Consider the following 121,896-nt stretch of genomic DNA (forward strand, 5'->3'; position numbering starts at 1 on the left):
TTGGCATATTACCTTGTTAATGCGAGTTGTGCATCAATGGAAAAGTGACTGTAACATGAATTGTCAATTGGACACCAAGCAACTTACTATTTCAGAAGCACAATGGAGGAATAAGGCTCTACTCAATAGAGTCATGCTGAAGTGTTTATATTTTGCTGATGTTTACAAATCATACAGGATGCAAAAGCTTGTTTCTTCCTCATTCATTGCAAATTGCACAGTTGTAAGCATAAGCTTTTTAGGGTCAGTACTTCTACTTTGAATTGTTTTGTGTATAGTGTAAAAGTCGATATCAGATATGAGATACTTAAAGTTAAATGCTCAATAAAAACATTTAAATAATAAACATCAGACCTGGCATCAAGATGAGTGTTCTGAAGGAAGTGTCGTATATGCTCTCTCCTATATGTAGGTATCGCTATACTCTGGATGAACTGTTGGCCATGTTGCATCGGTTGAAAGTTCGCGCTGAGTCTTTTGACTCTTGGGCCAACCGCGTGAAGGAAGCCCTAGAGCAGGATGAAGGCAACAAAATAGGTAACTGTATTTATTTACATCAGTGGTTCTCAACCCCATTCCTGAAGCCCGTCCCCATGGACTCTGTCCTGGAGGGCCACTGTCCTGCAAAGTTAAGCTCCTACCCCAATTATGGCCAGTTTCCACTGAAAGGTTCAGTACGGGTCACCTTTATCAAGCCTGCGTTTCCACTGTCAAAAGGGTACCCTTTTGGTAGGGGTGATTTACAAAAGACAATGTCAATTTTAATGAAGGAAATGTCACAGTAAAGCTGTATGGGTCGTTCACATATCAGATGAGAAGCACTTCTCACAAAACAGACACTTTATGCACATAAATACTTGTGTATAAATGTCCATTACTAACTTTTCTATGAACATGGTTGGATTGTAACTGCAGATCAATGATCAAATAGCCAAACAGCCTACTGTAACCTCTGCAATTATATGAAATATATAAATAAATGCAACATATATGAACACATACAGACCCTTACAGTCTCTGATATGTTATCAATAACATAGAAACTGCACACAGCATACATTTGGTCATTATTTGGGTTCAAAAACAACACAATAGAGCCCACAGTCAGTGCAAACCTCTCATCTGTGTCTGTCATCTTCAGCAGCACATGTAACCTCTTGTTAGAAAGTAATTCCATCATTCTGAGTTCATAACAGTATAAAAGGTGATAATAATAGTTAAACATGGCAGTTTGTTCATATTTTAGGTTGCAGTAGCATCATTTACTGCTGTTTTTTACGTCTTCTCAGTTTTTTTGCACTCCACTTTCGCGTTTGTTTCTTTCTGAAAGGATCGCATATCAGAAGTGCTTCAATGATCATGAGTTATTAATATGAGCTCAAAAAGTTTGTTATTTCAAATGAAGATGTGCAGTGAGCTCTCTGGAGAAAGTGAACTCGCTCGCAATTTTAGAAGGGCTTGTAAAACAACAACAGGACACAGCAGATTTTGTTCTTCTTGGCTTTGTGGCTGTTCATCAAGACAACGACAAGGTTTGTTAGAGCTCAGGTCGATCATGGCTTGTTATTATATGTATATATTATTACAGTGTAGTGTCTCATCTGTGTTTTTAAAAAAGGCGCTACCTTTGATTTCATTCTCCTGCTTCTGCGAGTGATGCATCTCTGTAAACCAATAGCGTTCAGCTGTGCGTCAAGCTTTACCTTGTGGTACCCTTTGGGCGTGTTGATACCCTTTGCAAAGGGTGACCAAAAAGTGGTACGGTACAGTTCACTTTTAGGTACCCTTTGACAGTGGAAAGAGCCATTAAAGCAAACTGAACCACACCAAACCGTACCACTTAGTGGAAACGGGCCATTAAACATGCCCGAACCAGCTAATCAAGCTCTTGCTACAGTAGTCAACATTTGAATTAGCTAAAAATGAAATCGTTCAAGAGGCAAGAGGTTTGTGGTTTTGATGCACTTCAAATGTTTACTATTATAATCATAATAGAAGCTACTTTTGAGGCAAGTTGAAGCTAAGCTACGCAGGACTGAGTTTGGGCCCTGGAGTCTCTGCTAATGAGCTCATGAGTTGAATAAGGAGCGTTTGACTAAGGCAGTGGATCTTAATTCGGATCCTCAAGCACTTAACGCCCTGCACATTTTGTATATTTCTTATTTGACACAAGGATCAGTTCATGGATTTATCTGTTAATGAGATGATGATCTGAATCAAGTGTCCTTAGTAAGGAAGATATACAAAATGTGCTGAGAATGAAAATTGAGAATCACTGGACTAAGTAGGCATGCAAAACATGCAGTGTTGTGAAGGGACCTATGAACTTGGTTGACACTAATGAAAACCATTTTTTGGTAAATGTGCACAACAATGCACTAGTCTTTACAAAAAAAAATTGTGTCTTTAAGTCCAACCATCCTTTAAGCAGTTGACATTCCCTGAAAGCCCACATATATCTCCATCTTTTATCTTTAGATATTAAAGATCTGGAGGTATTAAAAGAAGAGGCAGCTGACAAGAAGTTCCCCAATAATGAGCTGCTCCAGCGCCTCAACACTGTCTTCGTGGACATAGAGAAGTGCGAGAGCAGCAGCACAGAACTCCTCAGCAACAGCCAGAGCAGTAGAATGACCCTGAAGGAGCTGAAGACTTTGGTGGACACCATGCAGAACCTGCCATGTGTTATAAAGCAGCAGGAGGAAGTTCAGGTAGAACATACCAAAGATATGTTCAATCAAATGCTAGTTTAGTTATTTTAAGCAGCATGCATCTATGTGACCATCTGTTAATTGTTTTCTAGCTGATATTGCAGAAGATAGAGGAGTTTGATTCCCGTGCTCAAGTTCTGGTCGACAGCACCAAGAGTGAATGGAAGCAGGACTCTCCTCTTCCTGTGGCCACTGAGATCCAGGCTCTGCTGGAGGAAGGTGCATCACTACCGGTTATTGCCCCAGCTTGTGAGCTTTTGAGTGGGCTGTTGGAGCAGGGGCGCTGGCTGGGAGAGGTCAGGCGGACGTTAGGGCCAGAGGGCAGTGAGGTGACTCTGACTGTGCTAAGGAACTTGATGGAGTCGGGCTGTAACGTACCACAGAGTGTGTCAGTGGAGACCGCAATGGCTGAACTGCAAGAGCTCTTGACAATAGCTGAACGCTGGGAGGAGAAGGCGCAGATATGCTTGGAGGACAGGTGAGCTGGAGGACAAGAGAAGAGCATGTCTTACCATACTGTTACAGCCATCGTTTATCTCTCAATTGTATTTTTGCGAGCAGGCAGAAACACCATTTATCAACGCTGGAGGCTATTGTGAATGAGGCTCAACTAATACCAGTCCAGCTGCCTAATATCCTGTCCCTACAGGCCTGCTTGAGCCGAGCTCGGGCTTGGGTCACAGATCTGGAGGAAATTCAGGTAAGAATAGTTTGGTGGTTCTGAAATAAACTGCTTTTGATGTTGGATATAACAATCAACCTGCAATTTAGTGTTGATTATGTTGGTGAATGGATCATTGAAATGCTCTTTTTCTGGTGTCCTGTGGTAAAGAATGGTGAGCACTATCCATGTTTGGATGACCTGGAGGGTCTGGTAGCCATTGGGAGGGACTTGCCAGTGAAGATGGAGGAGCTGAAGCAGCTGGAGCTGCAGGTGGCCAGTGCTCACTCCTGGAGAGAGAAGGCCAGCAAAACCTTTCTGAAGAAGAACAGCCAACATAGTCTGCTCGAGGTAAAGATGCAGATGCTTTTGAAATATTGGAGTTGTGGTGGGCCAGTAGGACATGTTCATAGAAGCATTTTGAGCAGTGCTCTCTCAAAAACACTCAGCTGTGAGCACTTTCCCCAACTGTCGGTGCATTTACAAAAGGCTGAACGCAAAACAGATGCTCTGTGGCTCACCCCAATGCTGGCATTCTAAAAACAAAGCACTTCCATTGAAAACAACTGACGAAATATGCTCTGCTTGGGAGAAAAACATTTCAGTCAGTTGACACACACACACACACATGGGAGATGTTTTGTTGTAACTCGCAGTACTAATTCAGACATTTTCAGGAAAGGTCGTTTTGGCAAATTGTTTTGAAGTACAGATACAAACTTTACTTTGACCTGATTTAGGCCCAATCCCAATTCTATTCCTTAGCCCTTCCTCTTACTCCAACTAAAATCCCTTCCCTTTCACACTCTGTTTCAATGGCCAAAGGGTTAGGGGTACAAAAATAGAATTGGGATTAGGCCTTAGTTTGAACAACATCACAATAGTTCTTTCAGTTTGTTTCCAGGCCTTGATGCCACTAATTAAAGTTAAATTGGAAATAAGATAATAAAAAAAAAATATTTTGCAATTTTTTAGGTGCTGTGCCCATGTGTTGAGAAGAGCAAGAAGATGGAGGACAACTCAATGGCTACAGAAGCAGATTCGGATGTCAATGTATTAGGCCTCACAGCTCAGGACCTCAGAGACCCAGGAGCTATTGTGAGTTCCTCTATATACATAACTGCTATATTTAAGTTTTTGTTTAAACTTCAGACAAACCAATTTGCGTGAATGTGTGTATCAAAAACACTGTTCTAAAACATAGTGTGACCTTGAATGTTATAAATGCCGAGTGTTAGCCATTTTCCATAATTGTCTTCTACAGTAGCTTTGTTTCTATCCAAAAATGTGAATTAAATTTATGCGCAAAACTGGAATATCACATAAAAGACTTGCGAATAAAGCAAAGTTTTCATTCAATGAGTCAAAAAGAAAAAAACTTCCCGGTTATCTGGCAGCAAATATCAAAAGTAAAAATGGAATTTTTTTGTGGTAGGAGAAGTGAAATCTCTGCGTAAATCTTTTCTTTATTAATTAAATGACTTGTGCCTCAGAAGACAATGCCGACAATAAATGCATGGTAGCGTTTGAAGGCAGCAGACGCGGAGCACAGGCTCTCTTGACACTTCTGGAGGTAATTAATATAATAACACTAAGGCTGCGTCCGAAACCGCCTACTACTCAGTAGGTACTGTATTTGAATTTAAACATACTACTCGGCCATGAGAAAAGTATGTTCTATACAGTATGAATGTAAAAAGTATGAATGAAATTAGGACGTACTATATCTGCCATTTTGAAATGGTCATGTGACCTACCTGCGTCAGTTGCGTCACTTCACTCCCATTCATGAATTTTTTTGCGAGGCATCATGGGATAGTGCAGCGTGCCTGGAATGCGCACTTCAGAATCTCGCTGGAAGTAGCAAGTCATCCGGGTACTTCTCGCATACTGATTTTCGAATTCTATGAATTTGGACATACTACTCGGCTCGCATAATGATTTTAGCATATTATATAGTATGGAAATATGCGGTTTAGGCCTAATACTAAAATGGTTCAGGCATTTTAGAATGACCGAAACAACATTTCAGATGTTTTACAATGCGCTCAGCCTGCTGGTTTGTCCATTCACACACTTTTTTATTACCACCTAATCTCTTACAACAAAATCACATGACTTTGTTTTTTAAATGCACATACTAGAATTTGTTCAGTTAAAGTGTTTTCATTGTAGTTTATACACGTCTTTTCTTGTCTAAAATGTGCATAAAAATAGGTGGATGGACACATCGCTAGTGACTATGTGGCTATGTTTTTAGATCATTCATCCATGTTCTGTTTAACGTACATCACACATAATTAAATGCCAACATAGGAATTGTACTTTCAACTTTAGAATTTAAAGGCCACTCACTGGGTTTTTGGAACTCAGCCTAGAGTTGTAATTAGCGACCCTGATTCTGGAGGCACACCAACAAAAAAGATTTTAGTTACTGGAGTGTCTACAGTAGTCAACATTTCAAGTGGATGATTATCTTTCATCACAGTTGTCCAAAAACTATTCAACAAAATTCATTCTTGACTTGGTCCATCTCCAATGTTGACCACTATATAAATAAAGGTAATTAGTTAAATTGGATGCTTGATTTGGAAGAGTTTAAAGATGAGTGCGGTTGGTCTTCATGAGAAAAAGGATTTTGAAATCTCTGCAGGCAGAATTATAATGCCATTCCCAAAGTAATTGTAAGTTTTACATATTTGTCCCATTTGTGTCAACAATTACAGGTAATGGCATTTAAAGAAGGGGAGCGTCTGGAGAAAGAAGCCCTCCTCCGCCTCCAGCAGGTTAATTTGGCGAAACCCAGTATCGAAAATGGAGTAAGCACTGACCAGGACAGTATCAAGACAGAAAAGAAACAGAGTAACTCCATGGAGACAGATGTGCCCCTTAACTCAGACAGTCCCTTGCTGCAAAATGGAGGCTCTTCCCATTCCCTTACCTCTAGCCAAACTGTGTGTGTTTGTGGTGGCCCACCTCGCCCCTTGCTTCACCGGTGCCATCTGTGCAAAGACTGGTTCCATGGAGGTTGTGTGTCCTTCCCACCATTGTTGGCCACTTCAGACACGCATCTTACAAAACCCCTCTGCTGGTGGGACTGGAACACACGTTTCCTCTGTCCGCGGTGCCAGCGATCCCGACGGCCACGGCTGGAAACTATTCTAGCGCTGCTGGTGGCGCTGCAGAGGTTACCTGTACGGCTGCCAGAGGGAGAAGCGTTACAGTGTCTTACAGAGAGAGCTATTAACTGGCAAGGTCGAGCCAAACAGGCATTAGACACTCCAGAAGTACAGGAGGCGCTAGACAGACTGCAACAAGTAGAGGATGAAATGGTCAGTATAAAAGAGGAAGAACCAGAGGAGAAAAAGAAATGGAATGGAGATGCTGTAATTGTGCTTTCTGACTCGGAGGAAGCAGAAGATGGTGTTATCGATCTGACGGAAGATGGGAACTCGCCAAAAAAGAATGAAAAGAACGCTGTTAATGGTACACAGGTGAGCTTGTGCGATTGTACATAAATAAAGAAATCTATAATATACACCTTTTCCCCCAAGGCAGTTTGAGTGCTAGTTTTGAGCCAGAGCATAGTCCCAAATTGGTCCTTTGACTTCGGACTCCAAAATGTTGCTGGGTAAAGGCTGATTTATACTTCTGCGTCAAACGCCGGCGTATGCTACGACACTGACGCATAGCCCTTCGCCGTGGCCGTTGCTGACGTGCACCTCTCAAAAAATGTAACTACACGTCGCAACCGCGTAGCGCAAGCTCTGTGATTGGTCTGCTTGGTAGCGATGACGAGTCTGGGCGGGACCGAGAGCCGCGCGAGCTGCGCTAGCCCAATGGAGCGATTGTTTTCAAGTGTGGAGTCCCGTGAAAGAGCTCCGGATGGAAAGTTTTGTTTTGTGTTTACCTCATAGTTAAAGTTCTTGCACGTCCGCCGGTTCCTGCCTCAAAATGAGTGAGTTTGAGCCACTTGTACATCCAGGAAGTGTTCAGGAAAAGCAAACAGTAGCGAAGAAACTTGACACAGAGGAACATTTACACCTCACTGCCAACTAGCGTTTCAGAAGTGTTAATGCAGACCAACAGAGACAGCGCAGAAGTATAAATGCACAGCTTCGGCCGTTGTATGCGCTAGGGTTTCGCCAGTCGCTTGACGCAGAAGTATAAACCAAGCTTTAGTAGAAAGAACCACTTGTATTGGGTGCTCAGGGTGGGTATGGTGAACGCTATTGTGACTGCCATTTTCGAAATCACAGCAGAACCCGATGCTTAACACGTTATTCTAATGCGCAATCTCAGTCAATAAAAATGACTGTGAGGTGCACAAACACATTGGATCAGGTTTCCCACGGCTCGTAGAATTTCTGTTATATCATAGAGTTTTAAACGTTTATTCCAGACAGCGAAAGAGGAATAAATATTAATTTTTTTATATTTATATTTTGATTTTTGTTGTTCAGAAATTTTTGTTTGTCATTTTTACTTTCCATTTATCAAAAAATATATCTGTACAGTGTTTATCTCGTTATTTTACGTGTTTTGCTTTTTTAATGCTTAGGCTATTCTTAACTGCCATTTTATTCTTTTCCCACTTGTCAACCGGCAATCAAACACAGTCACCAGACTCATAAAATACTGTCTGTGGCTGTTTTTTGTCTGCTCTGTGCTCATCCCTTCTGCATTTTGTGGGGCGGAAAATTCTGATTGTTGTGGTCCAAAATTACATATTTTTTGGTGACCTATCTTAAAATTTGGTGCCTCATTTCTGCCGTTTCTTATGTGTATTGCTGTGAAAATATACACAAATTTACAATTGGTTCTTTACGTTTTTGACCTCAAGACCTCGAGAAACTATATAAATACTATATATACTATACTGTATAAAGCTTAGCCAACTACATCATTTTGATGCCTGAATGATTGTAAGTGATCAAAATGACCAAACAAGTTGGAAATAATTTAATATTATTTATTTGAGATCATAATTTATTTGAGATCATGTAAATTCTGCTTTTTTGTGAGTAAAAACCAGGGAATTTGATGTTTGGCTTCTAGTTTGAGCCCTGTTCGATTTGCCGTGTGTGGATCTTTATGTAGGTTTACAAAGTGGTAGTTCACCCAAAAATGAAAATGTATTGACTATTTACTCATCCTCAGAACTTAAGACTTACCAGAAAAAAACAGCTCTAACCCTAGCACTAGCACTAAACTAGCCCCCTTTCATGTTTGTGGAAAAGGAGTATATGTCTAGCCATCTTTTCTTGTAAGTTTACAAAAATATGTCTGTCTTCTGTCCAGTCTGGCTGTGAAAATGGAATTGGCAGGAAGTCGAGTGCGCATGAAGTTACAGGTTTGTTTGGTTGTTTATATTACTAGATTCCTTAATGTTTGTTTTCAAGGTTTTTCTTTTATTGATTTTCAACCCTGTGGCTCTTATCAGGGGTGGAGTCTCTGTTGTCACTAGTGCCGAGTCTTAAAGGGCCAATGGTGGAGCTGAAAACATCTGTCAGAGCACAGCTGGAGGAGCTTCAGCTTGAAGGAGACCTGCTGGAGGTCACGCTTGACCAGACACACGCCATCTACCGCATCCTTCAGGCATCATCTCAGCCGCCCCAGGACACCTTGCGGACACTCATACAGGTAAGGGAGGAGTGCTTCACTTCTTCTCCAGATTTATGCTGTGGAGACCATATTCTTTTGTCATGATACAGAACTGGAGCAAGTCAAAATCTAAAGGATTCATTTGTCACAGAGATAATTGTAATTTTCCATTTATAATATATTTTTTTCCATTACAAAATTATAGATGAATGGGATTTTATAACACAAATATTGTCTAACTTTAAATTCTTAACTCAAATCTCTTTTTTTCTGGTGGCTGCCGAATTTGCATTGTTCAAAGTACTTCTTGGCTAATCACTGACTTGACATGATGAATAATGGAATTCAGTTCAATTCATGTTTATTTGAAATTAGTGAATTTAAATATTTAAAATTGAATTGAATAATGTGACACTATTTTGATGGTCCGTTTGTTGAATTAAGTTACATTGCATCTACATGCCAACTAATTCTCATTAGATTATAAGTCGACTGTTAGGTTGGGGTTGTGGCTTAGAATTAGTGCAAGTTGACATGTACTTGCAAAGTTTCTTAAAGTCAGTTAAATGTCTGTTGGAGGAGCAGTATCAACAGATATTAAACAGACAGTCTACTAATACTGAAATGGACCATCAAAATAAAGTGTTACAGAATAATGTTAGATGCATTTGTAGCAGGAACTAAACCCTTCCATGTTATTGAAAGTGGAAACGAGAAGTTAAAATGTTAAAGGGTTTCACTGTTCGTCATCGTCTTGTGTTGTAAGTAGTTAAGCATGTGAGCGGTTTATCAATGAACTCTATATTCAGGACTTTTTATTTCGGTAATACAAACCGGTTGCTTCCTGTGAACTGTCAGTCACCATGTTTAAGATCTTCCTTGTTTAAACTCTTTGATCCTGTCTGCAAGATTGAGACCCAACATAATGTGCGTCTCTCAACAGACAAGATCCACAGCATTAAATCCCATTGTGCTGCACCACCTTTTTCAAATTTGGGCATTTATTTTACCACAATGTTCTCTATGGGCTTTTCAGTGCTCAGCCACTGCTCCTTTAAGATGCTTACGTTTTTTTAACATCTTTTCATCTTGTTTTATGCTTTAATAACAGAATGAATGCTTGGGTAGACTTAGGTAGCATAGACTGTAAAAGATATGGACATAGTCCATGACTTGAGAGCGCAAATAAAGCTTACAAGTAGGCATGGCCAATCTTTGCCATTTTGTTCGCGCGTCATCGCACCGACTGGGGGCGACCAAATAAGGGCAAAGAGGTGAAGTGTCAGTGGAGCTACAGATTCCTGCTAGCATTTTGCTTAGACTGGCCTAATACTTCATTACCTGCGACAAATTTGTGTTCTGACCACGTGATTGGTTGGTTACTATATCAATAAAGTGATTAGTCTTTTAAAAAAAACTGTTACTTAATACATTAAGCCACCAAGCTTTGATTTTTATGACATTTTTCTACAGGAGGTAAATGAAATAACTCCCAAATACTTTATTTAAAGTCTGTGTTAGTAAATGCAAGGCCATTGATGAAATCCAGGCATAACACTGACAACGTTTCAGATGACTGTTCTAAAGCCTCCCGCTAATTAATCTGTCAGATTCTGGAGTGCATTACAGGTCTAAAGAAAAATTTAAATTGATAAATTATCTTAAACAAATACATTTATAGATATGGTATATAAGCATTTAATTTCACTCACCTAGGAAATGGAGGCGACATGAATGGTTTGTGAGCACAATTAAGTGCACACAGCATGCCATATCATCTGTTAATTGTAGGTAATAATTCTAAAAGGCAATAGACTGGGTAAAGCCAAATAAAACAAAAATACAATTTATATGCCAAGCTCAGCAGCTAATCAGCCGGAATCAGCTGAGATGATGAGACAGTAAGCAGCAAGACCTAGCTGTCACTCAAGTGGCCACGCCCCTTAATTATGCAGACTTAATACAACTTACTAAAAACTAAACTAATGAGTTATATATAAAAAAAAAATGTGCACCAAAACCATCTTTTGTACCAGGCTGTAAACATGTTTTTATCCGCTGTAAAATTGGCCAATTTACCATTGCAGTCAGAGAACATCTGGATTTACTGTAGCCACCCCTCAAAGGCAAGTTGATGAACTGCAGTTTCAATTACTTCTGAGGGACAGCGGGAGGTTGCCGCTTGGTTTAACCATCCATTGACCTTATTCTTCTTGTATGAATGGGCACAGCTATTGAAATCGTTTTGGCTCAAGACTTCTGGTCTCATTCGCTTTCATTGATTTCTAGTCATTAAAAATGGCTTGCTGTACTTATTGATGTTGCAAACTAAAATGTTCTTATTGTGTTATACTACTTATGTATAGTCATGAACACGCTTGTCTGTAGAGCAAGTAGCTTGACCGTTTTCTGCCATTCATTACTCCTAGTCACTTCTCCCATAGGCAAATGATTTGGAAGTTCTAAAACAATCGCAAAATTGTATCATTCCGTATCATTGAATATGGTTAATATTCTCACTATGTTAGGGTGCTACACCTGGGTTCATTTGGTTCAGACTAAGGGCAACAAATGATACTTTGTAGCATTTTCCAGCGGTTTTGGTTTATTTACACCAAACTGATTGCTCTGGTATGACCCAGTTAAAACAAACCAAAAATGCAGTCCTGTGGTGTCATCCATGTCAGTTGTTGACCAGATGTGACTTTGAATGCATTTCTTTTACTGCTTTTCAATTTGTCAGAATTAATCTGCGTGAATATTCCTACTGAACTCCCTAAAGTAAACTGAGAGGATGAAAAGAGAACTTTTGTTAGAGCACTGTAAACAAATACTTGCCCTCATCACATAATTCACAACACAGCTGACTACTGCAGCTGGTTTAATCCACAAATGTGCCGTACGTTTGTCAGTTGGGTCTGATCGAATGTGGATCATGTTCTCACCACAAGCGAACCGCTCCAGTGTTCGAAAGTATACCGAGTCCGCCTTTACAAGAGTGTTTTAGTAAAATTGTTTAGTTTGATTTTGGTGTCTTCCATCATACGTTGAGTCATAGATCAGCCAAGAAATTGTCTAGACATTTAGTCGCCACCAGAAGTTCATAAATGACAATTTAGAAATAATTTTGTTACAAAAACCCATAGATCTTGTTCATAAGATGTGCGTTTATCCCCTGGCAGTGTAGGGTTAGTTTATCGTCAAATTTAGAACTAAGAAAAAAAAAGGCCACGACCCAGCGCCATTATAAATAATGGAAAATCCTTGATAAAATGTAAAGGTTACTGATTATACAAAAATCACTTTTGTAAGAGTTTTAAACTAGTGGTGGGCCGTTATCGGCGTTAACACGAGATTTTTATCGGGCGATTAAAAAAAAAAAATAATGCCGTTAAATCTATTCTCAAAGTTGGGTTGGGAGCTGGGTCTATTCTATGCAAGCTATGATGACTTTCACCTTGATATTTTAGCGCGGATGTATACCTGGCTGAGTTCCACTGTAGTGGGTGAGAAAGAGTCTTCAAACCTGTGTGCATTCCTACTGTGAAATTACCACATCTGACATGCTAACATGGATGCAGTTCACTGGAGTGAATCTGATTAATGTTAGCTCAACATCTAACGATCAGGCATCTGTAGAGTTCATGCGTTCAAGTATAACAGATACAAATAAAATGGACTGGGTGCTTTTTAAAATGAGTGATGGTAAATGAAGGTCAAATCGGTGAGCCATCTGACAAAAATAGTGCCCTTCTGAATCAAATCAACAGGATGCCCTTCTGGATCTTTCACTTACTTCGAAGACACTACTGGCTACACTTACATGGACATCTGTAATCTAGTTATTTGTCTTAATAGACAATAGTGCTTTCATTTAAGAGTTTCATGTAAATTTGGGTGACTTTAACTGCAGTTCAGCTGTTTCACTCAGGAACATTTCGTTCATGCCCTGTGACAAACTGGGATATTACACGCAAATAAGGAGTAAGGACTGGTGAGTGTTATGGAATTTAACAACGCAGACCAAAAGGAAAGAAAAAAACATATGCATTTTGCGATATATGTGTGTGTGCAGTCCTTTACTGACAGCCACGTGTGTGGATCTTGACGGAAAGTTTCAAAGTGCTACATGAAGATTATAGTTTGATTGCGGTGTTTACTTCAATGATGCCACTAATATAAGTATACTCTACATGTATTAATTCCATTTCTGTTTTGTCCATTATGACTTTAGGTGAATTAAGGTGATCAAAAAACTTTTATATAAAAGCTTATGTAGTCCTACAGTTCAAAACTCATGTTACCTGAATAAACAGTACAAGTACATCCTATTGAACATCATTTATTTTCATCAACAATTATCATAGAACAGTTTCTCAAGCAGTTTGTGATGCATTTTGAAAACAAGAGATGAGCCCCTGGTCTAATGCGCCACCTGGCTTGAGAAACCCATTCTCGCATATAAAGAGTCACATTTGGACAGCGTTGAAACGATTATTTTAATCTAATTTATGTGCTGTTAACATCTTTGAAGTAATACTGTTGTCGATCAGCGCCACCTCCTGGACTGATCTTTAAAAAAATTCGATCCAATAGGATGGAAAACAACTGCTGAGGCATTTTGCCCTTGTTGTCAGATGGCATCTTGTGCCGTTTAAATGAAGCCTCGTCATCGTTTAAGTTGAAAAATGATTGACACACACACGTAGCCTGTACTGTCCCACTAACACATTGATTTAATAAGGGACACAAAGTGAAAAGAAAGTGGCGTTTTGAAATGACAGAAAAACACAAGCCGTGGTATATACTACACAATTCAAACTAACTCAATGAAACATAAATCAACATGCAAATCAGCCAGCAGAGTATCAGTAATGGACTTTTATTGGTCATTTTTGTAAATTGCATGTTAAGTTTCCTGCCAGTAATCTGGTTTGCTCTATAGTGCAGTGAAGTATTGCATGTGTGTGTCTGTGTGATTGCGTGTGCATTGAAGAGCCGCTGAGCTTACAGCTGACAGGTCGGAAACACACACACACGCTCAGTATTTCTGACGGTAGACACGTGAACTAAAAGAACATTTTTCTCTCCTGCTTAAACCACATCTGATAGATTATAACGGCTTTAAAGCCGCCTTTCCAATGCACATGACATTTTGACAAGACTGTCGTATTACGCCTCCTTGTGGCAGTCATGCGGAATATTCAGTTCTGACGTGCACCATGGGAGAGAAGCGGTTCTGTCAGTGTCTGAAATAAAGAAGTGCAAAAGCAAGAGTCTTTATTTTCTGTGCGATCACCATGGTTGAATGAATGAATGAACAAATGAATACTAGAAACTCATAGACCGCTAAAAAAATATTAAAGGGAATGTGAAGACAACATTAAAATATATATTTGTATTATTTTATTACTTACATTTATGAACATATATGTTTTTTAATAAAGCCGTTTTCTGATTCAAAAACATAACCAAATAAACTAGTATTTCTCATCTCGCGCGCACGGACCTGCTTGGACAACACTGGAATACATCACATCCGGTCAGCCAGTCGCATACGGTCTAGTCGCAGGAGTTCAAATATTTTAACGGAACCGCAGCTCAATTCGGATCCAATTTTTCCGCATACGGAGATGATCAGAACTCCACACAGCTCCCAGACTACTCTCCATTGGAAATGAATGACCTCCGGTCTGTCGCTTGACGTTTGTTGTGTGCAGTGGAAAGGAGGCTTAACACACACCTTTCAAAGTTGTGTAACAAAAACACTCCGTGATCCACTCGAAACGCTATTGAAACTTATTTTCGAAGTGCAAATTACCAGTTGTAAGTTCTGTAAGTTCTAAACATTCTACCGGAAGACGCTGGTCTCTATGGCCCCCTCCATGCAGCAGCCAAGAAAAAGGTCTACACTAAGGCATTTGTAACTCTGCCCCATTTTAATAAGAGCTCTGGGAGCACAATCTCCTTTTAATTTAAAGATACAGTCACCAAAATGGCACAATTTGGATCAAAGCTTAAAAGGGTCAGTTTCAAAGAGATAAAAAAAAACAACATTTGTGCTGTATTTTGAGCTGAAACTTCACATACACACTCTAGGGAGATCAGAGATTTCTTTTACATTTTGTAAAATTGGGGCATAATTGGTCACCTTTACGTAAATAAGGTAATTTGCCTTTAGCTTATTCCTTTTAATTAAAAAGTTTTGCTGTCCCTTTTCGGGTCCTTTCCTACTCAGTGTTGACTGGAGTTGTGTGTTTCAGATTGAACTGCAGGAGCAGAGAAGCTCAGGTCGTGGCAACAAGTCGAAAGACTCCAAGAGGAAGAGAAAGAGCCAGAAAACCGAAGGCGAGCCGAAATCCACTGAGGCTTCAGACTGCAAGAAGACGAAAGCCCTCAATCACAGCCCACCTACAGACACGCACACAGGTACAAAACACAGCACTCTTTATCTGCGAGAGCCACCAGACGTCTGTGAAAGAAACAAACGCCTCTGCTCTTCCCTTGCAGATGTTGTGATGTTTTCCTGAAGCTGTGGAGGAGCCGATGGAGAACCATGAACCACAGAGACAGAAAAGCGCAGGGCTCAGGCTCATTCCCCCACATAATAAGCTCACGTTAATGTTTCTTTTCAACCCATGAAATGGATGATCCTGATCATACTAACCACTGCACTTTTTCTGTTTGTTCGTTTTCTCCTCCGTTTGTGTCTGTTCACTCCCCTCATCCTGAACAGTGCACTGGTGCAGGCGGGTAATCCTGTTTCTCTTAGAGGAGGGATAAAAGGGGATTCGCCCTGCGGTTAAGCTGTCTGTCTTTACAGTATAGATGTACCAAACTGTTCTTAACGCCAATGCCGTGTGCTGCATAAAAATGACTTGTCCAGGTATACACACGTTCACACACACATACTCGGCGGGGCAAAAGGGGAGACTGGCATTGGCTGCCACGATGACACCGTATTCTTTTTGTACAGAGTCTCACGTTTTTGTCTGGGAGGCTCGACGTTGTGAATAAACTAGTACAATATTTTGAAAGTGTGACAGAAAAAAACAAAGGCATTTACGTTCTGGTGCTACTTTCCTAAGATAGGTTCCTGCATAGTCCTTTTCCACTTCTTCATTGTCATTTCCTTTCAGTGCTTCTGTTGTGTCTCTTAAGCTTCCTGCTCTCCTCTTCCTCTCCACACAGCTGTACAAACTCTCACTTTAACTCCCTTTATGTCCATCTTCTTTTGTCGCTGGGGTTCTAATATTATTCTATTATTATTATTATTATTATTATTGGTATTGCTATTGCAGACACACGCGGTCGTGAGTTTGTGTATAAACATTTTCATTTCCATGTTGCCTTTGTTTCTTTTCACTCTTGTTAGAAAATAAAAGTTTAGAATTGTTTTAGGAATCACTTTCATTTACTGTGAGGCGCTTTGACTATCAGGAGTCTTCAGTTACTGAAGCGTTAGAGAGGAAGATGCTTAGAGGTGTAAATTCACCCTCAACCATCAAAAAATGTTGGTGACTTTTTCCTTAATAGAACATGAGGGAATTATAGTTTAAGTTTGTAGATTCAATTGGTTTTCGTGATGATAAGGTGTCCGCGGGGTGTCGTTAAAGTCTTAACTTTCAAAAACTAAACTATAGGCCTAAAAAAAGCTTAAATTCACTAAAATATTATCTTGTAGGTCTTAAATGGTTTAAAATTGGTCTTAATTTTTTTTTCAAAAGTTCACACTTAGATATTGCTTGATGCTATTAGCAGGTTTGGTATGCTGTCCCCGAAGAGAACCCTGAGCATGGAGATAATTGAGCCCAGGGCTCCTGCCTGGTCAATTAGCATGTCTTGAGAGCTCTCCATGGTGAAAGGGGATGGAATTCTTCCAATACAAAAATAAGGCAGTAGGATGAAATCTGTCTATTTACAGAGAGTCCGCAGAGGGTCTTAAATCTCAAAAATGGAATTTTAGATCTTAAAAACTTTTAAATTTGCTGAAATATGGTGTTGTAGGTCAAAGGAAAATTATGTATAGTTAACCAATCTGGCCATAACCACCCATGCAATCACCAACAACCCATCTCAAAACCTTTAACTTTTTATTTAAAAATGTAGTTTTTAACTATATTTACCATAATTAATTATTGAATCATAATATTTGTTCAAAAGTTAACTACTGAGAACACTGACCTGGACTGATTGTTGTGCATACTTTTCGTTTATTTTTGTTTGTAAAACTTTTAAAACATGTCCATTATTTTTGTTGTTGTTGTTGAAAAGTATGTTTACATCTTGAGGAACAGTATTTAAAATAATAATAGTAATATTAATAATATTAAATAAGTAATATTTAAAATATTTAAATTTGTAATTATTAAATTATCGTTGTATTATTAAATATATTAAATTATAATAATTTTTTTGATAGGAAAAATATTTTTTCATCTGGGCCATTTGAAAAACTCCTAAGCTCTGTATGAGTCTAAAATTTCAGTCATAATGGTCTTAATTTCTGAAGCTGCGGTCACAATAGAGTTTGAGCTTGCAAAATTTTGTTGTACAGCGCTGCGAAAAGGGGCGGGATTAAACAAGATGATTAGCCATTTCAAAAAGCGAGCGATTTTTCCAGTTCCACATTTTAAATTTCTGTCCAGAGAGGTCATGTTTTGATCCTCAATTGGTCTCACACAGTCAAGTGATGCGATTTCGCAGGTCAGAGTTCACCCAGCTTGAACTTTGCAACGCAGCGATCTGAGAAACTTGATGCATGGGCTTGCGTTTCTGGTCTGATGCATTCACATGCGCTTGAATTGAAGTCTATGGGGAGAAAAGTCCAGTGTGACTGCTGCTTTAAAGCCTTAAGTTTAACTTGAAACCTGCGGAAACCCTGATTTATTGTAGGCTTAGATTGATCTGATTGGTTTATTGCTGATTACAAACGAGAGACCAGCCGTAATCAGTCAAATCACATGCTCTTCCCAAAATTAGTTTATAAAACTTCACTTATGTAAATCAATCCAACACGCATCCAATCACCAACAACACATCTCAGTAAAACTTTCGGAAGAGTCTGTTGATCATACATTAGCTTAGGTTATGTTGGAAAAAATATAAGTACAACCCATTTTGAAAGTTAATATTTTTATCCATTTCTCAGTGAATATGGGTAATATATATTGGTGCATTTAAACAAAACAGATTAAATAGAGAAGAAAGCTGAAAGCCTGTAACTGTGGGCCTGCACAGTTCAGCTCCCTAATCAAACACACCTGAACTAATTAAATAGGACCTGAACAGCACTTGATAATTACTGGCAGGTGTGTTTGATATGGGCTGCAATTAAAGTCTGCTGGAAGGCAGATCTTCAGGTTGAGCACCCCTGCTGTAGCCACTTCTGTAGTCGGAAAAACAAACATTATGGAAGTCAATGGTTACATGATTTCAGCTTATTTCAAAATATCTTCTGCTGTGTTTATAAGAGGAAGAAGACACTCATAACTGTTTGAAACGAGGGTGAGTTAATTATCTCAATGTTATTTCTATCTATTGTTGAGGTGTCAATTTCCAAACATTACTTCCACTATAAATTATAATAATCCAGTGGGATATTTGTTTGCACAATGGCTGTTTCTCAATTCCAAGAATGCAGAGAAAGGACTTGTGTTCTGGTGGAGTCCGGTCTTGCCAGCCAGGTGTCTTCGGAAGAACGAACTCAGGGGACCGCGAGGGCAGAGAACACGTCCTTTGAGAAATGAGATGATGCGTTCTTACTGATGGTCACATGACCTTTATGCGTTTTAAATGGTACATAATTTAAACATTACAGCATTCATACCATTTATTGTTTTCCCCCTTTTCAAGATAGGTTGGGTTAGGAGTAATATTTACCCTGCATAAAAACATTATAAATATACTCTGCATATAAAAATATAACAGATTTTAATACGAATTTCAGCAAACACCCTTAATATGTTTATTCCTTTATAAAGATGGTCATGGTAATGTTTACTTTCACCGCATCATTTACGGAAACTCCTGAGGTAAATAACTTGGCCTATATCTCTGAACTTTAACAATAAATCTAAAAAGAAATGCTGCGCTTCCCACTTCCAGTCGCAATGACTTCTGCGACTTCCAGAGCGAGTTTGGTGCTCAGGTCTGCATCGGTGCATCCTCGATATCAAGATCACATCCAGAAGGTGACGCGTCCTCAGTACTTGCGGTCTTGAGAATTGGAACTGAATTTTGGCAGCTGATGATGATGTTAAACGAGGACGCAAGAACGCATATTGAGAAACAGCCAAGGAGTCTACCAGCAGCCAGTGCTCCACACAGAGATCATCTGATCCAGTGTTTCTCAAACACGTTCCTGGAGAACCACCAGCACTGCATGTTTTGGAAGTTTCCTTTGTCACACTCCTTACAGCTCTTTCAGCCTCTGCTAATGATCTGAATCAGATGCGTTTGATTAAGGAGACATGGGAATGTGCAGGCCTAGTGGTCCTCCAGGAACATGGTTGAGAAACCCTTATCTAGCCCATCTGGAAATACTTAAAAACTGCTTTGCAAAATAATCTGGAAAATGAAAGCAGCTATTGTCTTTACACTTGCACATATGTGGTGGGTGCAGCAAATGGTGACTTAATTTTGTTAGATACAAAAGAAAGTCTATTTAAACAGTACTGTAGCTTTGCAGGAAGACTTCCTGAAGTGTCCTGGAGATGTTGCCACAGATCTTCTGGATTCAGTCAGTCTTGAGTTTCTTCCTTATGATGGTGAGATCAGATCTCTGCTGGCTGCTGTCTGATTCCTTGTGCATGCTACAATCGATTCCTCTTATTCCAATGATGAATAGCAAAAAATGTTAAATGGAATCTAGTATTTGACATACTGACACACTAAACCAAAAGAACAATTAAAATCTTTGTTTCCTAATACTAGTAACTTTAGTAAATGCAAGAAACTAAAAAACATGGCATATGGTTTAGACTGCAAAGACTTTTTTTTTAATATACTGTTTGTCACCTTGGAATTATAAGGGTCTATCTGCGTTCTGAATGATTTTGAGACAGTAAGCTTTTTGAGATACTGAGAAAAGGTTTTGCATTCCACATTGCAAACAGTACGTGTGTAACATTTTTTTTTTTTTTTTTTAAAGTCAATGTAAACAACATAAACATCCCATAATGTAAATAAGTTAATTACTAAGCATGTCAATAACTTAATTTTGAAAAAAATGTCAAATAGAAACTTTATAATACTAAGGTGACCAGTTTCAGTTCTGTAATTGTAGGAATGTACTAAAGAAGACATTCACCTGCTGAAATTCTGAGACCCAAGTGTAGATTTGTGTAGGGGAGAGTAAAGAGCTTTACAAAAATCTTGCATCAGCTAAATGATTAGTGTTGATTAAGGTAAGCCAGAAGCAAAGATTTCAGTAAACATATTTATTTAAAGGATGTCTTTACATGTGATTTAATCATGTATGTAGGAATTATAAGGTCTAGAGAAATTCATAAGACCAGCATAAAAAAAAACAGGATGTTTATCAGTTTCAACTTATTGCTAGGGCCAGACGGAATCTGCGGACGTTTTTTACTTTTTCTGCAGAGAATTTTGGTAAAAGTCTGCAGATTTCTGCGGAATTGTTTTGGAAGTATCAAAACTAAAACCTTAATATATGAAATAAAAAATTATATATATATATATATATATATATATTTTTTTTTTACTTTTATTTAATGTTTAATATGTAAATCCAATTAGATTCACTTTATTTGGTTAATAAAGCAAGTTTGTCATAATATATGTAGTAAAAGACACAAAATATTATTGTACAAACTGCATTGTACATAAATCAGACGAACACTTGCACATTAATTAAAATATAACTCTTAATTAATTGAAAAACTGAATAAATCTAGATTTACACACATTTACTCAAGTTTATAAACAGAATTAATGATGGGCTAAAAATCTGTGGAATTTTGCACACACAAATTCCAGATGGGCCTACTTATCACCGAATATGAGAGTGTTGTATGTAGGAATTAATAAAAACTCTTCACATCTTAGCAAACACAGCACTGGCCATAATAAACAAAATGACAATTAAAAGATCATGGTCCCTTTTTCATACTAAACAGAAAAACTAAAAAATGACAAGTTTACACTTAATCTAAAGCTGACGTTAATGTTGTAAAAGGCAACATTAGAATGCTTAAAAGTATATCAATAAAACTGTAGAACTGCATTTATCCTAAATGATCATCATGTGCATGTTTATGCATCTTGTATGTCAAGAAGACTGTCCAGAAGCTTCTCACACATGTAGAGACATCGAGGAACATGGAAGAAGCCTGAATGGTGGGAAAAAAGGGGGTAAATATTGAACAAGGTTGTTAAAGTCATCATTTCTTCACTGCTTGAAATAGCATGTTGAATGAGCTCAAATCGATTACAAGGATGATCAGGAAAAGTATAAAAGCCAGATATTATAATATTTTTCCTTTTTATTGTGGGACATATTCAAGTAGGTAAAAGAAAAACCTACAGCAGAAGTCTATTTCTCTTTGCTATTCTCTTTGAAAACCTGAGAAAGCTGGCAAAGTCAGTCCCATCTCTGAAAGGTAGGTCACTTTAACTGGGTTATTATGGTACAACACTTTGAATCTATCCTGATCTGAAGCAGCTTTACTGTAGTTGATATTCATTTTCTTTTCGGCTTAATTCCTTTATTAATCTGGGATCACCACAGCGGAATAAACCACCAACTTATTCAGCATATGTTTTACGCAGCGGATGCCCTTCCAGCTGCAACCCATCACTGGGAAACATCCATACACACTCATTCACTCACACACACAAAATGGCCAATTAAGCTTACTCAATTCACCTGTAGCACATGTCTTTAGACTGGTGGGGAAATCCAGAGCACCTGGAGGAAACCCACGCAAAAACAAGGAGATCATGCAAACTCCACACAGAAATGCCAACTGACCAAGCCAGGGCTCAAACCAGCAAACTTCTTGCTGTGAGGCAATTGTGCTACCCACAGTGCTACCGTGTCACCCCATAGTTCATATATGGGAGTATAAATCCAAACTTGCACAAATGACATTCATTTTCAACCATAAAAATTACAAATATGTGCTTGTTTTGTTACACGATATATAAACTATTTTTATGTATGTATATATGGCCATACATCAGATTCATTAAAAAAAAAAAAAAAAACATTTTCATCAGCGAAGTGACTAAAATGGCCTTGAGATGTGGAGGCTGTGTTCCTTTGTAGATGGTCAAAATATATGCCACAATTTCTTGATTTATTCAACCATTAAATACTGTTTAATGTTTGCTAACAAATATAAACTCGACAGCTTGTTTCTATTGGCATTTCATATTTATCAAAGTACTTCATCTCTGACTGTACACTCCACTTCAAGACTCCGTTTCAGGATCTCAATTTCCAAATCTGCCTTTTTGTAATTTTTATAATAGCGCTCATTTTGTGAATCTGAATTTTTTTTTTTTTTTTTTTTGTTAGCAGTAGATCAATCTGAATATTTAAATATAAAATGTATATACACAGTGGGTTCAATCATTTTACTTTTCTGCAAATTTCCTTGCATTATAACTGTGGTTAAAAGTAATCAGTCTATGCATTAATGTGGCAATTTTCAAAACTCTTTTCACAGATATACATGATTATATCCACTATGGTTGCAGTCATACTGGGGGGAAAAGTATGTGGATTACTTTATTCGGGTCTTGCTGCCATGGTGAATTAGAATCATATCAGAGCTCTATTGATCATGGTTTTAATAGTCATAGTTCCTTTGACTACCTGAGTTAAAATCAACCTACTCAGTTCAATTAATCAACTCTGAATTTTTGGTTTCAGAAAAGTTATTACAGGCCTCGGGTTGCCAATAAATAATGACTGGTGGAAGCTAATACTCCACATCCTCTCACCTTTAAAGGGTCCTCCTTTAAAGTCGAGCACAACTTCACCTTGACGATTCAGATATCCAAACCACTCGCCATGCTCCTCATCAGAAAACTGGAGCAAAAAATACAAGGGATCAGAAAGTATCTAAATACTGAGATGTGTGTGAAATAGATGTCTTACGTGTTTGAAGGTGTAGCTGTAGATCAATCTGAACCGGTCCAGTAGCACAGGCTCTTTACTGTGACTGTACGCCATCAGGTACGCAATCAGTGCTTCACAGTGAGGCCACCACAGCTTCATATTCCACTCCAACTGTTCACACACACACAAATGCATATTAGTAGAGTTCTACCCTGAAGAGCTCATGTCTTTGCCCAAAAGAAATAGACACACAAAAATCATTTCCTCAGAACGGCTACTTGCATTGCCTTCTATGCCCATCACATGAAATAAAGCCAATTGAAGGGCCCTTAGAAGTAGCCAGTTTTGAACATGTCTGTGCCATTGATTTATCCGGTTTGAACAGTTTAAAACAGTTTAAAACGAGAATTTACAGATTTTTTTTCTTTGGTTGAACACACAGAACTACAGAAGACCACCACGGTCATTTTTGTTCCTACTATTGATATTAATGACAGCTGGTCTCTTCATAATATCTTGTTTTGTGTTCTACAGAAGAAAGAACTCTGTAAAGGTTTGGAACCACTTGCTTTTCATCTTGCAATTTCATTTTGGGGTGAATTGACCCTTTCGGTGTTCATAATTGTTTAATGGTTGGGTGAACTATCCTTTGGTCAGGAGTTCTAGTACGAAACAAAATCTTTTGAAGATGGCTTGATTGATTCTGCCCACAACTGCGCATGGCTGATCTCTTTAGATGCATTCGACTTGAACCACGGCTGCAGCTGACAATCAATGAGATTAGCCCAGTGGGGGCGGAGCTGAAAACGAGGATGTCAGGTCAGACACCTCGGGCTCGTAGTTTGCTGCATGATGACAGATCACATGGCAAGATTAATTATTTATTAATCAAAAAGATTGAACAAAAGGATGTTCCCAAAATAAGTGAACTACACTTTCAGTGGACATTTCACAGAAAAAGCTAGCTATATCAGCTATAAACGGCTTGACAAGATAAATGTATTGTTAAGAAAATGTTAAGGGGTGGCATGATCAATGATCACTTTTATATTACAAGTCTTGATATTTGGTTATCCACTAAAAATCTATCATTTAAATTGTATGTGAAGCTGTATACAGTAAAGGGTCTGTATGAAAATAGTTGAAAATAAACAGCTGCAAACAATCTTGCTTTGATAAACTAATTATTTAACAAAAGATGATTTGGCCTACTGCAGTACAATATTTAAAGTCTAAGCATGATGTACAAGATAGAGATGGCATAAAAAGTTAATCGTTTGTTTAAAAAAATGTGAGACGGAAGTTGTCCAATAATAAATCTGAAATGCATGTGGTTGTTGTCATGTGGTGAACTCGGCCAATCATGTAATATCGGTGTCGTCATCGCAGCTTCTGCAGTCGCTCCTTAGATGCTGCACTGGCTAAATCAATCATCTGATCTCGGAGCGCTGTCACAGTACTTTGATGCCACATGTGACAATCACAAGATGTCTGCGCAGCGTCAAGCCGGACAAACTTCTTAAGACAGAGTTTGATTGATCTGCGCAGAGCTGCATGAAGTCGAACGCATCTATTGACTGCTAGCAAAGTCCCCTTTAAGATGAGTCGGCAGCCATCTTTAAAACGCCTCTTGGGCAGTATGTTCGGGCATTCTGTTTGAATGGGGAAATGTCAAACTCTCCAAAACTGCTTGCCAAGCTTACCATTGAATTTCATATTAGGAATTTTCATAGGAATCGCATATAAAATTAAACAACTGTCTTTAGCTGCATTTCTAAACGTCCAAATCACACAAAATCAGCAGAAACTCACGTCTCCTCTGAGCTCCTCCCCCAGAGTATCATTAGTCTATAGCAATTGATAATTGCCTCTTGTACTAGAAGGCGGGCTTTATTCATCATATAGCAATCGGTGATTGGCTCCTGTACTAAAGGCGGGCTTTATTCATCATGTAGCAATCGATGATTGGCTCCTGTACTAGAAGGCGGGCTTTATTCATCATATAGCAATCGATGATTGGCTCCTGTACTAAAGGCGGGCTTTATTCATCATATAGCAATCGATGATTGGCTCCTGTACTAAAGGCGGGCTTTATTCATCATATAGCAATCGATGATTGGCTCCTGTACTAAAGGCGGGCTTTATTCATCATATAGCAATCGATGATTGGCTCCTGTATTAGAAGGCGGGCTTTATTCATCATATAGCAATCGATGATTGGCTCCTGTACTAAAGGCGGGCTTTATTCATCATATAGCAATCGATGATTGGCTCCTGTATTAGAAGGCAGCATTTATTCATCATATAGCAATCGATGATTGGCTCCTGTATTAGAAGGCAGCATTTATTCATCATATAGCAATCGATGATTGGCTCCTGTACTAAAGGCGGGCTTTATTCATCATATAGCAATCGATGATTGGCTCCTGTACTAGAAGGCAGGCTTTATTCATCATATAGCAATCGATGATTGGCTCCTGTACTAAAGGCGGGCTTTATTCATCATATAGCAATCGATGATTGGCTCCTGTATTAGAAGGCGGGCTTTATTCATCATATAGCAATCGATGATTGGCTCCTGTATTAGAAGGCGGGCTTTATTCATCATGTAGCAATCGATGATTGGCTCCTGTACTAGAAGGCGGGCTTTATTCATCATATAGCAATCGATGATTGGCTCCTGTACTAGAAGGCGGGCTTTATTCATCATATAGCAATCGATGATTGGCTCCTGTACTAAAGGCGGGCTTTATTCATCATATAGCAATCGATGATTGGCTCCTGTATTAGAAGGCAGCATTTATTCATCATATAGCAATCGATGATTGGCTCCTGTACTAAAGGCGGGCTTTATTCATCATATAGCAATCGATGATTGGCTCCTGTACTAGAAGGCAGGCTTTATTCATCATATAGCAATCGATGATTGGCTCCTGTACTAGAAGGCAGGCTTTATTCATCATATAGCAATCGATGATTGGCTCCTGTACTAAAGGCAGGCTTTATTCATCATATAGCAATCGATGATTGGCTCCTGTATTAGAAGGCGGGCTTTATTCATCATATAGCAATCGATGATTGGCTCCTGTATTAGAAGGCGGGCTTTATTCATCATATAGCAATCGATGATTGGCTCCTGTACTAAAAGGTGGGCTTTATTTGCCATATTGACCGTTTTTCCCCATTTAAAATGATACGAGTGACATGTCTTGTTTATTCTATAGTCTTTGCTGCTAGTTAATTTCTTCCATCACTATTACTCTATCCAACACCAGCTCGACTGTGAATCAAAGACATAGTCTAACCTGGGTCGGACAATGACCATCTACATCCAGGAAATAGAAAAGGCCACCATGCTGTTTGTCCCATCCAGCGAAGAATGGAACCTCCATGAACTTCTCCACTGCAGTTTTCTGCAGCTGAACATCTCCATTTGTGAGCGCGTACTTCAGCAGGAACCAGCCGGCTTCAAGAGCATGACCTAGAGAGAAACATTAAAGGATGAACATGCTGGATTTACTCTAACAAGACACCTACCAGATGCTGAAAACAAACAAGCTAATCCTTAAAGGGAACGCACAATAATTAATATGTTATGACGCCAATGATTATTTTATTTTGAAATGTTCCATTACCAGGGTTCTGCAACCGCCCTTGACAGCCAGGAAGCTCCTTTCCATTCAAAGTGACATTTTCCAAAATGGCTTTTCCATCTCTCTAAGATGAAAGAATTTTGGATCAGGTATCATTCGGAGTTCACTTCATCTACGAATTTCCATTACTTTGCTATTTGAAGCACTGAAGAAGGTTCACACAATTAAGGATTAGTTCACCCAAATATGAAAATTCTGTTATTAATTACTCCAATTTCCTGACATCTTGGAATCATCTTCATTCATTCATTCATTTTCTTTTCGGGTTAGTCCCTTTATAAATCAGGGGTCGCCACAGCGGAATAAACTGGACAATTTAATTTACCCAATTCACCTATACCGCATGTCTTTGAGTTGTGTAGGAAACTGGAGCACCTGGAGGAAACCCACACCAACATGGGGAGAACATGCAAACTCCACACAGAAATGCCAACTGACCCAGGCTCGAAACAGCAACCTTCTTGCTGTGAGGCGATCAATCTATCCACTGTGCCACCAGGGTGCCCATTCAAATCATCTTCAGAATAAAATCAAGATATGTTAGATCAGGGGTGCTCAAAATTTTTCTTATGAAGGGCCAAAAACCTAACTTGACTGAGGGCTGTGGGCCGACTGTAAATAAGTCAAACTGTTTTACAATACCGCCAAGGTGATTTCTTAATTTTCTACAAAATAAATAGAAAACATTTACATATACATATTATATTTTATAACCAACCTTTTATAATAAAAACATAAGATTTCCATTTAATTTTAATGCTGAAAACACTAGTCAAGCTGAACCTGCCTTTGCCTTGATTTGCTTTCTGATGACTTCTGAATTGTGGTCCATGCATTGAGCAACAGTATATTCATTTATTTATTTTTAATTGGATTCATTTACTACAGTTAATTGAAATACTGAATTTCTTTTTTTGTTTCTTAAAAATAAAACTAACAAATGAAAAGTCATGTTAAATTAAAAATGACCAAGTGTATTAAAAGGCGTTAACCCAACCCTCCCCCAAATTTCCCCTTTCCTCTCAAATGGAACGGCGTGCAAAATCCAAGGTTACCATGGGCCAACTTTGGCATGCGGGCCCCTAGTCTGGGCATCTCTCTGTTTTAGATGAAATTTGAGAGCTCCCTCAACCCCCATAGATAGCAATGATCACAAGACATTCAAAGTCTAGAAAAGGAACCAAAAATTCTTAAAATATTTAATGTGAATTTAGTGGTTTAACTGTAATCATATAAAGCTCCAAAAACACTTGTAGCACACAAAAAAAACAACAGTAAATACAACCTCTCCTTGCATCAGGTCAAGGTGTGCATTTATTACATACAGTACAACATATTGCCATTAGTGTCAGCAATGTGATACCCTAGTGCTGTAATGCCAGTAGTAAATGTGCACCTTGAAATGGTCTCTGATGTGGAAGATATTTATAAACAATGTTGACAGAAATCTAGGAGTTTTAAATAATTGCAGTGAGACAGAATGTTTTAAGAAGGTTTTGTTTCCTTTTCTGGACGTTGAACATCTTGCTATCATTGCTGTCTATGGTGGATGAGGGAGCTCTCAAATTTCATCTATAATATCTTAATTTTTGTTCTGAAGATAAAGGTCTTAAGATTATTGTAATGACATAAGGGTGAGTAATTACTAACAGAATTTCATTTTGGAGTGAATACATTCTTTAAGCTTAGTGAAGGCTTATATTTCATGTTTACTGACCTGTATATGCTGTAGAATCTGTTCCACACACCATCCACTCAGATCTTTGTACTTTTCTGCAACCTCTGGTCTGTCCTCTGTCAGCTGATCTACCAAGCACAGGAGCATCATGGGAACTGCCATGCTATTGACAGGTAGATCCCCAGGAAGTTGAGGACGGCCGAGTGATGATGAATCAGTTTGAACCCAGAACACCAGCTGATCCATCATGCTTTCAGCATCTGCCTAGGGTGAACAGGGGCAAACATTTGGCAACCTGACTATAAAATATATACAACCTAATACATAACCAGTAGTTTTAGCATCAAGAAGCCTCTCATATGGAGAATGAAGTCACATGCATTGCTCAGGTGTGAGTTTTGTTCACAGATTTCAAAAGTGTGTAAAAATTTTGATCCCTCTGTGGGATTTATCCATCTATCCAAACTGAGCTTTATTTTTTATTTTCTATTGGATTCGAGTCAGGTGATTGGCCATTCTACAGCTTGAGCTTCTTTCTCTGAAAGCATTTAAGAGCTTCCTTGGCTTAATTTTGGATCATTGTCCTGCTGAAATGTCCACTCTGGTCATCTTCCTGATAATGCAATGTTGGACTGAAGCAACTAACATTAATTTACAATGAAGGGCAGAGGGATGCTGAAGAACTACTGAGAGATTTCAGCTGCTGTCTGGGCTTTCTACACCTCCCTTTCTTCATGTGTTCAATACTTTTTTCCTGTGTCATTTCATTTTCATTAATTTTCTTGTCGGCTTAGTCCCTTTATTTATCCGGGGTCGCCACAGCGGAATGAACCACCAACTTATCCAGCAAGTTTTTATGCAGCGGATGCCCTTCCAGCCATCTCTAGGAAACATCCACACACACTCATACACTACGGACAATTTAGCCTACCCAATTCACATGTACCACATGTATTTGGACTGTGGGGGAAACCGGAGCACCCGGAGAAAACCCACGCGAACGCAGGGAGAACATGCACACAGAAACACCAACTGAACAGAGGCTCGAACCAGCGACCTTCTTGCTGTGAGGCGACAGCACTACCTACTGCACCACTGCTTTCGCCCCTCATTTCATTTTATTACACATAACTTAATTTGTAAACTAATTATATTTGTTTTGTTGTCATATTTGTATTTCTTCAGTTGTTAATCAACATCTGCAGAAAATTTCAAGTCAACAGCACTTTTAGAAATATGTTTTCTGAGAAAAATGGTGACGTTGAATACATATATTCTCCATTGTATATGATGTCATATGTTTTAAGTGACATGCTGGCGAACGGTTTTACCTGCATCAGTTTGTCTTGTGTAATCCTGGACAGCTCGTCCATGGCCATCACGTAAAAACATTCACTGAATATCGTCCTCTGGACCTTCACTGCTCGACCGTCTCTTGTCAGGCAGAAGGCACATTTCCCTGGCTTGCGGGAGGCCTCGACTCGAGCAAATTTTTGCAGAAAAGCAGCACCTAAAATTAAAGACGGTATTCAGTAGTTATTGTATATGTAAATATTCATGTGAAATAGTTACTACATAAAAATGTTGTAATAAAAACAACTTGTAATGTTTTGCTACTAATGTGCAGTGTTTAGTTTCTTAACAAGTAATTGTAATTACTATTTCTAATCAAAAATAATGTTTATTATAAAACAAGAAGCCATTATTATTATTTTTTGACACTTCAAGATAAGTTATTCTAGAATAGCATTCCATTTAAGTAGTGTATCATCATGTATGTGTATAAGAGTAGAACATTGAATATTTTATATTACCGACCAGATCTAAATGGACAAACTGACCAGTAGCCTGTACCAAAGTTGAATTGCTCACTGGCTAGTTAAAGTTTTAGTTTAGTTTGCATCAGTCTTTCTTACACTGCATTGTTATGGCTTAAAGATTACCAGCCGAGATACAAACAATCAACTAAAGTGTTCAACTAAGAGTAAAGTGACAACTAAGAGTAAAGTGACAAAGACGCTCCCCTAGTTTTTCTTTCCCCAAATTAATAGTTACTATATAGAAAACACACACAAAATATATATTTTTCATTAATTCATCTGATTTTAAAATTTTTTTGAAAGATTTTAGATAACATATAAAATATATCTGTAATCCATTACAAATGAGAAATTTTAGTTTAATCGCCTTATTTTTTCTTTAAATAAACATAAATATACAGATGGTTGCAAAATAAATCAGCTGTATCATTTTATTAATTGATAAAACATTAAAAAAAAGACTAGATATGAGCTTATTCTGGTTCGATTTATGAGTCTGCATACCTACACCTTGTATTGACAAAAACTTGTTCTAAAAAACTTAGCGGTCTTCTTTCATGGATAGCTCATTTCATCTTGCTATAAATATTCACTGTGAATTGCACATACTCTCTCATGAGAAATCAATCACAATATCTTTGTGTTTACAGGCATTTGATTGACTGTTTGCTGTCTGGGTTTACAGAGAACATTGATTATCAGCCTCATGGTAAAGCTAGATTCCACTGGTTTGATTCAGTCAGAATCACAACCTTAGATGCAGACGTTTTCTTTTAGCCTCATACTTTGATGTTGCAGTTATGTTGCCGTCTATTAAAATTTAGTGACAAGGCAGCACTGCCCCGATCGGGCCAGTAACGATATACAGATGGACATATATAAACAGACATACATGTACAAACAGATATACAGACAAATAGACAGTTGGACAGGTGGACATAGAAATACAGAATTTTATAGACAGATATATATATATATATATATATATATATATATATATATATATATATATATATATATATATATATATATATATATATATATATATATATATATATATATATATATATACATATATAAATAAACAGAAAGACTGTATAGACAAACAGACAAATAGAAATATATAGGCATGAACATATATAGGCAGACAAATGTATAGATAGACAGACAAACAGACAGATAGATGGGGAGAGACAGACAAACATGTAAAGACAAACGGACAGATATACAGTTAAATATACAGACAAATATATATAGACAGACATATAAAAACAGACAAGATGGTCAGACATGTAAACAGAGACAGAAATACATGTATATACAGACAGATATAATAGACAATACAGTTGAAGTCAGAATTATTAGCCCCCCTGTATTATTAGCCCCAATATTTATCATTTCCACAATTTCTGTTTAACAGAATTTTTTTCAACACATTTCTAAACATAATAGTTTTAATCACTCATTTCTAATTTCTGATTTATTTTATCTTTACCATGATGAAAGATATTTTTCAAGACACTTCTATACAGCCTAAAGTGACATTTAAAGGCTTAACTAGGTCAATTAGGCAGAGTTGGGGGTATTAGGCAAGTCATTGTATAATGATGGTTTGTTCTGTAGACTATCGGAAAAAAAAATTGCATAGAGCAGCTAATAATTTTGTCCTTAAAATGGTGTTTAAAAAATTTAAAACTGCTTTTATTCTAGCCGAAATAAAACAAATAAGACTTTCTTCAGAAGAAATTATCAGACATACTGTGAAAATGTCCTTGCTTTGTTAAACATCATTTGGGAAATATAAAAAAAAAAAAGAAAAAAAATTCAAAGGGGGGGTAATAATTCTCACTTCAACTGTACATGACAAACAGACATACATACAGACAAATTGACAGATAATAAGACGCACAGACTAACAGATAGATAGAGATAGACAGACCTGATTTGGCAGCCTCAAGAATCTCAGGTTTGCGAAATCTTTCCACCGTACGATACAGTCTGCTGTACATCCATACCTGGTGGAAACATTAAGACACATCTGACACATCAACTTTACACCGACTTTGACCAAAAAAGACTCAATTAAAATACTTCATCAGCTGATGATTGTTATATAAATAATAAGTTTCAACATGAAAAGTCTGAAAAGCTCTGACCTGTCTCCCCTGCAACCAGACATATTTCAGCTCATCGTAGACCTTCCCATCTTTTCCAAGGCAGTTGAAATATCCACTAAGATCATCAGAATAAAACAAACATTAAACAAGTGTATAATACATCATCTTGACAAAAAAACAAACAATAACTGAGGAAAAAGTAGCTAAATACACATCATACAGCCATCTGTAAAAATTCCAAATGCTCAGTTAAAAACGTGAACATTTATGTTAAGACAAATTGTCTCCCTTTAGGAAACCCTTTTAGTTTCAGTGCTTCATCATTTGCATGTATATTAATCAAATTTAACACAACAAAAAGTATAGGGGAAATTCTACTAAACCATGTATGAAAATGTGAATCATCTCACCCGTGTTCCTTGTCATGGGAATATTTGAGCCAGAAATCCACAACTCTGTCCAGTTCAGTCCTGATTTTGTGTCGAAACTCTTCCAGCACTGCTGCAGTCATTGTTGCTTTAAATGGCAAGAGGCAGTTTAGGGCCATGGCATAATGGCTGTTTTATAGTTGGTCCAATAAAGTTTTGATATACCGCTGTTGAGGTTGCAGTATGATCTTGTGATTTAAACACAGACCCTTGATCTTTGTCAACGAATCAATGTGCTTAGAACTTTATACCTCTTCAGTCAGTTTTCAGGTAAATCCTGCATCTAATTATTATGGTCTTTAGAACAATTCTACATTACAAAGACAAATTAAATCTAGTCTTTAAAAAGAAAGTGACCACAGCCTAAACACCTTTGCCAATATGTATGTATTATAATTGAGGTAAATTTGGTTTTAGATACACAAATTCATTCTGTGACAACTTGTGACATGCTCCTTGTATTTGCTTACCATGGTACTTTAAATGTACACATGTAAGTCTGACTTCATAACAATATTAGCATTATTTAATTGACTGTGAACAATGTTGTACTTTGACAGTCATTGGCTGCTAGTGTGATTTACCTATTTAGAGTTTGCAAGCAATACTTTTTTGACATTATATTATAAAGGAGAAAGTCTGAATGTGCGAATATCAAACCAACTTTACCTCGATTATATAATATGCAGTGGTGAAAAGAGTACTGACAATTTATACTCAAGACAAAGTACCATAACTTGCCCAAAAATGTAGTGCGAGTAAAAGTATCTGAAGTAAATATTACTTAAAGAATGAGTAAAAAGTAGCCCCTTTTAAACATACGAGTATTACGCTGTTAAAATCTGATGAGATTACATGTAATTTGTGTGCATGTAAATGTAACATTCTGTAGTGCATTTATTGATTGTTAAAGGCCATTTCAGTCATCATAAGTCATCTTCTCATCTGTGACATTCGGTCTAAACAGACTCTCAATCATTCTGTGTAAGGATTTGGACACTTCTTTGGACACTTTTAATGCTTCCAAATGGTTAGCTGCATTTATAAAGCACCCATGTCTTGAGGTTGTTCAGAATGATGCGATTTACCACCTGTGTGATTTGAACAGGAATGGGACTGACTTTTCTAATCCCATAGACAAGAAAAAAGAAAGTAGTGACTGCAGGTTGAAGAAAAATAGTGGAGTAAAAGTACTAATACAGCACTAAAAATGTACTAAAAGGAAAGGAAAAGTACATATTTATAAAACTACTTACTAAATTACAATTTCTATGAAAAATGTCCCGATTACAGTAACTTGAGTATTTGAAATGTGTTACTTTACACCACTGATCATATGTGTAGTCAGAATGTAAGATATAAATGCTTTCATTGGATTTTGTTGTTGTTTTCCATTAATTTTGGTGCAAGTGCTGTACAGTATGGTAATAAATACATGTAGATAGAAGACTCCATTGCCCTAGGTACAAGCAAATGGAAGTAAGGTAAAACAGCAAACACTGACAGCTGTTTAGGTTAGTGATTAAACAGAAACTGGTCTTCAGTACTTCATTAATATTATCTGCTTCAATGCATTAAAAGCTCTAACGTTAGCAAGAAATTGATTGATTGATGACTCTTAATGTAAAGTCTTGGAGTTCTTATCTGTGTTGCAAAAACACAACTTCACGAGAAAACCATGGGGTGGTGTTGGTTTTCTTGTTCACATACTTAGTCATACTTAAGCGACTGTCAGACCGAATATTGGAAGCATCGTGGTAAACAATATAGAGACTGTCACAAGTTGTCACATGTGCGAATATCAAACCAACTTTACCTCAACGTCAAAACCGTCTTGACAATTCCCATCTTGCAAAACACTTCATAAAATACTCACCGGCTTTAAAATACTCACCGGCTTTAAAGGCGAAGTAAATGCAGTAGGGGTTCAATCTTCAACCCCGACTCAGTAAATGCCTCTTCTGTACTTTACTGTGTTTAAAACAATCTTCTTTTTTAGTTAAAGCGAAAACTAAAGCACTGTAAAACCGCCTCTTCCTCAAATTTGCAGAATCAGTTAAAACGCGACGCATCATATGACCTGCATCCAGACAGCTGCTCCTGTTTATTCGGCTTTCCTGAGATGATTCGCCAGCTCTTTTTCTGCTCATCCAATCACACTTCAGGAAAGCACGCAAGCGTGTGTTTCCTACGCTCATGTAAGCACTGCAGTTGCGCAACTCCCATTCGGTTTGCAAAAAACGATACTATTTAATTACTGCAAACGTAGAGAGGTTAACATTACAGCTGAATTGTAGAAACAATGTTTGTTTTTACGCAATGAATAATACGTGTTTTGATTTTTACACTTCAGACGAAACGTAGATTACAATTTTGACAATGCATTCACTCCCTTTACCTAACTCTTTACCCTATTACCAGCTTAGCAGGCTAAAGTTAAAGTTACTTGCAATATTAGGATTTAAACAACCAAACCCTTTCGTTTTCTTGTCGAGTGATCAAAATAGCGTCATTAATGCTATTCAGTGCCATTTCTGTTCCAGAATTTTTATTTATTTATTTTTTTTTTTACATTTTTAGGATTTTATAATTTCAGTTGAAGGAGTAATTATTGAAATATAATATATTGGCCCAGCTCAGGATGTTAAGATTTATCTTTTTTTTTATTTTTATTTTTTAAACATATTTCACGTGAAAGGCCAAATGCCCCCTCCCAGCAAACAATTTTGCATAAATAGACATCTAAATGTAGACAACTTGGCTAAAACAAGGCTAAATTTGGGCTATCAGTGAAAATCTAATAGATGTCTAAGAATAGGCTAAAACTAAACATCAAACAAACTGATTAGACAGATCTTATGTAGTCATTCTTTTCTGTTTATTTGATAACTAGTCTAGTTTTGGCCTGGGCATTAGATTTTCACTGACATCTCAAATTTAGCCTAGTTTTAGTCAAGACGACTGTTTAGACATCCATTAGTCATCTTTTTAAAACAAAAAATACTTGCTGAGCTGTTACAGGACATTCTCCTATATCTTTTAAAAGGTGTTTAAACTAAATAGTTACCATAATATTTACATAAAAGCTAAAAAGTCCCTCACTTTACCCAGCTAAAGAAGAATTACTAAAGATTACGATCTAAAAAATACATGTTATGATTTGCTTTGATACATGTAATAATAAATGTAACAAATGTTTTCTTTTTTAAATGGTTCTAGGTTCTATTAACTATTAGAATTGTTATTTATGACTATATTACATACTCTCTTGGAGAAAATAAACACTAAGTACTCTTTGCAGTGCTTTGGGGTGTTTTTTTTTATTATTAAAAAAAAAAAACACACACAACAAAGCTTTAATAGTTTTTAATCTTTATCATCGACATCGAGGGGACCGATCCATTTTTTTTTAATAAAAGGAATTAACTGAGCAAATGATTTTAAATAGATTTAAGAAAATAAAGATTAAGAACTTAAAAAGATGTTTAAACCATTGTTTTCAATATAAAATGAACTAAAATAAATGTAACACCTGTACACTGAAAAAAAATGATTCAGAGTTCCCAAAACAAATGACAGAGAATTGATTTGAAAGTTTTAACTTGTGTATTTAAAGCTCTACATGGACTTTCCCCGACCTATATATCTGAACCTTTAAGTTTGTATTCTTCTCGTCCTCTGCTGAGCTCCTAATTGTTCACTAAATCCCGCTTGAAAACAAAAGGAGACAGAGCCTTCTCAGTCTATGCTTCAAAAATTTGGAACACATTACCTCTAGAAATTAGAGCTTGATCTAAATTAAGTGTTTAAAAAATCAGTCAAAACCCACCTCTACTCTTTTACCTATTGATATAAATTGTTATTATTAATTTTTTTTTGACTCAATGACTACACAGATTTTTTAAAATGTATTTTTGTTTTTTAAATTTTATTGTAGCATATATTGTCCTGTCTCTCTAATTGTTTATTATTGTTGCCATGTTTGTGAAGCAATTTTTTAAAGGAAACTGGTTGCAAACAATTTATATGGGCTTGATTTAAACAAACTGTTCAGAAAGTTGAACATTATTAAATTTAATGTGTTTAAATTCAGCTCATATAAAGTGTTTGCAAACAGTTACCTCAAAAAATGCAGTAAATCCAATGAATCCATCTAGTAGTTTACCTTGCAGCATAATACAGTTGGTCATGTCTATCATGACTCAATAGTCAAATATTACAAGGTTTTGTTTTTTATTTAACCGTGCATTCTTTCTTTTACAAACTGGTGTCACAATAGACTTGTATCAGTCAACAGAAAAATTCTGTTCGAAGGCAAACCAGCCTAAATATTTACATTTAGTCATTCTAATAACAGAACGGCATCAATTAAAAATGTTTAATGGGAATGGCGTTATGATACAGATGCAGAACATAAATAAAAAGTCAACTTGACAGAATAAAATGTAACACTTTATTATTGAACACTTTAGACAATCTACTAACAGCAAGAAAGTCTGCAACTACTTGTCATCAGATGAGTTATTAGAAAATAAGTAGATAATCTCATTACAGGGTCAGTTCATCCAGAAATTAAAATTTGGTTATTAATTACTCACCCCCATGTGGTTCCAAAATCTGACACCTTCATTCATCTTCAGAACAAAAATAAACATAGTTTAGGTGAAATAAGAGAGCTCCCTCATCCTCCATAGACAGCAACTATTAAAAGACAATCAAAATCCAGAAAAGGAACCAAAAATATTGTCAAAACATTCCATGTGACTTCGGTGGTTCAGCATGAGGGGGTGAAATTGACTTTTTTAGGGGGATGGGAGGTGAACTAAACCTTTAAATATCTACTATACTTCATATCATAATAGATCCACAACAGACACTCTCCTGACTATAAGTAACTTTGCAACTATGTGTCAGCTTATTTCACTAACCTTAAATTTATAGTTTGCAAATATTCTACAGCATATTAATATTATTAATATTAACTTACCTAAAATGAGTTAAAATAACATAATTTTTTAAAGTTTTTTTGGCGGAACAACTTAATTATTTTAGGTTCAACCTCTTAAATTGTAAAAAACAAATCATTTTAAGTAACCGATTTGAGATGGGACGGCATGAAGAAACTGTATGGAACCTTTTTTTTTGGTGTAAACCTCTAATGAGAGTTATTTGACAGGTAGTTGCAAAGTTACTTATCATTAGAACAATGTCCAAAATGGACTATTAACATGATGTTCAACCGGATAAAACGTATGAAAAGAATTAATAACAGGATCGTTTCAACGCATCACCGTGTGCTTTATTTCACAATGAAACTGGATGGCCAAATGAAGTTTGCTTTAGTCAGATGATCTGCTTCAGGAGTGAATGTTCTTCTGTAGAGCCGTGTGGACTTTCTTCAAGTTCTGCCGCACTCGCACAAACTCCAAAAGCTGAACCTCCTCGCGTACCTTCTGCTCCTCTTCCTTCTCCTTCTGAAATGTTAAAGAGACAAACGTAACACACACACAAACAAAACGGAAGGAACTTTCACATTTTAACTATTACTTCGATCAAATATCAATTGCTATAATCGCTAAAGAAAATATTGCATCTTCATGTACACATATGACGATGTTTTTACACATTACATATGATGAATTTAGGCAGCTATGCCATTTTAATGTAAACTATGGTTAAAGGCACAGCATGTGATTTATTTTTGCCACTAGAGGGCGCATATTCACAACAAACAAAGCTGTAGTTTAATGATGTTGTGACTTAGTGTGGAATCACAAGAGTTGTCATCTTCATTACAGCACGTCATGATTTTGCCATGTTCGATGCGATGATTAACATCTGTATGTTGATCCTGGAACATAATTTTGTAGGAAAATGTAATCCACATCTATTCCCTACCTCTAAAACCAACCATAACTGTAAATTATTACCAAAATCAGAGGGAAATAATCGTTGGATAACAATCATGTAGAAGTATATAAACCTACGCCTAAACTTTACATAAAAGATAAACGTATCCCTTAATTCTGATTAGCTGATTGGACTGTTGTTGTAGGATTAACATAGATGTTAATCCAAAAACATGTCCTTCTTGCTGAAATCAGGTTGTCGCTTCATTACATAATATGTGGCTTGAGCAGAAATCATGTTTATGGATGAGCTAAATTATTCAAAACTTATTATCATGATAGTATGAAGTAAAGCAGAAATTAAAACAAAAAACAAGTATGACGCAAACTCTTCTACGTCTTCCAGTCATGATCACATGGGGAAGAAGCAGCACTGTTATATCACAATAAATACATTTTAGAGTTCTGTTACTTCTGTTATAATGCTACTTTGTGCAGTCTATTATAACAAAACTAAAAATTAAAGCAACTTTTGTGTATCCATTTGAACATTCTTCGAAACATTTTAGGATAATGTATATATAACATTGTTCTAGTAGATTGTGGAAATTATAATGAAAAAAAACTGTACAGTTTAATTATTAGGCCCCTGTATTTTCCCCCCAACTTCTGTTTAATGGAAAGAACACATTTCTAGTCATAATTGCTTTCTAATATTTAATAACTGACTTTTTTTAAAATCTTTGCCAAAATGACAGTACATAATATTTAACTACAAATATATTTTAAGAGGCGAGGCAGTGGCGCAGTAGGTAGTGCTGTCGCCTCACAGCAAGAAGGTCGCTGGGTCGCTAGTTCGAACCTCGGCTCAGTTGGCATTTCTGTGTGGAGTTTGCATGTTCTCCCTGCCTTCGCGTGGGTTTCCTCCGGGTGCTCCGGTTTCCCCCACAGTCCAAAGACATGCAGTACAGGTGAATTGGGTAGGCTAAATTGTCCGTAGTGTATGAGTGTGTGTGTGTGTGTGTGTGTGTGTGTGAATGTGTCCCAGAGATGGGTTGCGGCGGGAAGGGCATCCGCTGCGTAAAAACTTGCTGGATAAGTTGGCGGTTCATTCCGCTGTGGCGACCTCGGATTAATAAAGGGAATAAGCCGACAAGAAAATGAATGAATGAATATTTTAAGATACTAGTAAAACTAGGCAAGTTAGGGTAATTAGGCTAATCATTGAATAACAATGATTTGCTCTGTAAACAATCAACAAAAATATATGCTGTTTAAAGGCCAATAATATTGACCTTAAAATGGTTTTAAAATAATAATTCTAGCCAAAATAAAACAAATAAGTAAAAAAATTACATGAAATTCTGTAAAAAAATATATTCTTGCTCTATTAAACATAATTTGTAAAATATTTGAAAAAGAAAAAAAACCTCAGAGAATTGCTAGTAATTTTGAATTTAACTGTACAAAATGTGACTTTAACCTCATGAGTATTAAGCTGCATGCTAAAACATGAATCTGAAATGCTGGCATAAAGGTTTGTGTTTGTTTGGTTTCAGCACACACATTTAGGAGGCTGCTGACCATCATCTCCTGATGCTTCTGCTGGCGTTGGAGAAGCACCTGCTCCAGAGGACTCCTGCTCTGCTCGCCCTCTTCCTTCTGCGTCTTCTCTCTCTTCCTCCTCTCCAGGACCATCTGAAGCTCTGGCTTAGCACACACCACCAGCCCTCTGTCCCGCCCAAAGAGCCAAACACAAAACACATATCAAAGTAACATTTTACCAGTGCTATTTCACTAATAATTGTATGGTTATTATTCTGAAAAAAGTATGCTTTGATTTTGTTGAATTTTATTTAATTGTTTTCTTGTAAATCTTACCTCTTGACATTTTTAGGTATTTGATTGTTATTTGTTTGCTAAAAGTATTAATTTTCTATATTTAAATTGTATTATTTTTTACTTTAGAACAGCAGGGGTGTCCAAACTCGGCCCTAAAGGGTCGGTGTCCTGCTGAGTTTTGCTCCAACTTGCTTCAACACAGCTGCCAGGAGGTTTTTAGGATAGCTAGTAAGATCTGGATTAGCTGTTTAGGTGTGTCTGATTAGGGTTGGAGCTAAACTCACCAGGACACTGGCCCTTCAGGACCGATTTTTGGACAGCCCTGAGTTAAAGGGATAGTTCACTCAGAAACAGAAACAGCTATTATTTACTGATTTTTTACGTGTTCCAAACTTGTTTGACTCTCGTTCTTTTGTTGAACATAAAAGAAGATATTTTGAAGAATGCTGGAAAACTTTGCGCTTTGACTTCCCTTTGGGTTTTTTTTACTATGAAAGTCAACAGTTACATGTTTTCACTCGAGTTGAACAGAATAAAGATGCTCATAAACATTTAATCTAAACTTTAAAGTGAGTTAATATTGAGTAAACTTTTTTGGGGTGATCTATCCTTTTAAATGTGCTCTAAGCAATATTTAAAAAATGCTTTTAAGTCAAACTAAATCCAAAACACACTCAGCCAATCAGCAGAAAGGGTTGTGTCTGGTAACTACCAGCTATAGGCATGTTTTGTGCTTTGAAATATCAACATTTTGGGGGAAAATTTGCTTAATGCCCCTTTAAGTCCCCATAAATCGGAAGGTGTGACCGTTATTAATCTTTAATCTATTAATCTATTACTAACCCTAACGCAGCTCTTAGAGAAATGGAATACTAAATGACAAAACAGTGGGCGTGGCTTGTTTTTTTCTACTGTGAGCTGAATGGATGTAGTAAAGTTTTTCATTCAGAAATATGGGGAAAAGTGTTTGGGAAGAGTTATTACAACTCTACAGACTCCTTCTCACCATTTCTGTTTGATGTCAGAACTGACAGTTGCAGCTGTGTGATTATATATGTGAGCCATGGACATTTACTAAAATATACGTAATCTGATAAAGTCTACTGCTGCGCCCAAAACCGCATACTTCCATACTATATAGTACGCTAAAATCAGTAAGCGAGTTGAGTAGTATGTCCGAATTCACAGAATTCAAAAATCGATATGCGAGAAGTACCAGGACGACCTACTACTACCGGCGAGATTCTGAAGTGCACATCCCATGATGCCCCCTGAGAGAATTTATGAATGGAAGTGAAGCGATGCAACTCATGAGAAAAGGTCACATGATCATGACAAAATGGCAGATGTTGACGTGGAACAAAGAGTGTACACCTAAATTTGAGACATGGCTCACAGAGTTTTGTAATGTACTACACATGGAAAAGATTAGATATGAGATTGCAGGTAAACCAAAGAAATTTTCAAAAATTTGGAAGCCCTTTTTTGAATGTCTACTGACTGATCAATGAAAACTGATTGGTATGCAAGATTCTCAATCATAGCAATGTGAACAAAATACTAATTCTCAATAATTAGGTATGTATAGGTTTTCAATTATCCAATTTTATTTTTTATTTATTTTTTTATTTATTTATTTATTTATTATTATTATTTTTTTTTTATCTCTTTTCCTTATTTTATCATTTTTTCTTTTCCTTTCTCTTGTTATCTGTATTGATTTGTACTCATATGTATATATGCTCTATATGTCATGTACATATGCAGATATTCGACTGAACTTGTGGATATGTGCAGGTATAGATTTTTCATAGAGGAATATGATTAGGTATCTGTACAGTTGTGGATGTACATGTGCATATGTGTCTACATTTCAAATATGTTTCTTTATTATTATTTGCTGGCATGGGAGGGATTTGGGGTTTGTTCTTTAAAATGTAAAAAGCTTTAAATAAAATATAAAAAAAAAATGGCAGATGTAGTACATCCAAGTTGAATTTATACTGCTCACATTCATACTGTATATAACATACTTTTCTAAGGGCCGAGTAGTACATTTACATTTAAATGCAGTACCTACTGAGTAGAAGAAGGTTTCTGAGCTAAGGGAAATTTACATTTGCATCTATGCACTTAGCAAATCATTAATTCAAAATTTAAGAGAAAGTGAGGAAATAATTAATAATAAAGTAATTTCAAAATGTCCTTTTTGTATTGTGACATCATATGGAACTGTACATCAGTGTTTCTCAACCACGCTCCTGAGGACTACCAGCACTGCATGTTTTGGATGTCTCCTTTGTCTGTTACACCCATTACAGGTATTTCAGTCTCTGCTGATGATCTGAATCAGGTGGGTTTGGTTAAGAAGACATGGGTCATTTGTAAAGCTGGTGGTCCTCCAGGAATGTGGTTGAGAAACACTGCTCTACATGACACCCCTTTTACAAAGCTTTTGCGTGCTCCTAAGAAATATTGGTAACTCACACAAAACTTTTAGAATTTCTCTCAAAAAAGCATTGCAATGTACTTTTTTCTATTTAATTTCCATCAAATAGCAAAAGCTTTGAAATGATGATTGTGAATCCTATCATAACAGCTATTAATGAACAATATTTCTTTGTATTACACATTTAAAAGTTAATTATATATATTTGTACAACCCTGCTGTCTGGTTCACAAATCTAATTGGCTGACAGCCGTGCAATATTCTACAATAACAGCACTCGTACAGCCTCCTCACCCTTGTGTATTACTCTGCTCACATAAAGTGACAGCAGATCAATAAACTCAAATATTGCAGCTGTTGGACAACATAATGTACTTTTGAGGCTTTTTTAGGAGAGAATTTAGTTTGTATCTAGATTATATCTAAGCAGCACCATGCACAAGATGCCGTCAGAGACCGCATAAGCCATTAGAGGAGGAAAAATGTTAGGGTAATGTTAAACTACAGCTGATCAAATCATTATAAAACTGGTAAGTGACTTTCTATGTCGATCTCTCTCTTTTGTACGTTGTAGTGCTGTAATTGTAGTGTATTGAATGTGAGATGGAACTCACTTATTAGGAATGTATGTATTTTGTGTTGGGTCCTCTTTGTATAACCCTGAGTTATTTTAGGTTTGCCATCTATTTGTTTCTAATGTGTCTCCTGTTTTCAATACTACAGACTAGTTGAAAGAAGAAATTCCCGCATGTGTTTAGCATTTTTCCTTATAGCAAACACAACAGTAATCTGGTAGTGTTTGCACTGCTATAGCTTTTTTGGGGTTAATTATTGTGATCTCCTGATTACAACAGAGAAATACTTGGAAATCTCTCTAGACTAATGGCATTTCAAGCCATTCAGTCTTATAATCTTAAAATGTGAGCACAATCACCTGTTTTGTCATCACTAGACATTAGTATAGAGAATCATTCAAATGAAGAAAGTTTTGTGAATTAGCTGTCTGACGTCACCTGCAGATGTGAAAGAATGGTGAAAGAAAATAGTTCCTAATACAAAAGAGTTTTTAGTCTCCGGGCTCTATTTTATTGATCTAGGCGCAAAGTCCAAAGTGCAGGGCACAAAAGCATTAAGGACGTATCCGATGCCACTTTTGCTATTTTAAAGATGGGAAAACACACTCTGTGCCGTGGCGCATGGTCTAACAGGATTGAGCTTATTCTCTTATTGAGTTATAGATGTGTTTTGAGAATAAACCAATCAGAGTCTCATCTCACATTCCCTTTAGGAGTCAGCTGGGTCACTTCATGGCACATTTGCTATTTACATGGCGGACTTTATAAGTGGAAAAACTGAACACTTCAAAACAGCATCTGCATCAAGAGGATAATGAGCCTAATTCATTCTGCCTTAACTTTCACTCTTTTGTGGATAAGGAAACTGTGTTGTACGTTCTCCACTGAAGACATTCGTTAGCCTACATAATTAGAATAGTTTAAGTGCAAAGATTTGTTTCAAAACTAGCTCTAAAAAAGGTCTAATGTCCAGCAAACGAATATATATATATATATATATATATATATATATATATATATATATATATATATCCAAAGACATGTCCTATGTCCCATGTGGTCCAAAACCTGACAGGTGAACAAATCTAAGCTTGTTTTAATAAAACAAATATAAATATGCACATAATAAATAATACTAATGATATCAATAACATTATACAAAGCTAAGCAAGATGTCATGAATAAACTGAAAAAAGCTCCCGAGATAAAGGCATGGAGGTAGGGGTTTCTATTTTTATAGAAAATAATAATTTTTGTAATATTTTAATCCTTAAATTTTTTTATTTGTAAAGATGCTGTACATCCTGCATGTTTTAAGCAATGTGTAAGCGAGGCGCACAACTGAAACGCTCAGCGCTGGACTTTAGACCTGCTCTCAGTCTCAGCTGGTCTATTGCGCAGTCTATTTCAGTTCCTCAAAATAGCAACGCGCCAGCAATGCACCTTAACACACCTCCTTTTTAGACCAGAATGCCTATGGACGCACATATGATATATATTTATACAGCATGGTGCAAAACATCAAAATGACACTTGCGTCGAGCTGAAACTAGCAAATAACGTTTGCATTACGTTGCGCAGAGTGTATGATTGGGCCCTCAATGTTTGACTTTCTTTTTTAAATATACACGATTATGCTATCAAACTGTTTTATAAATGCAATATCACAGCAGTGTGTAGCAGTGTGATAAGGCTGTATATCGTCACTGGTGGGGCACAAAGGCAACGCATGCCTACCACTAGCCATACCATACTGCTATTTGAGTGATATTGCTCATATATATATATATATATATATATATATATATATATATATATATATATATATATATATATATATATATATATATATATATATATATATAATTTTATATGTCAAAATATATGCCAGGAAACATTTTTTTCTGTTTATAATATACATGTATTTATTAAAAACCGTTGAATTAGCCAGCAAAATATTGTGTTCCCTGGCAAAAGCACTGGAATATAATTCCCCCAACATATAGTAAGCATCTAAAAGAATGCAAAAATGCACAAACCAAAAGCTTTAAAATACTGATTTTCCCTCTCATCTCATTCATCAAGCCATGCTCCTTTGATTTACTTTTGAGCTCCTGTGTTTCTACAGAAGCAGCCAAACTAACTGATCTTCTGATTTCTGTAGTCTCTAAAGGACACGCTGTCAGGAGAGGCCTATCATTACAGTGTCTGACACAGCGTGGCCTGAGCATACTCTGCTGATAAAACCAGAGGGTGTACGATTGCAGTCGGTGTGTCCACACATGACTGCCTGATACAAAAGCCCAGCGAGAGAGAGCGAGCGAGGCTTCATCAATATTTCACCAACCCACTTTTACGATTTATCAGAGTCCTCGTGGATAGTTTTAGGAGGCAGAACTTTCTGTATAGTGATCTTACTTTCTGTGGGCCAGTAACAGCTCTTTGTGAAGCTCCTGGTGGCTCCTCGAGGCTTTCACTGGGTTGTTCAGGTTCCAGGGACCCTCGGCAGTATCACATTTATCTGCATTTTCTTAGACACAAAAGTTATTTCTGCAAGATTCTATAAGACACACTTCTCATGTCACTGCGTGTGTAAAAAATAGCATGGCAACGCACCTCGATTATGGCCATGATGATGCAAAGAACCGCAATGAACTGTGTCTGAGGTGGACTTGGCTCGAGGCTGTGCTGGTCTGCTGGAGACGTGGTTGTGTCCGGCGATGCTGTTGGATATGGCATTTTTCAGTTCTTGCTCGGATGGTCTTATCGGGAGTGATTGTGCAGCGGCTGATCTCATCGCACACGCAGGTATCAGGAAGGGCCCTCAGCCAAAGCTCCTGCTGCATGCTGGGAAACTGTGCATTGGGGTCGCCAATGAAAGCAAAGAGAGTAACAAGAGGGGAGAGATTGAGTTTCACCTAAGTGGGGATCTATAATTTATCCGCTGGTCAAATACCTGCCCCACTCAAATCATTTGTCATTTCAAGCAAAATCACATCAACAGATTGCTCACCAGCGCCAAAGTGTGCATGATATACATGACTCCGTCATAAGTGTTGATTTTTGGAAATTGAATTGTATGTGTTATATGAAAGTTGAGTAAATAAGCTTCCTATTGATGTACATTTTGTAAGGATTTGGACAATATTTGTTTAGATGCAACTAATTTAATTCTGAGGATAAAATTAAACAGAAATACTGAGAAAATCTCATTTAAAGCTGTCTAAATTAAAGTTTTGATAAGTTTACAGAAGAAAATTTACTAAATATCATAACGAAACATGATATTTATCTGATATTCTATTTTTTTTTTTTTGCATAAAAAAAGAAATTTAATCATTTTGAAAAAGCATTTGTATCTTTGGCAAACATTTTACCTGTGCGTAACATATTGTAAGTATGGTTTAGTCCTCCAAGCTCATACATTTTAGAAATCTTACAACTTAAATATTAATTTACTGCATATATTGTAATATATGTAAGTCCATTCCAGCCACTGATTAAAAAAATAAAAGGTTATTATGACAAATTTGGGTGATAATTCAATGAAAAGTCATAATTATGACTCAAATTTGTCACAATAACATAATTCAGTGGTAATAGTAGTAGTAAAGCGTTGAAACATTGAAACTTTACAATTAGTTTGGTTTAGAAAATAACACACCAATACAGGCCTGAGGTGAATAATTCACTACAGTCTGGATGTGTTGTAGACGTCTAAACAGCCCGTCTTCATTCAGGGAAATTATATTATGCAAATCATCATTAAAACACGTCTTCTTGCATCGAACACAACGTTGTTGTTAAACGATACTAGAAAGAGCGAAAGCTTAGTTCTGAACTCACCGAAAGTGTGTCAGGGCTTCATGAGCGAGGTCTCTTCTGAGCAGCGGCGTGAGTATGAGTCAGATATCTGTTTACCTCTCAACACTGCGGTGGACACCTGAGAAAGGTGCTGTATCGCATTTCACTTGGTCACCGCTTGGGGGCAGTAAGCGTGCGAGAAATCAAACGACTTCCAATCCTAGCCCCACATTTTCTTCACATTAAAGGGATAGTTCACCCCAAATTTAAAGTTTTAAATTTGGTCTTCTTGCACTTGCTCTTCTCGTGTTTCTTACCTTTATTCTGTTATTGAACACAAAATAAGATATTTTGAAGAAAGCTGGAAACTCTGGCTGATGGTACTGAAGAGCAATGTTTTTTACCCAATATTTCAACAAAACATACACGTTTGTTTGTTTTTTGCTTAGGTTTTAGTTTCTATCCGCTTGTTAAGTGGTGACGTTTTTGTGACGTATGTAATACCGTTTCCGGGTCAAAGCCGCCATTCATTTGAGTGGAGAAATCATTCGTTTATGATCACGTTTTATTCCTATCACACATTAAAGTTAATTTTATATAAAATCATAGTGTACACAACAATCTCTGGGCTTGCTGCATAAAAAATACAACAAAATGTAACAATTTATAAAAAAAATTAATCACTTTCTGGCCATTGGATATTAGGCATGGACATATATACTGCGATCGTGATTTTTGAAAGCATTAAATCGCTTTGTAAACGTTTATTATTACCATTTCATGAGTCTCCGCATTCAGTTGAATAGAGCGCTTGGACCCGGAAGCCGCTTCGCATGACGTCACACTTAACAAGCGGATAGAGTGGGATAGGATTTTCCCATAGGCTTTTCGAAGATTGCACATAATAAACTCTGTTCAAACACTGTTCATTTCACTTACACGGTTTGTCCAGCCAGATAGGCTAATCCTCGCACCAAAATACAACTTTGAACACTTTTGGATCGTAAATGCAAATGCAAGAACTGAAAAGCTAACATTAGGCTATAAACGGACTACAGTGCCTTCGGGGTGCTCGCCTGGGACCTCAGCCCCACCCTGCTACAGACAACTTTTCTAGCTTTTTTCAGAAATACAGTCCATGACAAAGATATAATCTCTCGGTTTATTATATTATAACCCACCATATATATTATAAACAAATAAATACGCAAAAACACATAGACTTGCATGCCTTTTGGATTGTTTTTACCTGGAAAATACATCTGTTTTGCTTTACGGTTGTTGTAAAAGTTTTAAAACTGTGTGTATAAATGTGCCTACATACAGTATCATAAGACATATTTAAATAAGTGTATCGCACATGTGCACACAACCCGCTTACCTTAACAGATGACAGAAATGAGGCGTGAGGAACAAGTCTATCAAATGTCTGCAAGTTCCATCATAGATCGAGAACAACATTCAATATTCTTTTTTTGTCATGAAGTACAGCATAAAGCAGCCCATACCACATCTGCTATACATTTTATGGAGTGTAAATATTGCAGTTATGATAGAGTTAAATGTGTTCAGATGAAGAAGGAAAAAAAACTACAAGAAATCACTTGATCATGGCAAAATGAGTTAATTTGTATATATGTTTACACATTTATTCACTCGTTTACATTACTGAGAGCAGGGAAAAGACAGGCTGCACTGGTTAGCAGTATCTTCATATCGTTTAATTAAAATAAATGATCAACAAATTAATCTATCCAGACAGTCTCTACGAGTGAAGGCATTATCTACACACAATATGAATTCCCAATTATGAAATACTGTTCATGAAAATACTTAAAAAAACAGACAAACTCAAGCTCCAGACCAGTTCAGCTCGATGATGTTTTACAAATCTTTAAACACAAAAGTGTATATGTGTGTGTGTGTGTGTGTGTGTGTGTGTGTGTATATATATATATATATATATATATATATATATATATATATATATATATATATATATATATATATATATATATATATACTTTTGTGTTTAATGATTTGAAACCTCTTAAGGTAGAGTGAACAGTTTTTTTTGTGTGTGTGTGTGTGTGAACTATCCCTTTTCAGTCATATCTGCCAAAAATTACTAGTTTACTGTTTTTGCTGTGATGATTATTAGACCATTCTGCAGTCGTTTTTGTACGCCTTACATACCAAAACAGACACATAGTTACAGTTGAATCATTTTTATTAATTTGGCCTGCAGTTCCAAAAGCAGACAAAACATCATTTGCTTCACAGTTCTAAAATGGAAAATAAATGTTGCTAAAATTTCCATTTTAATGTTTTAATTAGTGTAAATATCTTAAAGTTTTTAATCTACAATTGTGTGACTTTTACATAACATGGGACTGGGATACTGCAGTTCTAATGGGTTAAGTGCGGACTTCTTTGTCCTGAAGGTACTGAAGAACAATTTTTCGTGCCCAACATTTCAACAAAACATAGTGAACTGGGGAATAAATTTGATAGTTCTTCACTTGTAACAAACCTATTTGACTTTCCTTCTCCTGTTGAACACAAAAGAATATATTTTGAAGAAAGCTGGAAACGTAACCATTGACTTGCACTTTGTTTTTCCCATGGATGTCAGTTACAGGTTTTGATGGGGAATTGATTGTGTCTTGATGAATTTCTGAGTTTATTACTGTCATTTATATGCTTATTTGAGTGATTTCAGTATTATTATTATGTATCTATCTTCAGTACAATTATTATGTATCTATCTTCATGTACAACTCATGATCATACACATCTGCACACTCAGACATGCGACCCGCTTATAGTTGCAATGAATTAAAAAAATTATTACCCAAAAACTGCCCGGGAACATCAGATGAAGCTTACAGTTGACAGCTCAAGGTACAGTGAACAAGATACATTGCTGAGCACTGATTTGCCACATTTGAAGTAGAAAGGAAAGACCTTAAATGGTCATGGGGAAGATCCCTAAAAAAACCTGAGATTCAAATGGTAATGAGATTACTCAACTGGCCACGGGTAGGAAGCATCTGAGAGATTTGAAATCTAATTAGTGGAAAAACTAATGGAGGTGTGTTAATACTCATAAATATTTGGAACCACTCCAGGGTGAATAAATAGTGAGTAAATATTCACTTTTGAGTGAACTATTCCTTTAAGTGTGACACCCCATTTTAATGAAAAAGTATACTCTTATTAAGACTAATTTCTCCAGTCGCTTTCATCACAATTGGTTTGAAGTAACAAAGAGAAGCTTTGGTCAGCCGTCAGTCATGTAAAGTCAGACTGAGCACAGGGATCCGTTTACTGCAAGACGCAATGACAAAAACCAACCCCTCCAACTAAAAATGGCCAAATTTCAACGTAGAGGGCACAAAACACTCAAACCTGAAATTCGACACTGGGCACAGAGAGGAAATAGGAGAACTTTGTAATGAATAGAGAGAGCACTGAAATTATGCAGGGTTATTATTCGAATACAGTAAGAGTACAGTATCCAAATGTTCACTAATGTCACTAATCTTAGACATAAGAACTCTCACTCAGCAAGAGTACACTGAAAAAAAATATTCAGAGATGATTCCTTGGATTTACTATTTTTTTTTTTTTTTACGTTAAGTGGCTGTAAACAATTATTTGGGCTAAATTTGAACAAACAAATTAAAGTTGAATTTTATTCCATTTAATTTGTTTGTTTAAATTCAACATAAATAAATAGTTTGCAAAAGTTTTGCAGACATCTATTTTTTTTTTTACTGTACTTTATTATAGGTTAATAGCTAAATAAAGGCCCAAAGAGAAGCATCACAAAATCCTTTCCATTTTACTGTCAATTTTATTATTGTTTTTTGTTTTTACATTAAGCAACTGAAATGAATAAAATAATTTTCATTTCTTATTCATATGTACTAAAACAAAACACCAAATTATAAAAAGATTAAACAAGTAGGTTTTCTTTTAAAGTTGTATTTTTAAAAATGTAACAAATACAGGAAATCTTTGATATTATATAATAAAATTTGATACTATTTTAGAAAAAGTGATAGAAGCCATTTATAAAATATAAATTACAGGTGTAGGAAAGTCAGGCTTGTTTCTCTTTATGTTGTCAATCTGGTAACCTGAGCTTGCGCTTGTTTGAAACCAGGAGTGAAATACCTAGTTCAACCACTGGGTGTCAAACCTACATAAACAAAAAACAGCGGAAACGTATGAAACATTGAAAATAATTTTATTTTTTCACTACAATGACCACAAACGAGATAAATCTAATATTACATGAAATGTATTACTCTGTAGGTCTGAAAAATAAAATACAAAAAGAAAAGCAGGTAAAAACGGAATGAAAACAATAAAAATACAACAGGAAGATTTTGTTTTTGTAATATGGAAAATCACAACAGGCTGAATGAAACGAGATGAAAGTGTTGGACAGGCAGGTCAACAACATCTTACACAGTTCTCACAAGAACAATCGAATATTGGTTGCTAAGGCCTAGTTTTTTAACAAAACAGGCCTATTCCAGGGAATTTACCATTATCAGCACATACATGCACAAACAAATGTCCATAATTAGTCTTAAAACCATCTAAACTCTTCCCGTTAATTCAAGAAACAAAATATGAAACCAATTATCTACAAGCCTCCACTCAAATCTTCAAAGAATTAAGGCACTACTTTAAATCCAAATCCATTTTCTTTAGCCATTAATGTGTTCCCAAGACTTTATTGGTCAAACACAGTGAGCAGTTTTCCACAGTCTGACTCCGTAAAAGTAAAATCACATGTCAAACAGTGCTGCGGGTTAACCCTTACTTGAAGGCAGGATAAACTGGCAGTTTAGGAAGTTGATTTATTTATTTATTTATTGTGCACGAGCTAATTAGCAGCAAAAGTCTTTGTACATCTGCATAGTTCATTGTTCTGACTACTGCTTGAGTGTGTGTGTGTGTGTGTGTTTTGCATTGGTCTTTAAAAGGCCAGGTTGCTAGTAAATAACCAATAAAAACTCTGTAGACTTTTAGTCAGTTACACCAGAGGAATGTCCTAAAAACTCCGCCATTCAGTGTTTGTCTATGGCTGGGAAAGGTCAGGAAAGGTCAGGAAAGGTCAGCCAGAGCCGGTGGGAAGTACATGCTGTCATGAATAAGGAAGGAACAGCTGAATGATGGCTCATCATGGGATGTCATGATGGTGTTCAGCTTTGAGCATCTTGAAGCTGAATGACTGGATCAAACACATGGAGGATAAAGATGCGAGAGAGGGTGGGAGAGGCACGAGGAGAGACATGACTGGAGATCCAATGAGGTGAGGTCTGATGAGGGTGGAGGACACGAGGAGATGTTCATCTCTGCAAAGACAGTCAGACAGTGAGTTAAAGATCACTCACACAAATGTCAAATGCTGAAATGAAACGAGAGAATTGAATTTTGAAAAAACCTTATTCAAAATGCTTCTTCACACAAGATATTTTCCTATATACTTCCTAAACAGAAAAAACTAAGAAAATTACAATGAAAAAAAAAAACAATACAAAAAGCTCCATTATTGCACCAAATCCTTTTAAAAAGTCAAGCCTTCCATAAATTTCTAACACTTAAAATTAATCCACACTCATAATTTGACCAGAATAAATGAATAAAGACTTCACTTTGGTGAGGTTTTTGCTCAATTCCATTTTCCCGACTAAAATAAATGGCCATTTTTGCTTGTTCCAGCAAAAAATTAAGCCACACACACACACATGTACTGTACATATGTGTATTTTTGTTTGTCAGGGATAATCAACAAATTGCTGCAAGTTACGTCATTAAACCGAGGAGAAGTACCACGTTGTCGCAAGTACAAAACAGAATGGCTCAATAAATCCGATCAGCCCGTTTACATGATAGGCTGCATTTACACTGCAGATCTTGATGGTCAATTTCGATTTTGTGACTGTATCCGATTTTATTGCTGACCTTACATCACATGGTTTCCGCTCAATCATTCTTCCATGGCGGGGCGCCACACCAAAATCCTTCCGGCCATGGCTATATTACAGCGTCTTATTCAAAACTTTTAGTCATTGTTGTTCTTGTTTTTTTAATATAAAATCAAATCAAATCACTTTTATTGTCACATCATCAGCAGCACGTGTGCTATGATGACTTAAAATCTCAGGTGCTGACTCCAGACAGTACAAAATACAGATAAAACAGTGCAAATACAACGACAGAAAAACGACAAAAATACAACACACAAAACACAACAAAGTTTGCTGGTAGCTCGCAACACGGCGGCCATGCTCGGCGCCATCCTAATGACGCATCGGGTTATAATCACACTAAAACATATTATTAGTTAAGTAAATCATAACAGCGCAAACTTTTCTGTAACCGTAGTAGTGTTGTGCGGCGTTTGTTTAACCCTTTAAGGTGACTGACTGCTGACAGGTACAGGATGCGTGAGGCAAGCAAACACGACGTACCTTTCAGTTTAGATGAACACAATTTCCAAGATTATACTTTATTTATAGATAAAGTTCTGTGGTTCTGCATATAATGACTTTATCTTGCTGGAGTTTATTGCCATTTCACTTTACTTCAGGACACATTAATGCCGCTCTGTAGGTCTATTGGAGACATTCATATATATTCCTAGCAAATCTAATAAACATTGGAGAGATACTACATAAACGCGTGAAATCACACTTCAGCAGCGTTTATTTGAGAGCGCACAAGAAGATCTGCGCTTGAGCAGCAATTATTTAAGGGCATGCAAGAAATGTTGTGCACGAGGAAATCGGCGTGCAAGCAAAGAGATTTGCATGCTCGTATTACATAAATGTGATTTCGACTGCACTCACGACATTTCTCCATTTGTCATTAAAATAATGGTAGTTGGTAGGTTTGTGTAAAAGACCTGCTGCCACAACTGGAAAAAATTCCTAGAGAAAACACTGCATCATCTTTTAAAAGGGACTTAAATCTGATTGTCTGTTTTTAAAAAGCACACGGCAAAGACGCAATGACCAGGTACAAAAAAAAAAAAAAAAAAAGAGTGGGCGCTGACTGACAGCTGATAAAACAGCGCCCTTTTCTCCATTCCTGTTGTTAATGTGTTCACTGGGTTTAATTTTTTTTTTGTATTTTATAGTTTTTTATAGTTCATGACAGAAAAGTTCTCGATTTCCCATTTTCTTTTAATCAAGGCATTTTTAAACCAGTAGGTATCTTAATGTAATGTCCATAGCGTTTATGGATGTGATGTATGCCTTATATTTATAATAGTTTACATTGGTTGTGTGATGGATGTTTCTCTCTCTCTCTCTCTCTCTCTCTAACATGCTTAAATACTTGTGCTATATGACAATATAACAGCTTTTTAAGTCCTCATGTACGAGATTTAAGGTTTTAACTCTGCTGAAATCTGTTCTATAATGAAAGTGTCAGCGTTCATATTCGCTATGGTTTTAAATGACGTGCAAAAAAAAAAAAAAAAAGAAATTCATATTTCCACATATGAAAGAGGCCTGAAACAATCTCTGAATATCCAAATGCAAGCGCTTTTTCGTGTTTACACAGTCATAGAACAGATCTGATCTGTGTGAAAAAAAAAACAAATGTTTTCTTCATTGAACAGAATGAGAAGTGTTTTTGTTCAACTTAAATTTGATAGTATTTAAAAGATCAAGTGTTTTGTTTGTAAAAACATAAGTACTGCAATAGTACTTGCAGACACTACTGTACACAATTTTACACAACAGAGCCTATGAATGAAAAAGAAAGAAGATTTTTGAGCACCAGACGCAGGGCGATGGTCATAGGTTCATCTGCCACATAATTATATAGAAAAACCAGCATGGATGTACTGTAAACATTTTTATAATTGACTGACCTCATACACATGCCCTCAGAAACAAAATTAGGGTTATTTACAGGTAATGTTACTTCTCATAATTAAACTGCATATACTGTGTGAAAAGGCTAATGACTGGTTAAACCACTTCATCAAGTTTTATCGGAAGATTCTAAATCTCTTCATGTATGCTTTTTAAATTAATCACCTTAGGGTTGTAAAGATTGTGTTACTTACAGTTGAAGTCAGAATTATTAGCCCCCCTGAATTTTTAACTCCCTTGTTTATTTTTTCCCTCAGTTTCTGTTCAACGGAGAGTTTTTTTTTCTAAGCATAATAGTTTTAATAACTCATCTCTAATAACGGATTTATTTAATCTTTGCCATGATGACAGTAAATAAAATTTGACTAGATATTTTTCAAGACATTTAAAGGCTTAACTAGGTTAATTAGGTTAACTAGGCAGGTTAGGGTAATTAGGCAAGTTATTGTATAGCGATGGTTTGTTCAGCAGACAATTGAAAAAATATATAGCTTAAAGGGGCTAATAATATTGACCTTAAAATGTTTTGAAAAAAATTAAAAACTGCTTTTATTCTAGCCGAAATAAAAGCAAACACGACTTTCTCCAGAAGAAAAAATATTTCCAGGCATACGGTGAAAATTTCCTTGCTCTGTTAAACATCATTTGGGAAATATTCGAAAAAGAAAACAAATTTCAAGGGGGGGTTAAAAATTCTGATTTCAACTGTATATGCCACATTAAGCACCAACAGCTAAGCAGTTATGTGGCTCTAAACTTGGTCTGGTTTGTGTAAGTTTGTGCTGACCTGTTTGCACCATTGACGCTTCTTTGTTGTTTTCGAAGTTGATCTTGCTGTCGCTTAATCTCTCGACTTGGGTTAGAAATCCTTTCCTCAAAGTCACGCTGGGCTAACCTAGAGGATGTTTTTGTTCTATAGGGGAAGGTCTGCTGTTTATCTGATGAACTATATTGTGTGGACTGACTACTAGAAGATGCGACACTTGTGGTCGTCTGAGGGCGAAACTTCAACTGTGTCGTTGAAACCGTATTTGATGCAGCAAACCGGCTCCAAGTAGTTCCCTCAGCAGATCGTGACTTGGAGATGTTAGATTGCTTTTTGAGAAACGCACGTTCTGCATCTGATTTTTTGGAACGTTTCAGATCATTCTCCATCGTAACTTTACGTGCCTTTTCCGATCTATCAATATTGCCCACTCGTGTGGCAAGAACTTCGGCAGAATGCATTTTGGACACAGGTAAAGATGCACGACGTGCTTTAATGAATGTGTTACTGCGCAATGGTGCGGATACTTTCAAAGTATTTGCTTGCAATTCACTAACTTTAGGTTGCCGTGACTTAATAGCGAATGGTCCCAACCCTCCAGTAGAATCATCTAAGGAGCGAGAAGAACTTGACCCGTAGCTACGAACAAAAGTAGTGTCGCGCACAAGTCCGACAGAAGATAAACTCTGAGTGGAGGTTGAGGACTCGGGCTCATTTGAGGTAGAAAAAGAGGAGGATGAGGAAGATGAAGAAGAAAGTGCTCTTACAGGACTGCAGTGAAGACTGCGTGAGATCGCCCTCATGTGGCTGGCAGTAGGAAGCACCGGACTGGAGCGCGGACTGCTTCTCATGGGGCTCCGCGGAGCTCGTCCTGTTTTGTTCATATGTTTGGTTCGGGAGGAATGGCGTGGACTGCCACCATTGCTGAGTGGGAAAAGAGGAGCCTCCAGGTCCTCCAGCCGCTGTGTGAGTGCCAGCTTCTGCTGAATGGCCATGCGAAGCAGAGAGTTGAGGGTCTTCTTCTCATCCTCAGCGGCGGCGAGCTGTCTCTGCATCTCATCTAACTGAGTTACGTACTGGTCACATCTGTGAAAACACAGGGAATGATAAGAACACAGGAAACAGGAATGGAGATACATATAAAATCAAATAATGAAAGAATAGAAAGGCTTACTTTTTTGCATAAATGTCCCTTAAAAGCCTTCGGTTTTTATTAAAGTCTGATGAAAGATTGTGTGGAAATAGTTGCAGTTGTCTGCACCCACAACAAAAAGTCAATTCTTACTGGCCCCAGACTTCTGACATTTTGGCTCGACACATGTCACATATATTAAAGACAGGGGATAACATGCAAAACTAAACTGTGCAAATAAAATATATATTTATTTGAAGTAACAGTTAAATTATGTTAGATAATCGCAAAATTAATTAATTAAAGCTGCAAGCAGCATTGAAGGGCCCAAGCCCTTGTAGCATCGCCACCCCTGTGAATTCAGGAAAACACTGTGCCACAGGCACGAACACGTCAGTAATCACTGTTTGTAAGCAACTATAAATGTTCATGTCTTTATTTATTTATTTTTTAAATTTTTGTTGTCATCAGAATGCCTGGACACTAGGGTTGGGCGATGTCGACCAATTTGGCATCGTACGATGTCTAATGTGAAACATCGCGTTAGACGATGGCATCATCGAATAATTAATTAATTTATAGCGAATTTATTATTTGTACCTACCGTTTAAACTACCTGGCCCTGATGGTCTTTGTTTTAGTCAGAACCAAATCATAAATAAATAAAGATAAATTACACACAAATTACCACCTGCCAATCACTTTTTCCGAAGGAGGTTGGTCGAAGGAGGTGCATAACCAGCAATGTCTGAGGTTTTTACTAAAATTAGTAGTGTGAAAGTGAAAGACTGAAGCAGTGTACTGATGCTGTGACACGTTACCTGATAGATTCAAAAGATCGAAGAGATTAGATAGAGACAAGATTAATTAAATATCACTTTAACAACTATAGTGAGACGCAATCGCTCGGCTCAGACAAGCGCATGACAATGTGTGTGGCTCTGTCTGTGTGTGTGTGTGGTCACGTGATGTTCAGAAATGCGAGGTAAAACACGGTGTGGATGTGGATAATTTTCGTTCTAAAATGCCATTTTAATACTAAGACGTATTAGTGTAAACGGGGACTAAATGTGTATTTTTCGCGAGCGGGTTTGTGACGTGGGCGGGGCAGAGGTTTGGCGATGCCGGCTCAGCATCGTATTGTCTATTGGCCATCGGCGATGGACGATGTCATCGTCTATCGCCCCAACCCTACTAGAAACTGTCTAATCAAAACTTAATTTTTTTTATATATTATAATGCTGCCCATATAATGTATATATTAGTGTTTGTTTTAAACTATGTATCTGTGCACTTCATTAATTTGTAAAAAAAACAAAAAACTATTATTAGTGGTGTAACGCATCACAAATCTCATGGTTCAGATCACACTGCAGTTTTTGAGACTTAGACCAGACCATTTTTCAAATCAGCAAAAATACAACATTCACTAGCGACAAGTTCCATAAAACTGTGATTTTAATATTTACCATAAACATCAGTGTTTATATCCGAACTATAAACTGTTTTCCCAGTACTTCTGTGTTATTCAACTGTTTGTAACGTATTGAAAAAGTGTAAAAACTGGATCTCTCTCGATCAAACGCAGATTTCAATGCAGCGATTCGAAGGATTAATAAACATATGCAAATCAAAAATCATTTACCATTCATGTTGGGTTTGAGATCACAATCTTTTAATGTTTAATTGTGCAGCTTTACACTAAAGGTATTAATGCAGGCCAAACAAAAAGTGACAGAAAACATCTTTAATTAATAACCTAAGAAAGCATTTAGGTCCCACCACGACTTTCATCATCATTTATCATTATATTTAACAGGGTAGCCAAAATGCTTTCTTACACGTGATTGTTATGACACAGGAGGGGATCTCTCTGCAATTGTTAATAAATGTTGAATAAACCTACAAGTTAAAAATTTATTAATCCATGGGTCACGTGCATTCCGAAATGTGGTTTGTGATCGGTACATTACAGCCCTTATTATTATATAAATATAATCATTATCATTATATACTTTCAGGATTTTTTTGAATATGTAAAGAATACCAAAACCCATAAAACCTTGAAAATAAATAAATAACAATAGTCCTTATAAAAACAACAGGTCTTTCGCCCCTTAGGCTTGGGCCCTAATACATAAAAAGTGTTTCTTCAACATGTAAAATCAAGCGTTTAAATGTTCCATAAAGTGTTTTAATAATTGCGGGACTTCAAACATTATCCTTGCTTTTACTACTTGCTGTTCCCGTGACACTTGATCTATGACATCAGCCCAGACTGAGCTGCCCTCGCCTGCACACGGGATCAGAACGAGTGCACGTTAATCAGCATGTGAGCGGAGCTCGTGGGAGAATGGGCCTTAAGATGATAATCTTATTAGCTTGCTCTTAAAACAAGGTCCTGACTGTCTAATCCCTGTGACTCTGTATCCCTAAGAGCTCTCCTCTCGTATGTGTTTCTACAAACATAAACAAACACTGCCTGCTACCCACAGTGCAAGTTCCTCTATGACTATGAAATGTATCACATACACATTAGATTTATTATCTTTGAGCCAGCCCAAGGCAACAGATCTATTAGATTTAAAACTAAAATTGATCAGTTTTGTGAATTAACATGGAAATCGGGAAAATCAACTGTGAGAATCAACTTCTCCCATGAACTGATCTGAACTCTAAGCATAAATCAAAGCAGTTTACATGTATCCGGTTTAGCCTTAAGGCCCCCCCCCCCACTTGATAAAAAAGGAGCTACATGCTTCAGACATTGACCTGAAAAATTCCCCAGGCTCGTGAGTACACAAATCACTTTGTGCACATGTAATCCCATCATACCTGCTGGCGAACATGACCCGCAATGAGGAGAAGGTGGCTGCATCCTCCTTCAAGGCTTTCAGCTCATTCCTCAGCTTCATCATCGTCTCAGTCACCATGCTTTTCTCGGTCTCATACTTCGTCTTCAGGTTGGTCAAAGCCAACTCTGCTGTCTAAAAGAACAAGAGCAAATTTGTTGGTTTAGAATCACACTACATACTGCATTGGGTAAAAGACAGGGGTGTAACAATACACATATTCACATCGAACCGTTCAGTACAAGGTTTTGGGTTGGATACGCACTACAAACCCAATGATTAAAAATCATTTGGGCATTAAAAGGTCTGCCACTCCTACTCCAAAGAAAAACACTCACCAGTAAGGCAGACACAGGACATGTTCTTTGCAGTAATGCTAATAACATGTACATAATGCGATTAACTGAACAAAAAGAACATGCTTAGGTTCCGGGTCCACAAAAGCAGTCAGTGGTTGAGGGTAGGCATGGGCCGGTATAAGGTATTGTGATACTGCGCTAAAATATATTATATTATATATTCTTTTTTAATGTCAGGGTAAAAACCAAAAACTTTTTCCCCATTGAACACAATATAAATTATTTTGAGAAACATTTCAAATATTTTGGAACAGTAAACATGTCAGGCTAAATAATTCAAATCAATCATAACTGTCTTCATTTGTTTCAAAAACACAGATTTCTTTACAATTTAAAATGGCATCTTTGGATACGTTTTCTGCTGGAGATACTGTTGTCCAAAAAAAATAAAATAAATAAAAAATCTTACACATACCATAGGAACAGTACAGCAGAAAATTTTGGCAGTTTTAAACCCCTGACTTTTTTAAACCGCGGATATACCTTAAAAACAGTTATCGTCCTATGCCTAGTTGAGACCACACTGAGTTTAACTCATTTTCGAATGGCTGGCGTATTAAAAACAATCCGAGCACTCAGCAGTTTGTGTTAAGCTCCTTGTCATGATGCTGGCGCTGTAGAAAACCTGGCACTCTCATTGGAAACAACTAAAACAATATGCTTAAATAGGAAAAAAGAAAGAGGTTAAAGGGAAATCTCGGAATTATTCAGTTTACTTTAAGAACTGACAGACCATAATTCCTGGCTGTCCCTATAGCCATGGCAGACTTATGTCTTACGTCGATACGCAATAATTTAATATATCATGATAATGAACATGCATAATATTGATATCATCATATATTTTTTTATATAGTTGTGAATTTGCAGACTTATGATGATGAAGATGATGATAGCACAATAAGTTAAAAACTAATCAAAGTGGAATTTGTTTTAACTAATATGAACATAGCAACTGTAATGAATAGCTTTTTACTGCTGATTTTAATGCATTAACTCATATTTAACACTTTTTATACATATACACTTATTTAACAACATACTTTACATGCCAATTTGCACATAACAGCTGTGCACATAACATTGTATATAGTAATATGCCAGTATATTCACTTGTCAATTTGCATATTAGCATTCACTACTTGCTTTTTTTTTTAATATACTTATATGTTTTTGTCCTGTCTCTATAAGTTTGTTGCACTGTAGAAGCTCTGTCACCAAAACAAATTCCTTGTATGTGTAAACCTACCTGGCAATAAAGCCTTTTCTGATTCTGATTTACAAATGATATTTTACTGAAAAGTTTTACCTATTGTAGTTTATGATACTTTTGCAATTTAATTTAGTTTAAACATTAGTTTACTCTGAAACATGCACAGTATATACAACTAAGGAATGTACTAAACATTTTTGCCTATTTTACCTGTTGATGTAACTTTTTTTCAATATCTTATACTGTATACTAGGCATGGGCCGGTATGAGATTCTGACACTATAATGACCTTGGATGAAAATATTACGGTACTGTGATTGCTCTAATATAAATTCTATTTAAATGTCTGTGTAAAAAACAAGAACTTTTTTTCTCCTTTAAACACAATATATTTTAATTTGTAAAACATTTAAAATACTTTGAAACAGTAAACATGTCGGGCTAAATAATTAAAATGAATCATTAATTTCTGCTGTCTTCATTAGTTTCAAAAACACTGATTTCTTTATGATTTAAAACAGCTTCTTTAGACACCTCTTCTGCTGGAGATACTGTCCTCCTAAAATAAATAATGATAAAAAAAAACTTAAAACAAAAATGTACACATGCTTTATAAGAGAACATTTTGGCAGTTTTAAAACCTTGATTTTTCCAAATCGCGGTATACATTGAAAACGGTCATCGTCACATGCCTACTGTATACCGAAAATATCATATACTGTGATAAAAACTTCAGCAATTAATCACAAGAACATTTTGAACTATCATAAGCATAAGCCAGGGCGTATTCCACTACAGGTGGCATTGTTACATCAAGCAAATCTGTGCTGCCCATAGAAACGGTTTAATATATATAAAACAATTATTTTACATTTGCATTTGTTTATGACTATTTAAATATTCTCCAGCCTCTGGCACCTAGACAGCAGCTCTACACAAGATGTTTAGCCAGAGGGGAAACGGTCGTGCTCAACTGAGCCTGGTTTCTCTCAAGGTTTTTTTTTCCTTCACTTTCGTCAATTGGTGAAGTTTGTTCCTTGCCACTGTCACCACTGGCTTGCTTGGTTTGGGACTAGTGGAGCTGTGCAACAATGGATTTGCTCTTCAGTGTTTGGACTTTCAGCAGTGAAATTTAAACCACACTGAACTGAAATAAACTGAACTTTTACTCTGAAAACTGGACTGACACAGTTGCAATGTACTAGAACTTCTCTGTTAAGCTGTTTTGACACAATCTACATTGTAAAAGCACTATAGAAATAAAGATGAATTGAATATGATTTTATTGACTAATTTTTAAAGTAGCTTTTTATATGCCGTGAAGACACCCCAGAATATGGTCTTAAGTACAGCTCCATCACATTTCAAAGCAAAAAAAAAAAAAATGCTTTAGGATCTTAGTTTTATCTATTTTTTACGATTTTTTTTCTTTTCGCTGTATCGAAAACATACCAGACAATGACACCACTGCATCAAAACCAAACTATGTGAACAAGTATACCCCTAGTAAAAGATTTTTAACACCACCCTTCAATCAATTAAAAATAAATAAATCAATATTATCCATTTCAAGAACATCAGATGTTATTTGGCTATTAATGATTCAGAGTTGAAGTTACCAACAGCTCAATGAAAATACAGAATAAAACTACTGCTTGAACCGCATTCAAATTGACAACATAACCACAACCAAAGGATATTACGTACAAAATAATAATAGTGCTGAAAAGTAAGGCCTAAAAATTAAGTATGCTTTAAATCATCTTACAAGTCTAACACATAACTTACCTGTTTGTTAGCTTTTAGGACAGTTCTGAGAGTGGCAATCTGCTCTCTCTTGGTGCTAAGAAGGGACTTAAGTTTTAACACCTCTTCAATCAGTGCCTCTGTGTCGCGGTCAGATTCAGTGTTTCCACCGGCTGCTTGGGAGGACAACAGGCTGCGCTGCCTGCACAAGTCCACGGCCACCTTCAAAAGGTGCAAAAATGGGTCAAATACATTTATGGAACATATTTATTCAAATCATTGCTGAACAAACTGAATTACAGCACAAAATAGAATGTACTTTATGACAGAAACTATAAAACAAACAAAAAATATAAAATATTGGCATATTTTGATATTTATATTAACATTATTTTAAAAAAGTTGGTTTTGTTCGTTGACTGAAAGCAAAAATGTAGCTATAATCTGGTATTAAAGAAGATTCAGTCAGGCATCATGATGCAGCCTGTTAGATTGGTTCATATTTCTCCCTAAAATAGCTCCTTAAATGCTTTTAAGGATAGTCCACCCAAAGATGAACATTCTGCCATAATTTACTGACTACATAATTTCCGTTTTTTTCCTTCCATACATTAAAGTCAGTACTAACATAAACAGTTTAATCCTTTCCTTTGTAGAGCACTCATTGGAAAAACCATGGTGTTTTTACAAGACTTTTGAAGACTTCATTTTCGCAATTAATGTGAGTGATTATACTCACAGTGTGAATGAATCATTGCATTTACCTTAATAAAACTGATCAAACAACAGCAATTTTAAATTAAAGAGTTTTTTAATTTAAAGCAACAGCACGCTTGTGTATTTTCCATGTGCAATAAAAATGCAAACAGATGTGCATTTGTTTTGTGCATTAGTTCAATTGCAGCAGTCATAGGGTTTGCATGTGTTTGTAATACAAAGATCCTCCATTTGTGAAAAGCTGTGATACTTTTAACTCCATCAAAGTCAAATAAATCTGTCTGCATCTTAAGACGCTGTTGTGTTGACCGTCCCCCGTCTCCTCCTCCACTCCGCAGCTGAACATGACGAATAGCTGCATTTCTTAAAATTGTGTTGAAAACTAAGTAGTGCTGAAATGAAACTGGTACGTTTCCAGAATAACACTTAGGACAGCTGAGGATCCTTTTTATTCTTAAAGGGCAAAATTACACACTAAAGAAAGATGAGAATAGGGTTTCTGCAGATTTTAATGTCAAGTCAAATGTGAGAAATTTTTCAATATAACAGGGTTTATGCAGGTTTCACCAAGTCAAATGTGATATATATTTTTAATATAACAGGGTTTCCGCAGGTTTCATCAAGTCAAATGTGATATATTTTTCAATGTAAGTCAATTGTGATATATTTTTCAATATAATGGGGTTTCGGCAGGTTCCACCAAGTCAAATGTATCATTTTTTTTTATATAACATGGTTTCTGGAGGTTCCACCAAGTCAAATGTGATATATTTTTCAATATAATGTGGTTTCTGCAGGTTTCACCAAGTCAAATGTGATATATTTTTCAATAAAACTGGGTTTCTGAAGGTTTCATCGAGTCAAATGTGATATATTTTTCAATATAATGTGGTTTCCGCAGGTTTCATCAAGTCAAATGTGATATATTTTTCAATATAACTGGGTTTCTGCAGGTTTCACCAAGTCAAATGTGATATAGTTTTCAATGTAATGGGGTTTACACAGGTTTTATCAAGTCAAATGTGATATATTTTTCAATAAAACTGGGTTTCTGAAGGTTTCATCAAGTCAAATGTGATATATTTTTCAATGTAATGTGGTTTCCGCAGGTTTCATCAAGTCAAATGTGATATATTTTTCAATGTAACTGGGTTTCTGCAGGTTTTATCAAGTCAAATGTGATATATTTTTCAATATAACTGGGTTTCTGCAGGTTTTACCAAGTCAAATGTGATATATTTTTCAATATAACTGGGTTTCTGCAGGTTTCACCAAGTCAAATGTGATATAGTTTTCAATGTAATGGGGTTTACGCAGGTTTTATCAAGTCAAATGTGATATATTTTTCAATAAAACTGGGTTTCTGAAGGTTTCATCAAGTCAAATGTGATATATTTTTCAATGTAATGTGGTTTCCGCAGGTTTCATCAAGTCAAATGTGATATATTTTTCAATGTAACTGGGTTTCTGCAGGTTTCATCAAGTCAAATGTGATATATTTTTCAATGTAACTGGGTTTCTGCAGGTTTTATCAAGTCAAATGTGATATATTTTTCAATATAACTGGGTTTCTGCAGGTTTCACCAAGTCAAATTTGATATATTTTTCAATGTAATGTGGTTTCCGCAGGTTTCATCAAGTCAAATGTGATATTTTTCAAAATAACTGGGTTTCTGCAGGTTTCACCAAGTCAAATGTGATATATTTTTCAATGTAATGTGGTTTCCGCAGGTTTCATCAAGTCAAATGTGATATTTTTCAAAATAACTGGGTTTCTGCGGGTTTCATCAAGTCAAATGTAATATATTTTTCAATATAATGGGGTTTCTGGAGGTTCCACCAAGTCAAAAGTGTCATATTTTTTAAAATAACAAGGTTTCTGGAGGTTCCACCAAGTCAAATGTGTCATATTTTTCATTATAACGTGGTTTCATGAGGTTTGACCATGTCAAATGTGATATACTTTTCAATATAACAGGGTTTCTGCAGGTTTCACTAAGTCGAATGTAATATATTTCTCAATGTAAGTAAATTGTGATTTACTCACAATTTATTTTTTCAATATAATGGGGTTTTTATTTTTCAATATAATGGGGTTTCTGCAGGTTCTACAAAGTCAAATGTATCATATTTTTCAATATAACGTGGTTTCTGCAGGTTTCACCAAGTTAAATGTAATATATTTTTCAATGCAAGTCAAATGTGATATATTTTTCAATATAACATGGTTTCTGTAGGTTTCACCAAGTCAAATGTGATATACGTTTCAATATAACGTGGTTTCTACAGGTTTCACCAAGTCAATTGTAATATATTTTTCATTATAACTTTTCTTTAACTTTTAAAACTATAAATAAACTAAATGTATTTACAACAGTCTGTCCAAGTCAGCGCCCTCACCAGGTAGTTATAAATACATGATAGAAAACTTTCAAACAAATTGTTATTGTAAGAAACACAATTAAACCATATTTGGTATAAAGAGCTAATAAATAAAACTTTTGTTAAAAGTCTTGAGTTGGATTATTCATGAATGAATGGGTATTGGCCAGATTGGGTAGATTTACATGGATGTAGAAAATTATGACCCATTTAAAATAATTTTATACCCATTAATTAAAAAAAAAAAAAAGGAGGAGCTACACTACATATAACTGTGTTTCCGTTGAGATTACACCAAACATCGAATAAAAATGCATATTTCAAAGTACTTCACGGGACCTTTAAGTGAAAACCATTGTGCATCTTCTGCCTTCAAAGTATTGTAAATACAGATGCTAGACATACCTGCAAATGCTTAATCTGACAGCGTATGACTGCCACCAGGTTGCGCACATTGGTTGGGTCCCTGAAGTCTAGTGTAGGAGACCCGGGACAACTTCCACAGTTAGAGGGTGCATCTCCACTTCCTGTGCTGTTAGGGTCTAGCACTTCGCCAGATCGCCTTTGTCTGCGCAAGGATCCTCGGTAGTGGTGTGGCAGCTGATGGTTTTGTGTTCTCACTGCTTGGGCACCTTCGCGATAGTAATCCAGTGTAACTCGACTGGGCGTGAGGTTGTTACTAACACACACGTGATGATAAAGGTTGGCTAGATCCTCGGAGAAGGCCAGAAGCTCTTCCTGTGCAGCACTCAAGTGGCCCTCAGAGTCGGTGGCAACCTTCCGCGTAGCACCAATTTCTCTCTCCAACTGTCCTATTCTCTCCTGGTCTTGTCGGCTAGCAGTAATACACTGGCGAATCTGATCAGCGAGATCTTGCGCCTCGCCTCTCCAACGTTGTTTCTCCAGCTTGCATCGCTCCTCCAGGGTTTTATAGCGTTTTTCAGCATCTTTAAGCTCCACATGTAGACGTGCAAGCTCCTCATTGGCCGCTTGCATTCGGCATTCTAATACTTCTGTGCTTTTTGTGTCCACTTCATAGTAGTTGATGCCATTTTCTGGATCTTGGGATGTAGGGGACGAGCTCATTCGATTTCCATCTTCAGCAGACCTTTTAGAGATCATGTTCTGAAGGTTCTCCAAATGTTGAGTCAGTTGATCCATCTTCTCCTGTTGCTCACTGAAGGCATCTTTAGACTGGACTAACTGCTGCTGGAGCTCATGCACAGTGCTGCTCAGGGTGGCTTTCTCCCTCTCCACCTGGACATGGGTCAACAAAATATCAATATCATGATTAATCTTCAAAAGATTTATTCCAATCGGACAATTAAAATCAAATACTCAAAATGGCACTGAATAGACTAACAAACAAACTAAATCTCTGTAAAACAATTGCATAATGTAAAACTTAAAAAAAAAAAAAAAATCATAATTTGATTGGTTTCCATTCTCAGTGTTGGGGTAACGCATTATAAGTAGGCCAACACAAAATCTGTGCATGCAAAAATCCACAGATTTTTAGCCCATCATTGAGTCTATTTATTTACTTGTGTAACTGTGTATATTTAAATTTATTCAGTTTTTAAATTAATTTGAGTAATATCATTGACGTAATAATATAAAAATGTTCATATGATTTATTTACAATACGGTTTGTAAAGTAATATTTTCTGTCTTTTAGGAGATATATTACATGAGCGACTTGCTTTGTTCACCAATGTATAAGTGGATCTAATTGGATTTGCATTGTAAACATTAAACAAGAGTCAAAAATGTATTATTTTTTATATTTCATGTATTAAGTTTTTAACGATACTCCCAAAATCATTCCACATAAGTCGGCAGATTATCCACAAAATTCTACACAGAAATAACAAAAAAATTCAGCAGATTCTGTCTGGCCCTAGTTATAAGTAACACATGTTGCGTAATAATATCACTTTTATTAAGTAACAAGTAAAGTAACACGTTACTTTTAAAAATAAGAAATATTATTTGAGTTTTATTTAGAAAAATGTAACAAGAATTACTTTTTACCTAGCTTAATTGGCTTTAAAATATATACTGCGGAAAAAAATGTATCTTAGGTTTATTCATATATTCAACGAGAAATCGTGCTGCAAGGGAAAAAACAGTGGGCTCGCACTCATCAGCATCAGGTCTCTTTTTTTCGCACAGCATATATACAGATTTTAAGACCTTTTTAAGACTCTTTCCATACATTTTAAGACCTTATAACCACTTTAGGTTTCAACCAGAAACACTGGCAAGATTTTAACTTCCCGTATATTTACTAAATATTAATGTAAGAAACTAATCCAAAACTAAAACATTAATTGTATACTGAATAAAAATCTATTAAATCTAGCTAATTCAGCAGGTTGGTGCCTATAGAGCTGCAGAAAATAGTGGTGTTGCTTTGTTTACCATAGTAAACAAAGCAGCATCATGTCAAATATAGCTGGATTTTATTGATTTTTTAAACTACACAGCATCCTGATATTCGCAGATTAAATTCAGGCTTTGACATACAACCATACATTGCGAAATTAAAAATGATATTAAATTTAAGACTTTTTAACACTTTAAGGGCCTTAAATTTCTCTACATAGATTTATCAACTTTTAATACTTTTTAAGACCGCACAGAAACCCTGTCACAGCAGATGAGTTAGTGTACAGTTCTAGCTGAATAACTCAGTATAGTGGTTTATTTCGAGTCAAAGGGGGGTGTCTGGCATGTTAAAACATAAGAGATAAAGTACTCAGCCTACTGAAGATGCAACCGTTTCATGCCGACTCATGCGGAGTTCAATTTGGTGAAGTGGTGCGACCGGTTCACTTGGAAGATCCGGTTAAAACAAATTATTTATTCGGAAACTTACTGCTATCACCACACACAGTTAGAAACAGAAACAATGGCAGGCTGAAGACTTAAATTTTTGCAATCGATTCTTGTTATTTTGAACTTATCGAAGAAAGGAAGTGGATTGTTGTTAAGTGTAGATTACATGTAACAAGTAAAACTTGTCAACTGCAAAAAACACCACATTGAATAACATTACCTTCAGCTAAACAACAAATGATTGACATCAGTTCCCGTTCTCCAGGTAAACCAATTAATTAGACAAAAAAAAAAAAAAAGGTTACTGCTTTTATTGTTGAGGAAATTCTCTTCTTTATAAAAATTTCTGAAAGAGATCAAACCTCAGCCAGGCAAGGAAACCGCAAAAGAAATATAGCGCATTACTTTCCATAACAAGTAACTAAGTACAGCAATTAGTTACTTTTTTGGGGGAGTAACTCAATATTGTAATGCTCTACTTTCAAAAGTAACTTTCCCCAACACTGGTCCTAACATATCGTAAAAAACATCCAGATAAACATACTTAAACATTCAGAAAAATCAATGATTACATATTTCCAATTAATAAAACTTGATGTAGAAAAATGTACAGCTTGAGGAGGAAGTGGAATATGAAACAGGAAGCGATGTTCATGTCAGATGAAACTGCCAAGTTAAAAATAAAAACCATGTTTTTACATCATTTGAATTTTTGGTTTAAGGTGAGATCTGAAAAGATAGACTTTAGTCGGCAACCTTCATTAATCCCTGTCATATATTTTTATATACAGGTACCTAACTTTAATGACCTAATTCACAAGTTAGAACATGCATGTGTGTGCCAAAAAAAATTTAATATCGAGGGAAAGTCCATTTATTTCAATAATTTGTTTCAAAAAGTGAAACTTGTGTTATATTAGTTCACTACACACAATGTGAAATATTTCAAGTCATCATTTGTATCAATTTTTATGATTAAAGATTAAAAAAACAAAAACAAATCTAGTGCTGGACAAAATAAGAATATTTCATGTGACCAATAAAAAAGGATCTTAAACACATGTTGGCCTTCTGTAAAGTGTGTTAATGTACTGTATTTTGTCCTCAGTGCTTTGTTGCTCGGCCTTTTGCACTAATTACAGCATCAAGGTGGTATGGCATGGAGGCGACTGTGGAGGCGATCAGCCTTTGAGACAGTTGAGGTGTTATGGTAACCCAAGTTGCTTTGTAGACAAGCTGAAGGTCGATAAATTTGGGGACTGTCATCTTTCTCTTGACATTAGCCAACAGATGTTCAGTGGGGTGTAAGTCAGGTGAGTTTCCTGGCCAATTAAGAACAGGATTACCATGGTCCTTACCATGGTCCTCATTGTAGCTTTGGCACGGTGTCATCATCTTCAAAAAGATTGTCAGCAGCAGGAAGCATGAAGTGCTCTAAAACGTCCTGGTAAGAAGCTGCGTTGACTGTAAATATGATTAAAGACAATGGACACACACCAGCATACTGTATGACATGGCTCCCCAAACAATCAATGACTGTGGAAACTTCACACTGGACTTTAAGCTGTAGCCCATCTCATGCAGCCGTCTGTAAGTGGTGGATCTTGATGCTCTGACGCCAGCCTTAGTTGCCCTTTCTTGACAATGGTCTCAAGGCTGCAGTCATACTTGTGCACCTTTTCCAGCCACATTTTTCCCCTTCCTCTTAACACTCTATAATATACTTCTGTACTGCTCTCTGAGAGCATCCAGCTTCTTTGCAATGGCCTTTTGAGACTGTTCCTCTTTATGGAGAAATACAATGTAGGTCTTCTGCACAACAGTCAAGCCAGAAGTCTTCCCCATAATTCTAAAGCCTACTAGGCCAGACTGAGATAATTTCAAGGCTTTGCATTAATTAGCAGACTAGATTGAGACACAGGGAGCCTACAATGTTGAACTTTGTCATGATATTCTAATTTTGTGAAACACTGGATATGAGTTTATTCATCTTTAATTCAATTAAAATATTTCACTTTGTGTGTAGTGAACTAATATGCCACACACGTTTCCATTTTTGAAACAAATTATTGAAATGAATGGACTTTCCCTTGATATTCTATTTTTGGCACATACCTGTATACGCAGAATGGAACCAGGATCTTTTATTACAGGGGTTTTCAAAGTGTGAGTTTTAATTAAACAAAGCTAAAAAAAAAAAATACGTCAAAAATAAGAAAACCTTTTTTACCCAGAAGGCCATAGCTGTGAATTTGCTTCTGTTTGGCAAGCCCGCCAATACAGGTATATGCCTGCTAATCATGCTGCTAATACAATGGATCGGTTTCTGAGAACCACCGATTCAAAGCCTTCAAGTTCAGGGCTTAAACCCAAAAGACGATGATATGATGGTCAGTATTTGAGTTTAGGATTTACGTGGACAGGACCAGCTGATGAACCACGACCTTTATGTGTGGTTTGTCAAGATATTTTGGCTAATGACAGCATGAGACCCGCAAAACTTTGGCGACACCTTGAAACCAAGCATGATGAGGTAGCAGAAAAACCTTCAGAATTTTTGTGTGTGTGTGTGTGTGTGTGTGCGCGTGCGTGTATGGGAGGAGGGGGGCGCCAATGGATAAGTTGTGTCAAAAGGGAGGCCCACTGTCTTAGACTTTGAAAAACCCTGCTTTATTACAACAGGTTAGCACAGTAATTATTCAGAAAGAAACCGGCATCTGATGTCTAATCTGGAAAGCTGAATTTGCATGTCAGTGCGTATGCAAAATAAGACCAGGAAAGACGGAGAGAAAACCAAAAAACCCAGAGAAAATGAAAAAAGAAGCATGTAGGAAGCAGTTTCTCTCACCTGTATCAGCTGTTGCTTGAGTTTCTGGCTGTCTGACAGGTGCAGCTCGCTCAGCAGGTCAGAGACCAGCCCAGGAGCTTGGGGTCTGAGGAACACTTCACTGTTTCTGGGTGTGGAGCACCTGTTTCTCTCCATACCTTTGGAGTTATTATACCCACTGTCCATTTCTTCATCCTCCTCTCCTTCCTCTCTGTCCTTCTCTCCATCCCGGCTGTCATTCAGCTGTATTTCTAAGTGGCTAATAGAGTCGAAGGGGTTGAGGGTGAGTGCTGCAACTTCTCGTCTCAGGCTGTTCTTCTGCTCTCTCTCCTCTTTCAGGGCCTCGAGTGCTTCATCCAGCTGGTGCTCTGCAATCTCCCGGAGACGGCCAGCCTCTTCCAGCTGGGCCCTCATCAGCTCCAGCTCCTCATCTTTATGGGTCAACTCCAACTTCACAGACTCAAACTCCACCTGCAAACACAAGAGCAAAAATGTAAAGTATGTGATTGTCCGTGTGTAGCTCTGATCGTTTTGTACAAAAAAGGCAAAATAAATGCAAAAGGACTTGATTGGGTATGTATCATATTTACATACTTTAATTAAATTGTATATTAACACTTTAAAGTCGCTTGTATTTTTCATGTTCTTTGAATGTTCATTTAAGATTTTTTTTTATTATTTATTTAATATTTATTTATTGCCACATCAGCAACTTATGGCTATTTCATGAAAAAATGGATATACATAAAAATATTACAAGATAAAAACTAATTTGTATTACAATAAAAAGTTACTAAGACAAATATATAAAAGAGAAATAAATAAAATTCACAAAAAATATATTCAAAGTTAAATATGATTTTTCAGTTCAATATTTTGTTAAATAATGTAAGATTTTTTCAAGTGGTACCTTTTTAAAAATGTCCATCAAAGTACTCTCCTGATAAAAATTTTGTCTAATGATATTCAAACTTCTACATTCCAACAAAATCTGTTTCTTTGTAGGAGCAGTCTTGCAGTAATTACATTTAGGTCGTGCTTTATTATAGAGTCATTTAAGAAACTCTTGAGTTTGTTGTGTTTTTTCATTTTAATTCTATAGCTTTACTTAAACGACACCTTGCCTTGACGATAAAATATTTATATTTTATCGGGTTTAACTTCAGTTACTAAATCATATTTACAAGTTGAACGTACATGAACATCACCACTAAATTGTTATCACGAGTGGGAAACAATTTTTTTAAGCTTAAGAGTTCCAGAGTTGGGGCCATGTCAGTGAGAAACATCGCAAAATCACTAAACAACAATAGAGAATTATACATCCCATTACAAATCTTATTATATATAGGTCAGTGGGCGGAATTCATGGATGCAAAATCAGAGACTATTCTGTAAGCAAAGCTGCATTGTTTTTGTATTTTATCAGAAGTATGTAAAACTCCATCTTGTGTCGATGAAAGTGACATGAATGTACCTTATGTCGTTATTACAACTCATCAACTCAGAGCTTACCACAGGTTTGAAATATACCTGTGGTGGTAGCCTGATCGAAACACACCCTTTACCCACATCACAAAAATATTTAACTATATGCGACAAACAATACATGATTTAATTTAACAATTTTATTTATTATGACACGGCTATACACTGTTGCTTTTCAATGGGTTAAAAAAAGACATCCACAGTTTCTCTTACTTTCATGCTATTCAGGAGCCATGTGCACCCACTGACTAGTAAAATCTGCTTCTCCCTCTCTTGATTAACAATTACCAATGGTGTACATATATTTTGCAGCCAGTTTAGACCTGTCATTTTGTCCTCTTGGAGTACAGTATGTAGTGTAGTTTTTCTTAGTCGTTTAGACTAAATAAAATAATTGTTTAATGTTTCTCTTGCGGTCAGCTGCGAAGCCAAGAGAAAGTAGGCTTTTATAAAAAGGTAGTGCAAAAACGCATAGGAGCTTTAGATAGTGAAAACACAAGTTGAACCCCGTACATTTTACGAGATGGGGTTGGGGTTTGGAAGGTGTCGGATCAGATTTTAGAGGTGTTCTGGCACAAATAAGCCCTGAAGCAGTGAGTCCACAGGAACAAAATTGAAAACCACTGGACTTCACTGGAAATGTCCACATTGCAACTTTCTACACATTTTTGACACTACACATTATATCAACAATTACTTCCTAATCAATTACACACCAAATGGAACCAAACATAAGCACTGTCACAGTGTCACATGGCAGCGTTAATCCCAAAAAGATGCTTTGTCCATAACTGCTGACATTAACTCAAAAACACATTTATTTGTTTACTCACTATGCCTATAGTTTCCGAATCAACTCATAAGAACTACTCTGCTGATTTGTGTATTCAGTGTCTGAGAAACTGTCCACATGGATCACTGGTATTTTAAAACCACACTTTTTCCTATCGCATGATAAAGCAGTGTCAGGAGATCGAAAACAGAACCATTCTGAAAACTTAGAAAACCTGCCAGGGTGAAGATTTTCCACAACCGGATAGGGATTTTCCAATACAGAGATTTCACCTCATGACATCAGTGTGAGCGCTGTTTTTTACTTTCCAATTGGCCAGCGTGGCAAACGCATCCCATATTCCACGTGGTTTACCCAGCGGGATGGTTATCACGCTTGCATTGACCTGTATGCAATATACTCGCAAAAACTTCACTGTCTGGTGTGAACCCAACATAAAACAGAACCCCCCAGAAGTTTTTCGCGATTCCGCGATCGCTGAATCCAATGCAAAATCAACAAAAAGTAAAAAAAAAAAAAATTTTATTCTCAATTTAAACTCAAAATAATTGCAAAAAATGTAAATAATCTAAAAAATAAAACATCAAATATATAATACAAATTGAAATAAATCTAATTTGAATTAATTGTTTTACATGATTTATACAAGTTGCATATGCAGCGCACGTGATGTATTTAAATGTCTCCAAAAAAAACGACGTCTAACCTGCGTCCTCACAATCATTACATCATTTCATTATGGTATGCTTCAAACCGATAAATGTTTTTATTCAACTCTTTTCCTGCAGTTAATGAGAGAAAACACTTCCCTGCCACTGATGAGTTTTACAACAATTCGGGTTTTAGGTGTATTATGGTAGGGTAAGACCTTAGATGATGTAAGATGCTCCGGGGAGTGAAATAAAAGAAAAAGCAAGATCGTGGATAAAAATAAGAGTTATACAACCTTCCTTTGGCATAATCCCTACTGTTTTAGATCTGTTTTAAATCTCGTCTTGACAAGAGACCAAAATAAAGAAGCTTTATTTTTATGATTTGTGTCATTGTGCCAGGATTGCACACCTAACATAGTAGGCTACCTAATATGGTGAATAAGAGATATACATATATAATTTTGTACATTTCAAAATTGTCCGCAAATTGCTGGGAATAACTGCCACAAAATCAGTCATTTTTATTGCAAAAAATAAATAAATAAATAAATAAATAATAAAAATCACACAATAAATCGTGAAAAACAAGGGGGTCTGATAAAAAGTATCATCATCTCTGCCTGTTGATTCGGCGTGCCCTTAACATGTAACAGTGCGTTTTTGTGTTTTCATGTGGATGGAGATTTTTTTTTTAAATGAAAGCAGCGAAAACTCATTCATAAAATACCCCTGTACATGTCAACATTGGCCTGAATTTACACTGAGCAAACCGGTTTGTAGTCTAAAAGAGGAGGTGTTCTAGTGCCTGTCACTCTGAATATTCATGCGAGAAGTGAATAAAACCTTTCTCTTGTGCAGCTCCTCAGAAGGAAGGCTTTGTCACAAAACCAGCTGAGACTGAAGGACTACAACAGAAGTATTTGTGCTGCCGTGACAGCAGCTGTGAAAAACCCATTGAAAGTCACAAGACATCTCTGGTGAACCAAATTCCATAAGGGGCGACTAATGTCCAGCAAACACCAAATGTGAAATCTAGTTTTAACCTTAATGCAAAATTAGTGTTGTCAGTTTAGTTCCAACACATACCTGTAGTTTTCAAATAAGCTCAAAGGACTTGATCAGCTGGATCAGGTGAGATTAATTAAGGTCGATGCTAAGCTCCGCAGGAGTTTGACGCCCCTCAATTACAGGGCTATTATGCCACATTTATGGATAAAACAGCTGGTTATATAAAGAAAACAACACAAACAATAGTTAAATTTAATCCTTCTCTGAATCTGTCGGAACACCTCTAACACGTTTTTTCCCCACACACCTGGTTCTCCTTAAGCACTGAGACTTGTTTCTGCAGGGAGATATTCTCCTCCTCCAGCTCGCTGTTATCCTGTAGCTGCTGCGCCTCTCGAGTCTTGTACTCCTTCATCTCCTCTCTCATTCGGGTCTTCTCCACCTCCAAACACTCGCACTCCTGGAGAAAACACAGGTTGTCAAGAAAATCCCACTGAACTCTGAACAGACTGTAAGGAATCAATTAAATCTGCATGTGGTGGTAGATTTATAGGGTCATAAAATGGACAATCCAAATGTTTTTCAAATTTACACATATAAGGTGTTACTCTATAATTAAATTAATATAGCACATTTCAAAACTACCCAGTTTTAAACATTATTTGTTACTTTTCTACCTTTTTGAAACATTTGGACATCAAAAGATTTGTAATTGGAACATCTTGATATGCCACTTAATGAGAGTGACTAGCTGAGTGACTAGTTTCCATCATCCTGTGTTAATGTGCATTTTAAAGTTTGTCGTGAGAAACAAGTGATGGAAAATAACCTTATATGCATTACCACTATGTGAACAGTGCTTGTCGTTAGAGCCAATCACAGACATTTCTGTTGAGTGCATGAGCATAATGGCCAATTATAGGCATTTAATCAGACTGTGCTCAAAAAGTAAGTGGGGTTATCTTGTGCATTTGTTCTAAATGCACCTGTTGTCTTCTGTGGCTGTACTTTAGTTTTGTTTACATTAAAACTGGTGTGTTTTCTTTCAGCTGGTAAAGTTTATGGTTCCGTTCATATATCTGACTGCTTGTATTAAAAGATAAAATTTTATTATTGTGAAGTAAAATGAAATAATTGTGTGTGGAAAGCATTGTCAATGGATCGTGATGCACCTTAAAATTGGATTGAACTGAATCGATATGATAATCGTAACCGAACTGAACCTTGAGACCAGAATAAGTTCACACCTCTAGTCTCTCCGTTATGCGTGTCTTGTTTACTTTTGTTTACTAGGTTACCAATACTACAGTCAGCCTCTTTAAAAACTTGAAGGAAACACACCATGGCATGGCATAACAGATGTATATGTATGTGTATTGATGGTTTGCAATATTAAATTATTTAAAAAATAATATTATTTTAATAATTTCCTGTCCTTTATTCACTGAAAATTATAAAAACATTGTTTTATTTTGTTTTAATTTAAATAATAAATTGCATAATGCTAAATTGTGTATAATGTTAATCATTAGGAGATTACAGAGAATTATCAATTTTAATACGATTACTATAGTTGAAATTAGGGGTGTCACGATTTTGATTTTTAATCGAAATCGATCGAAATTTATGCTCAATTTCGATTATCAAATCAAAAAATAGAATCGTCGATGCTGCCACGCCCCCATGTCACGTCAGCTTGGCTTGCCAAGTGGGAAAAAAACAGGCTTGTTGAAGTGCTTGTTAAACTGCAGAAGCAGGAGACCTGTCGACAGAACTTAAACCCTCTCCTCTTTCAATGAAGTCGCCGGTGTGTAAGCATTTTGGATTTCCAGTGAGTTATGTTGACAACGTTCGTGTTGTCGACAAAAAAACACAGTTTTGCAAGTTCTGCTATGTACGTATTACGTACGGTTCGTCCGATAGACAACACCGGCATCGCGATCCTCCGCCCGCCCCTGTTGCAAATCCGCTCGTGAAAAGTACACACTCAGGCCCTGTTTACACTGTCTTTGTTTTTAAATGGCATTTTAGAACGACAACGATTTGACATCCACAGTGGCGTGTAGCATTTCTGAGCAGCCCTCCTTCCTCTCTACCTCTAAAAATGCACATCACGTGACCACACAGACACTGCCATGCGCTCGAGACAGCAGGTCCAGGCAGTCAGAGGACTGCTTCAATCTTTCACTCACTTGTACTTAGTCATTTTAGCGAACACCTCAGATACTGTTGGCTGGTTCCTGTTGGTTGTGCGTCTTTTTTACCGACACCATTATAACGACACAGATCAGTGCCTATTCACGAGTCCTGCAGATAAAGTGATTGACAGGTGGTAATTATGTGTGTAACTTGCCTTTATTCATTTACTGTATGATTTGTTTATGGGTAAAACAAAGACCATCCAGTTCAGGTAGTTTAAATGGTAGGCTACAAATAATTAATTGGTCATTAATTAATTATTCATAATCGAAAATCGAATCGAATCGTGCTTTTAGAATCGAAAATGTAATCGAATCGAGGATTTGGAGGATCGTGACGCCCTTAGTTGAAATAACAGTTGGACACTTACAACTAGACTATCTTTTTCTAGCATTTAATGCAAAGCAGAAATCTATCCTTGACGCCTGAAGCCCTGGTCAGATCAAACAATTTTGGCATGATTTCCTTGACGAAGGGTGTCGTGGGGATTCGCAAACGACAAATGGGTGTCGTGACACAAGATTTAATCGTTTCTTTTCATGCAATGTGGCATAGTTCATGACAAATGATACCATGCCTGCGACGCCTCATGACACCATCGCAGAAAGTCTGTTATGTTTAGTTTTTTTCCCCCGATCTTCCCCAAAAGTTCCGTCACATGGATGAGAGAGTGCAATAGGAGAACATCAATTTTAGCATTTTTACTTATGGGTGGGTCATAGGTGGATAAGATCAATCATTGGTTATGCAAATTTTAACTACCTTCTCTAAAATATTAAGGTGTTTAAAGCTATTTTTTCTGACAGACTGGCACAAATACGTCTTCCTTTTCACGAGTTTGAGTTCTATCAGCTCTTTAACAGAGTTTGTTCAGCCAAGGTAATCTGGAAACATGTTTAGTGCAGCGAATAAATTGCAAAAGCATTTCCTGCTTATTCAAATTTGTCATTAATAGGGAAAACAGTTTAATATAAGCTTCTCGCAAACTGAATATTTCACTTTAATTTTATTTAGACTAGATTATTATTTTATTTAACAATAAATATTCCAGTCCAGTTATCTCTCCAAGAGTAGCTTCTTTCATTTCATAAACATTGTTAAAAGAGTAACTCAATACAAAATTTCCTGTTTGAAATGATCATTTAATGATCAAGAAATGCTTGTTTATTTGTCTGTACTTAATATCATATCTCACAAATTTAACATAGATGTGTAAGTGTGTGTTTGTTTATGAACAGTGAGATTTTTTTCTATTTCACTGCACCACCCCCTTTAAAATATGTTTAACATTGATACAGCTATCAGTGACAAGTGTATTGTACGTGCACAATAGTTCTATAAGTAGTTCACATGACCTCTCTTCTTTTTAAGCTGACACTGAAACTCAAGCAGGCTTGGTGTCACATGACCTGGCCTCATGAAAACAAGGTGTCTTATTCCCACTTTTACTTTGATCAGCTAGAGATCTAGCAAAGGGTACGTCCATTATCACCATTTCAGCTGTTTGTTTGCGTTTAATGCCATGCCAGCATCTATGCATATTTTTATAGGGGGAAAACATATACTGCATTATATGAAGTTTTTAACAATGTACTCTGTGCTAAAACTGTGTTTGGCTTAACAGTGTTAAAAAATCTGTTTAAAAAAAAGAAGAAAAAAAAAAGAAAAAAAAAGAATAAAAATTTGAATTCATAATTGAAGCAGACACAATCCAATTAATAGAACATGCTTCATGAATAAAGTGCTTTTGCAAATAGAACGTGTGGCAGGAACACACTGCTCCCTTGTGTGACAACATGGGAAAATCAATAAGCCAGAATAAAAAAAAAAAGCCAGATTACAATTAGCTTAATTATACTGGGAAAAAGAATAATTATTGGAGACATGTCCTGCGGTTTGCAGGAACTAAGTTTGAACTGTTTGGCCATAATGACCATGTTACATTTGTAGGACAAAGGGGAAAGCTTAAAAGCCTAGGAACACCATCCCAACTGTAAAGTATGGGGGTGGCAGCATCATCTTGTGGGGCTGTTTTGCTGCAGGAGGGACTGGTCCACTTCACAGCATAGATGCCATCATGAAGAAAGAACATTATGTAGAAATACTGAAGCAACATCTCAAGACATCAGCCAGGAAATTAAAACTTGGCAAAAATGGGTCTTCAAAACAGACCATGACCCTAAGCATACTGCCAAATTAGTTAAAATGTGCTTTAAGGACAACAGAGTGAATGTTTTAAAGTGGCCATCACTAAGCCCCGACCTAAATCCAATAGAAAATTTGTGGGCAGAGTTGAAAAAGCTTGTGCGAGCAAGACAAATCCAACAAATCTGACTCAGTTACACCAATTCTGTTAGGAGGAATGGGACAAAAGTCCTGCAAACTATTACGAGAAGCATAACATTTTTTTTAAAAAATGGTCATGAAATTCAAAGCGCTTTTACACAATGGGGAAATCTCCTCATACACCACCAGTATCCACCTGGATGACGCGTCGGCAGCCATATTGCACCAGATGGCACACCACACACAAGCTGATTGGTGAAGAGGAGACAGAGTTATGAAGCCAATTTTGATATGTGGGATGGTTAGCAGGCCATGATGAACAGAGGCCAGTGGGTAAATTTGGCCATTATACTGGGGTTAAACCCCTAGTCTTTTTGAAAGACATCCTGGGATTTTTAACAACCAGTCGAGGTCTAGTCAGGACCTCGGTTTAATGTCTCGAAAGAGCAGTATAGGGTACCCTTCCCTAGAATGGGGCGTTAGAACCCACATAGACCACATGTTGAGTGCCCCCTGCTGGTCTCACTCACACCACATCCGGCAGCAACCTAGCATTCCCATATGGTATCCCATCCACCCTGCTTAGCTTAAGTGGGCGACCATGTGAGAGTTGCAGAGAGCTAGCTGCCGACTAAATATAGTAAGGCCCTATCTGATAACTCAATATTTATTTAGATAAACAATCAATGCCTAAAATAAATGTAATTTATCACATGGTTGCAATATGTAATTTCACTATATATTGTGCAGCCCTAGTTGCTTCTTTTGGTAATTGTACTTTTATGGCAATGTAATGTTCATATAAATACTTTAGCTATTATAATACAGACCCTGGGCTTACTCATTGATGACATTAAACGTACCTTTTTCATCTGTGTGGAAAGGCTGACCAGTCTCTCGTTTTCAGCCGAGGTATTGTTCAGCATGACGCGGGCCTGTTTAAGCTCCGCCTGCAGCTCATCCATGCGAATATCCATTTCTGCCTCCTTGTTGGCCGACTCCTGCAGGAGCCTCTCCTCTCGACTCTCGCCATCTGCAGCTGCACGCTTATGGCTGCTCACAGAGTCTGCCAGTGCCTATAAAGCGCATACACATTTCAATAAATCATTCACTGTCATCCATCAAAGTCAAAACACTGAGTTACACTAGTAAAGACTGCCAATTCCCAACAACAGAAGAAACAAAACAATGAGATGATTGACAGAACGAACAAGCGATTCTGACACAATTTACGTCCCTCTGCTACTTTGCGTGAATATGTGAAATTCTTTTAACGAGAACAGCAGTTTTCGGAGCTGTTGAAAATTAAGAAGTTGTCCGTCTCGAGTTATTCGAAGGAATTTGTTTATTTGCCTTGCCAACAAACAACAGCAACTGCATTGAGAGTGAGTGAAGTGTAACACTATGCGTCACTGCTTCACATTCTGACTTCAGTGAGGGTGTAATTACAATGTTTAGTTCACACTAAGTGCTTGGACAAATGGTAACAAATGTACGGCAGATTGTTTCGCACTGAACTGAACCGCTTCCAGATGATCCAAGATCGTCCAGGTTGCTAATAAATGTAGCCACACAATTTTCTGAACATTATAATTTGAGTCGTGTGACAACGTGTGGGAGAAACATGCTTGTGTTACTCTATAATTAATGATGAAAGGCAGCCTGAAGAGGGGGAAGTGCTCTATACCTCTCTGTGCAAGTTACCAGTATGTTTAGCTGTTTAAAAAAAGACTAGCCTAGTTCAGACTAAAAAATAAAGATCAATGTCATCTCGTTTCTCTAAATGATGTGACATAAAGATGACAGTCTATCTGAACTCTTTTTCATCATACAAAAGCAGGAGTTGATTTGTAATGCCAAGTTAAAATCCACAACACACTCAAAAAGGTAGAAAATGTAGAAATGAATTTTTTTGTCTAAATTTATATTACAATTTACAGCAAATGTGTTAATGTAACAGCTTTAAAATAATATTTGTATCAGATTTTATATTATTGTTATAAATAGGGCTGCACAATATAGTAAACTTTGACATTGCAATATTTTGTTTTGTTGCGATTCATATTGTGTTATGAATACAATTTCACTACATAGCTTGAATAGCTCTATTAGAAAAGAATTCATTAAATTTGACTGATTTGGGATTATTCTGAAAGATTACAGGAGTTATTCTGGTATATTATTGGGAAGATAGAAGTGAAATATTTTACATGACAGTTTTCAAGCACAGAAATTATAATTAAATAATCAAATGTAAAACAACACTGTATAGTTATTGTATTAATAACTTAATAAATAAATCTTTGTTAGAGTTACAATTTCTTGTGCCCGAATACTTAAACTCTATTATGGTTAAACTCTCTTCGGTGAATCCAAAAATCTTCTGGTTCTGAACTGTGGCTCCTAGTAAAATATAATTCAACATATAAACTCAACATTGCACTTCCTATTGCGAATGTGCACATTGCGATTTTAATGCAGAAACTATATAATGTGCATTTCTAATTCCAAATATAAATTTTTTAGCATTTTGCATGTTTTTAGTTTTTTTGGTTTTTAATTTTTAATTTTATTTATTACTTATTATTATTATTATTAATATTTAGTACATCAAGTTGCTGTGGATACTTGTCAAAAATAACTAACTAAATAAAAAATAATAATAATTCTAATAATATATTAAAGCTGCAAGCAGCGATGATAGGGACTTCGCACCCGGGCTCACTGCCGCCCGGTGGCCTCAGGAAGACAGAGAACAGCGAACAACGTCAATTTAAGCTGATATATATAAAGAACCTGAGAAAATCACAGATTTATGCAGAGCTTCCTCCTGTCAGCAGGTGGCGCTATAACTGTGACTCAAGATTGTTATGTAGATGCTTTCAGTAGAAGAGTCTTATCAACCATGTGAATTTTCAGGCAGATCTGACGTTGTTTGGCTGAGTTATAAGCCAAACTACCTTCTGCCAGCAGGTGGCGCTATGACAGACTCAATATTGTTACGTGGATGTGTTCAGGAGAGGAATTGATTCAACCATATGAAGTTTCAGGCAGATCAGAGATTGTGTGGCTGAGTTATAAGCCAAACTATATTCTGCCAGCAGGTGGTGCTATGAAAGACTCAATATAATTATGTAGATGTGCTCAGGAAAGGGCTTTTATCAACCGTGTGAAGTTTCAGGTAGATCGGACATTGTGTGGCCGGGTTACAAGCCAAATTACCTTCTGCCAGCAGGTGGCGCTATGACAGACTCAATTAGACTCCCCGTTCCATGGCGAAGCGTTGAGGTTTGTCATGCCGCCATGGACACGCCCCTCTGCGAAAACTCTAGATCTTCACAATATATCATCGCTAGAGCTTTCAGATGACACCACTCAAATTTGGTGCTGATACGATAAAATTTGGTGAAGGAGTATGTTACAATGTAAAACATGTCATTTCCTGTGGCCAGCAAGTGGCGCTATAACTTTATTTGGATATTGGCAGGGAAACATGTTCAGGTCAGGACTTTTATCAAATGTTTGAATTTTGAGGCAGATCGGATAATGCATGCCAGAGTTACAACGACTTCCTGTTTTGTGGCGAATCATCAAAGTTTGCGAGGCCGCCACGGACACGTCCATCGATGAAAACTCTAAATCTTCGCAATTTAACATTGCCGTGATTCATTCCGCGGAAGAAGAAGAAGAAGAAGAATTTATAGATTTATCCTAAATTTGTAATGACCACAAAGAGATCGCCTCTCGTGTCATTCAAATCACATGTATGAAAGCATTTATCTTTCTTGTAAAATATAAAGATGACAGAAGAAGTTGTGGTAGGTTATAAGCGATGTGGTGGGTTTCATTAAAGTTGTTTTCTGTCACTACTTTAGCCTACATCAAAAAAACACCAACGCAACATAAATAATAAATGATGTTGATTTACATATGTTAATTAATCCTTCTGATCGCTGCATTCAAATCTGAAAACGCAAAGATCAAAAACTTTAGCTTTTTGAAGTTACAAACAGTCAAATAACACAGAAGTACTGGGACAACAGGTTATAGTTTAGATATAACCACTGATGTTTATGGTAAAGATTAAAATCCCTGTCATATGAATTTAAGGACGCTCAAAAATGAAAGTTGTAGGCAGCAATTACATAATTTAACCAATAACCATCAAAACAACCAGCCATCAAAAATATGCCACTGAATAATTCTTCAAAAATGATCCATCTAGTAATGAAACATGACGTTTTAGGAGTGAATAACTAAATCACTTATTGAAGATGATACTAAAAATGAATATGGTCGTACAAATTATGTTAGATTTAAAAGTTTAGAGTTAAATGGAATTTTTAACAGTACTGAATATTTTAAAATTTATTTTTATTCAGCTGATTATTTATTTTTATTTTTTAATAAAATTACAGGATCTAAGTTTTGTTTATTAAAAACAAGTGTGTCTTGCAGAGCTGTTTTTTTTGTAATAAATGAAAAGCAAATTACATTTGTCTCCTCCCCTTTTTGGCTGATCCAAAAAATGGTCCGATCCGGGACAAAAACTGTGATCCAAACCATGAGATTGATGATTCATTACACCACTTACTCATAAATAAGTTTAATAAGAACTATTCCACTAAGAAAATTCATTCAACACAAATATTGATGAGTAGAATCATGAAAGACTAGACAGCAAATTGAATGTGAACCACATCTACATCTTTAGATCTTACAACTAACCAGACATGCTTTCTCTAGCACACTGGACCCAGATCTGTTCATTTCAGTCATCTCACTCTACCACACTCACCTACTTTGATGATTTTATGCTCTACTAATCAGACACACAGAGAGACAGAGAAATACACAAGCCTAATCTTCATACCAGAGGCAGTGAATCAACCATGTGTCACATGTGAACTTTTTATAAAATGAGTCACATATTAGCTGTAGTTTGCCAATAAATAATAATACATAGACAAATGCAATGGCCTAAATATGCTGCTAAACACTAATACTCTAAATGCTCCAAAGCAGGGATTTTGGGAAACAGATTTATGTAATAAATCAGATAACTAAGAGAGCCAAATATGCTGAGGCATAGTAGGCTTACAGGCTAAATGTTTTCAACTCTGGCCATAGACCTCAAAAACAGCTGTCTAAACAGTGCTCTATTAATAGCATCTTAAAATGATAGTGTCCACACAAAACCTCTGTAATCTCAAACACAAGAAAAATAGCTATGTTTTTTTTTTCTCTATGCGAACATTTGTAAAATATCAAGTGTTTTGCTGAAGTTCCTTTTCAATCTGAGTAAATAGAAATGAGCTGACAATTTCTTGCAAAGCTCTAGCACTTTCAGCAAATCAAATCTTAATTTTTTCTCATGTTAAAAAGTAATATATTGATTAATGGATTGTTCTTTAGTGCTTGCTGACAGTTTTTTTTAATCAAGTAGAGAGAGTATCATTTATTTATTTGCAGAGTATATACAGAAATCAGAGAATAAAATTTAATATCTTTTAAGAGCTTTTTTTAAGACTCTTTCTATAGATTTTAAGACCTCATAACCACCATAAATTTCAACCAGTAACATTGGCTGCATTTTAAAATGATGGTATATATTTACCAAATATTGATTGTCAGAAGCCAATCCTAAACTAAAGCATTATTCATATACTGAACAAAAATGCTTATCCAACAGCTGACGCAAAGAGCAAAAAAGGGGATACCTCTCAGACAATTTTAGAAGCTGTCATTCATTCATTCTTACCATACTTATTACTTAAGGTCTTGGTCACTTGTTTATCCTTATAGCATAAGGATATATAGATATCTGTATATCTATATATATATATATATATATATATATATATATATATATATATATATATATATATATATATATATATATATATATATATATATATATATATATATATATATAGATATACAGATATCTATATATATCTATATATATATATATATAGATAGATAGATAGATAGATAGATAGATAGATAGATAGATAGATAGATAGATAGATAGATAGATAGATAGATAGATAGATAGATAGATAGAAGGGATGTAACGGTATTGTAAATACCGTCATACCGCAATATTAATTTTTTCCGCATAGTCGCATGACTCTGTAAAACTATAGGTCTTCTGAGAAAATTTGCTCAGGCGAATGAAGCGAACGGGAGGTAGCGAAAACTACAATTCCCATCAGCCTATGCTTGACCATCATCCCTTGCGGTCTGTTGTCGCTACAGATCCAGTAATGCGGAAATGGAGTGTGCTGCTAGAAGCGGGGATGAAAAAGCTGTAAAACTCTAAAGCGGGTGTTGTCGCCGCGCGAGTTCTTATCAGCTGTGTTGTCGCGCGAGTTCTTATCAGCTGTGTTGTCGCGCGAGTTCTTATCAGCTGTGTTGTCGCGCGCGTACTGAATAGCGGTGTTGTCAGCACACTGTTCAGATTGATGCAGACCTCTATCTTACTCATGGTTTGTCCTCTCAAGTGGGGGAAAGACAATGCACAACGTTACCCACTGCTGTCAACCTGGGCCAAGTCATATCTCTCTTGTCCCAGAAACCTCAGTCCCAAATGAGAGGGTTTTTTTTCTGTTGCAGGGGACATTGTAAATGCCCAGAGATACCAGCTTTTACCAGATTATATTTATATGATAATTTTCCTTTAAACCCATCTCTATCTAAGTGAGTGAGTGATTAAATGTTGAATGTGATGAGTTTTCAACAATACTAAATTAAAACTTTATTTTTTTTACATGGTTTAATATTTTTTTTTGTTATTAAAATTGAAGTTCCTGTTTCAAAGCTTACAGATAGATGGCTAATTTGTATGTCATTGACACCTTTGGCACTTTTTTGGAGTATTTTCATAAGTTTAGTTTTTTCCTGTAAATGATTCAATAAATACTGTACCGTGACATTTATACCGAGGTATTAACGTACCGTGAAATTCTGATACCGTTACATCCCTAATAGATAGATAGATAGATAGATAGATAGATAGATAGATAGATAGATAGATAGATAGATAGATAGATAGATAGATAGATAGATAGATAGATAGATAGATAGATAGATATAGATATGTCTATAAAAGAGTTTATCGATTTCATAAACTACACAGAAGACTTTTAAGGATCTTAAATTTATTTAAATTATATCAATTTTTAATACTTTAAGACACAGAGAACACCCTAAACTAGGTCCTGAGGTAAAACTTTAATTTAAATGTTAGGCTTAAAAAGTTTCTCACACCCAAATTTAGTGTTGTGAAATGACAAATAATGCATGACACGGATAAACAAAGAAAATAGGTCACTGGAAGTAAAGTGTACTTTCCAGATAAAACATTTGAGTATGCAAAATATCTATCTGTCAAGCAAAAGGGATATGAATCTCACAAGGAAAACACTGCTTAGACTCGATCAGAAAAAAAAATAGCAAAGTAAAATATCCCCAGGCTGGTTATAAAAGCGCTAAATGAAAAGTCTTCCTAATTATTGCCTTTTATTTTTGACAAAAACCAGAACTGGGGCGAACATTTGGGGTAAAAATAAATCTAATATACAACCACCCACATATTCACATGAACATACTTCTCATACTTTTTAATAGTAAAAAATAAAAGATATAGAAATTAGAAAAATTATTTGAAAAGACAATGTCCACTTCACAATCACATACACTGTATTATAGCATTCAAAAACAACTTCATCCCTTCTCTTGATGTACCTCTCTGAGCTGCTGCACTTCCATCTTAAGTGCCTCATGTTCCTCCTCCAGCTGGCTGTGTTTGCTCTTCAGCACAGCGCTCTCCTCCAGAACGGCCAGGCCATATCGTGCAGCCTGTAACTTTTCCTCGTTGGCCTCCTGGAGTTCAGCCATCAGCCTCTCCACCTCCATTTGAAGACCCTCTCCACCACCTCTTCCCATCTCCTCCGTCTCTCCGTCACTCTCCTCCAGCATCCTTCACCCAACCTCACACTCCAGCAGAGAACAGATTCTTCACTCCTGTCTCCTCATGCCTGAAGTCAGAAGGCCTGATAACACAAAGAGAGAGAATGTTTTGTGTTTGTTTCCATATTGGCTTTTCTGACTGTCATGGAGAACAAGATACAATTTGCAGAAAATTATTTATAGAAATATCATTTTTATATATACAAAAAGGGTTATAACATTAAAAAGGCTTCAACATGAATACAGAACATAACATAAAAATCTAAAGCAGTTTTCTAAGATTTACTTTTGATAAGAATTCTACAATTTTTGAATTACTCAAGTTTAAAAATATTTCCATCAAAATCTCGCCAGATTAAAAAAAAAAACTGTTTTATGATATTAATAAATATAGGGCATTCCAAAAGTACAAATTTAACAGTTAGTTTGCTATTGTAATTTTGGCGGAACTTCTGGTTTGAGTAGATGTACATGAATAAGTCTTGTGTGTCCAATACAGCATCTTGCTTAAACAAAAATCTTATTGAGGTAAATCTCTCGTCTTTAGTTAAATTTTTTTTTATATATATATAGCACTGAAGAACGATACAATAGCTTAGAATAACTATATGAGCAGTCACATCAATACATAGTTGTTTACTAAACTTAGTATTAAACTTGAGCACCTTCAATATACATATATATATATATATATATATACATATATATATATATATATATATATATATATATATATATATATATAAATGTCTGGCAGTGTTACTATTTTTTTGTTTATTTATTGCCTAGACAAAAACTCTCTGAAAACAATTCACATAGTATCATGCCTTCGTGTTGTTAAAATTGTGGTGTGGAACACCATATTTTTATAGAAAAAAAAAATATATATATATATGATAATATAGCTCTCTGGACTACCAACCAAATACTTGCGAATTAAATAAGTATGACTTTTAGAAAAAGGCTCTTTTAGCTTATTTTATTTGTCTTTATTTTGATCAAAAACACTCAAAAGACATAATATAGTGAAATGTTAATACAAATTAAAACAACTCTTAAAAAAAAATATTCCAATTTGTAATGTATTTGTTTCCAGTGGCAATGCACATTCATAAACAAGTGTAAATGTGCTAGAATTAGCCAAAAAGGCTATTTTTATCCGTAGACCCATGACAACATGTTAAAAGGTCACCCCAAAAACACAGCCTGTTTTTTATTTTATTTTTTTTTAAAAAGACCTTACCATAAAATTATGCTACTAAAATACAAACGACGAATAAGTAAAAAATGTAATAATCAAGACAAACAAACATATGTTTAGTGCTCAAAAAGCATTCATAGCTATTAATGAAGAAAGCATCTCCAGTGCTTAATTAAATAAGCATCAATTCAGCATATTACAATTACTTTTGAAGAATAATATGTCTAAGTAGAATAACGGGGTAGGCATGGGCAGGTTTATGATTCTGACGGTGGGGCTGCATGATATTGGAAAAATTTGATATTGTGATTTTATTTTTGTGATTTGAATATCGTTTCACAGGATAGTTCGAAAAGCACTATTAGATAGTTTTCTAGAGAATCTAACAGTATGCAGGTATACAGAAACTGAATAACCACAATAGAACAATATGTGTTTCAGTTTCCAGTGCAAATATCAAAAAAATCTTAGAGCAAGTAAAAACATGGTTTTGTTTTCCCCGTCAGGAGAAATAAGTCACAATTAAGAGATTTTCATTAAAACAAACTAAATTGTCTGCCAGTGGGGTACGTGAAATAATCAGTTTTTTGCTTTAGATAGATATTTACTTTACATTTATTTAGGTAGATGTACTAAAAACAAGACAGAAATTCAAAGTAAGATTTATTTTTTGCATAAATCAAATAAATTCTGTACAAATACAGTACAATTCTGTAGCTCCTGCTCAACTATAATTCAGACTCAACATTGCATATCTTTGCGATGTGACTATTGCGAATGTGCACATTGTGATATCAGTGCTAAAACAATATATTGAGCAGCCCTATATGACAGTATGATAACCTTGAAAAAAAAAAAAAAAATCACAGTTTCTCTGTATCGTGAATACTGCTCTAAAAATATTATTTTTAAAGGGTACAAAACTAATTCTTTTTTTCTTTCTTTCTTTTTTTAAATGCCATCTATGCATATGTTTTTTGCAAGTGATACTGTTGTCCTAAAAAACAAAGAAAATAAATAAATAATAATAATAAAAATCATACATATACCGTAGGAACAATTTAACAGAAAATTCTGGTGGTTTTAAAACATTGACTTATAACCGCAGTATACATTGAAAACGGTTATCGTCCCATGCCTATAATAGGGGATGAAAAACTGTATTTAACTATAAATTTAAAAAAAATATTAGTAGCCATTTTAGTGAATCTCAACATTCATTGGATTAAAAACATTTAAATCAATATATTAGTTCTCATTTTAGTGAATACGAACATTCACAGTATTAAAAAACAAACAAAAACACCTTTAACATTCTACTAAACATCCCATTTTCTGCAATACAAAAGATGTCATTAATGTGGGTTTGGAATGTAACAACAGGTTGACAGCTAAATATTTTTGGGGATCAATTTCATATGCATTGCTTGAACTAACAAGCTAACCCAAAGGCACAGCTCAAAGGCCTCAGACGTAACATTATTATGAGATTAATAGAGCTGCTAATCTGACATTCAATGAGAAGGTTTCCAGTCAGACCTGGAAGACAGAGCCGATTGAGATTTACTCCAGCAGCTTAGAAGACTTTTACACTTTCACTCTAGCAGGCAATTTGTCAGTCTAATGACACAATGGTTTTACATGGATTAGTGAGACAACAGCTCTAAACCCGAATGCCTATTGTACACTACACAAGCCAAATGACCTCACCAGCCACTTTAATAGTGGTGGAATTGTCATATTTTAGTTGAACTGTGCCATGGTTTTGGTTGTTTATTTATTGCTACAGCAGCAATTTATGGCCATTTCATGGCACGACTAATATTATTAAATAGATAACATAAATATGTCTGTGTAAACAAGTGTTTGGCAATAACAGCTACAAACTGTAGCGTTCACCTTTTACTCCTGGTTCACATATTAACACATGCAGTGACACTTTAAAATATAGACTCGGCTTGTGTTTAAAAAAATGGGCTGTAATTTGTGGCTGACTGGCATTTCAGATTAAAGGAAGTGTTTGTGTTTACTCTTTATCGCAATTGATCCACTAGACTAGTCACATTACAAAAGCGTCATCATATCACACTGTTATCTAAGGATTTGGGCTTTTTATGTCGACTTTAAAACTCTATTTGCTAACTGTTAGTTGTGTCATTTGTTTGGTTTAGCCACTATGCTAACATAAATATTAGTGTTGTTAGCCTTAGCGAAACATCACAATACACGTTTCCAGCTGTCATAAAAGTCATAACTGTAGCCTACAAAATGAACAACGGAGCATTTGTTATAGTATCTGCTAAAGCGCAACGCATCCGCCTTATTTCTTCATTCGCTACAACGTTAGTTCGGTTTAGCCAAGAGGAAATTACCACATGGCACTGGGTAAAGATACAAATGTGGTCTCTTACCTTGCGATTTGGATTACAGAATCATACAGTAATCGGATGAAACATGAATTTGAGCTCGAAGGAAATCAACCCTTTCCTTGCGCGCGCTCCAGAAGTCAGCCGTTTGAATGAATGCACGAGCACAACTCTCAGGATCAGCTGAACAGCCTATTCGTCACTTCCGCCACACGGTTGTGAAAGCGCACGCTCGTGCAGCGCGCGCGGCACTTTCCGTGAAGAGATGCTACATAGGACTGTGGGGCGGATGTGGTTGTGCTGGGGAATAAATAAGATAAATAAGATTAAGTTGTCAGGTAAAACCCAAACGTGTATATTTTTAAGGAGTGTTTGTATGTGATATGCAACCAGCTTAGTTCCAACTTAAGTTACGTAGCATATGAACTCTACTGCAACCCTACTACAAACAAACAAACAAACAAACAAACAAACAAACAAACAAACAAACAAACAAACAAACAGCTTAAACCAGCCTAAGATGGTAGACTGATTTTAGCTGGCTTTAAAGGAGTTCTAGCCATTTCCAGCCTGGCCTTAGCTGTTCTGGGTGGGAGAAGACCTGCCAAAACATTCTATGTCCAGCTTAAACCATGCTGTGAATGGCCATAACCCTTTGTTGACCAGCTTAAAACCAGCCTACCATCTTAGGCTGGTTTAAGCTATTTTTTTTCAGCAGGGAAAATCTAACTAAATCACACAAATTGCTACATAGATTCAATAGTTTTCAATAGCCCTCCATTGCTATATATCAAAATTTAGTTCCCCTTTATAGAAAAAGAAGTAGGCCAGTCTGTTGTCACAATTTGACAATTGCTCTAAAGATGTGTTAACTCGGTTTGTGCAACGTCCTAAGTCATTTATCTTACTTTTTAAATGCTATTTCGATAGTGCTGACCATAGGAGAATACAATGACTTTTCTCTCTCAAAATCAACACCTTTGTTGTTTAGTAGGCTACTTTGTCGCAGGTTTTATAATAAATATGCGTAAAGATGCAGGAATTGATCATATCAGGTGTTGTATCTGTTATATCGGTGTGCCTTATACCAGTTTTCTAATACGACATCTAGTGGTTGAAATGGGTTAGTGCAACCAGATATCCATTGGGCAGCTGTTCATTTGAAAAGCATCAGCAAGTGCCAAATCATCATATTAGAAAAAAAGTGGCAAGTAAGTGTTGATAAGAAGTGGCATCCAACAGCTGACTAGTTCACTATTACTTTGTAGACGCAAGGGACATTCCACCAAAAGTGTACATTATCTGTCCCTGAAATTAAAAACATAAATACAGTGTATAAAAAGTATTTCATCCCAAATATTTCTAAAATGGACTGATGGTTGGATTCTGTAAGTTGTTCAGTAAAGGAATATGTCATTCATTATGTTTTCAGATTTTTGTTCTTAATTAAAACACGTTACAAAAGTACAAACTTTGTCATTGTCCTTGTCCTTAGCACAATTGAACCTACAGCTTTAATAGTTTTGTTATGCTAAAAACTGTTATTTAGAAAAAAATACTTCAGAAATAGCAAGTTTAAGTTGTTATCGTTCACATCAATTGATTATAAATATGAAATTATAAATAAATTATACAAATAAATAATACAAATAAATGTACAATTGCCCCCATGTTTCTGTCAGTCCTGTTACATTTACATAAAATTTATCATAAAATTCATGCAATATATCTTTAAAGCTCTGAATCAAAGAAAGTGACATCATTTGAGAAGCTGACAGTGATCAAGGATGCGTTTTATCATTAAATTGTGTAATTTTATGCTTGCTTTTGTACTATTTTTCATGAAGACAAGCTTAAAAGTCAGGCCCTGTCACATTTTTTATAAGTGAAAATGTATGTTTCTGGTAGAATATCCCCTAATGCCGTTTTATTAGTGATAATCAGTGCCAGATTTTGGGGGCACAAGGGCCCATGTGCACTTTTTGCCAAAGTGGGGGTTTCAATTATTTATTATTAGTAGTAGTAGTAATTTTTATTTCATGGGGTTTACAAAGTTTTTAGATTTTAGACTAGACTAGATTTCAACTGAAATTAAATAGAAGTTAATGTAAGTAAGAACTCTACACAAGACACACAGGGACTTCTGGGTTCCTATCCGGCTCTGATGTCAATTGAATATGGCAGGTGCTCCGCATATTTTAGCATGAATTCTAAAATATAATCTCAAATAACATAACCAGTGGGTTCTGTCTTACATTACTTATGTTTTAGTCACTGTAGGCGGTTTCACAGGCATGTGATGGACCAGCTGTAAGCCCAAATAAGATGCCAGTTGTCGTGTTCCTCTCCAACTATATTCAATGTCATCAAATGACAAATTATGAACATCATAAGACAAAGTGCAGGTGTAGTGTATCTTTAGGCAGGATTATGTTACTTCTTCAGAAGTGGTTCATTATTGTACAAACTGATTGGCATCACTAATACCATTTAAAAATTCAGCCCATTCATGTTTAATTAAAACAGAATTCAGTGATAGCATCGAACTATGGAGATTCTCATGAGGGAATTTTGTAGAAGGGGACTGGGCATTGCCCATTACTGTGGGAAACTCACTTTTTGGGTTCCAAGTTGGCCCTAAGCTTAAAGGTCAAGGATCCTCCAGAGTTGCATGCCAGTCACTGCCCTTAAAAACAAACCAATAACGTCAGCAGTGTTTCAGAGATGTGATCATTGATGTAAACGCGAGACCACACACATAACATTTTAATGATGTTTAAGACAATGTTACAAAAAAGTACCTTTTAAACAAATGGTGTTCTTCTGAATTTTTAAAAATTAAATAGTCTAAAAAACAAACAGTCAAACAAATAAACTCACATATCAGTTACATGAAATTTTAAAATATGTTCTAAAATACACTCATCGGCCACTTTGCACATTGCTAGCATCCAGTTTGAAAACCCTTTTAAATTAGAACCATTTTATTTTTTATGGGTGAATATTAAACAAGTAAGGGTTAGATTGTTAGATTTTTTTTGGTCCACATTAACATAACAGTGTCAAGCAACTGCTGCTGATTTGAAAGGGAGTGTTGTTAATCTCCCATTACAGCACATCCCCGATATGTACATAAATTCAAAGCAGCTTTACTTCAAAAAATCATGTTGCTATAGTTAGAAATGAAGAATAATGTGTCAGATGTTATATTTAAGTATTTACAGTATGTACGTAATGTCAATATTACTAATTCTGGAATAAAACAATAATGCATTTATTTAAGTACGATAAACATGTTTAAATTCATGATTATAAAATAAGGATTTTCTAATGGTTTTTAGGCTAAGTTGATTTAGAGTTTTTGCACATGAGGTTTTTGTGGGTGCTGTCATCACATCAGATTTTAAGGTCATCTGAAACCTTTGTGAGAATCTGGATCCTAACTGAAGCTGACAGTTTCAGCTACCACAGGATGGGTTTCCAGAGGCAGAGACTGAAAGCAAATCGAGAAAAAAATAGTGTATTCATTACATTTCAAGCAAAGATACATGTCTTTAATCTACGTTTACAGTTGGAAATTGTTTGAGCTGAGACTATTAGATCTAAGATAATTTAGAGTTGCCATAGAATGATAATCTGCAAATGAAAATATGTAATGTTTGGCTGGCCACAACATTTCCTGTTTTGATTACAATGAATATTTTGCCCCCTAATTTGTAGGTTTATCTTTGTATGTGAGCCTCTTATTTTGAAATCTGACAGGCTTTAAGGAAGAGTTAGGGGCCAATTCAGCCTGATCTCATGAGGAAACAAAAGTATTTTACGTTTTGTCAGTTTAGGGGCTAAGTTGTACGAATTCATACGAGTTCAGTCGTACGAAAATGTATGATTTTAAAAAGTAGGAGTGGCACCCCACCCCTAACCCCAACCGTCTTTGGGCTATGAGCAAATCATACTAAATTGTATGAATTAGATCCTACGAATTCATATGAATTAGCCACTAAATCAAAAAGTTACGAATTGCCGTGAGAGTGTGTTGGCCAATCAAACTGACTGCAGTTTTTAGTTCTGAGAATGTGAGGCGAACCACACTGCACTTGTTATAATCTTAATATATTATAATAATATTGTGAGATTCACAATTTGATTTCAGTCATACATCTCTGAATAACTTGAAACGGTGACCACTAGCAAATAACATAAAATCACCAAGAGGCAACACTCTAGTACGATTTGGGAAACAGCCACTAGATGGCACAGCAGCCATTTTGGAATGAAAACTCCAATAGAACAACAGCAGGTCTGTAAAACAAACTATTAAATTTGCTTATGATTGTGATAGTAAGTGTTTTATTGTCGTCTTTCAGGTTGAAACTCAGCTTTAATGCACTTTTCAAATAAATAAAAAACAAAGCAGCTGCTTGCCATAGCGACAGCAATAAGATCCAGTGGACAGCCACTCCAAAATGGCGGAATCCAAGGCTGTTGCTGGGCGCTGCTGTTGCAATGGAACATTCTATTAAGTGCCGCCTCTTGGTTATTCTAAGCTCTTTGCCACTAGTTTCTCCTCCATCTTTAAAAGTCCAAAGTTGTCTTGACAACACAAACATTGCTGTCACCTTAACGGAAACGAGAGGGGTCTGGATGCAGATCTGGTGCAGTGCAATCTGAGTTGCATCCAATGCCCCTAACCCTACCCGTCACAGTGACATCACTCACTCCATTGAGTGCATTGTGTCTAACATTGCATCGTTGAGTGATATGCAATGTTAATGCATCCTGGAAGCTGTGTGTCTGTTGCACCTTGCATTTTGATTTAGAGCTCTGTGAACCTGCAGTTGAAAAAGTGCCTGACATTATTCATCAAGATAGTTTATCCAGTGGATACCTAGCAACATAAAACGAAGAGTGCACTGCTCTTTTCAACAAAAAGTCAGAACTGAAAACTTATTCATTAATTGGCCCCTATAAAGGAGAAGTTTTGTGAAGCAAACTGCTATGCATTGTCAAAGAATGATCACAGCACATCAGGATGCAACGTGAGATATACAGATTATAATTTCAATGCCACTCTGAAGAGGCATAAGGTCTGTTTTTAAATTGTCATTTGTTAGTTTAATGTATATTATGAAATTTGCCACAAACTGTATGTTTAGAATAAGAAACATACAAGTGTATGTTTGTAATAAACTAGTAAATATCATATAAACATTGATGAATCATGCCATATCACTCAGCTCTTACAGTCATTTTTCCGAAGTGAGAGGATGCCAATAAATTTAACAAAAAGCACACTTGTTTATGTGGTGGTTGATTTAAACGTTTGCCTCTGTTTTCATATACATTAAAACCTACAAAATGCAACTTTCTGTTGTCAACATCTCTGTCTGTCCTTTTTGTTAAGAATAATTAGGCCTATATTTCATTTACAACACAACCCAGAAGCAAACAGGTTCAACTGGCTGACATAAAGATTGCACACTCACTCCTTCTAGCTAAAATAAACCTCTCTATCACTTTACCTGAAACAATTAATTTATCAATACTCAAATTTACTCAATTTGTAAAAAAAAGTTGTTGACAACTAAAATATGGTTATTTTGCACATGTATATTTCACAGTACTTCCCCCTGTGAGGGTCACGCATTAACATAAGTAGAGCTCATTAACATTTAAAACCCTTCCAAATATGGTCAAAACCAACCATATCACATAGGGCCAATTAAAAAAGTAAAAATCTATCTGTAAAACCATATTTGGATAATGTTTGCACCTACTTAAGCCATATACCTTCTATGTTGATATCAACAATGAATATATGCAGCTTTAAGGAGCGTTTAATTTGTAATAAAGTGACCAAGAATTTAAAGATACTGTACCTCATTCATTCATTCATTCATTTTCTTTTCAGCTTAGTCTCTTTTTTAATCAGGGGTTGCCACCATGGAATGAAACACCAGCTTATTTTTAACGCAGCGGATGCCTTTCCAGCCACAGCCCATCACTGGGAAACACCCATACACTCTCGTATTTACACATATACACTACGGAACATTTAGCTTATTCAATTCACCTAGAGCGCATGTCTGGACTGTGGGGGAAACCGGAGCACCCGGAGGAAACCCACACAAACATGGGGAGAACATGCAAACTCCACACAGAAATGACAACTGATCCAGCCAGGGTTTGAACAAGCGACCTTTTTGCTATGAGGCGATTGTTCTACCCACTGTGCCACCGTGACACCCAGATATGTACCTGTACTACTTTTTATATAGTTAAATATTTAGTTTTCACTCCTTTTTTTAAATCAACAACTACAACCACAACAACAAAATTAACAACTACAATTGAATGAATTTAATCTTTTTAAACATTCTTTTGTCCCTAAACATTCCCAAAACATTCTTTAAGGCCACACAAGAACGAATTTATTAATTGAAGTGGTCTTAAATCACAGTGTGTGATGTGTTCCCCTGGAACAAGAGGTCACTCTGTTCACGGAGCATTTATCAGAAGGAAAGGAGTGGTGGGGTGGGCTAGAGGACAGAGAAAGCTAAGGGTTTGTGTCAAGGTCAAACTGAGCATATATAAGAGAAATAGTATAAAAACACTGAAAGGAGGAAAGTCTCTTAAATAAAGCGCAGTAAAAGAGAAGTTTGCGAACAAGTGGGTATAAGACGTATTGAAGCATAAAACGTGTAGCCGGAGTAACTGGACAGTGAACAGATCCATCTGTGAGAATGAAAATCCACTGCTTGACTCTTCTTATTCTGTCTCTCTCAGCGATCAGCACAAAGGCCTTGTGGAGGTAAGTGAACATATTCCTTCTAAATGGAAAACAGCATCCTGCGTGGTTATATTTTTGCTGTTCAATTTCTCATAACTTTGGTATTTTATCATGGTACAAAGTAATTATTCATGAATCAAAGAATTTAATATGGCACTGTATGTCCATAATAATAGCTATAATGATAAAACAGTAACATGGTTTAAAGCAGTAGTTTCCAACTGCGGGCCAACTTCTAGGCCTCTTCTGCTCTGCACATTTTGCATGTCTTTCTTATTTAACACACCTGATTCATATCACAAGCTTGTAAGCAGACACTCCATGAACAGGCCCTTGTATGTAAAATAAGATAGACATGTGCAGTGCTAGAGTTCTGACTGGAGTTTAGGAGCAGCTGATTTAAACATCATGTACCATTGAAGCCTTTTTGCATGTGCAGGTGGACATTTGTTTTACTCATTGTTAAATATCTTTCCTTGCTTAACTACTGTAAGTTTTTTTTCCAAGTGGGGTCTGGGGAATGTAAGGAAAAGTAAAAGGACGCTAAGAGATTTTTTTTTTTTTTTTTAATTTCGGGCGAAAAGATTAACTGCAGTTAACTGCATCCAAAATAAAGTTTTGTATTTGCATTATATATTGTATGTGTATTGATTATGTATATAAACTGTAGGCATACAGTGCTCAGCATAAATAAGTTTAGAACACTTTTAACTTAATATTTTCCATAGGATGCTTTACAATAATATATTTGTGCATAACAGATTTGTCAGTATCAAAGCTCAAACTGGAACCATCTAACAAATAAGTAAGATCACAGACCAGAAATTAGTACATCAAAAAAACTATGTTGGTGTAAAATTAATAAACAGGAAAAAAACTAGATAAACAAATAAAATAAATAATTTACTGGAAGTTTTGTAGTTTGAAATTTTATTTTTGCAATAACTCTTTAAAATTTAAATGTATTATCTTTCTAAGATGTTTGGAGACCAAACTTTTATTTTTAATGAATATAACTGTTTAATAAAACTTTATTGTTTAAACGCGCCAAAAATATTGGCTATACTCACTGAGAAATGGCTCAAAAATAATAATTAAAAGGGCGATGTACTCATTTATGCTGAGCAATGTATATATATATGTGTGTGTGTGTGTGTGTGTGTGTGTGTATGTGATGTATGATAAAAATGATACATCTATTTGAATATATATATATATATATATATATATATATATATATATATATATATATATATATATATATATATATATATATATATATATATATATATATATAATCTTTATTTTGGATGTGACTAATCATGATTAATCATTGTGCAGCACTAAAAATAAACCTTTATATTTTATATTATGTGAAAAAATAAACAGCTAATCAACAATTTTAGTTTTTTTATGGCAAATGTTTTGGCAAATATCAAATATATGCTAAATACCTTTTGCAAATATGTAAATGACTTATGGAAATTTGTTTTTTAAATTTAAATTAGAGACAGTATTAAATTTTCAAATGTCAAAATAGATAGCAAAATGCTATTTAAATGGAAAGTTTTTTTTAAATACTAAAATGTACTAAAATTAAAATTTTAGTACAATTGTACACAAAATTGTCATTTTCACACATTTACTCATCCCCTTCTTGCTCCAAACCTGTATGACTTTTTTTTTTTTTTTTGGTTTATGGTGTTTTGAAGAATGCTTGAAATCAATAGTCATTACATGTTGTTGGCTGATGTCATATTTCACTACTTTGTATTCTTGATGTTTTTAAATATAAATATCCAAAAACAAATTAATAAATAAAAGCAACACAACTTTCTCTCTAGGATAAAACTGAAGAAAATGCCTTCCATACGAGAAACTCTCAAGGAAATGAGCGTCACACCAGCTCAAGTGTTATCTGAGATTATGCCAAAATATCAAGAACCATCACCCACAAACGGCACAGCTCCGACACCTCTGATCAACTACTTAGATGTAATTACTGGATAGAGATACATTTTCAGCGCCTGTATGCAGTACATGTAATTTACAGCTTTCTTGTTTTTCAGACTCAATATTTTGGTGAAATCAGCATTGGTTCACCAGCACAGATGTTCAACGTTGTGTTCGACACGGGTTCTGCCAATCTCTGGGTTCCCTCACACAGTTGTTCTCCTTTATACACAGCCTGCTGTAAGTCTTACTGTAAAAAATATCTGTAAATTAGCAATTTTCCATATTGGCATTATGGGAATCTTTTTTCCAACAATTTTTAACCTTGAAAAGTAAAAAAAAAAGTAACCTTTATAATCATTTCTAATAGTTTGAATTGATATATTGTCTTTGTTGGTGTTGTATATTAGGCTTAAAAAAACTTGTTATAAACTGCTAGTAGATTTTTTGTTATTTTACAGACTTATTTCTCTATATATTATTTCTGTCACATTACATCACATTACACATTTTTTAACTACTACAATGTCAATAAAAGTCACTTTGTTAAAGTGCATAGTTGAATTTTCAACATCAAAAGTCAACTGAGCAGAAATCAACATCTTATAATGCAGTTCACATAAAAGCAATTGTAAATAAAACACTTGTGAATATAGAAAACACTTGTAAATCACAAAATAATAAATGAATTAATAAATATTTTTTACAGAGTAGTTGTTGTAAAATTTGACCCTGGACCACAAAACCAGTCACACAATTATATTTGGCTATATATTGTATGGTTCAAACTGATAGATTTTATCTTTTATTTAAACAATAATTAGGGTCTTAAGTAAATATAATATTCCATGAAGATTTTTTTTTGTATATTTCCCACACTGTGAATTCTAATAAGTTCAGACTACTTGAATGATTTGAGGTAAATGATTCTCTTAGTTTGTTTAAGTTATGGGAAATGGATAACTCAATTAATTGAGTTGACCAAATGTGCTCTCTTCATTGAATTAACTTAAATGTTTAAGTATAGATGGCTAATAGATTAAACTTCTAATTTGTTCAGCTTTTATATTCTTTACTTACTCACTCGCCATTTATATCGAAGTTGATATTTAGCTGCACCTTGTTGGTGTTTCATAACATCCAATTTTTACGAGGTGGGTCGATAGCCCAACTATCAACCCCCAACCTGTTGGAGGAGACACACATACACTACAGACAATTCAGCTTACTCAATTCCTCTATAGCGCATGTCTTTGGACTTGTGGGGGAAACCAGGGCACCCAGAGGAAACCAACGCAAACACAGGAAGAACATGCAAACTTGACACAGAAATGCCAACTGACCCAACAGGGACTCAAACCAGCGACCTTCTTGCTGTGAGGTGACAGCGGTACCCACTGTGCCACCATGTCACCCCTGCATGTTTATAAATTAATCTATAACTTTTCTCTTTCGTCAGATGGGTTCAGGTAGTGCCACTGCCCTGCTGCGCTTCAGCAAAATTCAGCCTCACAAGCAAAATAATGACCTTATGTCATATAACATATATTGACCAAGTAGTGCGGTAGTCAAGGCAGAATTTCAAGCACAACCAATCATTTTAAACAGAGACTTGATGAATTGTTTGAATAAATAAAAATTATTTAAGTTTAGAGAACTTAAAATATTAATCAAAATTTTTTTTCCTGTCCATTGATTAGGTTAAACACAGTTTTGATACCAAAACTTGGTATTTTAAGTAATGTCAAGTTACAGTAAATAAAATCTTTAGTAATGACAAGGTTTACAGTGTACTGTAAATTATATCAAAACCTAATATTTATTTGTAATATGCACTGCTAGGCACTTCAGTTTAAAAGCTTTAAATAGAATATTCTAAATATTTAGATTTTTTTTTGCGGAATTTGAATAGTTGCATCTCAGCCAATTATCTTGCAATTAAAAAAAAAAGGATTTCTGCTGCTTGTTCAAACTACTTATTTAAAATGAGCTGAAACAACAAAATTTTTGAGGTTTATTGGGAAATGGAATTGTTTATGTTCAATCCACAAAAATTTGTCAGGTTAACTTAATTTGTGGGCGACGCCGTGGCACAGTAGGTAGTGCTGTCACCTCACAGCAGGAAGGAGGCTGGGTCGCTGGTTCAAGCCTCGGCTCAGTTGGTATTTCTGTGTGGAGTTTGCATGTTCTCCCTGCGTTCGCATGTTCTGTGTGCGTTCGCACAGTCCAAAGACATGCAGTACAGATGAATTGGGTAGGCTAAATTGTCAGTGTATAAGTGTGTGTGTGTGTGTGGATGTTTCCCAGAGATGGGTTGTGGCTGGAAGGGCATCCGCTGCGTAAAAAACTTGCTGGATAATTTGGCGATTCATTCGGCTGTGGCGACCCTGGATTTATAAAGGGACTAAGCCGACAACAAAATGAAATGAACTTAATTTGTGTTGGGACAACATGAATAAATTGTGTAACTATGGAAATGTTAATTAATTCAGCTTTCAGGTGACGTATAATGCCTTATATAATGTATAATAATTACATCAGATGAGGTAAAAAAAAAAGATACTTATGACTGATGTTTTTGTTCTTCAGTGTCACATATTATCTACACTGTAAAAATACACCATATTTTGTGTTTTCCATTTATTTACTGTTGTGAATTGCATTATAGGATGTTGATCTCTGCTCTGTCGACTTTTGATGTTAACAATTCAACTCAAGATATTGAGAAACAAGATATTGCTTAAGATATAATATATAGAAAACAAAGTTTGTAAAATTACAGAAAATGTATTGGCAGCTTATTACCAGGTTTTTGCAGCATATATACACCAACCCAGACAAAATATCACTTTAATTAATTAAATATGAACTGTAAACCCTAATAAGTTGACTGAGCGAAATTAATTGAGCAAACTCGTTGCCTCAATTTAATAGAGTTACGGAGCCTCCCAAAACTTGCATAATTAAGTTTATTTAACTTGCGGTTTGGTAGATTAAATTGTTCAGTTCAGTTTCTGTGTCTGTGTGTGTAATTATATACTATGAAGAAATGTCTAAAAGAAAAATAAGTAGCCATTTATTCCCAATATGGTGAATAATTATACACAAAGCCTTGTTTTTTGATTAAAAAAAGACCTTGCTAAAAGGTTGCACATATTAAAATTTTACAGTCAAGACTGCATTGAAAACGACCTATTTTTTTTTCAAAGGATTAATCGTGATATTGAGCTTACTATACTTGAAATCTTAAGTTTATGCATTTTCATTGTATATAAGTTAAATTAACTCCAAAATGCTAAATTTTAAGTAATGTTCTGTCAACTTTACTTGATTGTTTAAGTAAAGACAACATTAGGGTTTACAGTGTGGTATACTAAAAGTCACTGTTTCAAACTTTTCAAGGAAAAAAAATACTAATCACAAAATATGAAAATTTAAATTCAAATTTGTCAACTTAGATACTTTTTTTTTTTTACAGTGTACATGTCTAAAAACTAAAACAACAATTGCACATTTGCATCTTCCTTTCTTTATTTGTTTTTTTAGTCACACACAACAGATATGATGCTTCCAAATCCCTCACACATATTTTCAACGGCACAGGATTCTCCATCCAATATGCTTCTGGAAATGTCCGGGGCTTTCTGAGTGAGGACGTGGTTGTGGTGAGTAACACAAATCAATTTTCACACAGATTTTCTATTATAAATCTTGATTCATCAAATGATTTTTAATGGAATGCGTGCACTAGGATGGTATTTTTATGGTTCATCGGATCAAGCGAAATATATTGGTAGTCATCTTGATTGCCAAGTCGTACAGAGTTACGAGATTTATGCACAACCAAGTCCAGATTCTTATGCACCATATTTGACCTGCAATACAGATGGAATGCTTATAGTGTGTAAGGACAAGAATCATAATTACAAAAAGGAAATGACTTGACCTCTCTCATCTTTAGGTGGGCGGTATCCCAGTGGTGCAGGTTTTTGCAGAAGCCACAGCTCTTCCTGCAATCCCCTTCATCTTTGCCAAATTTGATGGAGTGCTAGGAATGGGCTATCCAGATGTGGCCATTGATGGAATTACTCCTGTGTTTGATCGGATCATGTCTCAGCATGTTCTGAAAGAGAATGTTTTCTCGGTGTACTACAGCAGGTGAGCATCAGCCTTTATGTATAGTAGCAAAGAAAGTGAGACAGACAAATTTCATGATAGAGGAAATGGTTAAAGGTCACGTGAAGTGCTTTAAAATGTGCAGATTTGTTCGATTTGTGACATAATTTCTATGTAAAGATGAAGACAGGGCAGGATAGGGTAGCTCCTCCACTCTTAAGAAAAAAACAAAAAAAACAAAAAACAGCCAATAGTGTGTGGTTTTTATGACAGATATGCCAGTGGGAGAGGTTGAGCTCAAGAGCATCATATGAAAAATGTCTTGAAGGTGGCGGGGCATGTGAGATACTATAGAGCATTTGATTGGTCGGAAGATTTATTTAAAAAATCATGCAAGAATAGAGAGATAAAACATAGTTTTTTATTTTATAAGTGTAATAATAAAATACAAAGAAAAAGAAAATTACATGAATCACGCTATTACATAGGGCAAAAACAAAGAAAAGCCCAAAAAGGGATTATAGCTTGTCCTTAAAAAGGTTATCATTAGGTATGTCAAATATTTTGTGCTTTTCTTGTTCTTTTTAAGTTTAAGAGAGAAAACAAGAAAGTCAAACACTTGTAGATGGGTATAGTGGTTGGCAACATCAACAGCCTGAGGTATCAAGACGTGTGTTGACCATTACATTACAAACCACAGGAAAGGGCAAATTCTTCAGCAGGATAGCGCTCCTTCTCATATTTCAGCCACCACATTAAAGTTCCTGAAAGCAAAGAAGGACAAGGTGCTCCAGGACTAGCCAGCCCAGTCATCAGACATGAACATTATTGAGCATGTCTGAGGTAGGATGAAGGAGAAGGCATAGAAGATCAATCTAAAGAGTCTGGATGAACTTAGGGACGCAAGAACGCTTTCTTTGCCATTCCAGATGACTTTTTTAATAAGTTATTTGAGTCATTGCAGAGATGTATGGATGCAGCAGTCCAAGCTCATCGAAGTCATTTAAAATATTAATTAATTATCCACTGCACCATTACTTTATATTCTGTACTGTACATTATTTCTGTTAAGTGACAAGACTTTTGTCTAAGCAAGTCAGACCTCACTGTCCTAATGAATTTTTTTTTAAATCAAGGCATGATCATATTTTATTTTGCTAAAATATTTTTTTTTCGAGAGGCTTTTGCTTTTAAAATAAGCCACTACTAATGCCAAATGACCAACTAGAAGTCAAGTTATTATTTGTTGTTCATAAAATTTGGATAGGCAACAAGACTTTTGTCAAGTAGTGTATAAAAAAAATTAAGATTTAAGCCATTTTTTTATATATAAATAAAACATTTTGCAATAAATATTAAAAAAAGTTACAATGAATTTAACAGATAATATTTAGCATTTTCATAATAAAACAAACATCTCTGAGGACAAAAAACATTACAAAATGTGTCACTAATGTAAAGTCATGCACAAGGGAGGTGCGGATCCAAATGCAGGGTTTATTATCCAGGGAATGGTCAGGCAAGCAACAGTCAAAACAGGAGCAAACAGATGTAAATAGGCAATTCAGAGTCATGGTCAATTAGCAGGCAAATGGTCAGTACAGACAGGCAGCGAGCCATGTAAACAAACAAAGCAAAACACAGAAGGCAAGAAAATGAAAACGCGTCGTAATGTTCACTATTTGGTTTAACAAGACTCAGCAAAGTATGCGTGTTTGTGTGCTGTTTAAATAATCCAACTAATCAGTCTTGTGCAGCTTCAGCTGTTTGAGTAATCAAATGGGATCAGGAACCGGTGTGTGTGTGTGTGTGTGTGTGTGTGTGTGTGTGTGTGTGGTGCTTGACTGAAACTTGTAGTTCTTGAAATATCGGATTTGTAGTCCGTTAGTGATCTGTGTGTATACCAGTAATCTGCACAGGCTGGACCGCAGGTCACTGTGACAGTCACATTTTTAAACCTAAAAATATGAGAGCTTAACTCAACAAAAAAAACTGTTTGCAACACCACATTCAAAAAACTAATAGGGAACTAATGGCAAATGACCAAATCAACTGTAGCATGCTAAATTGATAAATTAACAGAATACATTTTGTGAAAAAAAAAATGTTAATATGAATCTCATCTTTATTCATTATTAATTAAAAACCTTATTAGAAAATGCTTTCCGCGCTTACATATAAAAGAACCCCAGAAGAATTCACATCTGGGGGTTATTCTTTTCAGTCCAAATATTTAGCAAATGTGGCTGTTATTACACTTCCAATCAAAAATATCAATAACACTTAATGGTCACACTTTATTTTGATGGTCCATTTTTTTTAAATTAAATTAAATTGCAGCTAATTCTTATTAGAGTATAAGTAGACTGTTAGGTTGGGGTTAGGGTTAGTGTAAGTTGACATGCACTTGCAAAGTTTCTTATAGTCAGGTAAATGTCTGTTGAAGGAACAGCATCAAACGATATTAAGCAAACAGTCTACTAATACTCAAATGGACCATCAAAAAAAAGTGTTACCCACCTAAATGTAGAGCTGTATAATCACCGTTAGCTTTATTAAACAAAATATAATTTTCAACTAACTGTTTTAAACTGGTTAAATTAGCTTCTATGTGGTTGGAAAGTTACAGAGATTCATGAATTGCTCATAGCTTGCCAACATCATTGAACACAGATAAAAAATACAACTGAAATGATTATTAAACCACCTAGAGAGAAAAAAAACTTTATTTTTGTTATAAACTTTATTTTCTGTCATAATTAGGTCGGAATTATTTCAAAGAAATATTCTGTCGAGGAGAAGCCATCAAATCTGATTTTCCGCTAAAGAAGACATTGCTGATGAAAGTTGGATAAAGAAACAAGTAACTTGCCAGGCAGGAAATTACTTTTCAGTAAAAAATGTATAGAACACCAAGACTATTAAATATATGATTAGAAATGAAAAAACACTTTGATACTGGATTTGCAAGGCATCTTTTCAACCAGTTTACTTGAAAGGTTTTCACAGTATTTTCGAAATTCCGAAAATCCAAGCCACCTTTGCTCTTAGGGTTAGAAAGCATTTCTTTTTTTCTTTTAGTTTATAAGGTTTATTTTTCCAGATGAAACTCAAAAATATTAATTTCCTTTATAGCTTTAAACAATAAACAAAGAAAGAGTATACAAAGCGAGAGAAGCCTTTCGCCTTAGATAGAACTTTTCCATATATAGAGAAAGATCTCTCTGAAGCCATGCATTAAATATATATTTAGCTAATTTTATCAGAAAAATGTGGTCTCATGAAAAAATAATGGACACCTTCACGATGGACGTCCAGCGTTCTCTAGGTTCCGGCGCCTAGGCTGCAGCTCTGCACAAGAAGTTTGGTCTTGCCCAACTGAGCCTGGTTTCTCTCAAGTTTTTTTTTCCTTTACTTTCGTCAATTGCTGAATTCATTGCCACTGTCACCACTGGCTTGCTTGGTTTGAGACTTGGAGAGCTGTGCATCAATAGATTGCTCTTCAGTGATTGGAATTCAGCAGTGAAAATTAAACCACACTGAACTGAACTAAACTGAACTTCAACTCTGAAAACTGGATTGACAGTTTCAATTTACTAGAACTTCTAATTTTGTTCAGCTGCTTTAACACAATCAATTAAATTAATTGAATGAACAGGTTTTTCAATTTTAATCTCCCTATCAAAAATAAAATTCATTTTAAATCATGATCTTGGTTAATTCTTAGCCAAAGTAACTCTGGCAAAAAATAAATAAAAATGAGGTGATTGGGCAGCCCCTAATTCTTCGATAAACATTGAACGATAAATTTTGAACCACTTTGAGGTATCAAAATTATCAATCAATGTGCTGCTGATATCTTTATAAAACATATTTGTAGTATCTATAAAAGTTCTGCCAAATCCAAATAGTTTTAGGGTATAAAATTTGAAATTATTTTCTATAGAATCGAATGGTTTACTGAAGACTAAACAGTGTACCAATCCATCTGAATTAATCATTAGTCAGAAGATATGATTAGTAACTAAAGTATGAGGTGACATAAAAAAAAAAAACTTGATATATTTACAGGTGGAAGGGACAAACTGCAAATGCAAATTCTGTCGCTGTTTTGGATACACTGGATTACATATATGCTTAAGACTAACGCACTGATACAAACATCTGAATACTTTTTGAATTCACAGGGACAGGTAAAACTTTTTATGAATATGGGCCATTTATGTATACAACAGCATTCTGGGGGCCTGAAATGCAACCTAGTAAAATTAGTCTTTGTGCAAGTTTTGAAAAGGATACTGTTATCATCTCAGTATAAAGTAGAATTTCTTAAAAATTTTTTGACAACTATTAGTCTTGAAATTGACACTAACATAAGACACTAAATATTTTGTATTAATTTGTTTTCTTAATAATTCAGAATTTTATCATTAATTATTTTAGTTTCAATAAGTTGTTCAATAATGATATATTAGAAGACGTTTACATTGTTACAAAAATATTATTAAATAATCAGTTTTTTTTTAATAAAATTTTTGAATATGTTTTTTTAAACTAATATAATTATTCAACTTTTAAATACAAGTTAAAGAAATGGCTAAAAATCAAGTTTGTAATCATGTGTAATTCTTTTGTCTACAATTATAAGAAATTATTATTACATATCTCTTTGTCATTTGTAAGTTTACTGTTTTTGTATGATGATGTGTATTTTGATTTTAGATTGCCTTTTAAAATCTAGCAGGGGGGAACAGATGAAAATTAGCCTTTGTGGCTAACTCTGGCTTATTTACAGTTTTACTTTTTATTAATGAGCATTGTACCTGTTAAATAAAATAAATTCAAATTTAAATATTCCTTTAATCCTCAATATTCTAAATGTTTCAAATAAACTATTGATCGCCGTAATTGCTTTCAAAATTGCTAATAATTATTATTATGATATTTTAGACATTTTAGAATTCTAAAGACTGGGCAAATTACTGCCTTAAATAAAAAAAAAAAACAACAACTTTTAACTATAATTACAACTTAATAGATTGATTTTTTTTTAATTAAATGCTGCTGTGAAGAGCATAAGGTAAAGCTATAAAAATTACATAATTTAACATACTATAGAATTGTTTTTATGTAATTCTATAGTAACATTTCAAGCAGAGCATATTTGAAAAGCTCAATTTTAAATGTGCTTAATGCGTACATGTACTAATAAATCATTAAAAAATACCTGGTTGCAAGCCAGACGTATACTAAAACATTTATTTTTGTCTGTATCTATAAGGGACCCAACACATATCCCTGGTGGAGAGCTGGTGCTGGGGGGCACAGATCCGAATTACCACACTGGACCTTTCCATTATATAAACACCAAAGAGCAAGGCAAGTGGGAGGTCATCATGAAAGGGTACGAATATAATCATCATCAATTACACAAAACAATAATGATTTCTTTCTGACATTCCACATCTGCTTTGCATCACGCTTTTCACAAATACTTCTGCTTGTAATAGATATCCTATATCAGTTAATGCAAGATCTCCGGTAGCCATTCGTTTTTAATTTTGACCAGAAACTCAAACCGTTTCCAGAGAGGTCCTTACTCTGTCCTTTAAAGAAACAGCTGACCCGAAAATCAATCATGTGGCCACGCTTATGTCGTTTTAAATCTGCATTACTATTTTTTTCTTTCTTGAAATACAAGACATACTTTTGAAGTTTACAGTGTTAGATGTCCATTTCCATACATTTTCTGTGAAGAGCTTTTAAGCTTGAAAAAACTGACACAAGGCCCCAAAAAGGTGCCAAACTTTTTCCATATTACTTCTTCAATATCTGCATGTGACTACTGCATTTTAAATTATGGGTTGCACTTGTGGTTTGGGTGGCTTCCATTTAACCTAACTGAAACATATCACTTCAATTAATAAAATAATCCATTTACCGTACATAGTGTAAACCAAGTGACAGATGTGTTTGGGTTTGTGCTTTGTTTTTACACATCATTAAAATATCATTACAGTACTATTGGATGTGGCATTATAGTACAAGCCTAGTTGTGGCCAAAGTTTTTTGCATTTTGTTCCTCCAGATTATTTTAGCTTTGTTTTAGCTATACAGTACATTCAAGAACACTTGCCTACATTATTGCTGCAGAAAGACTCAAAGAGTTATTCATGGTCAAATTCTAAGAAATTGCCTTTTAATACCTTATGGATGAACTGTGAGGAGAATAATGGCACCTCTGTAAGGCAAGGCAAGGCGAAGCAAGTTTATTCATATGGCACATTTCATACACAGTGGATATTCAAAGTGCTTTACATAAACAGGAAAAAAGAGACACGTATACAAAAATAAAAACAAAGAATAAAAATGATCAAAAACAGATTAAAATGTGTTTAAAAAGGTTTTAAAAGAATGAAAAAGAAAAAAAATAGACCTAATAGTGCGATCTGTTTGACGTAGCACAGTGCTCATTCAGTAAAGGCACAGCGAAACGTGTTTCAGTCTTGATTTGAATGTGCCCAATATTGGAGCACATCTGATCATTTCTGGAAGCTGATTCCAGCAGCAGGGGGCGCAGTAGCTGAAGGTAGATTAGCCCTGCTTTGACTAAACCCTTGGAATTTCTATCTTAATTTCGTCCTAGTGATCTGAGTGATCTATAAGGTTTGCATTCAGTGGGAATATATGTAATGTATTTGAGGTCCTATAGGTTAGGGCTATTCATTTGGCTCCCCGCGGGCCGAATTTGGCCCCCGAGGCACTTTGTTCTGGCCCTCCAAACAGTGTGACCAAGACATCAAAAATAAATTTAGTTCAGTCGACAAATGGCCGCTATAGGTATGAAGTTACGTGCGTCTGTTCAATAACAGCACGAGCTGCAGTTAAAGGCTGCACAGAGCGTGAGTCACCATAAGCGAGTGGTGCGGGCAGCTGAAAACATATTTGTAGAAAAGGCTATTAGTACTATGCACTGATATCGTAAATAAGGATGTAACGATTAGCCAATTTCACTATTAACTGCGATTTAATTCGTCACAGTTTATTAATAGTAAACCTTTCTCTAAACCGCATTTCTGTTGCACTGAACGAAACGAAACCGCTGCAGAATGCCAAGTTGCCTGTGTGCTTATTTTAAGTTTGAAGTACACCGAGGCTAATACACATGCACACAGGATTAACTATAGCAGCGGCCGTTCCCATATCACGTCTTTTCCGCTTGCAAGTTTGTTATTTCTAATGTAAGAATATATGACAATATGCGGGTGCCATCAGAGCGACACTCTTACATCTTTCAGGGCGCACGCAGTAGAAAACATCTCACGGTGAGAGTTGTGCGTGATCTTTCAGTGCAATGTAAACAAAAGATATGTTACACGAATTATTATTAAAATGATTATGTATGCAAGAATGCAGATGACAACAACAGTTAATCTAAATAGCTACTTATCTAATATAAAGCTTGAATTTACATTAGACGTGATAACAGTGAAAGTATGATTATTCTTCCCACAATATAATTGTACAACCAAAATCTATAATTGTTGCATCACTAATTGTTATGCAGTTCAAAACATAACATATGACTGTGTCTGAATGTAGAAGAAGCCTCTTTCAGCAATGCACTGCTTTTGTTGTGCTCTGAAATACATTTGAATGTTTGTAAAAAAAAAAGTCTATTGTACAATGCACTGATATTATGTAGTTTCAAAATATAATATATTAACATTTTAATGTAGAAAAAGCTAACGTGGCTGTCTTAAGGAGCAAAAATAAACAGCATGTGGGCCCTTATATGCTGTTGTGTCATCACTCATATCTTTTCGGCCCTTTGTTTGGGATGCTTTTCATGAACCGGCCCCCATGACATACTAATTAAATAGCCCTGTCCTAGGTCATTTAGTGATTTATAGACAAGTAGTAATACTTTAAAATTTATTCTGAGTGTAACTGGGAGTCAGTATAAAGACCTGAGACCTGAGGTTCTGGTCAGAATCCTGGCAGCAGCGTTCTGGATGAGCTGCAACTGCTGACTGTCTTTTTAGGAAGGCCAGTGATGAGTCCATTACAGTAATCCATCCTGCTGCTGATAAAAGCATGTACAAGTTTCTCTAAGTCCTCACATCTAATTCTTGCAATGTTTTTGAGATAATAGTACTGTATGCTGATTTAGTTACTGCTTTAACATGAATGTATCTAATTTTTCCACAACCAAAATGACATCACTTACCAGACCTATTTTCGAACTCAACATGCAGTCAATTATGCTTCACAGTTGTATAATCACCAACTGATGTGAATATTTTGTGTAATTGAGCCAATTATGGCAAAAAAACAAACAAAACAAAAACAGCTGGATGTTCATTGAAAACAGCTGGCGAAAAACATACGATAACATTATATATTGTACTCTAAAGCCAATGCCATCTCAAAAATAGCCTTTTTATTATGTATTATTTAGTAGTATTTTTATGTAGAAAGAAGAAAGCAATTTTAATTTTGAGTTGCTAAAACAAAGCATCTTATAATTTATGCAAAGCATCTTGGGTAAGAAGCAAAAGAAATGTGAATATTACAAGTAGGGCAAATTGACACATTTTCAATTACTAGAAGTGTCCTCGAAAACCTGCCAAACCCCAGCTACAGCCATTTCACCCTGCAGCCCAAGACCAATTACTCACTGAAGCTAAGCAGGGCAGTGCCTGGTTAGCATCTGGATGGAAGACCACATGGGAAAACTAGGTTGCTGTTGGAAGTGGTGATAGTGAGGTCAGCAGGTGGTGCTCAACCCAATCCCTAGTCTAAATGTGTCAGTAAAGTGAAGGGGACACTATACTGTCATAGAGGGCTGTCTTTCCGATGGGATGTCTTACCAAGGTTCATGACTGTGGTCATTAAAAATCCAATGGAACTTCTCATAAGGACTAGAGGTGTAACCCAAGGGTCCTGGTCAAACTCCCTCCATAAGCCCTTACCCATCATGGCCTCCCAATCATCCCCATCCACCGAATTGGCTTAATCACTGTCTCTTCACTCCACCAATAGCTAGTGTGTGGTGAGTGCACTACCCCATATCTTGTGGTGGCCGTCGCATCATCTAAGTGGATGCTGCACACTGGTGGGGGTGTGGAGAGACCCCCCTCATGATTGTAAAGCGCTTTGTGTATATGGCAATACATGATAAATGTGCTATATAAATATGCATTACATTACAAATATCAGTATAAAATGCTGACTAACATAACATGCTGGTTATGTAAGCAGTTGTGTTGTCTATCAAGAGCTGCTTCCACTATATTAGTCAAGTCATCTTTATTTGTAGACTATAGCCTGGTTTATACTTCTGCGTCAAGTGACCGGCATAACCCACGGCGCATGCAGTGTGCGTAGCTGTGCATTTATACTTCTGCGCGCTGTCTCTGTTGGTCTGCATTAACACTTCTGAAGCGCTAGTGGGCAGTTTCTTCAGCGAGTTTCTTTGCTGATGTTTTGCTTTTTCTGAACACTTCCTGAATGTACAAGTGGCACAAACTTACTCATTTTGAGGCAGGAACCAGCGGACGTACAACAACTTTAACTATGAGGTAAACACAAAACAAAACTTTCCATTGGGAGCTACTTCACAAGACTCCACACTTGTAAACAATCGCACTATCGGGGTCGCGCCATTCGCGCGGCTTTCGGTCCTGCCCAGACTCGTCTACCAAGCGCTACCAAGCGGACCAATCACAGAGCTTGCGCTACGCGTCGTTGCGACTTGTAGTTACAATTTTTGAGAGGTGCACGTCAGCGATTTTGATGCAGAAGTATAAAACATCCTTATACAATGCAGAATTTATGCTTCAAAAATAAACAACCACCCCCCCCCCCCCCCCCCCCCACACACACACAGAGCCTGCAATGAGCTCGCAGCTTCGGGCAATACCTAAGCTAGGCTGAACCAGATCTGTTTAAATTTGATGAGTGCTGGGAAGGGTCTATTGTGCTCGCAAATGCATCATCATAGGCCTTGCAAGAGCATGTCTGTTGGGCATAAATAGTTTGAAACTAACATAATAAAGTATTAATTCATTCATTCATTCTTTCATTTTCCTTCGACTTAGTCCCTTATTTATAAGGGGACTCCACAGTGGAATGAACCACCAACTTATACAGCATATGTTTCACACATAGGATGCCTTTCCAGCCACAAAAAAAAAATAATAATTATTTGTGTTTAAATAAATTAATCAATGGGCTGAGGTACAGTTATCAATTTAAGGACCAAGATGATGTAGCACCGCTAGTCAGAGTCAGTGTGACATTTATGGTCTAGAACCAGCTTCTAATCATACAACTGTAGAAACTCACATGCTTGGCCAGACCAAATGACAGGGATGGGTCTAGGCTGGCCAGCTGACAAAACTGGGTTGAGTATTCCCACAAAACAAGAGTCGGCAAGTTCACAGTTTTGCAAATTTGCCTCTAGCCTTAATCAAACTCACATGAACCAGCTAATTAGGGGCTAAGAGTTGACGACAAGCAACAGACAGAGTTTTATATCAAGACTAAACTTGCCCACACATGCAGATCCTCATGGCTAAGGGCATGAAACAGTGAGAAAGGTCTGGATGCAGACTGGTTGCACATTCGAGCTGAGACTGCATGCTATGCTTTTAATGCACACACCTAACTCAAGCTCTAACCCTACCACTCACAGTGATGTCACTACCTCTGTTGAGTGCAATTTGCTCCATGTCACTGTGGTATTATACTGCATGGCCAACCTGCTCAGGGGAAGGTCACCAGAACCAGACGTGCACATTCGCATGTTATTTAAAATTAAACTATTCAGATGGCGCTCTGTGGTGCGGCAGAAATATGAACAGTGTCCTGAGTTGTAGCTGGGCACCACAGACAGCCGCCGACTTGTGGCGCTAATGTGCGTACCCCTATAGAAATCTATGTTTAGAATTTTAAAATCCATGGCGCTGCGTGGCTGTGCTGAAAATCATGAGCCCGATAGAGCAATTGTTGGAGATTTTTGTTTTTTTTTACCTTATTATTAAAGTTGTTGCATGTTTGCCAGTTCCAGCCTCTGATTGAGAGAGTTTGAGCTATTGTAGCGTTTATAAAAAAAAAAAAAACACCCACAAAGAAACGCAAAACAGAAGAACATGAAAATTTACTGCTAGCTCGCATTTCAGAAGTGTCATTGCAGAGCGACACAAACAGCGTGAAAATGCAAATGCATGGCTACAAGCAACACAGGCACTGGTCACACTGATCACTCAACGCAGAAGTATAAATCAGCCTTCATGCATACACCTTAATCTACAGAATTTTCAATGGAGTTTCTGCGCTTGCCTGCTACTCCTGATGGTGCTTGCATTTGAATGAGTCTATCATTTTTAGTTTACGCTATTAAACTTGATTAAAGTTTCATTAAATTACATCAGTGCTATAAAAGGAACCTGTGGCCTCACAGCAAGAAGGTCTCTGGATCACTGGTTCGAGCCGTAGCTCAGTTAGTGTTTCTGTGTGGAGTTTGCATGTTCTACCTGCATTGGTGAATTGGGTAGGCTAAATTGTCCGTAGTGTGTGAATGTGTGTGTGGATGTTTCCCAGAGATGGTTTGCGGCTGGAAGGGACTCCGCTGCTTAAAAACTTGCTGGATAAGTTGACGGTTCATTCCGCTGTGGCGACCCCGGATTAACAAAGGGACTAAGCCGACAAGAAAATGAATGAATGAATGAAAAGGAACCTTGTGACATTGAAAAAAGTGACATTAACCTTTCACTTGAAGTTTATCAGTGACAAAAAAAAACAGGCATGCGATTGGCTGCTTGCTATTGATATCCCACCTTTATGTGCACACGCGTATAAAATCAGGATCAAAGCCCGGATTAACAGAGAAAGTTAACAATTAGTCATGGTACCAATAAAGCCGAACTGCACTGATTTGGTTTTGTCAATTTCTTTGTTGAGAGATTGGTGTGACCCACGGCATCTGCCTTTTATTTATACTTCTGCATGCTGTTTGTGTCGCTCTGCAATAACACTCCTGAAACACCAACTGGCAGTAGGTTTTATTGTTCCTCTGTGTTGAGTTTCTTTGCAGGTGTTTTTCTTTTTTTCTGAACGCTAGTAGCTAAAACTAAGAGGCAGGATTCAGCAGACGTGCAACATCTTAAATCAATTGGTAAACACAAAACAAAAGTTTCCATTTGGAGCTCACACAGGACTCAATGCTTGGGAACAATCAGGCTCGTGACTCTCAGCACACCCATGCTTGTTAGTGCTACCAAGCCAACCAATCACAGAGCTTGTGATACGTGTTGTTGCGATGTGTAGTTACATTTTCTGAGAGGTGTGCGTCAGCCACGGTGAAGGGTATGCAACTGTGTGAAGGCTGATACAAAGAATAAATCAGCCTCAACCCTGTAATCATGAGTTTGTTCAGCCATCATCATGAAACAGGTACCAGTTGTGGATGCATCTAACCACTATCTAACCTTTTGCTTTCTATCTCTGTAGTTCTTCATTTTTAATCCAATAATAGCACACAATATTAGATTTTAAAATGAGAATCTGTTTGAATTACCTCAATTATACATTGTTTCTCTACAGGGTGTCGGTTGGGGCAGATATCCTGTTTTGCAAGGATGGCTGTACTGCTGTGATTGATACAGGCTCCTCCTACATCACAGGCCCCGCCTCCTCCATCTCCATTCTGATGAAAACAATTGGAGCCGTTGAACTGGCAGAAGGAGGGGTAAATTCTGCTTACCTAAGGTTACAGACATTCCCTAAAAATCGGTCTTCATGCAAGAGCGTACATATAATCTGCTAATAATTTGAAAATGGGTTAGAGAGAATAAGCCATTAAACCAGGGAACGTTTCATTCTGCACATAAATTATGAATCCACTGCCTAACTTTAGAAACTATAAAAACTGAAGAAGCCAAAATTTAAGACTTAAAAACAATATTATGATATCTCTAAATCTTAGCAGCAGTGGCAAGCTATCAAACGTCTCCAGAGTCATAAAAAATGAAAGTGTGTTCCAGTATACAAGGGATCTTTTAAAACATTTAGGAGTGCCAACTGATTGATAAGAGTTGAAGTCAGTATTAACGCAAGTCAGCGCAAATAGATGAATCACGTCCTTCCATTTACATCTTATATACCATTGCTATCGTTAAACAATACTTCTACAGCCAATGCCAGATGATATGAGCATTAAAACCTGTTTCTTATTGTTCTGTTTCCTTTTCCTGTTGCACAACTCCATGGGAACAGCTGCTTTGGTCTATCATGTTTGGCTGAGTCTCATAAATAACGTCTGAAGAGCGAATGGATTGATTGAAAGCTGATGTCGTTTTTTCTTCTATCGTCAATGTGGTTAATTTTCAGTGTAGAAAAGTGTTTGTTTCTTTCAAGTGTGAAGTTTGGTGTCAGTTTTGCAAAATGGTGCAGTACAATGTGTTCCTTGTGTGGCTTTTAGGCTATCATTCACCTTTTCTCTCTTTTTTGTTGTGTTTTCAGTATACAGTGAGCTGTAATGTGGTCAGGTTGTTGCCCACTGTTGCATTTCATCTTGGTGGTCAGGAATATTCACTCACAGATGAGGACTATATTCTCTGGGTAAGGACTTTTATGTAATGCACACACACTTACCGATTGCTTTATTAGGTATTTTGCTGGTGCTAACACCCCCTGATGTGTCTGACAAATAATAAATCTATCTAATCCACTTAATGTGACAAAAAAGTGACAAAGTTTTATGTTTCTCCCTTACTGAAAGAGGCAGATCTCGCCATAATGCTCTGTAATAAAGATCAGTGGTCTGCGCAGCTACTTTAAGCCAACACATATGATTAGTTAGAGGTGGTATCATCAATCCCTACTTGGCCCAGCCGGGACTCAAACCACCAACCTTCTTGTTGTGAGGCAACAGTGCTATGTAATTATATATATATGTTTCTAAATACATATTAATATTTCTTAATATAAATCAGTCAAGGCAGTCAAGTCAAACTTTATTTATAGAGCACTTTAAAAACACAGAAGTGAGCCAAACAACTAATACTTATAATTCATTATAAATAATAATAATAAATGTTTTATTTAAATTTGATGTAATATATTATAACACTATTATAAATGAATATATATTTATACTTTCTTTTGTTATTTCACATGGTGGATCTGCAATTAATTGTTATTATTATTTTTACAATATGTTTTCTATTTGATGCATTGTTTACACAATTTCATTCTAAACATATCTCACCCAATAACAAATGTAAAAGCTAACATATATCTAATTAATCGTTAATTTAAGATATAATTAGGATCTAACAAACAGTTTTCTGTTTGATCTATAAAAGGTTCTATGAAAATAATTAATCAAATATTTCAAACAATAGGATCAAAATCATAATACATTCATCAATAGGACACAATCTATACAAAGAATTTAACTCATCAATAAACAGAAGAAGAAGAAAAAAGAGATGTGACACTGCTTTTTGGCTTGTTTCCATGTGGTTCCTCTTGTGGTTTTTACTGCTCTTCTTCACTGACTTCCAGAGTCTTAATCAAAGAATATACAATCTATAAATATGGCATTACACTTTCTAAAAATGCCCTTGAAAGAATTTTTTAAAGGTGTACACTTGTATAGTACCTTAACAATGCCTTTATTATTTTGTGTAATTTGGAAGTAGAATTATTTACATTTAAGTCAGTTCTTTCATTAGATTTAGCCACTTGTTAAGAGCCTCCTCTTTTATTTCCAAAAATGAAACAAAAAAATAAAATCATTTATCAATTGTATTGTCAAGATGTCAAGGTGTTCACTTGTTTTATTATCATTTTAGTGTTTCACTGTGAACATTTTTATAAGTTTCAAGAAGGCTCTAATTCGACTCTATACTAAAGTGTTGTTTTCATTACAAAAATACAATTGCCGATTCTGTACTGAAAGTGGCCTTTTGTAAAGCATAGAAGTCTGGGATCTATTTCAGTTAGTGCAATGACTCTTTTCATTAAAAATAAAATGCCTCATCTTGTATTTGCATATTGTTTTCCAGATGCCTTCTCAAGTGTAGCATCTGTTTTGAGATTCATCAGTCAATGACACACATATGGTATTTGCCTTCGCTCTGTTAATGTCTCTTTCTCTTCTTTTGTTCTACCCTACAGCAGTCAGAGTTCGGGGAGGACATTTGTACTGTCACGTTCAAAGCATTGGATGTGCCACCCCCTACTGGTCCTGTCTGGATACTGGGGGCAAACTTCATAGCTCGGTACTACACAGAGTTTGATCGGGGAAACAATCGCATTGGCTTTGCACGAGCTGTCTGACAAGCGCTTGGTTTTCTGCTATTCTGAAAGTCGTATTGTTTTAACTTTAACACAAACCATAGGTCATATCAATGACAGATTACAGCTTTCATTTAGAAAAAAGAAGTGCACTTTAGCTTTACTTTTTTATCACTCATCACAAAAATAATATATTTTGAAACAGTATATTTAAGTGTGAACTGAACATAATCCTTCAGGGGATTTAGGCTGTGTTATTTACAATACAACTGATATATATATATATATATATATATATATATATATATATATATATATATATATATATATATATATATATATATATATATATTATAGTTTACATTTCTATAAAATTCAATTGGTTTTGTGCTATTTTCACCACGTTTAAGTATTTTTATTTCATTTACATTTCTCCTTATCTTTGAAATAGGGTTAACATTTACTGTGAATGCACAGGCATGTATTTAGAGACTTTATATGCTAGTTATTGCATCAAAACTAAACATTAAAAGCATAGCAACATTAAATGTAACTCTTTAAAAAAATGCTTGTTTCAACCAAAATTTGTGTCAAAATATTGACAAAATTAAACAATAAAAAAAAAAACAAAACAATGAAACCCAACTAATTGGGTTTGTCCATTTTTTTAAACCAAAATTTGGGTTAAAAGAGGACAGATTTTTTTTATAATAATGATGTAAAATGTTATTCTGAGGACATTTTTGACATATGAAAAAGTGTGTTCTAAGTATATTTTAGTGTGTAAATAAACAGTTATGAAAGATGTTTAAAATTATGGTGGTCTTTTGTTTTTTTAATATTATAACATCTGTAGTTGTTTCGATTCCAAATGTGCATTTTTTTATTGTTAGGATAGTGCTCATTTGAAAACTAGTTTTGATGATTTCGAAGATGGCACTTTCAGCACATTGGAAGTCCCAATAGTCTATTGTGAAAAGCAATTCAATTAACTTTTCTTCACAGCTATAAGTTATTTACTCCATACTAAAGTTTTTTTTTTTTTTTTTTTACTGCAATGTTAAGTTTTACAGCTTTAAAGGGCCATGAAACCCCCTGGTTTCAGCAGGGTGTTTTCACACCTCTACTTTGGAAAAAGTCAGAAAAGTGGGTGTGTCAAGCTATGGGAACTAAAGAGGGTATGGTGTGGGAGTGTCTATTTGGGCACCCGCTGAGTTTCAGAGTCAAAACACACACACACACGGGAGAAAGTGACTGTGTTTACATGGACATCTGTAGTCGAATTATTTGCCAAATTATTAAATGGTGGACTTTAACTGCAGTTTGGCTCTTTCATTCAGGGAATTCAGTCATGCCCCTCGCAACAAACGAGATATTCGATTCGAGGAACTGCTCTAAGCATGTATTTTTAATGCAATGTTTGATACCGCACAGCGAATGAAAGAAAAAAAAACCTCAGCATTTCCCGGAAACTTAGATGCACACAGCAGGTAGTGTCAGAAGGCCGCGTGTGTTATTCCGGTCACAAAATGCGGTGAAAATCCTACACCTGGTTAAAGTTTGGTTGTAGTGCTAACATGTTTACACTTGGCGCAATTGTTAGTTCGATACAAACAAACTGAATAAACAAAGAGCACTGGTCGCTCACTTACCAAATCTGTAGAGACAGGACAATCACCAGCAGCTAGAGCCGCATCTTTATTAAGAGGAGACAACAAGTGAATCCGGATCTCAGCGT

The 121,896-nt window shown here is 36.0% G+C and overlaps 5 protein-coding genes and 1 long non-coding RNA gene across 18 annotated transcripts in view; 3 read left to right on the forward strand and 3 right to left on the reverse strand.

The window, feature by feature from the left end:
• Positions 1-16,380, forward strand: part of kdm5c (lysine demethylase 5C) — a 43,070-nt gene extending 26,690 nt beyond the window's left edge. For all 6 annotated transcript variants that reach the window (XM_087263344.1, XM_087263347.1, XM_087263345.1 and 3 more), the window contains 11 exon segments: positions 413-537; positions 2,479-2,711; positions 2,804-3,189; positions 3,273-3,411; positions 3,544-3,723; positions 4,348-4,470; positions 6,099-6,866; positions 8,674-8,725; positions 8,816-9,015; positions 15,240-15,405; positions 15,487-16,380. In XM_087263344.1, the coding sequence (XP_087119470.1) occupies positions 413-537; positions 2,479-2,711; positions 2,804-3,189; positions 3,273-3,411; positions 3,544-3,723; positions 4,348-4,470; positions 6,099-6,866; positions 8,674-8,725; positions 8,816-9,015; positions 15,240-15,405; positions 15,487-15,506 (2,392 nt within the window). In that variant the 3' untranslated portion in view covers positions 15,507-16,380.
• A 4,347-nt stretch (positions 16,381-20,727) lies between these two features.
• renbp (renin binding protein) lies at positions 20,728-34,838 on the reverse strand. 2 transcript variants are annotated; one of them, NM_001126443.1, is given in 12 exon segments: positions 20,728-21,329; positions 22,948-23,035; positions 23,105-23,236; positions 26,371-26,546; positions 26,701-26,782; positions 28,436-28,660; positions 29,728-29,906; positions 32,156-32,231; positions 32,373-32,448; positions 32,744-32,849; positions 34,656-34,679; positions 34,718-34,838. In NM_001126443.1, coding segments are annotated over 10 exon segments (1,212 nt in total). In that variant the 5' UTR covers positions 32,845-32,849; positions 34,656-34,679; positions 34,718-34,838; the 3' UTR covers positions 20,728-21,252.
• Positions 34,839-37,200: 2,362 nt separating this feature from the next.
• On the reverse strand, positions 37,201-47,360 carry si:ch211-218o21.4. 4 transcript variants are annotated; one of them, XM_087265176.1, is made up of 5 exons: positions 47,323-47,360; positions 46,093-46,331; positions 45,895-45,997; positions 40,195-40,342; positions 37,201-38,235 (listed from the first exon to the last, which is right to left on the reverse strand). In XM_087265176.1, exons 2-5 carry the CDS (start codon positions 46,271-46,273, stop codon positions 38,119-38,121), a joined length of 549 nt encoding a protein of 182 aa, XP_087121302.1. In that variant the 5' UTR covers positions 46,274-46,331; positions 47,323-47,360; the 3' UTR covers positions 37,201-38,118. The 4 variants fall into 4 exon arrangements, with proteins under 4 accessions (XP_087121302.1, XP_087121300.1, XP_087121301.1 ...); XM_087265174.1 differs by having other exon boundaries at positions 40,177-40,342; XM_087265175.1 differs by having other exon boundaries at positions 45,895-46,006.
• A 4,158-nt stretch (positions 47,361-51,518) lies between these two features.
• Positions 51,519-92,158, reverse strand: zgc:162200. 3 transcript variants are annotated; one of them, XM_087263467.1, is made up of 10 exons: positions 92,036-92,158; positions 88,199-88,506; positions 81,313-81,525; positions 76,272-76,424; positions 72,044-72,493; positions 66,760-67,611; positions 63,298-63,477; positions 59,921-60,072; positions 55,975-57,039; positions 51,519-52,655 (listed from the first exon to the last, which is right to left on the reverse strand). In XM_087263467.1, the coding sequence occupies exons 2-10, from the start codon at positions 88,430-88,432 to the stop codon at positions 52,481-52,483; spliced, it is 3,474 nt and encodes a 1,157-aa protein (XP_087119593.1). In that variant the 5' UTR covers positions 88,433-88,506; positions 92,036-92,158; the 3' UTR covers positions 51,519-52,480.
• LOC147842786 (uncharacterized) lies at positions 62,581-67,386 on the forward strand. The gene is made up of 3 exons (XR_015498287.1): positions 62,581-64,860; positions 65,765-65,919; positions 66,169-67,386. It is a non-coding gene; the product is annotated as an uncharacterized LOC147842786 (long non-coding RNA).
• A 6,349-nt stretch (positions 92,159-98,507) lies between the features above and the next one.
• On the forward strand, positions 98,508-120,362 carry ren (renin). Of its 2 annotated transcripts, NM_212860.1 has the most exon segments (9): positions 98,696-98,801; positions 100,625-100,775; positions 100,850-100,973; positions 104,280-104,398; positions 104,695-104,891; positions 110,131-110,253; positions 117,459-117,603; positions 118,377-118,475; positions 120,039-120,362. In NM_212860.1, coding segments are annotated over 9 exon segments (1,188 nt in total). In that variant the 5' UTR covers positions 98,696-98,733; the 3' UTR covers positions 120,201-120,362.
• Positions 120,363-121,896: the final 1,534 nt, after the last annotated feature.

This window comes from Danio rerio, chromosome 8 (genome assembly GCF_052040795.2).
Source record: "Danio rerio strain M-AB ecotype USA chromosome 8, GRCz13ab, whole genome shotgun sequence".
NCBI classification, from domain to species: Eukaryota; Metazoa; Chordata; class Actinopteri; order Cypriniformes; family Danionidae; genus Danio; species Danio rerio.

Coding starts and splice junctions, on each gene's coding strand:
- renbp (XM_087263950.1), bottom strand. CDS start 32,844: ATGACTGCAGCAGTGCTGGAAGAGTTTCGACACAAAATCAGGACTGAA. Junction 32,232..32,372: donor TCTGGTTGCAGGGGAGACAG/GTCAGAGCTTTT, acceptor TGTTTCCACCAG/GTATGGATGTACAGCAGACT. Junction 28,661..29,727: donor CACAAGACAAACTGATGCAG/GTAAAACCGTTC, acceptor TGTTCACCCTAG/GCAGATGCTGAAAGCATGAT.
- si:ch211-218o21.4 (XM_087265173.1), bottom strand. CDS start 46,273: ATGAGATCAGCCGCTGCACAATCACTCCCGATAAGACCATCCGAGCAA. Junction 46,007..46,092: donor TCATCATGGCCATAATCGAG/GTGCGTTGCCAT, acceptor TTTGTGTCTAAG/AAAATGCAGATAAATGTGAT. Junction 40,343..45,894: donor CTGTTACTGGCCCACAGAAA/GTAAGATCACTA, acceptor TGGGCGGGACAG/AGGGCTGGTGGTGTGTGCTA.
- zgc:162200 (XM_087263467.1), bottom strand. CDS start 88,432: ATGCTGGAGGAGAGTGACGGAGAGACGGAGGAGATGGGAAGAGGTGGT. Junction 63,478..66,759: donor GTCAGATTAAGCATTTGCAG/GTATGTCTAGCA, acceptor CACCTTTTGAAG/GTGGCCGTGGACTTGTGCAG. Junction 60,073..63,297: donor TCCTAAAAGCTAACAAACAG/GTAAGTTATGTG, acceptor TTGTTCTTTTAG/ACAGCAGAGTTGGCTTTGAC.